Genomic DNA, 118,818 nt, shown 5'->3' with positions numbered 1-118,818 from the left:
GTGAAGGTAACGGTGGTCCCCGTGGTAATCGGAGCACTAGGTGCGGTGACTCCCAAACTAGGCGAGTGGCTCCAGCAGATCCCGGGAACAACATCGGAGATCTCTGTCCAGAAGAGCGCAGTTCTGGGAACAGCTAAGATACTGCGCAGGACCCTCAAGCTCCCAGGCCTTTGGTAGAGGACCCGAGCTTGAAGGATAAACCGCCCGCATGGGCGTGCTGGGTGTTTATTTATATGTATATATATATATATATATATATATATATATATATATATATATATATATATATATATATATATATATATATATATATATATATATAATATATATATATATATAGATATATAGATATAGATATATATAGATATATATAGATATATGACTGACTTTAATTATTAAACATTCGCACATAAATAAGTGACGTCATATTGAGTATTTTTGACAGTTCACTCTTCGGCCGCTCCATCTTATTAGGGAAATTCCATATACATAAATGAAAATTTCAAAACTCAACCCCATCATTTAATTTGTTTTTGATTGAAACTGAATATTACTTAAGATAAGATAAGATAACCTCTATTAGTCCCACACGTGGGAAATTTGTTTTGTCACAGCAGGAAGTGGACAGTGCAAAAGTTATGAGGCAAAAATTAGAATACAATAAGAATAAATACAGTACACAACTGTACAGAATAGAATAAAATAAAATACTATATACAGTAGAATAAAATAAAATAAATATACAATAAGATAAAAATAGAATACAAATACAAATACTATATACAACTGAGTAAAAATACAACGATGACAGAAAGGATTATTGCACTTAATATTATTACATATGTATGGATGTGTGTGCTTGATCAGTTAAAGTCTTTATTATGGAGTCTGACAGCAGTGGGGAGGAAAGACCTGCGAAATCTCTCCGTCCCACACCGTGGGTGCCGCAGTCTCCCACTGAAGGAGCTGCTCAGTGCTGTCACAGTCTGCTGCATGGGGTGGGAGATGTTGTCCATCAGGGATGACAGCTTAGCCGCCGTTCTCCTGTCACTCACCACCTCCACTGGGTCCAGAGGGCATCCTAGAACAGAGCTGGCCCTTCGGATCACCCTGTTCAGTCTCTTCCTGTCCCCAGCAGAGATGCTGCCGCCCCAGCAGACCACGCCATAAAAGATAGCAGAAGCCACAACAGAGTCATAGAAGGTCTTCAGGAGTGGGCCCTCCACTCCAAACGACCTGAGTCTCCGCAGCAGGTACAGCCTGCTCTGCCCTTTCCTGTAGAGGGCGTCTGAGTTATGAGTCCAGTCCAGTCTATTGTTCAGATGAACACCAAGGTACCTGTAGCTGTCCACAGCCTCAATGTCCATACCTTGGATGTTCAGTGGTTGCAGTGGAGAATGCTTGTGCCTGCGGAAGTCTACCACCAGTTCCTTGGTTTTACTGGCGTTGATCTGGAGGTAGTTCAGCTGGCACCAGTCCACAAAGTCTTGGGTCAGACCTCTGTACTCCTTGTCGTCCCCATCAGTGATGAGGCCGACTATTGCAGAGTCATCAGAGAACTTCTGCAGGAAGCACTGGGTGGAATTGTGGGAGAAGTCTGCAGTGTAGATGGTGAAGAGGAACGGAGCCAGAACCGTTCCCTGTGGGGCCCCCGTACTGCAGACGACCCTGTCCGACACACAGCCCTGAGTCCTCACATACTGTGGTCGGTCGGTGAGGTAGTCCAGGATCCAGGTAGTGAGGTGATGGTCCACTCCAGAGTTCACCAGCTTGTCCTTTAGAACCGAGGGAAGAATGGTGTTGAAGGCACTGGAGAAATCAAAGAACATGATTCTCACAGTGCTTCCAGCGGTCTCCAGGTGAGCGAGGGAACGATGTAGGAGGTGAATGACGGCATCATCCGCTCCAATGCCAGGCTGGTAGGCAAACTGAAGTGGGTCCAGTGATGAGCTTATTAGGCGCCAAAGCTGAGCCAGGACCAACCGCTCCAGGGTCTTCATCAGGTGGGATGTCAGAGCCACCGGCCTGTAGCTGTTGAGGTCCTTGGGGCGTGAAGTCTTTGGCACTGGTACAACACAGGAGGTTTTCCAGAGCTGTGGGACTCTTCCCAACCTCAGGCTCAGGTTGAAGAGGTGCTCCATCACCCCACACAGTTGGTCCGCGCAGGACCTGACGACCCTCGAGCTGATGCCATCTGGACCCGCTGCCTTCTTGCCATTAATCCTCCTCAGTTCCCTCCTAACCTGGGTGGTTGAGAGAGACAGGCTGGAGCCTTGTGTTGAGTGTGTATTGGATGCTGCAGTTGGGGGTGGGGGGGAGTGAGCAGGGTGAATAGAGGAGGTGTGAAGTGTCTGAGGTGGAACAGCAGCAGTGGGGGTGGGTGAGTCTGCAGCCGATGTTGCAGACTGTCTCATGGCTGAGTCAAATCTGTTGAAGAAATGATTCAGTTCATTTGCCCATCTCACATCCCTCCCAGGCAGAGAGTTCTGCTGTTTGTGGCCCGAGATGGTTCTGAGGCCTCCCAGACTTCACCAACGTTGTTTTGTTGAAGCTGGTTCTCCATCTTCTGCCTGTAGCTCTCCTTCCCATTCCTTATCAGTCCCCTCAGCTCTCTCTGCACCCTTTTCAACTCCTCTTTGTCTCTGGGTTTGAAGGCCCTCCTCTTCTGCTTGAGGACGGTTTTAATTTCTGGGGTAATCCAAGGTTTGTTGTTGGAGAAACACCGTACAGTCCTGGTAGGTACGGTGTTATCCACACAGAAGTTTATATAGTCAGTAATGCATGTAGTAAGGCTGTCGATGTCCTCTCCGTGGTCATCACAAATCACCTCCCACACAGTCGACTCAAAACAATCCTTAAGAGCCTCCTCGCTCTCCTCTGACCATCTCTGTACTGTGCGGGTGGCTGGTGGCTCCCTGCGCACTAAGGGCTCATACACAGGGACAAGGTGCACCAGGTTGTGATCAGATCTGCCCAGGGGAGGGAGAGGTGATGAACTGTATGCCTCTTCTGCATTGGCATACAGTAAGTCCAGTGTTTTATTGACTCTGGTTGGGCAGGTCACATACTGGGTGAAGGTGGGCAGTGTGGAGTCCAGTGAGGCATGATTGAAGTCCCCTGATATTATGAGAAGGGCTCTCGGTGATTGTGTTTGCAGTCTGCTGACCACAGAGTGGAGAGAGTCACAGGCTGCATCCGCGTTGGCCGAGGGGGGGACATACGCTGTTATCGCGATAACATGCGAGAACTCCCGGGGCAGATAGTACGGACGCATGCTAACAGCTAACAGCTCTACTAAAAACTCTCTTAAATTAACTTCCAATAAAAAAGGTTTATCATTGATTGAAATTCATTCAGAAATGTTTAACGAATGAGCTGTCACAACTTTCAAGTACAAAGTTGTTATGAAGTCTGTCACATTCCCCCCTTTTTTTCTTTTTTTATCCTTTATTTATTTATCCTTCTTATTTCATTGTACTGTATATTGTTACTCTTATTTGCCTTGTATGTCTACTGTACAAACTGAACTGGAATGACTGACTGTTCGCTTTATAAGTTCAATAAAGTTTGGAAGAAAAAAAACCCTCTTCGGCTGCTCCCTTCTGCCGTATTTTGCGGCAAAATTATCCACACCCACCGCCGGGCTATGAATTGTGGGATATATGGGACCACAAAGCGTGCATTGGACCACGCTTGATATTTGGGGAAATCGACAGCGCATTTGGAGTATGCATTTGAAGCACACTTCGAATTGGGACAGCCGTCGTCGAGTGGCGGTGACGTAACCGCACTTGAAATGCGTACTTCAAGCGTGCAGACCCTGAATTGGGACACAGCCTCTGTCTCTCTTTCACAGCATGTCTTTATCCTGTCTTCCTTCTCTCACCCCAACCGGTTGCAGCAGTTGGCCCCGCCCCTCCCTGAGCCTGGTTCTGCCGGAGGTTTCTTCCTGTTAAAAGGGAGTTTTTCCTTCCCACTGTTGCCAAAGTGCTTGCTCATAGGGGGTCATATGATTGTTGGGTTTATATCTGTATGTATTATTGTAGGGTCTACTGTACAATATAAAGCGCCTTGAGGCGACTGTTGTTGTGATTTGGCGCTGTATAAATAAAATTGAATTGATAGTTTGATTTATACCACTATCCATTTAGGTTATATGTATGAATCCAGTCAATAATAAAACAGCCAAAAACTTGGGTTTCCTCCTGTAAAAATAATTAATTTCAACAGTAAAACTGTTCTGTTTGCTAGTGAAGGACCCAGTTACTCAGACCTGAGTGTCCTCCTAGTTGGTGGTTGCTAAAATGATTGCAAAGTGTACAACGCTGCTCTGAAAACTTCTGATTGCTCAGGTCGACAGGTTTCACCTAACAAGTTGGGAAATGCACATTTTAGCCAGGCGTCAAAGCTTGTTTTATGACATAATTTTTCTGACCACATATCTGTATTAATTTCCATTCATAACCTTCTTTAATAATAATCAGGCCTCATACCGCTTCATTTCTGAGAGCCACGAGGACTGTTTCATAAACTAGGACAGGACATTTTCACTGCCATGTCCAGTAACTGTTGGTGCAATTTTATTTGCAAAAGCTAAATAAGCGAGTACCACTGATGCCACAATATCTTTAAAAATCTGACAAAGATAATGCGCATGTGCATTGTACAGTTTTATACCCGCGGCCCGAGCTTCTGTGCCACCGAGCGGCACAGAAAAGGTTTTAAAAACATCCACAAAACTAGAAAGACATTTGAATCACGACCACACATTTAATTCTAGAATTTATCACAAGTCTAAAAGGAAAACTAGAAAAACAAAAACGTTACAAGCAAGGAGAAACAAAGTGTGACATTTAATTTTAAAACGCTTTCATCTGCAACAAACTTTCACTGAGCATCTTTTTAAAAATGACGAGAACCTGAAACTCAAATTATTTTCAATAAAGTTTCATCAAAAAACAAAACAACAAGAAGAAGAAAAAAAACCTTCTAAGGGCTTGGATACAGAAAGGAGGCTTGTGAGGTTAGGTCCAGGAACTCAGGCGTCTAAAGCCTCTTTCAGACATGCGCTCTTCTTCATTGAACTGACGGCAACAACGTATCAGCATCCTGATCACTCGTCCTTAAAAGACAAAAAATAAAAATGTGGAAATCTGTCTAGGTCAAACCTAGAAACATCCATGTATTATTGAAGCCAGCAATATTACATATCACATGTCTGAAAAGGGTTTAATAAACATCTGAATTTATTTTACACGCACGCACACACACACACTCACGCCAACTTGCGGATGCATAACAGCTGTGATGTACAAACAAGGTAGGGCTGTATGATAAATACACTATCACTGTATCACAAAAGGATAAACACACTTCCATCGAAAATCGATGGGAATTGTGCCAAAAAGGGGAAAAAAAAATCCTGAATTTAAAAAAATGATTTTTTTCTTTTCTTCTTCTTCTTCTTTTTTTTTTTTTTTACAAAAACAACATAACCACATCATTACACAACCGTCTCCAGACAGGCATCAGTAACGGCGGCCGAAAGCTCCGCCCTGCAGCCCGCTGCCCTGCATCAGCTGGTTCTGTCTGTTAAGCGCTCCGGACAGAGACTGAGATGTTCCCGTGTTCATGTAGCCGCCACGGCCTCTGAAATCAAAGACACACCGACATCAGCTCTGTTGTGAAACCAGCGAGGCTAGCTGCAAACAAAGCAAGACTGAATGCAGAAGCTACTCACCCAGCCATTCCTCCTCGTGTCATGTGGCTCTGTCCTGGGATAGCTCCATCCCGACCTGGAATTAAAAAAAGAAGAAAGATCCAAGTTAAGACAGCAGTGCTTTTATAGCTAATACCTTAAAGTGCAGGTTGACCTACCTTGCCAGGGTCTGTCTCCATCCATCTTACGGTTAGAATCCCAGTCACGACCGCCCTCCCTAATAAGACAGGAAAACGGCATTAGTGGACTATAAAAGTTGCTTATTGCGCTTGAAAAGAAGCCAACAGAGTGATATTCACCTGGGATTCATGCGCTTGTCATAGCCTCCACCCCAGGAGTCTCTTCCGTCTCTGCCGTGTCTTTCTGAGAAGTGCTGCAAAAGGACAAGACAGCTGAAATTTTCATATTCTCACATGCGTCTGCATATTCTACACACTAAAAGTTCAGCGTTTAGTGGCTTTTGCTGTTAGTTAAAGCTCTGAACCACAGCAACATATCAATACTGTGGGAGCTCACTTTAAAGAGCACTCGTGTTTGATATCCACACGCCAGGCCTGTGAAGCTGCAGTGCTCAGCTCAACTGTGTTTTATTTAACTTAAGTGGCTTTGCCGGTGTCCATGTTCCACATCTAGACTTCAACATGCAGAGTTTAGGAGTCAGGGTGGTGCCAACAATAAATATTTGTGGTTTTTGTAACTCATGGTGTTTCTTTTCCTAACAGAATAATATCTGGGGGGAGGATGCAGGGTTCTTACCTGACCATCTCTGTCAGCACCCATATTACGGGTGTTGTCCCGCCTGTCCATCATCATGTCGTCTTGGTAACGTCCCCTTTCTCTGTGATCAAAATCCTGATAGCGACCGAAGTCTGAGCGGCCGTAACGGTCATCCATGGCCATACGCTTATCAGGCCAGTCATCCTTCCTAAAAAGGAACCACAAAAACCACGAGGATCGACCAGTGAGCAAAGCTGTATCCAGCAGATAAACGCAGCATGCATCAGTGTCACACACACGTCACTGTACCTGCCGTCCATGTCGTAAGGCCTCTTAACGGGGCGCCGCTCCTGTTCATAGCGCAGCTGCTCCTGCTGCCGTCTCAGCTCCTCGCGCTCCCTGAGGATCCTTTCCTGCTCTCGCCGCCTTTCGTACTCAATGCGTAGCCTTTCACGCTCCAGGAACTGACGCTCCATGCGATCTGCGTCGAGGCGCTGCTTCTCAGCCTGCAAATGAAATCATTTGATTACAGTTAATTCATACATTTTTTAGAACTAACAGGGATTAAGGTGAGAAGTGTTTATATGGGAGGAATGAAAGAAAATGTAGTGATTATGTGCAGAGTGCATCGGATTGAGAGTTGTACCAAAGGACGCATATTTGGAGGCAGAGAGGAGTCATGTGACGATACCTCCAACCAGTGTCTCTTCTTCATCAAGTGGTTTCGCTCCTCCCTCTCCCGGAAGAGACGGATGCGCTCACGCTCTCGGTCAGGTCGGAATTCCCGATTGCGATCACTGAATGAAAAAAGAAAAATCAGCTGATATTTATTATCCGATCAAAACCTGAGCTAACTGCTAATATATAGAAGTGTCTTTATGAATACATTCTGTGTTGTTAAGCTCCATGATGGGCTAAGTGTTATTTCTGTATTCATGATCCTTACGTGAATCTGCGTCTCTCGACCTCTCTGATCTCCCTCTCCCTCTGCCTTTGTCTCTCCCTCTCCCTTTGCTCCTTAATCTGATCAAATGACAAGATGTCTTTCCTCTCCTTACTCGAAGAAGTTCGGTCCCGACTCTTGGTGCTCTGAAGAAAGAGCAGAAGAGTGTGAAGACGGGCATGATCTAACCACTTCATGCATCAACAAAACAACACTGATTAAGAGGGAGATGGCAGTTTACAGGGTCATTAATCATTACTTACCCTCTCCTTGCTTTTGCTTTTGGTTTTGACACTGATAACAGGCTCTCCCTTGGACTTGTCCATAACTACAGTCCTCTCATTTCGTCCTGTCAAACAATCAAAATTATTAATGTCAAGTATGTAATAAAGGTTGTTTTTTTTTTTTAATCATGTCCAGGTGGAAATTCTAACACATCTCACACCTTTGCCATCTTTTCCTTCTCCCTCAGACTTCTCATCCTTTCCATCAGACCTGCAGAAACATCCATATTGTCAGAAATCATTGAACAGTTAACCTGATCCTTATCTTGGTTTATACAAAGGGCTAAATGTCTGACAAACTACCCAGACACATGGCATGCTAAAAATATAAATACACCTGTGATATTTAAAACCTCACTGGGCCAAATTTTCCCAGCAAAAGAGGCACTTTTAGCGATATCACTCAAACACAAGTCAACGGTCTGGCAGTCTTACTTGGAGTCAGTGGAGTGTCTCCTGTCAGTGCTAGACCTCTTGGGGTCGTTCTTGTCAGCTGGCTTCTTCCCTGCAGGTTCATTTTTAGCCTGCAATGTTTAAACGGGAACACGTTTATTCACAAGACCAAGCTCAACATCAGCGTGTTTAAAGAAACAAATACCTCTGCCTTCTCTACAGCTTTCTAATTACTTCAGATCATTTCTAATCTTTGCCATTTCCAACCATTTTATTTGCTGCATGTTTTTTTTATTTAGAGCTAACACTTTAGTCTGATTACAACCATCAGTTTAACAAAGTTTTAGGCATTGCAATACAACTAAACAGAAAACAGACTGCTGCTTCCAAATGATCAGACTGTCAGATGAAATGTTAGTTACTTCTCCTTCTCCCCACACTCACCCGCTCCACAGAGATCATCCTGCCATGCAACTCGGTCCTGTGAAGGTGGCTGATACACTTGGTTGCTTCCTCTGTGGATGACATGGTGACAAACCCGTAGCAGCGAGCCCCGGGACTTTTGGCATTGGTCACCACCTTAGCTCCGACAACCTGCAGGACATTTATAAAGCCCATAAATATTATTTTTGCGTCCATGCAGAAAGTAACTGTCTGGTGACACTGGTGAGAGACTGTTTTCAATCGACTAACCTTGCCATATTTGCTGAAAAGCGTCTTCAGATCAGTCGCTCTGGTAGTGGAAGAGAGGCCACTGACCCACAGATTCCTGCTGCTGCTTGCTGCGGCCCCAGCTCCAGCACCTACACATGTGCACCATAAAATTAATGAGCACACAGCCACTGAAAACAAGACCACCAAGACAAAGAAGCCATTTGATTTACTCACCCTTTTCATCCTTCGACTCGGTCTTGCCATCTTTCTCCTCAGAGCTAAAGAAGAAGGGGAAAAAAAGCCATCAACCTACAACGGTGAGGATGTTGGCGAGGACATCCACGATCTTCTGGCACACATGTTTGTATTTCTGTTATATAGCATCTCTCATTGCCTACAGCGATCAACCCAACATGTACCATAGTGCAGTGATGTATTGGCGAATAAATGGAGTTATATCCTCTGGCAATCCGAATAGTTAGGTTTTTAATGGATAATAAAGTGGGACAGGTGAGTGCAAGGAATGAAAAATGGGGGAACCAAAACAAAACAAATGTACAAAACGTTTTTACCTCCAAAAGAGCATCCAAATTTTGCTAGCACAAAGGGGCCAAAGCAACAGAGATAACCATTTTTGGTTTCTAGTATACAGAAAGCAACAAACCTCTTTTTCTGATCATCGCCCTCTACAGAAGAGGACTCTTTCAGTGTCGAGGCTGAATCCGCAGCAGCTTTCTCTTCTGTCTTCTCATCCTCCTCAACCTTCTTAGCCCCCGTTTCTGAATCAACAGTTTCAACCTCGCCGCCCTGTTTGCTTACACTAACAGCCTGCGACATTTTGTTTTCACCGTCAAGTGTCTCTTCTGGGGCGTTCTGTTCCTCCCCAACCTCTTTGGGATCAGTCCCCACAACATCCCCGCTGCCCTCCGCATCTCCAGCGGCAGTCACGTTGGACTGGGCACCTGTGTCGGACACACTTTCTTCCCCTCCGGCGGTGGCTCCTTGGTCTTCTTCAGGGCTCGTCTCGTGGCTCTGGTGTTGATCTTCGTTATGCGGCTCAGATAAACAAGACCCGGCTACTTTGTCATTTTCTACGGATTTAACAGGAATAGAATGGCACATAGTTTAATCACTTCTGAAACACATCAATGGTTAACGAGGAACTGGCAAGGCCTGGATTAGGAACGTCATGACCACTGGCCTGTGCTCTTAGAACTATGTATTAAAACGATGGCCCTAAAGAGAGACTGGAAAAGGGCCCAAAGGCTGTTGGGACAACCGAGCAACTAAAGGGGCTAAAACTCATTTCTCAAGCTCAACCACTTCACTCTTTTCACCTGATCCAAGACAGACAAAGAGTAGAGTGCTGAAGAGAGCCACAACATCAGCAGTACACCGGAGGCTCGCTGAACTCCATCTTCTTTCAGCCTTTGAGACTTTTCCAGCGTCCATTGGTAGTGAGCAGACCTTCAGCTCAAGTCCAGCAGTTTCTTATCCAGCTGATTTATGATTCACCGTCTTTAAAAAGTCGTAAGAGTTGACAAATCTTGATGCATCTTCTTTGCCTTGACCTTCACGTGGCAACCTAGAAACACTACAATCACCTGCACAGCTTAAACCTCCCTCACCTTGAAACTGAATTGCTGGCAGTGTGAATCAACTTGTTAACCACAGTCACGTGAGCGTGTGAGAAGATATATGGTAACTTGACCGATATTTACAAATGAACAAAGAAAAGATCATATGTGGCTAAACAAATTTCAACACCAAGTCAGCAATTCCCTTTGGGCTTCCAGTCTCTCTTGTTGGTTGAAACTAAACAAAGTGTTTGCATTTTCAAGCTTAACACTGCACATCTACACCTCAACCTTATGATGAGCCAATTTCTTTTACAGTACCTGTTTCTTCTTTTGTGTCGTCAGCCTCTGGATCCTGAGCCTTTAACACAGAAAATTATGTCTCGTTCAAAACGTTATCGTGTTTTAACAGGCTCTGCAGGCGTAAGAAATACTTAGTAAACCTACCACATTGGCTGCTGAAAATGTTGCATCTTCATCCTTATCCAGCATCTCAAATTCATCCATCTGTTAAAATATATTCAAATAAACTAACATTAAAACAGAGTTACAAGTAAAGATTTAGCAGACAGGTTTCTAGTATTATCTCTCACCTCTGGACCTCTCGTGTCTTCTTCTGACTCGAGTGCCCTGTAGTCATTTTCTTCATTCATCCCCGAGTCGTCCTCTCTGTAAAAGTTCTCGCTTCCATACTCGTCATCTTCAGCCGGTATTCCGTTGTCATTGTCAGTCTCATCCAGAATGTTCATGTCAAGGATGTCCATGTCCTGCATGTTCTCATGTTCATGCTCATCCTCCTGATTATCCTCCTGATGAGACAAAGACGTTTTTAATACATCAGCCGTAGCATCCAAACTGGAGGAAAAGCAAGATAATCCTATCAATAAACTTACGTGGCCATCGCGGGAATCCTCCTCCATAGTGCCATCCTCCGGTTCATCGTTCTCCTGCTTGGTATCTAAAGAAAATACACTTTAGTTTAGTCTTCGCCTGATTTTGACAGGCGTCTAAATCTCTCCCACGCATATTCTGTTACCCTTGCTCTTGCTATACTCTTCTTTTATAACGAAATACCGTAATTGTTCACGAATGCTGCACAAGCACGAAATACAACGACATGACATATTACGTGCCACCTGCCTTGCAGAAGCCTCTCGGGCACAGCAACAAACGGAAAACATTGTGTTTTAAGAGCTTGCTGCAAACCTTACCTCTGGCAGCGCGTTTAGGTGTGACGTTGGCCTTTTTGGTGGTCAACTCCGGAGCGACGATAATCTCGTCCGGATTCCCACCCTCTTCCTCGATTGCCTGTTTGTCAAGAGCACGGCAAAAACGCTTTACAGGTTGTACATTCAAGCAACAGTTGAAATAAAAAACATGTCAAATAGGTGAATGCACGCAAATTAGCGGCATTAGCGAGTTATTTGGTACAAGCGCATGCTAGCACTTAGCATACATTTAGGGTCAACGGCCTCGTAGCGTAGTACGCTCGAAATTTTGCGGCTGTGTGAGCGTCAAACTAAACTTCTATAATGCAGGCCTTTATGTGCATTTTAAGCATTGTTATTCAGCGACTGGCTGTTTAAGGGACTGTAAAATTCAGACCTTTTTAAGACGCTCTGATAGCACGCTCTTCACGCCCGTCGTGTCCAGGTTTCGTTTCTTCAGCTCGGCCTTCAGGTCTATGACCCGCAGCTCCGACAGTTTGCGCACTTCTGCACCCTCCGGCACCTCCACATCTGCTGATGGGTCAGCCATCGCAAGACACGGGAAAATATCTCTTCAGCTTGCAATAGTAATAATAATATTCCTTCAAAGAGCCGTGTTTACTGGCGCCGCACAACGAATGGAAGCAGCGGGATTACTAAATTACTGCAAAATGGCGGATGCTGCAAGCAGAGGTGGTGACGACACAGCGCAGGCGCAGTGCAGCGATAGTGCGGCGACTGGCACCAATCAGCGACAAGGATCTGATGGCCGGGAGAGCGCAGAGTATAGTAAAGTAAGCAGCTGCTGTTATTCATGCAAGCGTTAAAACACAGACAGCTATTTTAGTTAGGAGCTCTTCTTTTCTGCTCCCATCATCTTCATCCTTCTTACCCTACCTCTTACATCCTCCTCTGTTACACCAAACATATCCACTCGCTCCACCCACTCCACCCTACCTGCACTCTTTTTCACATGTTTTGTGCACTTTCCCTTGCTTTGGATGGTTGACCCCAAGTATTAAAATTCTTCCTCCTTCACTGTTACACCTGTCTCCCTCTCATTCACACACTGCTGACTTTTATTCCTTTTCTCTCCAGTGCATACCTGCACCTCTCCAGGCCATCTTCCACCTTCTTCCTATTCGTGTCATCTTTGAACGTCATAGTCCATCTCTGCAAGCAAGAATGATCTCAGATGTAATCTCACCCCCAACTTAAACCCATATGTCCCTCCAGCTGCACCTCACCACTGTCTTACTGTCTTCATACATTTTTTTCTAATGCATGTTACAAAAAGGTTAAAGGTATAAAGTTTATGCTTTATTCTCCTGTTTTGAAGGCAGTCTTTGGGTTGCATAACATTGTTACAAATCCATAATAATAAAAAAAAACATTACACAACTTAATGCATAGTTAATACAAAGATCAGAACTTAAACGGCCCCCATACAGTCCGGGCCGAATTTAAAGAAATGCCATATTAACAGGACTTGTCTGTCAAGCTTTCCACACATTCATGATTTTGTACTGCCGATTTATTAGTGGGTAGAGGCTGAATCTCAGTCTCAGTAAGAATGAAAATTGTACATGTCACTGAACTTGTAGTTTGAGTCATTTACTTTACTGTGGGGCAAACTTTTGCTGGCAACAAGAGGTCGAGGGTTATCTAGTATTTCAGGACTGTCAGTCTCCTCTGGCACATTGGCACTCCTGGGTGATGTCGGGGAGCCACCGGTGAAAGACACACTGGCACTTTGTGCATGATGTGACCATGTGTTTGAGGCTGTACCAGTCAGGGACAAGTCTTCACCAAAGGAGGAGCATCCGGGAACGTTAAAAGAGTCGAGGCTGAAGGACGAGGAGGCAGAGCTGACGTGAGCTGCTCGGGGTTCGTGGAGATTGAGTTTGGAGACCAGTGGTTTGCCGACTGTTACTTGCTGCCTTTCTTGCACTTCCTCATCCATGTTGGAGTAGGTGTAATGAAGGCATATTGTGAATGTGAGCTCCCTCTATAAAGACAGTAAAAAGCACAATTTGTTTTGGGGTTCTTTTTAGCAGTTATGAAAAAGTATCGGCTTCAGTCTTCCTGATTTTTAAGTGAGCTGCAGCAGGCTTGGCATTGGAAACGACTGCTCTGAGGTCATAAATAGAAGAACTTATTGTAAAAATAGGGAAAAATGACAGACCTTGAGTCTCTGCAGGCTGCGGATGTGCGTGTAGAGACTGTGGGTTTCTGGTGAAGGAAGCTCCTCTTTTATCAATAATAAACAGCCAGCTTCCAGTAGAGACTCCTGATTGCTCTTCTTCAAATCAATGTCCACATCCTGCAAAAGTGATACGAAAACTCTGTAAAGCTCAGTGCATTTTCAATTAGATGCTTGTGCTTTAAGGAGCTGCAGCAGCAAATTTAGTCCTGGGTAAAATCTTGTCTGTTCTGTATTGAATCACAAGCTTTTTAAATCTAAGTGGAATAATGTGTCACACACCTCAGGGAAATCGGTAAGCTGAGCCGAGCAGGAGACTATTTCATCGGGTTTGTCAAGTATCCGAGTGTAGATGACCATGACGTTGGAGAATTCTGCAGCAAATCCAAGCTGAACCTTCACTCCACAGTCAAACTGGAGGTAACGGCTTTCAGGGAGAACTGTGAAATAAATAAATAAATAAATAAATAAATAAATACGAGTAGAAATGTGCCTTTTGAAATATTTCATCATTTCAGTTAATACTTTTTTTTACCATGTGCAATAGCCCACTGCAGGTTTCGAGCTGAAGAGGATGCAGAACACTGAGAAACCTGTATCCTGTCAGTGAGGGAGCGTCTTTCAGAGAGATTACTGCGGAGCTCCAGCGCCTGCCGCCCTCGTGTGATTACACAGCGACCCATGTCTGAGAAGAAAAAACAAGCTTTAATATTGGGAGCACAGATGTGACGTGTCTATTTTTCTGTTGCAGGACATTATTTTTGTTTAAAACACTTTAATAATAGGACTAATATGCATTTTAAAAAGGGTCATAGATGATCTTAGAGCTTTAAATAACTGGAAGAAATCAATTTAATAGTTTTTCTTGCAGGCTGTGTCACTAGATCTTAAATCTGTCATAAGACTAAACAGGCCATAAAATCAACAAATAATTGTAAAGATATTTAAAATAGAAATGATGCATTCGGTTTGCAGTTATAGTTTGCACCATTCAGTGTGGTTTACCCCAAAGGGTTCACAGTTTTTTCATGCTGCAGCATGTATAAGTGGGATATGACTGGACCTGCAACATCCTCCTTGTTAAACAGCATTTAGTGGTCTTTCAGGTTTCTCTTCATATCCACGTTGGCATATTGCTACACCTTGACTCAATCCATCTAAGTCTGGTAAATGTTGCCAATGAGTCAACATGCATGATAAGTACTTACATGAAAAATCAGTGAGTACCTCCCCACTGACCCCCTTGGAATCAGCTTTTCTTCCTCCAATAACTTTGATAAATTACAATGAAGCCATGAAAAAATTTACCTTCGTTCTATGAGCCATTTCCGGGTCACATGCATGTTAAAAACATAAAAGTGGCTTTAATAACGGTGCTCACAGTTCACACACATTACAAAGCTTCACCAAGGGTTCGAGCATCGTGCCAAAATCGAAAGGAATCAGTTTGTTGTTGATGCTCCCAAAGTAGGAGATGGATATGCAAATTTATCCCAGCATTTCAGTAAGTGTCAGGAATAATCATTTCTCACTCCTCACACGACTTTGCAGAATTCCTGCAAAATGAAGGATGTTGAACTGTTTTCACAGTTGAAATAACTTGAAAAGAAAAGCGAATGGACTGTAAGTTTTGTGAAGACGTTTCACGGCGCATCCAAGAGACATCTTCACTTCTAAAACCGTCGGAGGTGTTTAAACCCTGTTGGGGTTATCCCTTAAAAGGGTCGTTGACCCACTATTAATCGCGCTTTATCACATTAGCCAAGACATGTCTCAGTGACACCTTGCCTCATCCTATCATGTGACCCATTATAGTAAACTGACGCAATATTTTGGGGGAGCTTGCAAAGGATCTCAAGACTGCACTGTAGGTGGCCAACAGCTGGTGTCAGTACCCAGCCACTCTGTTCAATGATTGTTATTCACAGTGGACACAAATGGCCCCTTTTACTCCTCTTTCAAATCTTCTGTCTTTGAGTTCCAAAATGTGAACATTGGCATCCTCGAAAGAGTGACCTTTATCCTTTAGGTGCAGGTGTGCAGCTTAGTCTTGTCCTAAGGACTTAAGAAAATCTGCAGGAGCAGTGCGGCACTGCCAGAGCAGTCTACTCTGAACGTGAAGCCAAACTGAAATTAGATATGTTTTTTAAATTTTTTTAGTTGAGGAATATTGCGATTATATCGTACAGATTGTTGAGTGCTCTACCTTCAGCCACTCTGTCGAGCATAACGGTGACCTTCTCGTCTTCACAAACTCGCTTTTTGAGGTAGTGTATGAAGATGCCATTTGACACGTCTTCCCTCTTCACCTCATACGCTTCAGCGTCTACGCATCTAAAAGACAGCAACTTTCACATGAGTTTGACCTTGTAGCCTGAAGTAGAAATACACAATAAGTGCTAGAAAACAACACCCGATACTAAAGAAATTCAAAACTGAACCGCATTTAGGACTGGGAGCTTACGTGGCATAACCAAACACTATATTTGCTGTGACCTTCAGCAGTCCAGGCTGCACGATGACATCATCGTGTGGGTTTCTGAAAAAGAAAACGGACAAACAGATTCAGAGGGTCTGCGCTGATTATAATTTCATTAAATAAAAACAAAACAAAACATACCTTTTGCGACACATGTCCAGCAGGAATACATTAAGACCAGTCTTTTTCTCCTGCATCTTTGTGAGTATATTCTGTACACACAAGCAGTGCTCTGATGTGTAGGAGACCGGAGCGTCAATGGGAACCATGAAGCTGTTTCCATAGTTCTCATAGCCATGACCAGCAAAATATAGCAAACCTTCAGAAGTAAAGAAAAACAGATGCAATTATTTATCCTAGTTGTATTCTTTTTTTAAAATTAAAAGTAGATTTTACAAACACAGTGCTGCATTTATTTTATCAGTAAAGCGCAGCGCAGTCGCTCAAATTGGACAGACGTATGCAGCAGACGTACCGTAGACTCCTTTGTCAAGCAGCAACAGGAACTCAGTAACAGCGCTGTGCATCTCCTGCCAGTTGAGATCGAGCAAAGAAACCACCTTGAAGTCCAACTGTCGAAGAAGGTTGGTCAACTTGTGGACGTCAGAAATGGGAGCACACAGCTGCGTGTGGTAAATGTAGTTCATGTTACCAATCAGAAGAGCGACTTTGTCTGTGGCTGTGGACAGGAAGAGAATGAGCAGTGAAATCCACCACAAATCGACAAAAGTAAGACTCGGTATTTGTCTGTTTGCTTGCGTAAATTCACCATAAACGTCCTTGGCAGATGGGGGCGAACTGGCTAGCGGATGTGTTCCTGGTAGGTAGGTTTTGTGGACTTCCTGTGACTCTGAGAACACCAAAAGAAAAAAACATGCTGTGTTATCTGATAACTAACAGTTTGTTTAACATCTCGTTTTCACTTCTGTAAAGCCTGGTAACCAGACTTACTGTGTACTTCACATTAACCCAATTAACCACAGCTATCAGTAGCTGTTTTTTAGGTTACACATGCACACTATCTATAAATACCACTTTTTAATTACCTGTTATATTTAAAAAGAGGAATCAAAGTCAGACAGGACATAGGAATTACAATACTGCGGTAGTTCCTCTAAATATTCTACCAGAAATTAAAGAGTACCTAGACCGCGGTCAACCTCTACCCAGGAGGCGTCAGTGACAGAACTGGGGCCTGCATGAAAGGGGAAAACAGTTACCACAGCACGGTACTGCGATTTTGTAACTATACAAATGTGAAGTGTCAGACTTATTGTAATGTGCTTTTACTTATTTACTTCATGCAAATATATAAACATTTTAACATTAAGAGCTTACTAAATTTTCTCATTTATGTTTACATTCCTAATTTAGAAAATACAAACAATGGCTCACCGATGGTGACTGTTGCCGTGCTGCTCCACACCTCGTGATACAAATTGAACACCTTGCAGGTGTACTCTCCTCTGTGTGCTGTGGTCACACATGGGATCTGCACAGATACAAAACATACGCCACATAGAGCATTAAGCTGACATCAAGCTACAACCTGCAGAGACGGAAAATGAATGTGGAAGTGCTATAAACTTGTAACTCCTAAGTGAGTATGGGCACAAAAGTGATTCCCGGTACATGGAGTGATTTGGATCCTTACTGATAGTCACATCCCTCGTGGGAGACCAAAAAGCCATCACGTGACAGCCAAAATGTAAATATTTAGGTTTTAAAATGCAGAACCCAGAAACCAATAGATGCTCACGTGCCTATCTCCATCTTTTATATACAGTCTATAACCGATATAACAATCAGCTGCATTTTAATGTCAAAGTTTTAAAAAAAATTAAAGGTGTTGCAGACATGTGACATTTTGTTACAAATGTTAAATGGACTGATTCTTATATTTATACTTTACTTGAGTAGAAGACGTCTTTTTGCTTTCTATCCAACACTCACCGAGGAATGCATCTCAGGGTTCAGTATCTTACCCAAAGAAACTATGGCATGCAGACTGGAGCAGACAGAGATTGAACTAGCAACGTTCCGATTAGTAGATAAACTAGAATACTTGCTCTATCTCCTGAGCCACCCAATTTAGGATCAAGTGAACGAGGTTCCAGTCACAGAGGTCACGCAGTCGCCACCCATCCAGTAAGCGCTGGTGGAGGTTGATATCAGTTGCTCGGGAAATTATTACTAAAGCCCAGGTCACACAGACCAGTCAGTGAACTCCCAGGAACCGCTTGCCACTAGGGAAAAATGTATTTTCCTTATCTGGTTGATAAAAATTGCTTGGATGGACATGACAGATGTGTCTACAAGCATTGCGCAGTTAATCTGTGATGTTGAGTCATAACTTCTGCTTTTAGGTGAATATGGTATTCTCTCTGCAACAAATTTCATTCCCCACACAGCTCCAGGACCCATCGCCACATAGTTGTTTTCCATCCCAACTATATCCACATGCACAAAAATACCCGTCTTTCCATCGCAAATGGTGAATATATCATATCCAGTGCGCATGACGTCACATGTAAATCCACCGTGCTCTTTAAGTGAATATAATTCAGTAGTTTTCATATCCAGTAGAGAAGCAGCTCTGTGCAGCATAGCTGTGCTGCTTACTTACCCTGAGTGAGCTCGTCTTTTGTTGTGGCATGGGCACTTTGTTGTGGTACCACTCATACTGTGCAGGTGGGTTTCCCTCTGCAGTGCACTCCAGGACTAGAGTGTCCCCCTCAGAGGCTGCCTGGGACTGCGGGCGCTGGATGATATGCAACCCGCTCACTGAACCTGGAAACAGACTGCTGCTGCAGCCTGAGAAAATTCACCAAAACATTACATGACATGCTGAAAGATAAATTAAAACAACGTCAGAGAAGCAGAAGGAAGAAGAACCTGCAGAGATGATCAAACGAACTTGAGCCCACTTGGAGAAAACAAATTTCTCTCCATGGCTTATCCTGCAGATATAGTGACCCTGGTGGGTGGGGCTTAAAGGGCAAAGAACCAGTTCTGAGGAATTTCCTGATTCCCCCAAAATCTATAAGACAAAAGAAAAAAAAATCAATATGCATAAGAGTTCATAGCTGAAACTGTATTAAGATATTAAGATGGCAAGCTATCTCATTGGCTCTGCGGGTTTATGCAGGAATCTTTTCCCTTCTTTTTATAGTCCATTAATCACAAAAATTTCAGTGACCTCCTGTTTGCCTTTGAACCACTGGTAGCCGAGTCCGGGGGGACCAGAGGCCCTGCAGGTCAATACCACATTGCTCCCAGGTGCGGCTTCCTGGGACTGCGGCTGCACTGTGATCTGAATCTGCTCTGCCACTACCACACAAACACACAACATGAGCAAATCATCAGATTTATGACACGTGCAAAACGACCAATACTGCTGTGCATATGTGAGTAAATCAGACTCATTGTAAATCAGTGGGCTCGTGCTTGCTGTTTACAATCTGCATACTACCTGCATACGGACACACCCCCATTTCTTTATATAGGGGAAACAGTTTACCTGAAGATGAAGTGGAAAGAGTTGTGATGTTGTAAGAGAGAAGCATACATCGCCGAGGCAAAAAAGAAGGAAAAAATGCGACTGGGGAAACTTAAATAATGGTGTCTGAAGTCTGAGGAGGTAGCCAGAAAAGGGGCAGCTTTCCAAAGAGGTTACACAGGCGTGATTACTCCAATTACTGGCTGAAATAACGAGGGCGCCGAATTACTTTTCCCTTGAGATGCTCACTAAAAGTTAAACTTGATATGAGAAGACTAACAGGGTATAAGAAAAATAAGAAAATGGGTAGAGGGAAAGGAGCATGTGATCTGTCAGCCGCAGATGATAAACTTACTTTATGAAACTGGACTGTAAGTGACGAATCCAGTATAGCCAGAAGTCATGTTTAATTAAAGATAGGATGAGATAAGAGATACTGGAATGTATCTTTTACATTTAAATGTGTTTAAATGTAAAGGTTAAAGCCTATACTTTACCATTAAGCATTCTGTTTTCTTTACAAGTCATTTTATTTTTAAATGTTGATGTATTTTGGGGAATTTTGTGGCTTATGGGGTTCTGGAAAACTGTCTGTAATTATCAGGGTTGGGGTTAGCCTTATTATTCGTAATAGTAGTATTTCAGTATTCATTTACGCACAGATTTGTGTGTATGCCCTGTTAGTAAATGAGGGTCAGTGGGTTTACTGTAGTCAAATGGCCTCCACAGTCACATGATTGAGATGACAGTTACAGTCATTAGAATTAAGGTAGTTCTGAAGGCAAAACTAGTGAGGTGTACCTAATAAAGCGGCTTGTGAATGTGTGTTTTACAGTTACGTGGTCTAAACAGGACTGTGTCTTCCTCCTGTTTATAAGGAAACAGTAGGCAACAGTAGCAGTAAGAAACAGACTTTGCATATATAACAGCCCAGTGACTTCTCCTTTACCTGCAGTGGTGAGGAACTGCACAGCTTCCTGGTGCTCCATCTTCCTCAGGCAGTGGAGCAGGAAGTCCAGGGAGCAGGAACGCTCAGCCAGTAATGTCAGCATGGTGCGTGCCGGGCTGCCTGCAGCAGTCAGCACCTGGAGAGAACAGCTGGTCAGCTCCCGCTCACTGCAGGAGACAGGGCAGTGTGTGATGTTAGCAGATGGTGGCATAGTCAGTCTTGAGGGGGATCCATAACCCCCCATAACCACACACCATACAGTAGAGACACGGCTTAAGTTTTAGAAACTGTGAATAAAGCGTAAAGCTACCACCTTCACGTGATGCCTTCAAGGTCTCACCTGCAGCGGAATTTCGGCTGCTCGGACACCGCGTTAGCTAGCTGCCTCCATCCACAGGTGGAGTTGTCCAACATCTTTGCCAGCTTAATTAGGATTTCGTCGCTGAGAGTACCGATGCTCCTTTTCCACTCCTCCATCTTCGTAATTCTTCACTACTAACAAAGCAGGACATCGAATTTAAACTTTAGGAGCTAAAATCGCCGAGTGACTGCGCAGTCGCGGTTTCTCTAACGCTTCTACCTCGAGGTGTGACTGACAGCGGTGATCTACAACATTGCTTTGATTGTTGAATGAATGCACTACTTATTCGCCTACGGAGCCGAAACGCCACTAACCTACGGGTTGTAAACACAGCCTCGGGTTTTCCCGTTTCTTACTTTATGAAAATCCGCCTATAACTGCACACGCCCGCGGATCATAGCACCGCCGGGAAGCAGGATGAAGACTTAACAACGAAACCCCCCGAAATTGAACTGAGTTGAACTCATACCAAACTATCAAGACGTCCATTAATAGCTGCGCCAAGTGCCGCTTCCGCTATTTTGCGCTACTAAAACCTTAGTTTTTGGGGGGATTTTAAGCCGTTAAATGAGCGCTCGACTTACCAGATTTACAACAAACCGGTGTTCAAATCTCAGATACATAGAAAGAGGAACAGAGTTACTTTTACATTAACGAGATAGATGATGCATCGTGATACAATCACTCTTCCAATCTTGCATGATTTGTTCCCCAGATGAGTCGCTTCTCATTTCGGTTCCTCGTTTCTGCAACCCCTGCTGCGCGCAGTCATTTGCATGAAGCGTTTTTATGGCAACACCACCACTGTAGCTAGTATTTAAAGATCAGCGCAATAACTATTACAAACTGCGACCCAGAGCTTTTCCTGTGACTTGGGGTTGGGCTGAAAAGCACCGACTTACCAACCGTGAACACAGCTCTACATTACAACCTAAAGTGGTGCCACATCTGGATACCTAATATCAATTAAAGCAATGGGACAAACTCAACTTTTGAATATAATTTCATTTTTATTTATAGACAGTCTGCACATTCACAAACAGGCAAAGTGATTTGCAAAAACAAAACAAAACACCATAAACACATGTTCAAATGATTTAATCCAAGTTAAACACAATGAAATCCTTTTTTTCTACTTTTTGCCACAAAGTAACTACTCCAGAGCGTTCTAGTATACAACAGAAATGTTGAAAATTGTTACTACGACTTCATGAAAACTGGTCAAATTTGATTTAATGAAGAGTTTGTCTGAAGTGAGACAATAACTTCATTAGGTTCATATGATGTTCAGTTTTTGCCTTCTTGAAGGACTCCTTTGCAGTTCACGCTGTTATATCACCACCTTTGTTTAACACAAGAGAACGTTTGCATCAAACAGAACCAGCGATGAAGAGACAAAAGTCTCTCAGCTGTCAGGTGGGATAGACTGATCCAGAAGTCCGTTTCTGTCATGGTAATTCAGTCCAGGGTGTAAAACACTGCTGTTGCCCTCAGTAAGTCCAGTGAAACCCTACAACTTCTTCCCTTTATGTAGTCTGTTGAAACGCCAAATGTTTTCCTTCCTCAGACGTTTCCAATACTCCCAAGAGTCCGACTCGAGCTCGTTCAGCTTTTTGGCTGCTCCCAGGTTTAACTGGAACAACCTGAGTGAAAGAAAAGAAAAGAAAGAAAGAAGTGAAATATAACAACTACAACAACAACTCACAAAGAAGTTCCCCGATTACTTAAGCAGTGAGTCGATATGTCTATGATACAATATCAACTAATATAAAAACCAAAAGCACTCATATTTTGGAAACGGCCAGCATTCATAATCACTGCAGGTAGAAAGGCTGTGGATGCCTTTGAGTTTAAAAATAGATGTAAAAGTTAATTCAATATAAAGAAAATTACCTACAAATGGCACAGATTTCACACAACTGCCAGCTTCTCCTAACAAGTTCTGGCCGATTGCAGACTTTTTGCTGTAAAACGAAACATCCACCAAGCTCAAATTTTTAAAAACACTGCACACATTTTATGTTTTGCCCTTGATCTCGCTAAGCTCTCCTTTTTTCCTCCTCTTCTCTTTTCCTTTATTCTCTAGCTGGTCACAGTTAGATGGCTGCCTCTCCTCAAACCTGGCTCTACTGGTTTCGTCCTGTTTAAAGGGAGTTCTTCCTTCCTGCTCTCGCCAAGTGCTGCTCATACGGTATCGTCTGATTGTTGAGGTTTCCTCTGTAATAAAGACCTTGAAAGGCCTTTATCTTTTAGTTTAAAGCAGCTTGAGGTGACTTATGAGTAGAAATGCATTTTATATTATGTATATTAAAAATACAGGCTTATTTTCTCTAGATTTCTTTAAACAGTCTTCAAGAATAGTTCTCCGGGCTTCTTAAAGGACATTCAAAGTTCTTCTTTGGATCTTGGCTGGCTTTTGTTGCATTCTCTGTCAAGATGATCCCACACTATTTTAATAATGTTGAGTTATGGGCTCTAGGGAGGACAATCCATGACTGCATTTTTCAATCCAGATATGCTTTTATTGCATTGCATGCAATAAAAGGTCTCATCTGTTAGCTAGCTGCTAACCCATAGTTTACAAATGGTTGTGAACACTCACTGAACCTGGAACCACTTGTCGAGTGTCTTCATATACTTTCATGGACACAGTGCACAGCGTGTTGAAATATGCTATAGATGTTCAGCTGGTCCAGCTAGTTTAGCTAATAGCTCTTTTGGAATCCCAATGTTGGTCCAAAAATACTATTTTATGCCTCTCAGCGTATTATCTTTGGCATTTTTTGTAGATTCAGCTAAAGACATAGGAACAAATGCAGCATATAATAGTGAATCCCTTGCCTAAGCTGCTTTTTGTCATGCTTGAATGGTTCATGAGTCTCTGTTAAGTGGCTTAACAAAAAAAATGGGGGAGGGGGGACAGCCAATGTCCAAAGAAAAACTTAGAAAAAGTTCCCTGGAGAAAAAACGAAATACAATAAAGACATATAGTCATAGTCCCAACTCTGTGCTTCACTATTAAGAATAAATGTACTGTGGTATAACTGCTGAACAGATGTATTCTTATCACAGTCTGTGAGCTGCAAGAGGAACTCATATTTTACTTGATAAAGCAATGCATGTCTTTTATTGAGAGGTACTGGTGTAAGTAGTTCCCCATTCACTGCCATCATTTTCAGAGGATCGCACCGTGGCTCTGATTAGTGGCACGATGTCTCATTCTGTACCTCTCGATCACTGCTGCAGCTGTGTTTCTGCTTTTAATTTAATCACTGATCTTCCACTTTGTGTTTCGATATTTATAAAGATCTGGTGTTCACAGTCATTTCAGGAGCAGGTTTATACATTTGGACTAAATGGAAATCGCACCTGCAGACAGATTTGTTTCAGGAATCACAAGTTTCCTAAGTTTTATATCAGTTTTGGAATTTTTTTGAAAACCAGTAAACTTCTGAAAAATGCCTATTAATTAATTTAAGCTAAGGAGGCACAACCAGCTTCTGGAGCCAGATGTGGACTTACTTTTCCCAGAACATCACACCATTTATTTGTTCAGTAAATGGGTGAAACTTCCACTGGATGTGTGTACAATGATGACACAACGAGGGAAAACATTAAATAAAACATTAACATAACGTGCACTCTCACCATTCAGGGTACTCCTCAGGAGGCTTCAGCTTGGGGTCTTCCCCTTGTTTGAAGATGTTGACCCCTACTGCATGAGATGTGAGTCTGACAGGGTCTTTACACACCTCTGGACCTTTCAGTTCCTCTTTCATCATGCCTTTACCCTTTCCCTTGGCCACTAAAAAATGGAGGAAGAGATTTGTGACTCAAATTAGACTCATGTGGAATGAAAAAAAAATCCACACAACATTTTAAATTTAATGCGATCTAAATGACACATGCATCGACATCTCCCCTTTTTGTTTTTATATAATCGCACACAGTAAAGTAAACAAGCTTGGCACACAGATGTCCTCTTTACTCACCAACTTTCTTAGCATATCCACATGTCTGTCCTCTGTTTAATATGCTCACCCTGCACAGAAACGACGTGTTGTTTCCGGTGAGGCACCGCGCTACCGGTGCTATCCGTAATAAACTGTACCGTAACATTTTTACTTTATTTTAAAAACGAACTCCACCATGCTACAATTTGACATTCAGTTTTGCCTCAACTTCCGCTTTCTGCCTCGTATTTGCCTCGTTAGAAGTAGAGTACAGCACCCCCCGTGGCTGGGAAGAAACACCGCAGGACATTTTCATGCATACTTGGATCGCTTCCTTTCACCTCCCAATAGGTGGCAGCACTGATCCTGATCCGTCTCTGTCAGAGCAGAAAGCAGAAGAAGACGACGACAAACAGCTTCTCGAACATGTCTGAGTACGCTACAGTCCAGAAAAGTGCCCTGAAATTAAAGGGTGTGGGAGATATTTCTGCTGGGAAAAAGTAAGTCTTAGTAGTATCAGCGCTTAGAAGAAAATGTACGAAAAAGACATCTCTGTCAAGTCGATGAAATACTTCAAATTATGTGGTTGTGTTCGTACCAGGCTATGGTTAGCCCTTTTGCTAGTAGGAAAACAAACCTCTTTGTTCACTGAACGTGTGTGGATATGAGTAATATTACGTAATATTTGAAGAGGCCAACAAATATGAAAATAACATTTAAACGCATGCTTCGTGGCCTCAGAGCTGTTGATAGTAGAATTATGGACTGTAACAGAAGGGGTAGCTAGCTAGCTAGCTTGGCAAAAACAAAACGACCGACTAATATATACTTTCTTTTGCACGACACTAGATACACATCCCTTTTAAATGTTAAAATCTAAAATACACAAAACCAACTGACTAGTTAGTTGTTCAGAAAACAGGAGACACAAGGTTTTGAACGCTAAAGACAGATGTGTGTTACGTAATACATGATTACTGCTGTAGTTGTGGGACTTTGCAGGCCTTAAGTGCTTACAGGATCTTTGTGTATTCAAATGAAACCTGTTTTTAGTGGTATTTGACTAACATACTCAAAAACCCCCCAACTTGAATGGTATGTGCAGTACTGTGCAAGTCTTGTGGCACCTCTCATTTCTTTGTGTTTTTATTTTTATTTTTTGCTGTAATTGTTTTTTTAGTTGTGTTGATAAAATAGTTGGCCAGGTGGTATGAAGGCATTTCAAAGGTTTTTATCTCACCTTAAAAATAAGGCAAATAGAAAAGAAGAAGTTGGAGGCCTAAAAGAAAATTCATCTACAGTGGATGAATAGTATTTGAAAGTGTTGTCCTTAAGAACATCCCAAAAAGACCTGATACAGAACCTGAGAGATGGCCCTTCAGTGGATCCATCTACTGTTTGCTGAAGCTTCATCAGAATTGTACTCAGTGAAAGGGTGGCTGTCAAGTAACCAGTCTCGAAGAAGGGAAATGAGGGGGAAAAGTATATCAAATTACTCAAGAAGTGGAACAAAATCAGTGGCACCAGGTCTTATGGAGTGAAATTTTTGGTACAAATTGTTGTTAACATGTGTGGAAGAATTCAGGAGAGAAGTTAAAAATGGTTGTTTTGTTTTTTTTTATCCCAAACACAGTTAAACATTAGTAGTCACCATTGGTGCACTCGATTAAAAAAAAATTGCTGCAGCTATTTCCAATTTTTCTGGCAAAACATTTTTTGAAAAAGAGGAGTGGCTCAAGACCTTTGCACAGTACTGTCCTGCATGTACATTTTCTTGCACAAAATTGGTAATAAATTATGAGGAATAATAATGGTGTTTCTCTTATTTTTAGGAAGAAAAAGAAGAACAAGGAGAGCAAGCATCGCATGGAGCAGGTCGTTACCAGCCAAAGCGATGAGGAGGTGAAAACCAAGAAAGTATATCTTGACAAAAGGACACCGGCACAGATTGCTTTTGACAAGATGCAAGAGAAACGGGTGAGTTCTTTTTCTCCAGCGTTCAAGGGATTGAATTGTGAGGGGAAACAAAGCTAACATAAGTATTAATAGATTGTAGAAGTTTCTGTTTAGGAGAAGTGAATTATTTGTAAGGTTGGTTTCAAATTTGGCCCTTTTCAGGACTGAAAAACAAACTTGAGCTGCTTGAAAACTGCAGCCAAATCTATTATTCTCTGAAGTAAATTATCTAAACTCAGAATCTCTTTTGTTGTTTAGGGCAATATTTCCTAAAGCCATCTTTATTGTCAGTATCATGAATTATAGCAGGGTTTCAATAACAAATCTGCACCAGGTCTGCCAGTGGAAAAACATCAATTGCTAATGATGTTTCACTAAGGTATTGATAATATTACCTCTAAGAGAGAGCCAACAAGCTTAGCACTGTACAATAATTCCAAACTAGTGTAGTTTTGAAATACACATTTGCCTAATAAGCAAATTCCCAGTTCATTTCTGAAAAGAGACCCAAATCCCTTTGGGAATGGCATCCAGTGTGAAAATCTGCCAAATCAACTTTGGTGCTACCTGCTGCGGTGACCACTTGTGAACAAAGAAGCATCCAAACCTTGACTTGTTATGTAATCTGAAATAAATTCTTACTGTGTGTGTGTCAGTCAATCTTACTCCCACTAAATCCAGTAGTCTGTGTTAAGTGTTTTGGGGTTTTTTTCTCCCCTCTGGCAGAGATTTAAAGATTGTGAATGTGTAAAATGAAAGTTCTAATGTAAATTGTTTGGCATTACATTTCTCTCCATTTCTTTTTAACAGCAAATGGAGCGGATTTTGAACAAGGCATCAAAGACCCACAAACACAGAGTCGAGGTAAGAGCTTCCTTAACTCGGCCTTTCAGAGACATAGATTTAAGACAACATTTACATAAAACTTAATATCAAAATTGCATATTTCTTAATAGAAACAGTTTGTGACATTATGTTCTTGTTTATCAGGATTTTAACCGTCACCTGGACAACCTGACAGAGCATTATGACATCCCCAAAGTTAGCTGGACCAAATAAAACCGGCGCAAATGTTCACTCTTGTTTCATCACTTGTACAAAATGTTTCTGCACCACGTTTTTTGAAATGTATATTTGTTGTTTACAATTAAAATTCATTTGATTTCAACTTCATACTGTTGTAATCCCTGGTGTTTATACAGCAGATGTTTAACCAATCATGCTAATGTGCGTGCATGTAAGCAAGGAAAAAAATTGAAATAAGACTGAATTTATTTTAATAAATGCATTTCATTTAACGGACACATGGCATAAATGGCACACATCGTGTAAACCAAAACACACGAGGTACAATGTTATGTAGTGTTTTGAAGCAACCACAATGGCACTCCGAGCTGCAATGGTATCGACTACAAGCTGAGGAGGAGTTAAAAGTATTCTGACTCTGGAAGAAAAAAAGAAAAGACTTTACATGTTTACATGTACAAAATTAAGTCATATTGATGACGAAGCTTTACTGCTGCTACTTCTTAAAACATTCCCTGTTAAGACACAAAGATAAAAGGTGTGTAGAGCTGCATCAGCTGTTTCATCCATACCAAAGGACCATGACACAGTGCACTTTGAACTCTACCAGTATGCCAGATATTACGCAAGTTGCGTCATACAACAGTATGCCAGATTTTTTTGTTGAGAGATGAAAAGTTCAGGATCCAAAAAAAAAATGCTTACTCAGTTCCACATCTGATTTACTTAAATACTCTTTTCTTTTGTGTAAAAGAGTTTTGTTTTTTTTCCTTTTCCTTGGGTTGTCAGTTTACTTTGGTCCCAGCATGTCACTTGGCTTCACCCACTGGTCGAACTGCTCTTCGGTCAGATAGCCCAGCTCCACGGCCACAGCCTTCAGGGTCGAGCCTTTCTTGTGAGCCGTTTTAGCGATGGTGGCCGCCTTGTCGTACCCGATGTGTGGGTTAAGCGCTGTGACCAGCATGAGGGACTCATTCATGAGCTTGTTGATCCTCTCCGTGTTGGCCTGGATGCCCACCACGCAGTTGTTGGTGAAGGAGACGGAGGCGTCGCCGAGCAGCTGTGCGGAGTTCAGCACATTCTTCACCATCATCGGCTTGAAGACGTTGAGTTCAAAGTGTCCGTTGCTGCCTCCGACGGTGACGGCCACGTGGTTCCCCATCACCTGGGCTGCCACCATGGTCATGGCCTCACACTGGGTTGGGTTCACCTTGCCCGGCATGATGCTGCTTCCTGGCTCATTCTCTGGTAGGATGAGCTCTCCAAGGCCTGAGCGAGGTCCTGACCCCAAGAAGCGGACGTCATTGGCGATCTTCATCATGCTGACGGCCACAGTGTTGAGAGCCCCGCTCAGCTCTACCAGGGCGTCGTGAGCTGCCAGGGCTTCAAATTTGTTGGGAGCGGTTACAAACGGCAGGCCTGTGAGAGAAGCAACGGTGGAGGCTACCTTCTCAGCAAACCCAATGCGGGTGTTAAGTCCCGTTCCTACAGCCGTGCCTCCAGCTGCCAGCTCATACACCCTGGGCATGGCTGCCTTCACCCTCTCAATGCTGTATTTCACCTGCTGGACGTAACCGCTGAACTCCTGGCCCAGCGAGAGCGGCACAGCGTCCTGAGTGTGTGTGCGCCCAATTTTGATGATGTCTTTGAACTCTTCAGCCTTTGAAGCAAGTGCGTCGTGCAGAGTCTGCAGGCCGGGCAGCAGGACCTGGTGGACCTCAGTGGCTACTGCAATGTGCATGGCTGTGGGGAAGGTGTCATTGGAGCTCTGACTCTTGTTGACATGGTCATTGGGGTGAACTGGATCCTTGGAGCCCAGTTTCCCTCCCAGGATCTCAATAGCCCTGTTGCTGATCACCTCATTGACATTCATGTTAGTCTGAGTTCCAGAGCCAGTCTGCCATACCACCAGAGGGAAATGATCATCGAGCTTACCGGCTGAAACCTCATCTGCAGCCTGGACGATTGCCTCAGCTATTTTTGGATCCAGGCCGTACTCCTTGTTCACCTGAGCAGCTGCTTTCTTCAGGACACCAAAGGCCTTGATCACTTGGATGGGCATTCTCTCACTTGGTCCCCCTATCTTGAAGTTCATGGTCGATCTGACAGTTTGGGCCCCGTAGTATTTGTCGGCCGGAACCTTGAGCTCCCCAAACGTGTCCCGTTCAATCCTGTAGTCCGAGCTGGCCATTCTGGACGTGCAGATGTGGAGTTTAGAGGTAGCGCTGAGCCTCTGCAGAGTCAGGAAGTTGCAGTTAAACTGCTGAACGCGTCCTAAAGACCGAAACATGGCTTCTCACTAGAGGTGATTTCGGGGGGAGGTCAACGTTGCTTTCCACATTGTAATATGTCATTGGGTGATCAGGAAACTGATCGGCGGTCAGCCAATCGCGAGGCAAGAAAGGCGGGATTTCCGCTGTGGCTGTCGTATCACGAGAAAACGAAGAGACAGCTTCATCCGGATTAATGAAGCTTTCCAAACATCCCACAACTCTATTTCCGGTGCGACAGGGAAGTCTGTTTGACTTAAAAGAATAAAAGTCGAGAATTTAAATAATTCAGTCATTTAAAATTGAGCGTTTAATCAAACCTGAAGACGACTTTTAAATACATTTTGTTGTGAAATAAGTGATATTGGGTATGTGTGAAGCTTGTTGGGATTGATGTGCTTATATTTTTACTTTTAAGAATGTCTGTCTTACTTCGCGTTTCTGTGTTTTACTATTTGAAAAGCATAAATTATAAAGACTCTTTATTGTCATTATACAAGCATAACGAAAATGCAGCCACACCACCCTTACATGGTGCACAAAATTTCAGTAACAGCCAAATATACTAACATGTATACGCATACACATATCCACAGGTTTAAATAGTGATGCAGTGTTTAGTACTATAATCTCACAGCAGAAAGTTCCCAAGTTCAAATCATTTCACACATCCGGGGCTTTCCTGTGTTGAGTTTGCATGTTCTATCCTGGTACACTGGCTTTGCTCGACAGTCCAAAGAGGTGCATCTAAACTGAACACTGAATGTGTGCGTAAATAGTTTTCTGTGTCTATCTGTCCAGGATGTACCATGCCTTACTTCCTATGACAGCTGGGAGATTGGATAAGCAGAAGAAAATGGAGCGATACATACTTCCCCACATATGTATGTAAATGCATGTATGTATTCAAGGATATTGCACGTTTACAGACCATGAAATATGCAAATAACATAGTCATAAGTATATGTCTATAGTATGTAAACATGTGGAACTGAACTGTATAATTTTGCATATATGTATTTAGTTTGTGTAAATTTAAGCTACACTCTTAAAAACAATATTTTCGTGATTTTTTTGTTGGTGGAAAACTAAAATTTGTTTAATCGCGGCCAAAAAATGTTTATATGAAGGAAAAGATAATTTACTCTTTAATTGAGTCGTTTTTTAAAGTCTTTCTTTTGAAGGCTAACTTGGCACCCTGGAGCGGAAACGGTTAGTACGTAGCGTCTGGCTTCACGCAGCTTCTCGCGGTAACGTTAGTATACTGTTAGCTTGGTAGCTAACACCACCGTTTCCAGGTTTCGTGTCGACCTGAAAACATCAAACCGAGAGAGACACAGAAAGACTGCGTATCTTAAACCTTTTTAAACCCAGGCTGTGCAGAAGAGAAGAACAATGCCACACAACTTCCAGCCCGGAGACCTCGTCTTTGCTAAGATGAAGGGATACCCCCATTGGCCAGCCAGGGTAAGCAAGCAAGCAACGTTAACAGCAGCAGCAGTCTGAGAGGCGGAGGAGGGGGTGGGCTGCTCTGCACGGGACGCTGTAGAAGGTTCTCTGTAGATGTTCTCCACTACGTTTATGGATACAGACAAACAGAAAGCGTAGGCTTACTTCTGCAGGGCTGACAGGCTGCAGGTGTGCACAGGCCCACTGTCAGCGTATGAGCGGCAAAATTTGCATGAGATGCTCGTGGCCTAACCTACACGGAGACGTTCACCACCCCAGCTAACGTTGTTTTTATGGAGATGACGTTTAAAAAAAAAATTGTGGATTTTTTCCCCCTCCCCTTTTTAAAAACTTGCTGATATTGTAGAGCATATTTCCCTGCGCATTAAAATGGATAAAACGACTATCAGGTTGCGTTTGTTGTTGTTTTAACTGCTAATTGCACAAATGGCCAAGGGGCTGACCGTTGAAGTGGCACATTTACGGGGATTCTGATGAGCAGAAACAACTTTTCGAGCCACAGTTGTGTGTTCAGTCCTGTGTCTGCAAGTGAATGTGTGACATGTCATCTGTTTGCTCTCTTCATTGAAAATCATGCTTTTAAAAATTACGATTATTTTTTTTAAACAGATTGAAGATGTGGCTGATGGAGCAGTGAAACCACCTCCTAATAAAATCCCCATTTTCTTCTTTGGGACACATGAAACGTAAGTACACAGAGACTAGAGTTAAGTGTATTTGCAGAACTGTTTAATCTTGGGTGGATGCAGGTGTTGTAAACTTGCACATTGGCTGAAATTCATCAGCCATGTTTACTTTTTCTGGTTAAATTTGGTAGTTCCAGTTTTGAATTTAGGCTCTGGCTCACCTGTTTTTTTTTAAAAAAAATCCCCTTTGGTAGAGTGACGTTGGCACATATAACTACTTTGATGTGAAACTACTGTTAATTTGAGTCAGTCTTAGTGCGCAGTATGTTTCCACAAGATGTGTTGACATATTTGAACTGGTGAGACACACCATCTGTTTGACAAGATGGCACCTGCAGTATTTTAATCTGTCACTAGGTGGCACAGTGATCTGCTTCAAAGTCTGGAGTCGAACACCAGCCTTCCTAAACACAAGTATAAACATCCTGTTCATTACTGAAAGCCTGGGACATCAGATTGTTTCCTGTCAGTTTGCTTCACGTTTTCTTTATTTTCTCTGTTTTCAAAGAGCATTCCTCGCACCAAAGGACCTTTTTGCCTATGAAAAGTACAGAGAACGATATGGGAAACCCAACAAAAGGAAGGGATTCAATGAAGGCTTATGGGAGATCCAGAACAATCCACATGCCTCCTACAGCGCCCCACCTGTAGTAAGTCTCTGTCATCTTCCCAAAATCCTGAAGCAGGCATAATTCAGCATGAAATGTAAAAGATACTGGAAGCGCATTTGTTTTTTCATAACCCTCATTTGGGTGATTTTTGTGAGCATAGATTTAGGATCTGCAGGATGTACTTGGTAGCGACTGGTTTGATTCAAATGAATCTACTTTTCCTTCTCATGAAAAATTCCTTGTTCAGACTTGGAGAGACTGTGGCCTGTGTGACCTTCACCAAAGCAGCTACTGTTCTTCACCAGTATCTTTGCTGCTTCTCCCCTTTTTGTCGCCCTGTTCAGATATTTTTCATTATTATATTTTATTGTGTTTTGTCTGCAGCCAGCTAGCTCATCTGACAGCGAGGCTGAAAATGCAGGAGGAGGAAGCGACGAGGAGGACGATGAGGAGGACGCCCCGGTTCCTCGGAAAGCACACACAGGAAGTGAGGTTGATTCAGATTCTGGGAGTGAAGACAGAGGAAGGGGGGGCGGAGGAGGAGGAGGGGGCGGAGGAGGAGGAGGAGGAGGAGGAATGAAGCGAAAGCCACAGGCTCCTAAGGTAATTATACGAGGATTATATTGTTAGTGGATGTGTGTCATTACAACTCGTCCAGTGATTTGATTTAAGATTCACTCCTGTTGTTTTTGATGTTGAGCTTGATTAAAATAAATGGTTTCCTTGGTCACAGTTTGGGCCACAAAGAAGGTTTTTCTGGCACCATACGTGACCAACTACCATCAGCAGCAGCCAAGTTACTGTAACAATTTGTCATTCATGAATAGTTACCGAGAATTTGAAGAGTTGAAAGAAGAGCACACATTTTCTGGTGGCTTTTTTTTTTTATAGCCGATGTTGTCGCAGCAGTGACGAAAGCTAAATGAGCCAGAAATTAAGGGATTTGTCTGCATGACTTGAATATTTGAGCAGTGAGATTATTTTTATATCTCAAGTGACCTATAACTGTTCAAATTTTCTGTTTTCTCACAAGTACTTTTTTTTTTTTGTTTCAGCGGCCTCCTCCTCCAAAAAAGGCACGAGGCTCATCGAGCGACCGAGATGAAGAAGAGAGTGGATCTCCTTCTGAATCAGAACCCACACCTTCGGAGTCTGACTCTGGGAAAAACAGTGATCAGGTAATAACATGTGCGTACGCGCGTGATTGTGGAGGAGTCTGATGCTCAAAGCCACTTTTGGTTGCCTCTCATTCGCAAATGGGTTGCTATAGCCGCGTGTTTGATTTGGTAGATTTATTTATGTTGGATGCCCTTCCTGACACAAGTCTCACCACTCAGCTGCCAACTTGGTAGCACCTCTGTAGTCGCTATTTACAAATGAAATGAAATTAATTCACGGTGCATTCACGGGTCTTTGGATGGTGGGAGGAAGCCGGTTAGCACTGTTGCTGCACAGCAAGAAGGTCCTGAGTTCAATTCCACCATCAGGCCGGGGTCTTTCTGTGTGGAGTTTGCATGTTCTCCCCGTGTTTGCGTGGGTTCCCTCCGGGTACTCCGGCTTCCTCCCACCATCCAAAGACATGCAGCTTGTGGGGATAGGTTAATTGGATAATCCAAATTGCCACTAGGTGTGAATGTGAGTGTGAATGGTTGTCTGTCCCTGTGTGTTGGCCCTGCGACGGACTGGCGACCTGTCCAGGGTGTACCCCGCCTCTCGCCCTATGACAGCTGGGATAGGCTCCAGCGCCCCCCGCGACCCTTGAAAGGATAAGCGGAAGCAAATGGATGGATGAAATTAATTTCTTTGGTCATGGTGACATAAAAACTGCACATACAGAACGACCAGTCAGAGTTTGGTGGGTTTTGCCTCAAAGAAAGGTTTTAAAGCTTTTTTTTTAGGTGCAAGGTGCAGTAAATTACAGCTTTATATCAATTAATTTCCCAATTTTCTTCCCATTTTCCAATATGGCTTTTGATTGGCCTTTTCAGGGCAGGGAGGAGACAAACCGCTGTTGTGTATTTCTTTCGTGTCTCTCTTATAACGTCTCAGCTGCAAATCATTTGATGTTTGTTTTTCTTCAACAGGATTTTACTCCAGAGAAGAAATCTGGTGGACGAGGTGTGAAGAAAGCAGGAGGCAGAGGGAAGAAAAAGGTGAACCAGAAGGCCCCGTCACAGAAAGAATTACCTGTCACAAAACTCGGTGTCTTCTCTTTGCGTTTCCAGCTTTCGTTACTTTTTCTCTGTGACCTTGCAGAAGGCTTCGTCCGACTCTGATTCAGACTCTGGATCGGCATCGGAGAAGAAAGTAGCAGACAGCGACTCGGAGGACGAGAAGCCTCGACCGGCTCTGTCTGGTTCAGAATCCCAGTCTGGCTCAAAGTCTGAATCGGAATCAGATCCTCCCCCGCGGAAGGGCCCACAGGCTCGCAAGAAAGGTGCGAGTTTAGTTTTGCTCTTTTATTTACTACAGTTTCATCTACAATCGTAGCGATGCAGATAGATGTTTAGAAGGATGTTTAGAAGCAATTCTTTGCTCGTGAGTTAGTGCAGAGTTTTTCAAAGTCTGTGCTCGTGTCTTTCTGATTCACAGAGAAGCCGGCGCCAAAGCCTCGAGCACGTAAACCCAAACCTGCGCCGGCAAAACGAGCGCCTTCATCGTCCTCCGACAGCGAAAGGTCAGGCTGCTCCCAGGATTCCTTCTTAACGATTTATGCACCACAGGTTAATACAGTAAGAGAAATTCTACTCCATACATTAGCTTGGCATAATTAAGGTTGCCTTGCCCTCCCACCTCTCGCAGTGATAGTGAACCCGACCGCATCAGTGAATGGAAGAAACGAGATGAAGAACGCAGAAGAGAGCTGGAGGAGCGGCGAAAAAAGGAGGAAGCTGAAGAGCTCCGCCGGCTACGTGAGCGAGAGAAAGAGGAGGAGGAGAAGAAGAAAAAAGACAAAGATAAGGCTAAAAAAGAGAGTGACAGTGACAGCAGCAGTAGCTCAGATGAAGGTATAGACGATCACCCGTTGAAGAAGTCCAAGAAACCCCCCCCACCACCTATCCCTGCGCCCTCAGACTCTGATTCTCCGCCACCAGCTGAGGTACGTCTGTTAACATAGAGTAATGTTTTTGCTTTTGTTAAAGAAATGGGATTATACGTGATACTTTCCCATCAAAAGGTAAAGAAGCCACCCAAGAAGCTAGACAACCAGAAGAAAGCAAAAATAAAGAAAGAAAAGGAGAGGAAAGAACGAAAAGAGAGAGAGCTGAAAGAGAAGAAAGCCAGACGGTCAGAGGAGAGGTCCAGAGCGAGGTGAGTGCTCAATGGGGAACAGACTACTGCATGCACAGCTCATCAGGAGGTGGTGATCAAACATTAATGTACACGGATCACAGAGTTTCCTCTCTGTCTTAGGTCCAAGCCTGAAAAGCTGAAACGCAAACCAGAGAAGCTGCCGGAGAAGAAGGTGGAGAAGAAAAAGGGTCAGTGACTCACGCTGTTGGCTGAAAACATGCAGTGTCATTTATATAAGAGAGAGAGACAAGTTCAGTTTTCATTATCAAGAACGGATAAAGATATAATTTAGTACTTTGTGTGTTTATTTGCAGAGCCGTCACCTGGAGAAAGGCTACAGAAGCTTCATACAGATATAAAGTTTGCACTTAAAGTGGACAACCCAGTACGTAACGCTTAAGACGATGATTAATATGGTCACATAAATGTTTTGGGTTTCTTTTTATTCTGGCGTGAAAATTTGGTTTGTGTGGTTTTCAGGACATAGAGCGATGTCTACAAGCACTGGAAGAGCTCGAGGCTGTTCCTGTCACCAGCCAGATCCTACATAAGAACGCTGAAGTTATTGCCACACTAAAAAAGGTGAATTTGTTTTGTATTGCTCCACTGTTCTTTCTAGGTCCACAGCTCCTTTTGGTGTTTAAGCTGGAAAACCTGTGCTAAAATTTACTCAAGTAGTCAAAACGCAACACAAGGTTGGTTGAGCAGTAACTGTTTTGCCCTTGTGTTTTTATTCTTAAACACTTGTAGAGTAACTTTGCATAAGTCACCGTTCACAATAATACTTATTTATTTGACACTGGGCTTTGATGCAGTCTGTCCAAAACAGGGCATTTTGGTTCCTCTGCCTTTAAGCCAGTTTTTAAATATTTGATTGGCTAACTTTAAGCAGTGTGAAGCTTTGGCTCGTAGGGATTACTTACACACACGCTGACATCAATTGTTTGAAGTTTGATCAATTGTTCATGTGTATCCATCTCTGTAAAAGTATGTACATGACAGGGAAATAATAAAAGGAAAGGCAGGAGTCTTTTTTGGGAGACTCATTGGCAACTTTGTTAGTTACAACTTGCTATGACAGTGCTGGATACTCTTCTGCTTTCTAAACCGCCTTACTTCTACATGGCATAGATACAACAAGGCAGGAACTCCAGCAACACTTAAAGGTAAAGAGGAACAACTTTATTAACTGACCAGCGTGTTTCGGCTTGTGGCTTTCATCAGGGTCATAATAACATAGAAACAAATTTGTGTTTAAATAAAGTACAGGAAACAGAAAAAAGGGAAAAATGTTTTCAAATGAACCAATCACACCTTCACGGGTAAACCAGCTGACGTATAACAGGTTGGTATTGGTTAATAGGTTAATTGGTTAAGTCACAGCTCAAGTGGAAATTGGTGAAGTTGTTGCTATGGATATGACAAGGTCGGGTTCATTTCACTGCAGGGCAACCTGCATGTGGCGAATAAAATTTGAACTTGAACTTGAAGGTGCAGCACACGATGGCATCACACAGTTGCTGCACATCTGTAATGCAAATCCTCAGCAGATGTGCTCAAATGGATTGAAATGTGGTGACTTTTGATGACTGTGAACTCAGAAGATGGGTACAGCATGTTCAGCAGCTATATTGTGTGTTTTCTCTGTAAACCATAGAGATAGATGTGTAGGATCAGCAGTTTCTGAAATACTTAGGCAAATTCATTCAGTACCCAAAGTTACTATAGTTAACTAAAACTGTACTAAATATGGAGAAACTGTATATGGGGAAAAACATTGTAGTTAAAAATAAAAACTGGATTTTTGGAAAGATTAAAACTGAAATTATTGAGAATTTGGAAAACAGAGAAAATATCCTTATGTTTAGTCTTTGTTAGTTTTTGTTAGACCATTAAAGCCTCATCAGGGTTTAATGGTCATGTTTATTGAGACTTTGGACATCTACCAGACTGAGAGTCAACTGCTTTCAAAAGGTTTACTATTTTTGTTGGAATACTTGTACTGATTTTCCTAAATCTTGCCGCTAGTAGATGCCCTCCATACAGTAACAATTAAAAAAACTAAAGTCACTTAAGTGCCTTCTTCTGATGCTCAGTTTGAACTTCAGCAGGTCATCTTGACCGTGTCTGCATGCCTAAATGCGCCGAGTTGCTACCATGCGATTGGCTGATTTAGATATTTGCTTTAATGAGCAGTTGAACAGATGTACCTAATAAAATGTTCAGCAAGCGTATGTTTAGCAATCTACGTGTTTTTTATTTGAACAAATTCATATAAAAAATGTTACCGGACTTATTTGACATGTTTGTGTTCATTTTAGATCCGGCGGTATAAAGCCAGCACTGCAGTCATGGAAAAAGCTAGCGACGTCTACAACAAGTTAAAACTGCGTTTTGTGGGCAAGGCGGAGGTGGCAGCCAAACCTAAAACTGAGAACAAGGAGCCAGAGAATGATGAGGAGAAAGAGACAGAAAACACAGGTAAAAGCACTCGTTTTGGATTTACTAAAATCTGGATTCTACTGTTTTCTAGTGCACTTTCTTTGGATTTGTCTGCTCGCTTATTTAAATCTGATTTTGCCGTGAGCAGACTCCACACCTGTGAATGGGGAATCAGAGCAGAAAAAAAATGACACAGAGGGAGAGGAAAAGCCAAAGTCACCCATACAAGACGAGAACAACGTTGATACGGCTTCAAGTCCAAACAGGTGAGCGTCACACGTAAACCCACCTGTGACAGGATGCGAGCTTGGGTCACATTAGCAAACGAGACACATTTTTGCTATAATCGGATGATGTCATGTATGATGTTTTCAAGCATGCCTGCTCTTCGTTAGACAATTAAACATAGGGAGCGGGGTACCATCTTAAATTGCCTGTGATTGGTCACAGGACCACAACCAATGGGAATAATATCCAATCAGAACTATATCTCATACAGGACAAACAGTTTATAAATAAATAAGAATATGTCAGAATAATCAGAGCCTAGAAAGACAAATAAGGGAAGATAAACATCGTGGCTCAAGAGTTGGGAGTTCGCCTTGTAATCGGAAGGTTGCCGGTTCGAGCCCCAGCTTGGACAGTCTCGGTCGTTGTGTCCTTGGGCAAGACACTTCACCCGTTGCCTACTGGTGGTGGTCAGAGGGCCCGGTGGCGCCAGTGTCCGGCAGCCTCGCCTCTGTCAGTGCGCCCCAGGGTGGCTGTGGCTACAATGTAGCTTGCCATCACCAGTGTGTGAACGTGTGTGTGAATGGGTGGATGACTGGATATGTAAAGCGCTTTGGGGTCCTTAGGGACTAGTAAAGCGCTATATAAATACAGGCCATTTACCATAAACATGTGTCAGGCAACGTCTAACAATAAAACTCGATACATTTGGTTGGACACACATGAAACCTACTCACTCGTTCACTATGTGTCTGCTATATAAAATAAATTAAATTGTATGAAAGGTTTTTGAAAAGCACGCTACACAAAGTATTTAAAGACACCTTCGGTAAGAGGTCTTATGGTGCCGTCAGGTTATGTGTAGGAAAACTCCTAAAGAGGCGCCTGCATTGTTGGATGCGTGATATTTACTAAATAAACATTATCGGGCGTAATCTTGTTTTACGTGTATTGTTACGACTCTGCGATCCTCTTCAGGCGAAGCCCGGACAGCTCGGCCGAACAGCAAACGCACACGTACGAAGAAGAGGACAACTCGATCTCTGCGGAGACGGAACAACCTGCCGCCGAGAGCTGAAAGCATCCCTCACCGACCACTGCAGTGGACCAAGTGCTAAAAGATGGTGGCCTCTGTTTAACATGACGCAGTGCTGCTGGCCCAACAACATTGCAACACACACCCAGCATTTCCTACCTTATCTGTTACTTCATTGTTCATGTTTTAGACATTTTTGTACTCTAACCATACCAAACCAGAAAAGGCCCATTTTTAGTCCATTTGTTCATCACATCAGAAACGACATGCTTATTAGTGAGCTAGATAACGGCACCACGCAACACTCGTTGGTTTCCGAGATGTACTTTTTCTTTTCTACGACACTCTGGCCGTCCTGGATCCTCACTCCAAACTCCCGCCAGCTCCTGGCTGCTTTCTTCTTTCTAAAATCTGAACTTTGGTCTTTCATACTGTGTGTATGTCAAATGATTACATTTTTAGCTCTTCTATATAGAGCGGGGTAATATGAGATGAAACTGAATCTGATGAAGAAAATGGGAAGAAATGAGTTATGCTTTTTTGTGTGTATGTGTGTGTGTAGCTCTTACATCTGTTGGCTTCTTTCTTTTTCTTTTTTTTTTATAAAGCCTGCAAAACATCACAAAGGCCTCCTATCTGTGTGTTTGCCATAGTGGGAGGGGTAAAATGCTACTTGTCTTTTATGTTAAGTATTTTTTTTAATTCTCTGGTCTTGACCCAGTGAATCCAGTCTGAAATGTAAAGAGTCACTTAAAACTGTTTTCTGGTTGAGGTCCACCTACTGTTTTTATAGCCTCGTTTTCAGATAGATACAGTTTTGTCTAAAAATAATAATCTATGTGGAGTTAAACACCTTGTACTCTCCTCTCCCCTAGTGTCTGCTTAATAAATGGAATAACGCACACATTAAAAACAAAAACTGCCCTTAAAAGCTAATGAGATCTCATGTAGCTGCAGCCTTTTTTTGACATGTTTTTTTTCTGTCATGTGCATACAGCCGGTGTTTTTAGTGCTATGTAAATTGGTAAAGTATTTCTATCACTAGACTTGAATAAAAATATCAGCATGGTTTTGGTTCTACTACATTTTTTGGTGTTTTGACCTGCCACATTGACAGTCGTTAGTGAGTCATTATTCTCACATGCTACACTGACTGTGTTCTGATAAGTGGTTAAAATATCAGTGGAGTTGTTTAACTTTTTTAGGATTAAGAGAATAAACCTTCTGGCTCACAACAGACGCTAAGTGGGGAGGACGAGCCCTTTAACTCAACTGATTCCCACATGAGAATCTCGCATAATGCTCCAAGTCAGCTGACTTTAGACGCCATTTTGTCAGCCATTTCCTACACCGATCCACTGCCAGCGTCTCTGCACAGCACAGGACGGCCCCGTCTGGCCTCAACTTCATCTGCCCGGGCTCAGTAAACAGCAGCGGACCCCGCAGCACATCACGGCACCCGGGTGGATGAGACACGGTGTAGCGCGTCGGTCGGCACCCCCTAGATCTCTGCAAGGCGCTCGGCCCCGCAGGACAGAAGCGGTACAAAGTCGCAGACAGTCATGGCTTTGAAGATTGTCAAAGGGAGCATCGATCGGATGTTCGATAAAAATCTCCAGGATTTAGTACGTGGCATCAGGAATCACAAGGAAGATGAGGTAAAACGAGCAAACCGTGACACCGGGGTGTTTTAAGCTTTACGTTCATTAACGTTTTTATAAGTCCAGCACACACACTGTGCCGTTACCGTTATCGCTGACCAGCGGGCTAGCGCTGGGTAAGTTAACGTTAGGTAGGCTGGAAAGCTAGCGTTATCGTCAGCGGCTAACGCCGCTGCCTTGCTGGCTGGGTGGTAAACTGTCCTTTGCTTACTAACATGTTATTGGTTGCGACCTGTTACTGAGTCGGTAGAAACACAACTTCTCGGGTTTTAATAGAAAAATGCTGCCAACGTTACTGACAGCTAGCTAGTCTAGCTAACAGGCAGTTAGAGGAAGCATCTCGCTAGATCATTAAAGTTTACCAGTAGATTACTCACCGAGAGCACACCAGATATGCAGATATTTAGGCTCTTGTCATTTATATTGTGAGCTAAAGGCTTTTTACTGTCAGGCCCGTTTGGTGAGAAGTATATGCAGTCACTTATTTGAGTTGACTTTGCAGCCACTTGGCCTCTGAATGAATGCTGTGATGAGTTGGTGAAGAGAGGCCTAATGTTTCGAGGGTTAGCTTAAAAATTCTAGTTGTAACTATTCTGGATTCGCAGATTAAATCTGAGCCTTTATATAATCTCGAAATGAGTCATCCAACATGTGCCGTGAAACGGCTCCTCATCCCTGCCACAGAGCTGTGGGTGATGACAGGCTCATCAAAGCATCTTGCTTTGAAGGGGTAGTCAGAGGGTGTGTGTGGGGGTTAGCCATCTGTTAACATCTGTCACATCATCCTATCTCTCCTATAAGCTCTGCGTTGGCTGCATCTAAACATATTGATGCTGTGAAATGCTATGTCAGGTATTAAGGCAGGGTGGGTATGAAGTAGAGCCAGATACTGATATTGGCCCGTCTCAGACAAGATGCTTGGAGTAATTTGGAAATAGTCATCACACAGTTTGTCGAGCAAAATGCTCCAATTCTGTTGTTTACAATACTCTCAGGACTGTCTGCAGCATATTTATGAATGTCAGCCTGTCCAAGTTTCCACCAGTGCATGGGAAGGCTGCCATCCTGGGTCCAGCAGCCAGATCTTTTCTTAACTTTTTAACTAGTTTGTAAAATTCATAAACAAACAATAAGCACATCATATCCCTATTTTATCTATAACTCTAACATACCATATACATTCTGGCCAGAATACAGTATATCATACCATACCATATATACCATATCATATATGTTTGTTACACACTATATATGTTTGGGGGTTTTGTTTAACTTCCTTAAAAACTACATTGACTTTGGCTCCGTTATTAGGTGAACTATTCACCTAAAATCTGCCAAATCAAACATGCACAGCAAACCCTTTTGAACAATGGAGCAGTTCAAAGTAGCTTTTACTGTGAAGCATGATCCCTGATTGCTTCAAGCTGTACTGCTGTGTGCGCGCACCTACATCGTTGCTGTAGGGAAGATGCCAAATGTCAAGGTGGCACGTCTGACCTCAAGACTACTTTGAGATTTGATTTCTTCTCAGTATTGTTCAGCTAGAAGCACTAAACCGGCTTTATAGATGCTTTACTTTTACATTATATTACTTGTATTAAGACACAAATGCTGTCTGTGTCTATATTTGAGGTTTTGGAAATGGAAAAACAAGCATGTGGGTCAGTTTTGTCGTTCCAGGACGTTAGCGTTTGATCTCTTGCTTCGCTGTTTAGTCTGAGCTGTTCACCAGTGGAAACCCAACCCAGGCAGCCTAGATAAGGTGGTGGTTACCCAGTCAACAGTGGGCAGTCTGCTAAAATATTAATACGCCTCTGTGTGTACTCTGAAGTGTGTGCCGAATATCCCACAGTTTCTCTGTTTGTTTTACACATGTGTGCAGAGTTTGTGCAAAGTTTCTGCATAGTTCATTCATTCACTGTCTCTCCCACGTCTTTGGAACAGCATCTGTATTGAATTAAGGTGTGAGGATTGGAAGTATGAATTTTACTCGCCTTTGTGATAGTGATCAGATTTTAAAAAGAATATAGCACTAGTTAGTTTCATCTAAGCCCAGTCATTCGTTTCTTGGAGCGTGCACGCCTTCAAATATATCTCCACCCCAGTATGTGTTACTGGCAGGAAGGTTGTCTGTGTTGGCCTTATGTCAACTATTTCAGTTATTTAAATTGGTTCTGGATGGATAACTGAAGAAGATTGTGATGGAGAAGCACTCTGTATATGCGTATGTCTGTTTGCTGATGGTGTGTTCAGGCCTTCACTCTTGATCGCTACAATTTCTCCAGGAGCGGGAGTAGCAGAGCGTAGTGTCCCCCCCCCTCTAACACCACCTCCTGTCACTGTGCTGTCTCATGACTGCACACACATGACCAGCACACTCTCACACACTACAGAGCTATATGTGTATGTGTTTGTTTAGCAAGGTTGGTCCTTTCTATAATGGTTAAAAAAAAATTGACCTCAGTTTGTTCTGCACCGTTGAATGAAATGTGCTCCCAGTATTTTAGGAGAACTGATGTGATTTAGCAGTCATTATGAGAGTTGAGATTTCATTGTTATTCATTTTCCCAGAAATGGTTTTCTGGGAAAAAACTAATTTATTTAAAGATAAGTGGATAGATGGATGGATGGATGCTTTGATAAACAGATATATAGATGATGGTGCTACTGATGCTAGCATCCTACAACATAATAAATACAATTGAAGATCTCTTTAACTGTGTAATTGTAGTAATAATGATATATAAAAGTGGCTGTTATTATTTCTTAATGTTTTTACGTTGAGTAGGATTTTTTTTTAAATTTAATTTCTTTTAATTGTTGGTCATTATAACTGAGATAATGTTTTCGTGGAAGAGAGAGCTGAGCACACCTCATTGTTCATTAGTATGGGTGGTGGACCGAAAACATCTAGCAGATTTGAAAACGGATAAATCCACACGGCAAACAGCTCCAGTGTAAGGGTTTAATTTGCTGTGTGATGTCCCAAATTAATGGTAACTCTCTATTCATCACAAGTTTGAGTGTGAGCTTTGTGCACGAGATGAATGTATTTTCAGAACTGTTTATCAAAATATATTTATACCTGGCCCTGTAAATACCTACATACATCAAGCCACATGTGATAATCTTGTAGGTTAGTGGTAGAAAGAAAGAAGCAGTTAAACTTGGGAAAAACACTCATTCAGTTCTTGGTTAGTGTCTTGGAAAGCGACAGCAGAAAGATCAGAATTTTCCAGCCTGCTCGCAGCCTCCCTCTCCAGATATCAGTCCACCTAATCTGATCTGGTGTCTGTTGTTTGCCCTCTCCTTTGTCTGCCCCCAGGCCAAGTACATCTCCACATGCATCGATGAGATCAAACAGGAGCTCAAGCAGGACAACATCGCTGTCAAAGCCAATGCTGTGTGCAAGCTCACCTACGTAAGACCTCTCACCCGCCACGGATTCACCGACTTTGTCTGTCAAATCTACTCTCTCACACACACACACACACACACACACACACACACGAGCTATTGTATACACCTGTCAACATAAGCCCACCATGTGGCTTCGTTGTGCTGTAGCTTAGTAGCAAGTTATGCTGTTGTACTTTTCTTTACAGCACACCTAAAATTAACAAAGGAAAAAACGAAAAAACACAATAAAAAGACGAGACTCTGTTTATAACAACTACTTAGTTGTAGTGCAAGAATACTTGGCATATATTTTAATTCACAAATGAATCCTTCATCTGTCCTAAATCAGCTCCACTAGCATATTGTGACATATTTTGTTGACATGCACACAATGGAAAATTGCGACTTGCTGTGACACTGTAGATGAAAACCACACAAAAATCTGTGGTTAGTATCTTTTCTACCCAAACAGAAACAAGCTGAGTCAAATAAAGCCTTATTTCCTCTTATACTTTCATCAGATCAAATGGAAGTGCTACTATTTCGCAAAGTAAAGTAGTGCATTTTTACAAAAACACATTCAAGGCTGTGTGTGTGTTTCTTGTTTTTGTTAAGATTAGTCACTTCACAGCCAAACGTCGAGCAAGTGACACTTACTGAGAACATTGTCCAATTCCCGTTGAAATGAAATTGCTCTGTCTATTTATAGTCAAGGTACACATTTAGATTTAGATGTCTTGTTGTGGCCGGCATCAGTATTCACTTTGAGAGCTTTCAGCCCAAATCAATTATTCTCTCTCTGTACCTCGCCGGAGCAGCTTAGAGCTCCCCCTCTTCCTTTTAGTCACAATCTATGTCTGTCTCCTCTATGTTGCAGCTTCAAATGCTGGGCTATGACGTCAGCTGGGCTGCTTTCAACATCGTTGAAGTCATGAGTTCCTCAAAGTTCACGTACAAGGTAAGTCTGGGATGTCAGGATTGGTCGTGGAAGTGCAGGACAGAGTAATGCAAATGGAAAGGAAGATGCACACCCAGAATTTACAAAGTGATGTAGTCACAGCTGAGTGAGCTGTATAAGTGGATCTCTGTGGTGCTGCAACAGGCTGATGAATGTTTGTAGTAATGTAATATAATAGCAGTATGTTCTTTATGCTTGCTTGCTTTCCTACAGAGGATTGGCTACCTGGCAGCCTCACAGTGCTTTCATGAGAACACAGACGTCATCATGCTGACAACCAATCAAATTCGAAAGGTCAGCGATGCACATGTTTTGTGAACTCTGTAAATATCTCCTTACTGTTAGTTTTCCCTCAGCTAATATTTTCTTTCTTTTTTGTTTTTCTTCCTATTTTTTTAATCTATTTCTCCCAGGATCTCAGCAGCCCCAACCAGTATGACACAGGTGTTGCCCTCACCGGTCTGTCTTGTTTTGTGACCCCTGACTTAGCTCGGGACTTAGCTAATGACATCATGACATTGGTGAGTAAGTCCTGAGGTGTACCCACATGACTTCTGCTCTTTTCTCTTTTTCTTTTTTTGCTCGTTACCATTTACTTCAGTCAAATAAGCTGTCATTCCAGGGTTGTTGTTTTTTTTGGTTTTTTTTACATCTTTAAAAATGTGTATTTACTGTCTTCTACTGCAGATGTCCCACACTAAACCTTACATCAGAAAAAAAGCTGTGTTGATCATGTATAAGGTGTTTCTCAAGTATCCCGAGTCCCTGCGCCCAGCTTTTCCCAGGCTCAAGGAGAAACTCGAGGACCCAGACCCAGGTATCAGAAAACACAGTATTTATCCAGTCTGCTAGGGAACGTTTGTTTCTCATTTCCGCTCATGAAAAAGAGAGATCATTTGCTGGTTTTTCTAGTACATTTGATTTGTGCCCCATGTCCACAAACCTTTTGTTTTCACTGAGCTTTAATAGACACAGCTGGAACTTTTGGGGCCTCTGTGTACATGAACCGAGCGCCACATGATATTTTTTTTGGTTAAAATCATACTCTCAGATTTGGGCGATGACTGTCTTTTTTTTACTAATCACATCGTGAGCCAATCAAGCTTTTCCTAAGTTCATTTGGAAAAAATTACAAAAGGTACAGAAAAATTTGGACAGTGTTATTATTTTTAAGGTGCTGTTTTTAAGTATTTTTTTAAGTGTAGTTGTTAGTAACTGTTGATTGTGTATATAAATGGTGGATTAAGCCACCTTGATGTCACATTTTACCCAAGATTAGCTGTTTGGTGGCTGCTGAAGAAAACACTAGAATTTGACTCACCACCACTGAAGCACATTTTTTTTTGGATACTTTAACAAGACAATAAAGCTTCTTTCAGGTTTATGTGTAATTAATTTAACGCAGTTGTGTCAAATACTGGCATATTTATTTCCCTACGGACGGCGTACGAAAAGGGGTTTTCAGGCCAACTTGACTGTGCTTGACATGGATGACGCTCCGTGTTGGTCAAATGCTGATTGGTTGACAAATGGGCCAGAACAGGGAAGGGATCGATGGCAGAGTTCACTGGGAATTGAAAGAGCTTGGGAAAAAATTTAAAGATCCAAAAATACAGCATGAAAAGTACAGATTGTGGCTACAGTGGATACTTCTCGTTGTTTGTAACACTTGGTTTCACTTCATCATTTAGTATGTCATAACTTTGCTTTGCTCAGCGGCTGGCTGACAGAATAAGCAAGAGTCGCCCACATACTGGTTGTAACATGTTGTGCAGTGCCCCCATCCACAGCAGACGCTGTCTCCAAGCAGACAGGCTGTCCATGGACTGCTAGTGGACGACCAAGGTGTTATCACTGCTGAAGCATCATTTTAGCTAAATTCACAAGGGTACACCACAGCAGATGGAGCCTTGGCTTTTTTAGCCCTTCTGTGTTGGTTTTGAGTTCTAGATTATCAGGTTGCTGCTTTTTGGTAAATTTGCCAAAGTTGGCCTGCTCGTCTTATGTTTCCGTACCAGCAATAGCTATTCCCGTGGACTTCACCGCGTTGTTCAGCTACCGCTTCTGTGAGTCTCACATCCTTCCAACAGACTCCAGCTGGGAATGTTAGTCCTTGTATTGTTATCTGCTGCAAACTGGACAGCAGCTGCAAGTAGAGCTTGCACCAGATGAAGAAGTGGTTTTGTGAGTCACTCCACTAAGCTGTCTAAGGCTGCAGAGCAAAGCAAGCGATACTGTCACCAGCTGCAGTCCAAGACACTACAGTTGGACTTGCAGGGGTCGAAAGACTCGGTGGAGAAGCAGCTAATGGTTAGCAACACCAGAACTTTTACAATAAAGTATACTCCAGAAAGCATTACAAATTAAGACTGTCCACAATATAAGACATCAGATCCCCTAACTGAACCCCATAAATGATTCAGCAGCAACAAATATGTGATTAAAGAAGGCTTGGGTATGGTGCTGAGCCAGGACTTCCAAGACTGCAAGACAATACTGCTGACTCTTCTGGTTTTAGATGGTTTCATACTTACTACTCTACTCTATTTAATATCTCACTTTTTTATCCAGTTATGACGACAGTACAAATTCCATTCTTTTATTATTACATGCTTTGTTTTGTATGTTGGACTGCAGTCATTGGACATTACATTTTTTTTCTTTAATAACAGACTACATAGTTTTTCAATGTTCTTTTAAAGAAATTAAGCTTTTGTAGTTTTCAATACTTGTTTCCTGATGTTATATTCTCTCCTTTTAGGCGTCCAGTCAGCAGCAGTAAATGTCATATGTGAGCTGGCCAGGAGAAATCCTAAGAACTACCTGTCATTGGCCCCGCTTTTCTTCAAACTCATGACTTCCTCTACTAACAACTGGGTTCTCATTAAGATCATAAAGCTGGTAAGACTTTACATTTACATTTTAGTAGTTAGTAACTGAATAGATTTAAATATATACTTTTATATATTTAGTGTACCAGCTTCTGAAAGGTGATTGTGGACAAACAAAATCCAGAAATTCTGTGTATCTTGTAGTTTGGTGCACTCACACCGTTGGAGCCACGGTTGGGGAAGAAATTGATTGAACCTCTAACAAATCTAATCCACAGGTGAGAGGAAATTCTCTTTTATTGTATTTCCCGTAGACGGTACAACAGTCTAATCTGATAAACAGCTCAATAATAATTCTAAACTTTCTCACCGTCCTGATGTTTTTCTCTCACAGTACCTCTGCCATGTCTCTGCTGTATGAATGTGTCAACACTGTGATTGCAGGTCAGTACAGCTGTTCTGTGGGTCACATCAAATCTCACTTAGCTTAGTGGCCCCAGCCCCATGTTTATTTCATCGTTTCAGTATATTTTTGCATCTGTGTTGAGAAATAAGCTTATACATTGATCTTCAAAAAATACAGTGTAGTGTCTTATCTGTATTTGCTCTTTTCAGTCCTCCTACGTGCTAAAACCACATTTTCTTAGCTTTGCTTGAATGAATAAGTGGAATTTGTACAAGTTAAATTTTAACTTGTATACTGGCGCTTAAACATCCTTGAGATTTAGCAGAGGTCTTTTTCCTCACGTGTTCTGATCTTTATTTGTTTTGGTTTTTTTAAACTTGCTCATAAAAAATCGTTCTCAGATGTAATTGTTTCCTTGTGCTACATTACAGTGTTGATTTCTTTGTCCTCGGGGATGCCTAACCACAGTGCTAGTATCCAGGTAATCTCCTCAGTTCCTCTCTTTCATCAACATATTCACGTGTTTAGTTGCAGATTTTTAACCCTTTCCACTCCAGTTGAATCACAGTGCATGCCGTCTGATCCAACATAGCTTAAGTAGAAACACAGCAGCCATCAGACAGGCCAGAAAGTCTCACAAAGTTCCTGGTGTGGAAAGGTTTTCCGTGGTGATAACAGATCTGTCCCTCTCCCTCTCTGTTTTTTGTCTCCCCCACAGCTCTGTGTGCAGAAACTGCGAATCCTGATAGAAGACTCGGACCAGAACTGTGAGCCCTCTGTCAATGCCTGCAGTGTGTCATTTTCTCATTGTCTGCGTGTTTTTGACTATGGAACAGTCCACCCTTTTAGACGACAATAACATAGACCTCCTGACTCTGGATAACTCGAACATTACTACCTTTTCACTCTCAATTGGGCGTCCTGCTTGGAATACCATTGCACTTAAGTCACATCCACCCGGTCTCCAACAGAATAGACACAAAAAAGTACCCAATTTTAATTTTTTAAAAATATTTTCTTTGCTTCACTCTAGAGGGGCTTAAATTTGTTATACTATAAGTTGTTATTACATTCTCTTTGCACACAGCCATTTGGAGCTTAGATTTCTACATTCGGGTATTCGAGTTGTCTGGATCTTAAAACGTAGATAACTGTGCGTGTGTAAAGTAAATTGTAGACTCCTGGTCATAGGCTACATCCACTCTAAAATGTTTCCCATATCAGTCCTAAATCACTGTAATAGTGAGTACTCAAAGGCATAAAGTCATGCTTTTTAAAAGGAAAACTTATTAGTGTGGACATGGCCTTAATAGAGTAGACTGTGAACCTGTGGTTCAATGTTTTATCCTTTCATTGATCACTGCTGTGCCCCTGTTTCGTTTCACAGTTATACTTGGGTATAAAACTTTCCAAAACATCAGTGAGTAAAGCCGTAAATATGTAGCGATTCCCTTGTGACGATGCTTAACTGGTAAAGTATTTAATCTCAGGGCCCACTTAAAAGCCCTGAGTAAATTCATGTAGAACACTTGTTGAATTAGGACTGAGTAAAAGTCAGGTCACATACTTTTTGGTGATGATGCCATTAGATGGAGTGCAGGTAACTAAGGGTTCAGTCACATTTAGGCATGTATCATTATTGGGTTATTATTGCCAACCAGTCAGGGTTGGCAGCATTAATAATAATAATAATAATAATAATAATGATAATAATGATGATAATAGTTATTAATATTAATTATAAATGTTATTGATAAATACTTGGTGAGCTTAAATGAGTCTTCAAAAATGCAATGCCAGCTGAAAATGGAGAATTTTCACCTTCAAAGTAAAAGTTGTGCTTTACCATCTTCTTCTGCCTCTTCCATGCAAAATAAGGGCGACCATGGCAACATGCTAGCAACCAAAACGGTCACAATTAAAACCATAGGTTAAAAGAAATATGTCTCAAAAATGTGTGTAGCTTTTTCTTGTTCAGCACATCACTGAACTTCCACAAGTCCACATCAGTGGTCACTTCTCTAATCTAAGCACTGCAGTGATCAGCTTCACTGATCCAAGGTCAGTATAACACCCTTTTATTGATCACAGAACCTGAGAGGGGGGGGGGGAATGAGCTGCCAGGGGTATGAGAAAGGATAAAGCAAAACAAGACTGTGTCCCAGTGTGTGTTGTCCCGTGTGCGTGTTTGTATGTCCTTTCCATCTTTTTGTGTGTTTTGTGTTTATTTCCTGTTTTAATTTATTTTTGTTTTTGCTGTGTGATTTATATTTTTTATAGATTAGCGAAGTGAAGATGAGCATAGAAAGAGTTCATAGTGTATTAAAGTTATTACATACATATGATTATTACTGCAGTCACAGTAATGTAAAGCTAATCAGGTTTAAGAGTGATGGCATATAGCAAGGTGAACAAAATATACTTGGTAACGTGTGGAGATTTCAAGGGTTGTTGTGTGTCCTTTTTTAACTACACTAAGGTAGCGTGTTTTTGCGTATTTCTGTAGTGAAGTATTTGGGCCTGCTGGCGATGTCAAAGATCCTGAAGACCCACCCCAAATCAGTGCAGTCTCATAAAGACCTCATTCTCCAGTGTCTGGATGACAAGGATGAGTCCATCCGTCTGAGAGCTCTGGACTTGCTCTATGGCATGGTATGCAGCCAAACTTTTGACTTTTGTTTTATTCAGTGTTCACGAAAACTAATGTTGAATATTTTTAGATCCGGATTATGCTTGTTTCAGTCTATTCTAAAGAATACGGTGCAATGCAATACAAAAAACAGAACTTTCGCTGTAACTACTTTGCTGTAGCTCGGTATAATAAAACGGCTTTGCTAGCACTCACACACTAAAGTGTCAAGTACAATAGATACCGTAAACTGTTACTGCCAACTGTAGAACTCTGCAAATGGTGCTGTTTGATCTAGTAAAGTAATAATTCTCTGTGGTCACTTGTGGGTTCTGCTCTTTGCAGGTGTCCAAGAAGAACTTGATGGAGATCGTAAAGAAGCTGATGATACATGTAGACAAAGCCGAAGGAACCACCTACAGAGATGAACTGCTCACAAAAATCATTGACATCTGCAGTCAGAGCAACTACCAGTATATCACCAACTTTGAATGGTTAGTTTACCAGCAGCACTGTCCTGTGCTTCACTCTGAGGTGTGTCAGTTTGCTTTACATTTGCTGTTTGTTGTAGTTATATACACGCCCTCTCCATGTCTGCCCAACAGGTACATTAGTATCCTAGTAGAGCTGACCCGACTAGAGGGCACACGGCACGGCCACCTCATTGCCTCTCAGATGCTGGATGTGGCCATACGAGTCAAAGCCATCCGGGTCTTTGCTGTTGCCCAGATGGCTACCCTGCTGGACAACGCCCACCTGCTGACAGGCAACATGCAGAGAAACGGCATCTGTGAAGTGTTGTATGCTGCAGCCTGGATCTGTGGGGAATTCTCAGAGTAAGTCATTAGAAGTAGTCAGTATAGTTGGTATATTTAAACTCTCTGCCTGACGCTAAAGGTTTGGCAAACAGAAGAGACAGAGCAAATACCGTTTTACTCTGTAAGCGCAGATGAGTCAGGACAGAGTTAATGCAGTCATATAATATGTAGTATGTAGTGTGTTGTGTGTATTTATTTTGCACAGTCACAAATGTGTGTAACCCAAACACTGTACTGCTGTATCTGTTTGGGAACCTTCCTGAGGGTTGAGAGTACCAAACCTGAAATAACAGAAATCTTCCCCTCGTTTTAGACACCTGGAGAATCCCGTGCAGACTTTGGAGGCCATGCTGCGTCCTAAGGTCGCGACCCTACCTGGTCACATCCAGGCTGTATATGTGCAGAATGCAGCCAAGCTGTTTGCCACCATCCTGAAGAACCAAGAGGGGAACACAGACAGCACAGCTGCACAGGAAACCAGCCAGATGATGATAGACAGGCTACCACTGTTTGTCCAGAGTGCTAACCTCGAGGTGCAGGAGAGGGTAAGATAAATGAAGACTGAAAGAGCCAGAGTCCTTACAGAGCCTGACCTTTAATGCTTCACAGATTACAAGGTTACCTACTGCATACAAATCGGATAAATACCTGCAATCTACAGTTCCTCTCCTTTTTCCTCAGGCGTCCTGCATCCTGCAGCTAGTTAAATACATCCAGAAACTGCAGCAGAAGGATATAGAAGTAGCAGAAGAAGTCAGCGCGTTGTTTGCTGGAGAACTCAATCCTGTAGCTCCAAAGGCACAGAAGAAAGTGCCTGTTCCCGAAGGGTACGTTGGCTCAGCACATGAGATAAACAAAACAAAACTGCAATATCACATATTTTTACAGTTTATAATCTTTTTGCTTAAAATGCAGTGTTTTTGTTTCTCACCTTTGAGGTGTAGCAGCAAGAGTAACTAAAACGTTTCAGCATTTATGCTGCATGTGTCTGCTTTTGAGTTTTTCATAATGGAATACAACAACCATGTTTGTGTGTGTAGGCTGGACCTGGATGCTTGGATCAATGAGCCTCCTTCTGAAAGCGAGTCTGAGGATGAGCAACCCAAGGCTATTTTTACCAAGGAGGAGCCCAAACACTCACGCCCCCGTCACACAGAGGTGGACGAGAAAGAGCTGGCAAGGGTGCGTAGGTTGGTCTTTGTATCATTGATAAACTGCAAAGAGCAGTTATGATCCAGGACTCCATGTCCAAATTAGTTTTTTGTTTTAGCTTGTAACATTTGAGGTGTTTAACCTTTTTGTGTTGTTACTGAAATTTTTATAATGTCAGCTGAAAAAATTGCCACCATGAGTAAGAAATAGTTTCAAAGCAACTTCTCAATTTTAACTGATGGAACATAGAACAAAAACGGTACACAACTCTGACTTTTTTGTTGTTGTTTTAACGGACAGGATTAGTAAAAGTCTCATCATTTTCATACCGTTTTCTTTTACAAAGTGCTGACTAATAGAAAGAGTAGAGTATGGTTTAAAGTGATCATGGAGGAAAAGAGGAACAGAGATGTTGGCCCTGCAGTCACTACATGTTAATGCCACCTCAGCAGATGGGTTTCCCTTAAAAAAGCCTTAAAACCAGTTGGACTTGTGCTTTCTTTATCAGGGGAAATTGACATTTGGTTTTCCATCTTCCCCTCTGAAATAACTTTTCGTATCTGAATTAATTTTGTTCTGAGTGTTGCTCTGTGGCTCTTCTGCCACCTAAGACAGAGGTTTGAGGTTGGGGAGGAAACTGTCTGCAGATTGGACGAATCCGGTCCTGTAAGCACTAATTCCAACAGTAGGAAATCCCACCGTGTGCACTTCTTCTGATCTGTAGCAGTCATAGACGCGCATCAAGACTTTGAAGCAGAATTGTAAGGTTTGATCTTAGTTTTAGAAAGTGACAGACCGACGATGCTGCCAGCACTGTTTCTAGTCTTGGATATGAATTATTTATTGTTTCGGTACATTACTTTAAATGTTGTTATATGCCAAAGCCTTCAGGTTTTTTCATCATTGATTTTTTTTATTTATTTTTTATTTATTTATTTATTTTAAATGAACGGTAACATATGTGATAAAATGGTCTGTGACTGTTTATTAAAGTTGCCATTGACTCAGAATCAATATTAATCTCCTCAGACTCACAGTTAGTAAATCTAGCTTCCCCCTTGGATCCCAGCTCATGCTGTAAGTGACGTAGGCTGTTCGTGAATTCATATTATATTTCTTGTTTCCACTACAAGAGGAGAGAAGCCAGAAAGCAGGAGCAAGCCAACAACCCATTCTACATCAAGGCCTCTCCATCTTCTCAGAAGGTATGCTCACCGTCTTCAGTAATTACTTTGTGTTGGTAGTCATTTTCACTGCACAGGGTATTTAGTAAAAGTAGTTACGCTCATGTATGGCAAAACCCTTTTTGAGATGAATTCTTTTATGTGTAGGTGTACCAGGAAGCTCCAGGAGTGGAACACATCCCAGTCGTGCAGATTGATCTCAGCGTGCCTCTCAAAGTCCCAGGTGGGACACGCAATCCTTATATTACTACAAAAACTAAAAAAAGGAACCCCAATATAACTATCATAACTTCACCTGAATCTAAGTGCAGCCTTACTTGCAAACATACTGTTGTGTCACAATTTTTCTATTCGTATACTGAAAATTATCAACGTTACCCTTAGCTACAACTCCCTCCCACCCCACAGGTCTGCCTATGTCTGACCAATACGTTAAACTAGAGGAGGAGCGTCGGCAGAAAGAGAGAGCAGAGAAAAAGAAGAAGGAGAAGAAGAAGAGGAAAGAAAAACGCAGTGGGCGAGGGAAGAAACACGACTCAGGCCCAGAGAGCGAGGAGGACATCACACCTGCACATGTGGTCGACATTGTTACAGAGGAGATGCCAGAGGTAGGCATGTGGTGACATCAATGGAAGAAGACTTTTTATAAATACTAAGTTTAAAACATTCTGTAAGTTGTTGTTGAAGCCTTCTTTTTCCGCCTGGTCCTTCTTTCTATGTAGTGTTGAAAGTTTTATTACTTTATTATTTAATTTAGTTAATGTTAATTATTTTACACTGACATGTTCAAGGAAAATCATTTTCACTCAGTTTTTTATAAATATATTTTTACTGTATCATCACAAAGATCACTGGAAGTCAGTAGCTCAGCTAATCTCTTGTTTTGTCCTACAGAATGCCTTACCCAGCGATGACGATGACAAAGACCCCAATGACCCTCACAAAGCCCTGGACATCGACCTGGACAAGTGAGTTTTATTTTACATGTGTTCGACCTTCATCACTTTAACTGCTGATTTTGAAGATGCTGAAGTCATCATTTTTATATCTAAACTAGTCTGCCAGGCACTGAAATTTAAGATTTTCCACCCAAAGTTGTTGTTTGTGTTGTGTACCTTGTTTTAAAGCTGGAGGATTTCTAGTTTGAAGTCCAGTTATGTCAGAAAATAACTGAATAGTGAGTTCAACAGAGAGCTGTTTGAAAGGAATCTATCAAAGTCAAACTGAAAAGCAGACTTTAGGTTAAATTCAAGTGGTTGAACAAAGAAATCGTATCAACAACCAGATGTAGCTTATTTACAGTCCTGTGTCATTGGGGCTGTTTTGTGGACAGATTTAGGCTGTTTTTTGAATTAAGCATGTAAAAGGTTTGCAGTCGATTCCAAGTGTAGCGTTTGCATTTGGAAGCAGTTCATTCAAATTCAAATGCAAAAGCCGTTCTCAAAGGGGATCTTATTTCAAATGAATCGAGCCAAACCTAGCGTGCACAAATAAAACAAATTTACTAGAGAGAGTGTGGGAACATAAGAAGTGGCCAAATCAGCATTTTGGAACATTCAGAAAAAAATGAAGCACCTGTGAACATGAAAAGGCCCAGGCCATGATGTAAGTCAGCAGTGGTGCATGATCGCAGGATGCTTTCCATGGTAAAGAAAAAACACATCACAGCATCTAGGCAGGACACTAATCTCCACAATGTAGACACACGATTAGCCAAAAACGCCTTTAAAAAATAATAAGCCATGAACTTTGATTCCCTGCAATTATGTCAAGTTGTCCAATTATATTTGAGTTGATGAAAATGGAGGACTTTGTATAAAAATGACCACTGTGGTCAATGCTAATATTTTTCTTAAATCCTCCAAATTTAACCTAAAAGTTGCATTTTAATCCTTTTGTTTCAAACCTGTTGTTTTGGTGTACTGAGGCAGAGAGATAAAAACTGTTGCTCTCCAAACATTTCATGAAAGTGTAGTTTTAGCATTTATTCCTGAAGCTTTCCAGTCACAGCATTAAAGCCAGTGTGACCGGCCCTCTCCCTCCTCGCACTCCTCCTCATGCTTTCTGCTTCCTCTTTTCTGTGCCTACACACATCCATTACTGCCTCTTTGTGTGGGCAGCTTATTGGAAACAACTGCGCGCAGGTGAGTAGCACCCCAGCCATAGGGCCTGACCTCTGACTGTGCACAGGTCACCTTTGTCTTTCTCTCTGTCTTGCTTTCCAAGTAGCTGTCCTGCTCTTTTCAACTAATATAGCTGTCTGTTCCTTACCTATCTGAAGCTTGTAATGTCCACTTTCTCGTTTTGCTCTTCTTCCCTTCGATCTGTTCTTTAGTTGTAGCATTTGACCTAGTGATGCATAACGATATTGTAGTATCCCGCCTCTCTTAAAACTGCTTCTTCTTCTTTTTTATTTTTTTTAATGTTCTTGAAAATATCAGCATCTCTATTTCTGAACAAGCAGTTCTGATTTATCTGTCCTTAAAGAAAGGGAAACAAAATGATTTCCTAGAAAGAAAGAAAATAAGAACTGGCTGCTGATGTTCTCAGGACTTAATCTTTCACCCTTTAAATTCCCAGAATAGTTTCCTAAAAGCATGTTGGCTCTTCTTTTTCTTGTACTGGGCAATCGGCATCAACATGCTTTTAGAAACCTATCCCAGCGGTTCGACGCAATAGTGTAATTCTTTTCTCTTAGATCTGCTCAGCTGAGTTTAGTAGACTTGGCATGCCCCCAGACTGTCTCCAGCTGTTTTTAAGTGGATACGCTTTGCCTGCCCTCAGTGGAAAAAGATGTGGCCTTAAGCCAAGGATAGAATGTGGATCGTTTGAATAATGTGTTGATGAGATCATGCAGGACAAGCTGTAAACAGTTTTGGTCTTATAAATTAATGTTTACTTACAAAAACACATGTGGAAGTCTTTCTTTTGGATTGTAATTCTAAAAGAAAAATGACACCACAAAAGCAAGGTTACTTAATTCTAGGAATTTAAAGCTGAAAGAATAAAACCAAAAAAGAAAATTTACTTAAATTGGAGACTGATGACACAGCATGGTTTTATATAATATCTATATTAGATTTTATATTATATATATAAAGATTTTCCAACAGGGGGCTATAGTGCACGCTACTAACTCCTAATTTCCGGCTTTTAAGACATACAGTGGGGCAAAAAAGTATTTAGTCAGCCACCGATTGTGCAAGTTCCCCCACCTAAAATGATGACAGAGGTCAGTAATTTGCACCAGAGGTACACTTCAACTGTGAGAGACAGAATGTGAAAAAAAAATCCATGAATCCACATGGTAGGATTTGTAAAGAATTTATTCGTAAATCAGGGTGGAAAATAAGTATTTGGTCAATAACAAAAATACAACTCAATACTTTGTAACATAACCTTTGTTGGCAATAACAGAGGTCAAACGTTTACTATAGGTCTTTACCAGGTTTGCACACACAGTAGCTGGTATTTTGGCCCATTCCTCCATGCAGATCTTCTCGAGAGCAGTGATGTTTTGGGGCTGTCGCCGAGCAACACGGACTTTCAACTCCCGCCACAGATTTTCTATGGGGTTGAGGTCTGGAGACTGGCTAGGCCACTCCAGGACTTTCAAATGCTTCTTACGGAGCCACTCCTTTGTTGCCCGGGCGGTGTGTTTTGGATCATTGTCATGTTGGAAGACCCAGCCTCGTTTCATCTTCAAAGTTCTCACTGATGGAAGGAGGTTTTGGCTCAAAATCTCACGATACATGGCCCCATTCATTCTGTCCTTAACACGGATCAGTCGTCCTGTCCCCTTGGCAGAAAAACAGCCCCATAGCATGATGTTTCCACCCCCATGCTTCACAGTAGGTATGGTGTTCTTGGGATGCAACTCAGTATTCTTCTTCCTCCAAACACGACGAGTTGAGTTTATACCAAAAAGTTCTACTTTGGTTTCATCTGACCACATGACATTCTCCCAATCCTCTGCTGTATCATCCATGTGCTCTCTGGCAAACTTCAGACGGGCCTGGACATGCACTGGCTTCAGCAGCGGAACACGTCTGGCACTGCGGGATTTGATTCCCTGCCGTTGTAGTGTGTTACTGATGGTGACCTTTGTTACTTTGGTCCTAGCTCTCTGCAGGTCATTCACCAGGTCCCCCCGTGTGGTTCTGGGATCTTTGCTCACCGTTCTCATGATCATTTTGACCCCACGGGATGAGATCTTGCGTGGAGCCCCAGATCGAGGGAGATTATCAGTGGTCTTGTATGTCTTCCATTTTCTGATGATTGCTCCCACAGTTGATTTTTTCACACCAAGCTGCTTGCCTATTGTAGATTCACTCTTCCCAGTCTGGTGCAGGTCTACAATACTTTTCCTGGTGTCCTTCGAAAGCTCTTTGGTCTTGGCCATGGCGGAGTTTGGAGTCTGACTGTTTGAGGCTGTGGACAGGTGTCTTTTATACAGATGATGAGTTCAAACAGGTGCCATTCATACAGGTAACGAGTGGGGGACAGAAAAGCTTCTTACAGAAGACGTTACAGGTCTGTGAGAGCCAGAGATTTTCCTTGTTTGAGGTGACCAAATACTTATTTTCCACCCTAATTTACGAATAAATTCTTTACAAATCCTACCATGTGGATTCATGGATTATTTTTTTTTTCACATTCTGTCTCTCACAGTTGAAGTGTACCTCAGGTGCAAATTACTGACCTCTGTCATCATTTTAAGTGGGGGAACTTGCACAATCGGTGGCTGACTAAATACTTTTTTGCCCCACTGTAAGTTTACCAGCTCTTATCACTTCAGTATGGAGGACGTTATTAGGATCGATCGACCGTGTGGAGCTCTGCTAGAGGAATGTCTTGTGCTTTGAATGAGACCTGGCTGCTTCACAGTGCAGAACATGTGCTTGAGAATGGTGGATTGCTGCACCCTACATGCCTTGTTCACCTTTAACAATTAATACTCAAGGAATGCATCTTTCAGATGATGTAGCCCAGGAGGATCAAAATCACCTCCCAGTTAGAGTTAAAATATGTATCTGTATGTTTTGTTTGTGCAGGCCGCTTGCAGACAGCGAGAAGCTACCGGTCAGGTCACATCGTGCAGCGGGGGCTCCAAAAAGCTCTGCTGAGGATGGAGAGGCAGAAAATGCCACGCCACAGGAACCCAAGAAGAAGAGCAGCAAAGAAAAGAGGGACAAGAAGAAAGATAAAGAGAGGGATAGGAAGGTGAGGTTAAGATGCTGGAAACATTTCCCACCTTCTGGTCATAAATCAGATTCACGGAGCACTCAGAGCAAGGGGAGAACAGTAGTGCGCTGTCAGCTGCGCCGTCACAATTTGATGACTCAGTGTTTGCATTTCTTAACATGACTGACACCGACTGGAATATATTCTCCTGCTTTCACAGAGGAGCAAAGAAGAGAAGAAGAAGAAAAAACACAAACATGAAGAAAAGGAGGAGGATCTTCTTGGAGGTCAAGCAGAAGAGCCCGTGGTCCAATCGGAAGAAACGAAGGAGGTGGAAGCACAGCCCACTTCAACTAGTGCTGAGGTACGCCTTTATAACATGTTGGACCGAGGATGTTTCCTACGCGGCGCCGCAGTTTGTATCTAACATCCAAACACTGATTTTAATTACCAGATCTATAAAATTATAATTAAAATGGCTTAAAGGATACCTTAAGGCAGTGGTTCCCAAACTTTTTTGCTAGGTCCCCCTTTGTTTTACAAGAAAAATGGTTTTTTTTTTGTTTTGTTTTTCCTTTTCGTACCGCGCCCCCCTGCAATGGCTCTGCGCCCCTCCTAGGGGGCGGGCCCCACACTTTGGGAAGGTCTGCCTTAAGGAGTGCTCTACAAATTCTGTCAAATGGTTAAATGCAAGCAGACACGTTTTATCATGTTCATTAACTCGGCGCTTCCATTGCTTTTTCCCAGCCTGTCTTTCAATCGGCTATAGCGATCAAGTATCAGTTTCCTCGTAGCCGACTGTGCAGTCTCTTGCCAAATACTTGATTTATTCATGAAACAGGACAGTGTATTCTCTGTATCCATTTTCATGAATAGTAGTAAGACACAGAACCTGTTTGGCCCTCACCCCTCTCACCTCCTCGCGCTCCTCTCCCTCCCTTCCTCTTTTAGGTTTCGGACCTGGATTTCTGGCTCTCAAATGCTCCAGTGCCCTCTAACACCCAGGTTGAGTCACGCCCCTCTTTCTCTCTCTCTCTCTCGCTCTCTTTCTGTCTCTCTCACCCTGTCCTGCCCACATCTGTTCAGTTTCATGACACGGTTTTCAATCAACCTGCCTCAGACATTGGTGTAACCATACATTCTGTCTCTGCTGCCCTTCAGTTGTTCCTTTTTTTTTTTTTTCCTCCCCTCTGCATCTTTTGACACTGCCTCTCTTTCACAGGGCTCACAACACTATATTCTGTCATTTTCCAGCACCCTTCTGCTTTCTAGCATGTGTGTGTACACAGTATGTATCTGTATTTGTCTCGCACTTCTTCTTGCCTTGTGTTGTGTCAGTCATGATGTCAGAACAGGTGCTGTTACTTTTTATTGTTTTGTTTTTGTTTTTTGTGATCTTTATTTATTGATTTCTTTATTTTTGAAGAAGTGACAATGGACCAAATGTCACTAATATGTCTTTGAACCAGTGTGGTCCTGGTACACACACACACACACACACACACACACACACACACAAACTCCAAACAGAAGCTGGAGTTATTTTAGTGGTAGACAGGATATGTGAGCTTCAGCTAACAGTTATTGCTGGGATAGCCTTTCATGGTTCTAGGTTGGACACCAGCACCGCAGTGGTGGAAGAGGGGTAAACGGCTCCCCAGAAATTGGCCCAGAGTCCTTTCCTCTTACGTCACCACTGTATGAGCACAATATCCACTCTCCATTATCTCTTCAGTGTGGGGCCATAATTATCTTTGTTTCTGTTTGAAAACAAAGTAGAATTTCCCAAATCAGCTGCTAAACTTCACCTTTACTAATAGACTTTTTGATGACTGTTTTCTTTCATTTAAAAAAAATAGGAAAATTACTTTCTCAGTTGTTTTAAATTAAATCTATGTGGCCTGTGGTCATGCCAGGACAGTGCTCTCACACCATTTCCAGCTTGTTTAAATAAGCTAAGCTATCCAGTTGCTCCACTATTTCATCCTGACTGTTCCATGAAAAGACTGAATAACAGGCACACTGTTTCCTTAGCTATACATGTAACATGACTGTACGCTCAGATCTGTCAGGCCTTTTAACTTTCCCTTTGGGCATTTCTGTTATTAATCATTTGAACTGTCAGCCCAAGAGTTAAAGCTGCCCCAGTAATATGCATCGATGTCTTGGTGGAACGCTTGTTTTTGTTCTGGCTGTCACACCAGCGTCCCAGATCATACTGTTGCATATATTTAGCTTGTCAGTCAGCCTGCTTCAGTTTCGAGCAGCACCCAGTGTAGCTGGTTAGTGCAGTGGATCCAGCAGTTGTACAGCAAAACCGCTGTAGGTGTAGAGGTCCATACAAACATGATAGGCTCATGTTTAGCATTCTTCCATGCAACACTCTTGGCTCATTGTACCTGATGTTTGTTTGTGGTGTCACTCAGCTCAGTAGGTTGCAGGTGATCATGAATGACTTCTCTTATGAATGACTGAGTGAACTCACTAACCTCACTTACCTATGTCAACACAGAAGTGGTAGAAAGTTTTGCATGTGTTAAACGCTGTGGTTGTTCTTGTTTGTGTGTTTATTTGGTGGCGTGCTGGTGTATCTGAACAGGAAGCAGTAACAGTAGCAGAAGCAGCCCCAGCGCCCGAGGCGCCTGCTGGCACAGCGGCCGACTCTGAGCCCGAGGAGCCCAAAGACACCGAGACGGAGGAGAGTGTGAGTTAACGCAGACGAGGCAATAGTTGGAAGGAACAAAGTTTGACAGCACTGCTTGAGATTCCAGTTTACAATAACCCCGACTGGACTCGGGGAATTGGCAACTCTAATTCTGATACATTTGTGTGAACGATGTGTCGCAGACCTGCCAGTTTCTGTGGGCTCTGGGGGAGTAATTCTGCCACTTTGTGTTTTATTTTCATTAGCATTAACACTCAATGGCGATTAAACATCACTTCAGGAAATTTATCTCCTTCTCCTTCTTTGGTTTTTCTCTATAGAAGTCCTCCAAGCACAAGAAGAAGAAGCAGAAAAAAGAGAAGGAAGAGAAGGAGAAGAAAAAGAAAAAGAAGCATCATCACCATCACCACCACAGCGATGGAGGTGGAGAGGAGTCTGTGCAGAATGGCACCGTCGAGGAGGAGGAGCCTCTGCCGGTCAGTGTCGAACAACCACAACATTAAACTTAACCGATCATTACTTTTAATTTGTAAACTATGGGTTAGGTTTCCTAAATCAGAATCGGTACAGCAAAATGTACACGTACAAAGAATTAGGCTCATTCTTTTTCTTCGTTGCTCTCAATTTACTTAACAGAATAGATAAGAAACATTACTGATAAAAGCACGACACAGACAATAGCAATTTGTATAGCATATTTAAATGTGCAGTGCGCCAAGATCTTGGAATAAAACATTTACCAAGCTGGGGATGGATAACTGGTTACTATACAGTATATACATGAGGAATTGATGATATAGATGTATAGGTATGTACAATACCATATTGATACGTACAACAAAACATTATGTACAGCACTCTTTGGTTTTAGCATTTGATGGATGTTAAAGTAGAGATGATATGAGTGAAGTAAAAATTAAATTGGCATCTTTGTGTCATTCCTCTTCGATTGAAAACAGACAAACAAAAGCTTACTGACCTCAAAGACACGAATAACTCAAAGCCGCATGTAGGCAGTATAATTTATCATCATTCATCCGAGCTCCACTGGGTAAACCCACTTACTGCTGCCAGCACACACTGCCTTCCTTGTTATATAGCAGCTAGGTAGGAGCTCCTGTTGCCTAGTTAGCATGCTTAGTGGCTGAGAACGCCTCCTCTGACCTGAGCTCTTCTCTCCTTTCAGCCCATGTCCAATTACTGCCTGCTGGCTGAGAACTCCTACATCAAGATGGTGAGTGATGGTGACTGCGATGCCAGGCTTTGGAAATTTGTTTTGCTCTCAATTTGTTAAAATAATTCCGGTCTCATTTTGGCCATGGAAACATTTAATTTTCGAATTTAATTTTTAGCATCCAAAGCTGCTCATGCCTTCTCCAATCTAATAGTTTGCATTGTTAATTAAAATGCACCAAGGGAACCAGATTGTGATAAATATTCTGCTTTATTTCGACATGTTGGGTTCTTCTGTTTACTTTAGTGAGACAATAAATAAAATAATTTTCTTGCTTCATTATAGCGCACATTTCTTTCTAGATGCTGAGAAAGAGAAACGTTGTTGTTTCCAAGATCCAGCATGTGGAGTAATTAGAGTTAAAAAAACCAAAAAGAACTATCATATACAGATTTCTTTTTCTCTTCCTCTCTTTAAAGATGATGGAGGATGCTGATCAGGTATTGGTTAAAGTTTTGTCCTAGATGTGTTTCTCTCTGGTCTCGTTGCTCTTTACAGGCCTTCCTCCTTGGGCAGACTAATTTATGTTTCTCTAGCGCAGCAGCGCTCGGTTTCTGAGAATGATTCTGTCCTTGTGATTATCTCCTTGTGTTCACTTCTTGGAAATGGTGATGTGTGCTCTGGATCTGGGTAATGACTCTGATTTGCCTTGTTAACACTGTGTAAAAGAGAGGAAAGATGAGACCGTAATTCACTGTTCCAAAATCCACGTTTAGCACTTTCCTTGTTTTCCCTCTTCCCCGTAAGGTGTGTGACATCCAGGGGAACCTACAGGATGGCAGTCAGGTGGTGGTGTCTGTCATCTTTGAAAATAAGAGTGACAGCTTCCTCAAATCCATGGAGTTCAATGTGCTGGACTCTCTGAACTCCAAGCTGCAGAGGCCAGAAGGGTCAGGTCCACATGATGGCCTTACCGTCCCCTTCCAGCTTCCCCCTGGTCAGTTATTATCTAAAGAAAAATCGTGTATGAATCCATCCATCCATGACTGTGAATTAAAAGCCCATAGCCCCCCTCAAATCTTTAGTATTCATATTTTGGAGGGGCATCCAATCAGAAGTAAGTTAGCTTAAACTGAGGTTGAATTGAGCTGAAAGAGTTTTTGTTTGTTTCTTTTGTTCAGGCAGATTATTATCTGAGGCCCAGGATAAGATAAATTAGTATTACTTAAACCATGTAAAGCTAGTCTAGCATAACCCAAGATGGAAAATATGGGGTTGGAAATGGGCATCATAGTTATCCTTTGCTATAATATTGGCTTACTAAAAAAATAAAATAAAACAAGCATTTTCCTGGTAATTGTAGTGGGGCTTTTCAGAATAAATGTCCATCCTTTTTACTGAGTTACAGATGATTCAAGCAGCAACTTAAAAAATTGTATTATATGAGTTTTTAAAGTTGTTGAGTTCCATGATTTGATGCTGAGAGCGTCTGTTTTTTCTTGTAGGAGTGTCCAATGAAGCACGATTTGTCTTCACTGTGCAGAGCATCGTAATGCCGCAGAAGCTGAAAGGAACCCTCACCTTTATTGTAAAGGTTCGTAGGAAAAGCAAACAAGTGCCGTGTATACTAAAAAGAAAACAAAATCTAATGAAAAAGCTGAAATCCAAATGAAACACAAACAAGATTGACAGGATTTTTTATACATTATTATTAAACCTGCGGCTTAATTAATTCATCTTTTGTATTCGTAATACTAGAGTTGGCCTAGTAGCAGATGAGTTAATTCTGAGACCTATGAAGGAATCAAACAGGTGTTTTTAATATGCCGTTTTGCTCCATTCCCACAGAACGAGGACTCCTCCACTCATGAGAAACTGGACTTCAAACTGCACTTTACCTGCACCTCCTACCTGATCACTACTCCTTGTTACAGGTTGGTTATGCCACTCCTCCATTCATATCAGAGTTTCAGTGAGTCATTTAAACTTTTTAAAGAAGCTGTTGAAACTCCTCTCAAAGTGTTTCCAGGGAGAAATCTTTGGAGTGGGAGAGTTTGTAGACTGAGTGGTGAGACTGTGGTTTAAGCGTGGCAGTAGAAAATGGCCATCTTTGAGGAAGAATAAATATCAGTAAATTTCACTTGTACTTGTTTTAAGATAGAGCTTGTGTGAAATTTTAAATTAAAAAGATCAAGAACCACGGTCTGGGAATCATTAAAATCTGTTGAATCTTCGTTAGATTTTAGTAATGGAGAAATCTAAAACTGACTTCTTTTTGTTCTTTTGCTCTCTCAGTGATGCGTTTGCAAAGTTGCTGGAGTCGGGAGATCTGAAGAGCAGCTCTGTCAGACTGGAGGGAGTTAACATGCCCTTCCATCACCTTCTGGCCAGGATCTGCTTCCACCACCACTTTTCTGGTACCTTTACATTATCACTTTTTTCGGGGGACCTGAAACCTGTGCTACTTCACATGCAGGAAATTACAATCATCAGAGGGGAATGTTTGAAAAGTGTATTAATGCTGGGTAATTTTGACATTAATTCTGATGCGCTGCATTTGTGATTGTGCTTCTTTCTCGTCTTTGATTAGTTGTGGAGAGGATCGACTCCTGTGCCTCCATGTACAGCAGGTCTATCCAGGGTCACCATGTCTGTCTGCTGGTCAAAACTGTAAGCGACAATAACATAAATCTGAGTTAAAACCGAAGATGAAAAGAGTTTTCAGGTGGTGATGCTGACATTGTCCCCCACTTCTCTCCCCCTCTCTCCCAGTCTGGTCAGACTGTGTCCATTGACGCTAAATGTGACGAGCCAACGCTGCTTGGGAATGTGCTGGATGAGATCAAGCAGACCTTCTCTCAGTGCTGATTGTGTCTGACAGCCGAAGGGTGCCCCACCCTCCACCCTACCGCTCCATCCCGCCCCTCCCTCACTGAAACACAACATAATCACGTTACGAAACACTGCGACTGGCACTTCCAGTATCGCCCTATTTATTAGTCTGCAGATTTGCAAGATTTCTTTCCCCTTCTCAGCTTCTCCAGCGCCCCACACTTTGCCCCTCTTTGCACTCTGTGGTCACTCCCTCACACTTGATGTTGCTTTACAGACTCATTGTGTACATGCTTCATCTTCTCTGCAGTGTAATTTTCATTTTTACTTCCTAGTTTTCAAACAGCCGCCCTGTTGCACCCCGACTCTGACTGAGCTCCCATTTCTGGACGCCTGGCGTCCTCTTCTCTTTCCTGCGTCTCTTTCCGCCCTCCACTCTGTCGGGAATTCAATCTGTGACGGTCGCGTCATGTAATGTTGACAACTGGACTTTTGCTGTTAATGGTTGAATTGTATTTTTACTGTTTTGACGTTTTTGTCTTTGGTTTGTTTTGTTGTTTTGTCTTTTCTTTTTCTTTATCTTTGTCTGAAACCTGACTACGCCTTCATCTAATCCCCTTCTTTACTGCTCACTAAAATCTGTGTGTGCTGCTCATCTGTGTAGGCCTTGAAAAAAGATAAATCAGGTGATTGACTCTTTTTTCAGACTAGATGGGCGCTATAACCTGCTCACCCACCACTGACCTGGTGCCTGGAGAAGACCAGACACTGGGCAAGTGCAATGAGAGGAGAGCAGAGGTGAAACCAAAGCTACAAATAAGGCATGGGTTTTAAGCTTGTATCGGGGTGCTTTTGCCCTACTTGCCTCTTGGCGAGGCTCAGAGCAGATCTGCTGGTGTTTAGTTGAACCGAATCCTTGTGTCTCTACGGGTGATTGTACAGTAGTTCAGTAGTTTTGCTCTGTGCCTTAGCCCTGCAGTCTGACCTACTCCGGCACTTCATAAGTCTTGTAGAGCCCCCACCTCTCCCCTGAGTGCACTGATCTAACAGTGCTAAACTGCAGATTGACCCTCCCCAAGGACTTTGAACATATCATTCCTTTGGCAAATCCAGTGCAATGTGAGGTTTCTATTACACCTGACAAAGCCACCTGTGTTCTACCACGCATGGATGGTTTAGTTATTGTATAGAAGATGTAATAATATTGTAAAGCAGGATGCTGTTCTTTGTCTGAAGGCAGGTCGTCACTTGGCCAACGTGTTCACGGAATAATCTGACGTAAAGAGCTGACATCACTGTCCTCTGTGGGGGGGGAAAGACAACCTGTGACAAGTTAAAGGACACCACACTTATACTCCCAGTCTGCCTGTACTGTTTCTTTTAAAACTGCTGGTCTGCATATGAGATTGCTAAAAGTCATTTACTACTAAGCGGACGCTGTTAACTGGTCAGTGGCTTGAGGCGCCCTGTGAGTCAGTATTAATCAACACGGCTTCCACAGTAAGGAAGCATCGCCTCTGTCAGCAGCAGCAGTTGTGTGGTTTTTGTCTGTCCTCGTGAAATATTTGCGCCCGTCTCCCTCTCATGCATCACAGAAAAAGCCAGCTGACCCACCCATATAAATCCCCCCATGTTTCTTTTTCCCTCCAGAAACTGCCTTGCTACTTTGTGTGTATGTGTGTGTTAGGAGAGTCTTTAAAGAAAACACAACACCCGACTTCCTGCTGAACTCTGTTTGATGTCTTCATTTGGATCATTCATGTTTAAAGCAACCACCCCGTCCACTTCAACTGATCCTTGTAGTAGCAAGAGTGAAAGGAAAAAAAGACTTGGTAGCGTCTCTGTTCATATATATACTGGTAAGGCCCTCCTCTCTTGCATTTGTCTGCTATTGTAGATAAGAAATATAATGATGTCTGGCCTGAAGGTCAAGTCAGCCATTCCACTAGATTTTCAGTAGTAAAGTCTGAAATCAGAGGTGATCAGCTGTTTTTCAGGAACGTCAGTAGAAAAAAATTATGTACGCGCTCCCTGTTCCTGAAAATGATATCCATGAATCTGAGAAACAACTTCTCTAATCACACGCTGTCCTAATACTGATCATTCTGTGCATACTGTTAGATTAAAATTTGTATATTGCATGATTAGGAATGTACACTTTTATTTTCCTTGTTTCTTTCCCATGGTCATGCTTACACAGACAAAGATGTCATTCCATTTTCTCTTGTTTTTCCTACTTTTTTTTTTTAAATGAGGTTTTCTTGACCATTCTCTATTTTTGATGGTATTGTGTTTTTATCTATTCTAAGTGCAGACAATTAAAAGAAGTGATACCATTGAATGTTTTAAAATTATTAGTCACAGGGGAAGGAAGGGGGTTCTGTTTGGTGTCGCACCACTGAGGACATGGGGCTCACAATAACAGTAGAACAGGTTACGTGAAGCAGTGTACTGAGAGGCAAACCCGCTCTGTCTTAATGCTCTGTTGGTTCAGCTGTAATGACTTATTCTACCAAGTTTGGCTTGTGACATTGAAATATACTCTCATATGACAGATTTTTGAAGGTCCTGTCTTTTTATTTCTTCATATTCAACTCTACAATGTCATATTCAGAAGGGGACAACATAAATTACATTTCCTTCAAAGAAATTCCACTCAACAAAAAAATAAATAAATAAATAAAAGCTGTAAGAAGATGCTGTAGTCCTTTTGTGTGTGTGTGTGCGCGTGTTAAAGTGAGCCAATAAGCATACAAAAAACTAGTTTTGAATGAAATGATAGAAACCTGGCGTGTATACGTGTAGATGAAGATATGTTCTTGGCAAATTAATACCCGTCTCTTTATCAATAAAGCAAGATGTGCCGCTTTGAACTTCAATTCCCAGAAAGCCTAGCAGCAGAAGTAATCGAGACCCCTGACTGACAGCGAGCAGCTGAGTTGAGAAAAGTTGAGCAGACAAAGCCTCAGATTGAAGTTTTATGAAAAAATTGATTGTTTTATCGAAATTGCCGCTTGGCCAACCTCCCTTTCCTCCTTAAGGCACCCGATAAAAAGAGGAGGCTGAAAAGCTTTCGGTAGCAAAGATAACCGAGATCAAAATGAATTTCCGGTATAGACTTTCAAAACAAAGCTCGCGATTCGAACTGTATTTTTCTCTAAGAGCAAGCAAAAATGGACACTTATGTATGTTTAACTAGAAGTACATTAAACGACACAAAACCTAAAAATAAAGACTCTACCTTCATCATAAACAATGAACATCCTAACTGTAAGGTCTTAAGAAGTTGTTTACCTGAGAGAGTGCAACTAGGGTAAAGGTCAAAAGAGAGAGGGGTAAATTGTGCAGTGCTGTGAGAAAGTATTGGCCCCCTTCCTGATTTTTTTTTCTTTCTTTTTTTTGCATATTTGTCTCACTAACATGTTTCAGTTTAAAGAAATGTTAGGCAAGCTAAACAAATGCAAAATGCAGTTTTAAATGATGGTTTCATTTATTAAAGGAGAAAAGCTATCCAAACCTGCCCTGTGTGAAAGAGCTAGTAACCTAATAACTGTTTGTGCCAGCCAGTGAGATCTGCAATCAAGCATTTGTGAAAACTGGCAATGAGTCTTTCACACTGCTGTGGAGGAATTTTGGTCATGAGAAAGTAAGTTTATCAGACCTGGACTTTGATTAGGCAACCACAAAATCAAAACTTTAATTTTTCTTTCAAAGGTGGACTTGGTGAGATATTCTCCTTCAGGATTTTCTGGCAGACAGCAGAATTCATGGGTCTATCATTTACAGCAAGTCGCCCAGGTCAATTCCATTTCCCAGATTGGATTCCGTGGACCGACACCCTTTCTATTTTCAAGGTTTAAAACTTTTGATAAAGCATTTAGTTGGGGCTGGATCAGCTGACCCTGACTCCTCCCTTAATTATGCTGTAACAGGCCAATAGTCAGTTGGGGGCTTCCTGTGATGCACTGAATGTTTCTTCTTCACTTACCTTATTCACTCACTATGTGTTTACACCCCACTCTGCATTTAATCAGTAGTTATTATTAATCTCTGGCACAAACACAAATGTTTGTGTTGTTCCGTTTTCCTTCTCTCACCCCCAACCACTCGATGGATACCCCTGCCTGAGGTTTCTTCCTGTTGTAAGGGGTTTTTTCCTTCCCACTGTCACCAAGTGCTTGCTCACAGGAGGTGGTTTGATTGTTACAGTTTTCTCTGTACTATTGTAGGGTCTTTATCTTGCAGAATAAAGTGCCTTGAGGCGACTGCTCTTGTGATTTGAAAAATGAAAGCATATTTTAAAAACTTTGTTTTGTATTTATATGGGTTAAACTATGATAAATATATACTTTTATTAATGACATAATATCACAAATTTGTTTGACGATCTCAAACAGACAAGTTTGAAAAATTAGCAAAAAAATAAGAATTCAGGGGGGGGTCACAGCTGTCTGATATGGGCTACTGATACTTTAGAGTTTTATTTTGAAGAATGTCACCGGAAATAAGGCAAGTAATGCCTTCGACTTGATAACGGTAGGTTCATGGTCGTTGGGGCTCCGTTGGATTGTTCACAACAACAGAGAGGAAGGCGCACCAGCTCCGGCCAAATAAAGCCCAGCCGCGTTTTGGCACCGCACACAAACGGAAACCAACCGTTCCTGCGTGACGAGCGCCGTTCTTCTACTGTTAGCTGTTGTTTGTAACGAGCTAGCTTTGTCCTTCGCAGTCACAGCTGTGGTGGGTCGCTGATATATTTTTTTTATATAAAAATCGCCGTGGAATATGGCTCAGAATAGACATCATGTAGCCAGTTCCCAAAAAGCATTAATGTTGGAGATGAAAAGTCTCCAAGATGAGCCGGTCGAAGGGTTCAAAATAACTTTGGTGGACGAGTCGGACCTGTACAACTGGGAAGTAGCGATATTCGGACCCCCGAATACACACTACGAGGGTGGTTATTTTAAGGTGAGTGGCTAATGTTAGCTAGCAGTCCGTCTATTGTTCTTTAACTGGTTAGTTTTACTGTATATTTCAGTAATTTGATCATACAGGGCAACCAAGCGACCAACCTCACCCTTCATGTAACCGTTTCCACCAGCAGCAGGTAATAGTTAATAACGTTAACTTGGCTAATTGCCCCCTGTTTAGCGTTATTGTGACAAATATTTCTTTGTTTAACTTTAAACCAACAAGACTCCATGAGAACTTTGTTGCTTGGGCATATTTTTCCATCAAAACACAGATTAGGTCTCTTACAGATCTGACATGTGCCCGAGTTACTTTTTTGTTGGCTTGAAACAAAAGGTTGTTGAGCATAACCGCCTCCAGCACTACCTTGATAGTTAAGCTCATCATCTATCTCGCTAATTCAATCCTTTTCTTTGTGTTCATCATTACAATTTAGCAGCCCTGGCTTGAGTACTTTTTTTTGTTGGTTATTCAAATGTACCATACATACATGCATGGTACTAACCTAAATGGCTTCCAGCCTTAACTTGTCTAACTTGTGTAGTGACTCATAATTTGTTTTCTCGTCTACTTCCTCCCTTGAGAGTAAAGATGCGTTGGTTTTGTTCCTGTTTAACAGAATTTGTGCTGATTATAAACCGCCGCCATCGTATTTCCGTCTTCAGAAGATTTCTGCGGCTGATGTTTGAGTGTGCCATTTCTCTGCCCTTTAACCCCCTGAGTACTGACCATTAAGTAGTGTTTTAAAGTTCTAGTACAAGTTTTTATATTGGCATGTCATGTTTTCTAATTCTAACGTTCAAACGTTGCAACTCACTGGAGTCATTGTTTTTGGTGCTGTGATGCTCATCCTGGAGGGCGATTGGATTCATTACTTTGTTTATGTTTAGTGCAATAAAGCCCCAAGTAGCTGTGCTTCAGATTTTTTTTGTTTTTATTTAATTTAATTTTTTTTACTGTGTATAAAAAAACAAAACAAAACAAACAGATGACAAGCCTTTTATTGACGTGGCACAATAATGTTTGCTTGAAACCCGAATATAATTTGCAGAAAAGCAAAGTAACAAATTCTGCACGATTGCTTTACAATGACTTGGTTTTATTTCCTCCCAATGCTAAGCCTGTTTTGTATCCATACAACAGTTGTTAAGCTGTAAATGATTAATATTGTCTGCAGACCTCATGTAACACCACCCTTCTTGCACACTGTCCCTTCAGCTGTCCTGAGGTTTTTTTGTAGTTCCAGTTCCTAAGAAGCAGTCTTCATTTTGCCTCTGCTCTTTTTAAAGCCTGTAAGCGCAAACGGAGGGGCCCGACCAGGCTCCCGTAGACGGTGTTCAGTGGGTCTGTGTGGTTGCCGTGTACAGGATTCCTTTGTTGGGCCAGGAATGCACAGCTTGGCTGTGAAATCTGCCGCATGGCTGTGACTCATTGTTCTGTGCTGGGTTTCTATCCGACCAGTTTGCAATATTCAGAAGAGAGAAGGGAGGGGGGAAAAAGAGGAGAGGGAAAGAACCACCTCTTTTTGGTGTTCCCAAAACAAACAAAGAGTTATGACTCGCTGTGAGGCCTGTTCATCTGAAGCGGGGCTGATACTGACGTCACGTGCAACCTGGCTGACTCAGGCGTTTATTTCACATGGGTGTTTCTTTGAAAAAGGCACACCATGACGAACACATTATGCATGCAGGCGGGCACGCACAGAGTGGACCGAGACGTATTGAAGTGTCACTCACACAGGATTAGATAACTGTCCTGGTTGCTTTAGTAAACACACGGTGCAGAAGTAAACACACAGTGCCTGATAATGATAAGCTGACCATGACCTGTGACTTTCATATACTCGCTGGTGCTAACACCCATTTGCTGACTCTGACATTTCTGTGTATTCATGTGAGGAATCCATTTAGGTTCTGAGACTCTGACGTTTACTGACTTTGGCCTGTAGTAAGCTGTGGTCTTGGGACATGAACAGCTGAGTTGGCCAGAGCAGTGGTTCCCATACTAGGTGCTGAGAAAGGTCAAGGTGTGCTTGGGGATTTAACGACACTACCTGAAAAGGACTGATAATTAGTAGTGGTGGGGGGAAAGAATCAATACAGCATAGCATCAGTATTTTTTGTGGCAGTATTGAAGCGATACAGGGACACCAAATATTGATATTTTCTTAAATGATATCAAATATTTTGGGAATACTGGAAACAAGAGGGCACATCTCATGCTCCACCATCCTGTGATAATGTTAGCTGAGGAAGCTTGCATTAAATCAGCTCAACTGAAAAACCATTCAACACTGGACAAACTTAATTATCTCCTAATTAAGCTAATGGCTCAGTCACAGGAGTAGAAATAGGGCCGCAACCTTCTTGCAACTACAAATCAAAGCATAAAAACGGTGGCTGTCTGGTGATTGCATTTTTATTTATTTATTTATTTTTTGTACATTCTGCAACCGATTGATTGGCGACTAGGCTGCCTGTACCCTCATGGTGTTTCACGCTCACGACCAGTTTTGGTGGCGAGGTGATTGCACAGGTTAAAGGAGGCACTCTTTCTGCAAATGTTTGCAGTCTGAGTTGTACTGACGGCAATCACTCTCAGAAATAATTGATGTCTAATTTATAAATGCAGGCAAACGGCCAAGATCTAAGTGCAAATGGAATTATATGTGTGTGATATTTTTATTTTTTTTTGACAATTTATCACAGTAATTGCTGTATTATCAGAAACTGATTGCATCGTATTGGCAACTTGACCCCATTCAACCACAGACTGATAGCAGCATTGACGATCTCATTTCGCAGCAAAAGATAAACTAAAGCAAGATAGTGTTATCTTATTTAAAACTGACAAAGTTTGAGGATGTAATTTGCGGTTGGGAAAAAAAGGTGATAAATGTTAAACCTTGCAAAATGTTAAAAGTTGCATTAATATTGTATCAGGAGTGAAGTATTGTGATAATATTGCACCGTGAGGCTTAAATATGAAAACTTTGGTAATGCAGAGAGTTTAAAAATATTCTCAGTGCAGGAAACTGTGTGTAGATTACACTGAGTGTAATGAGTGTTTGACTCTCTCACTCTGCTTTTTCTTCTTCTTCTTCTTTCTCCTCACATCTGTTTGTCCCCGGGGATAAGATTTGAGTCACACAGCTAAAAACACTCCACGGCTTTAACAGCTTACTCACCAGCCCAAATCATAGGAAGCATAGTATCACGTATCGAGTGTGACTGCTGCAGAACTTTAGATGTTTGCGTATTCACAGATTTATCTAGTGAGCAGCGACTTGTTGATGATTTGAACTTGAATTGCAGTCCTTTAAAATTAGTTACAGAACATGGACACAATACAAATTCAGCAAAGTTTAACAGCTGTGACAGTCAGAGACGTCATGAAAGAGGCACTGCACTCAAATAGTCCCGAATTGATGCAAGAAGGCAGATGGAATTAGTTTTATTCACCTTTGACTGGTGGTTCAAATATAAAAGTGCAATGTTTTATGTGCAGGTGAGCATTGAAGTTCAGGCTTTAACAATCAGTGTTTTTAAGATGGCTAGTGCGGCAAGAATTGCTTCTGTAAGGACTTTAAGCTATTGTCCCACCCTGAACACGTGCAAACACTACAGTTTGCATCACAAAGTGCACCACTTCCACAAGTGTATTTAAAGCTGTGGGTTTAATTTTGCTGTCGGCAGTACATTTGATGTCTGCCGAAAACCGTAACCATTAGCCACAAGTGAAACAGCCCAGACATTTTTAATTTTGCCAAACGTTTTCTAGAACACACTGACATGAGGCGGGGTCGGCCAGGTCACCAAGTCGTATGACAGAGACATTTTTACTTTGCCTGAAACAAAATAGTTAGTTCACCATTTGCTACATTTCTGTATATTTGTACTGCTTCTAATACCTCTGTGTTGGAATAACCTAAAGCATTGAACTGATCGTAGCTCTGTACTCTCCAGGAGGAGGTTTTTGTTTTTTGCCCTCCACTTCAAAAGCAGCAAAAGATGCAGCATTCACTATTTATGTCCACAGATACCGTCATCTAATTATGCTTCGCAGGAAAGTTTCCTGTGGTGACTTGTAGATCTCTCACTATGTGTCAAGTGGCACAGGTCTTTTGAAGGTTGGGTGGAGGGGCTGTGTCAACTTTCTTACTTGAGGTCATAGTGTAAATGAGGGATCTGCAGCTAATAATAAAAGAAAATACCTTTAATCTTTCAAGTCAAGCGTTTTTCTCGACTGACAGACCCCCATGTTCACAGCTGTTATGAGAGAGGAGAGCTGCCCTTTGGTTTTTGCCCGGGGCTGTCTGTTTTTGTTTTAAAGCACTTGACAATCAGATGACAGACACTGTTTGCGATCAAGAAGCTGACTTTGTAGTTGCACCTTCCTAATATGCTACAGAATTTGTACATGTTCTCTGTTAGCCTTGCAGTAGCAATAGAAGAGAGTGTAAAAAAAAAAAAAAACCTAACCTGACTGCAGTGTGCCTGGCTGAGCTGCTGGAGTCATGTTTCCCCCTCTGGCTGTGTCACAGAGAAACAAGAGCAGGGTAGAGGGGAGGAAAAAACCCTCCAAAAAACAGGGAATATTGAAGGGGCCAGATCAAGAGCAGGCACAGCCCTTTTCCTTGCAATGCCCCCCCGCTTTGAAGGCGCAGCCTGCTGTGAGCAGAAGTGAGTGTGAGGCTCTGGTAGACGGTTATAACCATCCCCTGAAGCCCTGGCAGTGTGTTCTCTTCCTCTTCCTGTTTGGGCCACTGGTGCAATAATCATCTCTGAGACGTGGCTCGGTGGGCTTCTTGAAATGTCCTTGTGCTAAGATCACCTAAGAGTTGTTTGAAATATATCTGTATTACAGTTTGCAACAACCAGAAGGATGAGAATTAAAAACAATTGAAGAGAAAGGGGAGTCTGTTGGATCTGAACCTGTTAGTCTCACAGATCTGCACGTGCTGTGTGGAATCTGCTCGGTGCCGGGGCCGTTTTCCTTGTCCTGCATATGCGTGAGAAAGGATAAGGTCTGTGGGGACGGTGAAGAGGTGCACAGGGAGAGCAGAATGATTTGTTCTGTTCAGGGTCTTTGCATTGACCTGATTTACTTCGCCTCGCTTGTCATTATCGGCAGGGTGGGCGTGCTCTTTCTCTGACTCGTTCCTTCCTCGAGGCAGCTTTTCAGGTCACAGTCAAAGATTTTCATAGAAAGAGGAAACTGATCTTCACTGTCTATGATGCGACAATAACAAGGGGAGTGTTTTATAAGTTTTTTTTTGGGGGGGGGGGGTTTGCCTGGCAAAAGAAAAATCAGCTGCACTTCCTGTCAGCTTCTCAGATGAGATGTTCAAAGTGAATCTCCTTCTGAGAATTAAGGCTGTTAATTGGCTTCTCGGGCCAATTATCAGGCATGACATGCAAACCAGCATATTTCAACAGATACTCTGAGAATAGCACTCTGTTTTGGGTAAACGTCTTGGTTGAGCAGCTGTATGGGAAGAGACTGAGGTAAAGACTCGGAGCAGGACCGTAGATGCATTTGAAAAGAGAACGCTGATATTGGGCATCGAAGACCCTGCTGCAGTGTCCTCGCTCCTTCTCCTCCCGTGTTTCTTATCTTCTGTCTGTTTGGAGCTGAAGCGGCTCACAGCTGCAGAGCAAATAAGCCAACCAAGCAGCCTGTCTTTGCTTGGGCCACTTCTTTACCTTATCTATGCATTATCTCCTCTATCCACATCCATCTGCAGCCATCAGCTGTATAATAGGTAGTCATATGTAAGGTAGGTCAAAGAGCTGTTTTAGAACAGGAAAACAGTCTGAAGCCTCTTGCTAAGCTGCAATGTGAAATCGCACTCTTTCCTTTTCGCTCATGATTATTGTTAATGCATATCCCTACCTTCCTGCTTTCTTATTTGCTCTCAGGCTCGCAGGGTTATGATGAATGGGACTATTTTATGGGAAGGGTTGCCACATGGGTCTCTCAGCCCGAGGTTAAAAACTGAGATATTGATTCAACTTATTTATTCAGACGTACAGATTTGGCTGTTTCTTGACGGGCAGGGTGAGTTTGTCTCACCACAGAGCTGTGTTCTTCTTTTGAACTTCCCCACAGTTGGATAGAGTATCAGATTTCTTCCACATCTCATCACCTTTTGGTTTCACGGTATCTCGGTGGCTTTGAATAGATTTGGATGAAACTGCTTAGATGGAAGGCTCTCTGCCAGAGGTGTAAAACAAATTTTAATGGTGGTTTGGGGAGTAATTCTAGTTTTAATCCATGATATGTCCTGTGAAGTAGTTGCAACCATCTTAAAGAAGCATGTTAGAGACTCATTCACTGTTTGTTTGGGGAAAAACGGGCACTGGAAGGATGTTTCGGCACACTCGGCCAAAACCAGTCCTTGTATTATCTGTTGAGTCAGAACAGATGAAAATGAAGGAGCATTTACATAACACTTTTGTCTACGTTACCACTGAAAGTGCTTTAGGCTACAAGCTATATTTCCCCATACGTTCATACTGTGCTTTAGTCTTTGCATTTTGGCTGTGGATATGCAAAGCTGACTCCCAAAAGGCCCACCTGACCAGGAGATTGAAACCCAGAACTTTCTCACTGTGACCGAAAGTGTTGTTGAATGGCTGCTGATGATTAGTGTGGTTTATTTAAAACATCCTTACCGGTAAATGCTGTCACTGTCAGCTTATTTATTGAGCTCTAAATTACAGCAGATATTTGACTATCTATGGACATGCTGTGGAAAGGGGGAGCAACGGAGGGCCAGCTTTCCAAAATATACAAACTAATGTCTCCTTTGCCCCATTTCCAGCCAGGGGACTGATATGATCTTACTGCTTATATTGTTTTGGACTAAAAACTAAGCAATCACTGTTGCTGTATGGCCTCCTCCCCCTTCCTCCGCCCGCCTGGCTAGCTGCTATGTGTTGCACTGCTGCTAGGCTGTAATGTGTACAATGTTGGCTTGAACTCTGCACTCTGATGGGTCGCCAGTTATCTGGCAAGGCCGGTCAAACTCGGGGGTTTTATTTTTTTCAGGCCCTCTTCTCTCAGGATTGTCAACACTTCCTCTCTGCCCTGCTATGATATGGAGAGCGCAGGTTAGGATAAGCAGGCTGACTGAATTTATCTTGTGTTGTTAGTCGGGATGTACAAACTCACTCCTTCATGACAAAGACTCTTAAATGCAGAGTATTCTGTGACTATCAACAAGTCACTCAGTGTTTTGCACAGATAAAACATTTGGCTGCATGCTCGAGGGTTAAATTAGGCAAAGCGGTCAAAGAAGGCTCAAAGCTTATAAAATTATATAGAGCCCAACCCCCTTTAGTTCAAATGAAATCCCCCTCGACCTCCTCCAACTACTGCTCCTCCAACACCCCTGCTGCCAGTTCACTCCCTCTCCTGCTAGTTGGTTCACTGTGGCGAGGACCAGCTGACCATGCCGAATCAGCAAATGTACACGGGTGTGTGTGAGAGAGACTTTGGCGGGGGGGTCAGAAGGTTTCATGATGTGAGTGACGCGTTCGTGTATAATAAGTCCTGTTGGTGTGTGTGCTCCGTCACCGTCTCTCCCATGGCACGCTTTATGGAAAACGGAGGAGTGGTCTTCCACACAGGATTTACAGTGTGTGTCTGTGTGGTTGTTTTCAGTGTGAGGACACATAATGGCAGAACATGAGTGTGAGTAGTGGATTGTCTTGGGTTGCAGTGACAGCTGGAGAGGACAAACACAATGTCTTTATACCAGCACCATTACCCCCCCCCCCCCCCCCCCCAAGCCTCCGGTGTTTCTCTAAGCTCCACGCGCTTTGCAGCTGAACGGACTGCAAGCCTCCATCCCTCCCTTCCTCCACACCGTATTACATTACACTGTCATTAGCTATGTTTTGCACTGACCCTGTAGTAGGTATTTAGAGGTTTCTTTCAATCACGACTGACGCTGATCAGCGTGATTGTGGAGGTCTTCAATCAGCTGCTGCGCGTTGGCACCAGCGCTGCAGTGTAGGGCTTTGTGAAGAGAAGCAGTCAAAATAAAGCCCTCTCTCCTTGGCAGCTGTGTCTGTACTTGTGTGGTTATCTTTTTGAGGACCACTTCAGAGTTTTAGACCTTGGAAGAGAGAACATTATGGCTTGGCTTATCTGACACAGGACTGTTTGGGGCACATGTTAGGTTGGGTTTTGATGGTTAAAGTAACGCCTAGGGCGTGCATTATGTCAGTGAGTACCCCGACAGAGAGCCACACACATGCATGCTTTTATTTCTTCTGCAGAATCATTCAGACTTGCAGTTGTTTCTGACCGTGCGTGTGCGTAGATCCATTACACAATGTAAGCAAATGGCGCCAAGACTTTAATTAAAGACAAACTGTGGGTAAAGCAATCATCTTGTTGCTCGGTTGTACTAATTAGTTGAAATGGTTACCAGGCGGTGACAAGGGAAATTGGTCACAACTTGTCTGTTCATGAGAGAGAGAGAGAGAGAGGTAAACACTCGTCCTGTCAGTACGCTGCTAATAGGTGTCTTTTCTCACCCCAAGGCTCGGATCAAGTTTCCCATCGACTACCCGTACTCTCCACCAGCTTTCCGCTTTCTCACCAAAATGTGGCACCCGAACATCTACGAGGTAAATCTGAACAATTTTAAAAATAAAAAAAAAAGAGAGAGAGAGAAGTGACTGTCAAACGTTGACATTTTTGTGATTCGAAGTAGATTTTTTTTTTTTTTTTTTTTTTTCAACATGTAGCCCTAATATTTGAATCTTTTCGCGCTTCTTAAAGGTGACTGCTTGTCTGAACATGCTTGTTTACTGTCTCATGTCCCTAGAACGGGGATGTGTGCATCTCCATCCTTCATCCACCAGTGGACGACCCACAGAGCGGTGAGCTGCCATCGGAGAGGTGGAACCCCACACAGAACGTCAGGTACACGTCAGGCTCTGGAACAACTCAAGAAAAAAAAAAAAGATGATGATCTGCAGAGATTTTTTTCTTTTTTTCTGGCTTGTAGCGAGACCATAATGAATTTTTAATTGATTCATTTAGATGCATAATGCATTTTGTGTCTGTCGGGATTTTGCTTTAATCATAGAGTGGGAACGTTTGAACAGATCTGGAGATGCACTGGCTGTGCACCTGCTAAAGAAGGTCATTGGCCGTGGCCAGTCATGCTGATCATGGAGGATCAGGGGAGGAGCTAGACAATGTTTGTAGCTGGGCACAGACATTTTCTTACATTCGGGCGGCATTGTTGTCTTTCCTTGCTACTGGATGTAATACCAGCTCTATGGGTACATTTGTGAGCCTCTAAACAGCTTCACCATTACTCAAGTGTGGTGGCAAGACAGCAGCTACATTATGTACTTTGGAAAATGAATTTCTTTACTGCAATTTTGTCCACAGTAATGAAGCCTCAGAGCTGAATATTACAAAAGCAGTGCTGCATTTTTGCCTACAGAGCAGAAAATGTAGATGGCTGAGTCCAGATCCTGTAGCATGAAAACAGGATGATTGTTTGAGGCCTTTTCTCAGCTTGCTGCAGTTTAAATGCAGCAAACACCCAAACATGATGTTTAATTCATACGTCTTTATTTCTGATATTTGCGTGACACAGATTGAATTACTTGGTCCCTCCAGATTCTCAGTTGTCTTTTTTTTTTTCTGTGCTCAGCGTAGACAAAATCCACTACGGCTGTGTCTTTCATAAAGGATCCTCCGACTGCTGCAGACAGAAGCGACAGATACAAAAGCAGCTTAATATTATTTACAGGAGGAGAGTGTGTAAAAATGTTTTGGAGGATAAAACAAACTGCCCACCCATGTTTGTGTGACTGGTCTCTTAATCACAGCTGTGTTTAGGCCAATAAAGTCAAACGCAGCAGCAGAGGCAGATGATCAGAGGGTTAACAGGCTGCTCGTCTGACCCTGACCTTCATCTCCCTCCTTCCCTCCCTCACCCTCTCTCCCTCTTTTTGTCTGTGTATGTCTGTCTTTCCATTTCTGTACACTTCTGCTTCCTGCACTCAGTGTCTCTTGTCTCGTCTTACCTCCATCTTTGCTACTCTCCGCCCCGTTTCCTTCTCCTCATCCTGTATTGCCTTCAACTATTTTAATCACTCGTTCCGCTGTCGGCCTCTCTCTCAGGACCATCCTGCTCAGTGTGATCTCTCTGCTGAATGAACCCAACACGTTCTCCCCCGCCAACGTGGACGCCTCCGTCATGTACCGAAAGTGGAGGGACAGCAAGGGCAAGGACAGAGAATACATCGAGATCATCAGGTACAGGAAGGAAGAAAAACGCACTCGGCTGTCTCCTCACTTCAAACGTTTGCTTGTCTGTACAGTAGAAACAGAGCGCCACAACTGAACTTGCTCATAGCCTCATTTTTATTTATTTTTTTCACCTCTTCTGTTTCTTCCTTGCGTCTTACAGAAAGCAGGTGGTGGCTACCAAAGCGGATGCAGAGCGGGACGGTGTCAAGGTTCCTGTCACGTTGGACGAGTACTGCGTCCGAACCCAAGTCCCACCCACGGACGACGGCTCCAACCTCTTATACGATGACTACTACGATGACGAGGAGCTGGATGATGATGATGACGACGAGGATGACGATGAGGACTGTTGCTATGATGAGGACGACTCGGGCACTGAGGACTCCTGACCTCGCCCGCCCTGCGATATCGTCCCCCTGCTCGCTGTTCTTGTTCTCAACACCCCCATCCCACCGCTGACCGCCCTCTTCTGTCATGAACTGAACTCTGAATCCCCCTCTCCCCCCTTCTTCCCCAGTACTCACTTAGCACAGCCCCCGTCCACCTTCTGTTACATGTGCAGTCACAGCGTGCGCACTAAAACCCGATGCATTGAAGAAAAGAAGGCTACAGAGTTTTTTCTGCTTGTTTCTTACATGTTTTATTTTATTTATCTGTTCTTAGTAAAGGTTACACACAATATGCACACTCAGCAGGAAATCTTCAAAGTAATAGTTTTGGTTTCCTCACCTCCTGTTGATCTGCACTTACTAAAAATTAGCTTAGCCTTTTAGCTTCGAGTCCTATTTCTTCTGCAGGCTTTGAGTGGAACAAATCTGATGTCTGAGTTAATTTTGGTGCAGAATGGTCACACCTGCTCTTAATCACAGTCATCAGGAGACAGGTTCAGGTCGGAGTAAAGCAAGATTTGTGAAGAAAGCTAACGTAGGATAATTGGCCTGCTGTGCGTATGTGTGTCTGCGCGAGTTGTTTTGTTTTTTCTTTTTCTAAAGCGGAGTCGTTTCCGCCTCTGAGCCCCGGATGTGTGTGTGACTCTACTCTAGTTTGCAGGCTGTTCAAAGCCCTGCCATGCCTCACCTCTGACCTTTTAAGCCGCAAGGCTTGTGCTGCTCCACACATGAAAGTTGTCTGCCATTCACACTCTCTTGTGCCTTCCCTCACTCCCTAATATTCCACATGTGACTGTCCAATGGGATCCATGAGTCAAACCCCAGTCAGCCAGGCAAGAGGAAAGTGGCATAAGGAGTCAGTCAGCCCCCCCTCCTCCCTGCTCTTTTAATTCTCAGGTGGCGATATTGTGTAAATGGCGCCCTCCTGATGGAGGGAACTTATTTATAGCGGCACCTGTCAGATTTGTCCGAGGTGTGAGTGAGGAAGGTAAGATCGAACAGCTGAACTAAAGAATGGCATGTAGACCAGAACCCCAGAAACGTCCTCTACCGACTGCCACACGGCCTTCGTCGTACAAGCACGCGCTACTAGTGGCTCGGATGCATTAAGAAACCGCCAGCCCAGCTCACTGCTGCTCGTGAAATTTAACGTACTGTATTTAACAAACCTATGCAGTCAGTGCTTGAACTTACTCAATATGCAGTGCTTTAAGCGTGTCAGTAAAGCTGAGCTTTGCAGCGTGTCCCAAACTCCAGCTCGAGTCTCACAAGCCAGCCACGTGTCCTTGGTCAGAGACGGACATGTGAAGCTGTGTCGGTCTGTGGTTTGAGATCCCAACTCCTGAGTAGCACAAGTCTCCAGAGCTGAAGAGTTGCATTGTTCACTGCCCTTCACAGAGCTCGCCCCCTGCTGGCGGCTGTGTGTACTGGCATATTTCTTTGCGCCAGCCATTTTGACTCATCAGTATCAATGAATCCTGTTACCTCAAAGGCAAACGGGTGGCAGCTTGATGCAGGATGTGATTCAGAAGAATTAAAAATGGAGACAGATGGGGGAAGGAGGGGGGCGTCTTGTTTTCAGTCTACTGTACACCATCAGACCCTCTCCTAACTGCCAAGAGTGCTCTGATACACCCCCGTTACCACCACCCAACAGTATTTCTGATGAAATCCTGACTCTGTGTGTGTGTGTGTGTGTGTGAGAGAGAGAGAGAGAGAGAGAATACTTGCTGATGGGTTTTTTTTTATTATTTTATTTTTTTAGATGAGCTGAAATATGTGGAAAAGAAAAGCAAAAATGGGAAGGTACTGGGATGGGGTTTATCTCTAAGCATGAACAGGAGAATGTGGTTCTTCACTAGCATGCTGTTATGATGTGTTTGTGGTTTTAGACCTGCTATAAGGGTTGGGATTGTGTCCAAGGAAAAATGTCCTCTTAACTCAATTTTATCTGAGCTGCATTTGGAGGGGGGGGGGGCTGCTTTTCTGTTTTCAGGGTTGTTGGTTTTTTTCTTTGTAATTTGTGGTAAAGGCTGCAATGTTTTCTCTTATATGTATTGACTTTATTGTTAAGAGCCCTTTTGTTGTTCATATAAGACTGAGTAAAGATATGAACCAGTTACACAGATATGAAACGGAAAAGTTGAACAGAGCCAAACTGAGTCGGCACACCATGCAGGGATCGTTACCCGCTACTGTTTACGCCACAGAGTTGTCATTACTGTATAATTGATCAGTGTTTGTTACATAGTTTATGAATGAACCCCTGCCTCTCTATTGTAATGGTTTGTGAGAATGGGATTTTTTTTTTTTTTTTTTTTTTTTTGGGTCAAACTACTGTTTTATCGTCCTTGCTCCCCACACTCTGAGCTCTGGTTGGTGGCAGCCTCACTGAGGGAAACCCAGCAGTTAAGAAAACAACAAGAACCTCAGGAAAAAAACAAAACAACCACCAATAAACAAACCCTTTTCCAGCTGAGTGAACCTGACCCCTGGCAGTCTCACTTTTTGGCTTCAAAGGACTGTTTACAATCTACCTTGATATGCACATGTGGATATTTTGACGATCACTTGATATATTTTTTTTCCTCGTTTTTCTTTTCTTTTTTTTCTTATGGTTTGTAAATCTATTTAAAATCTGAATAAAGCTCTTTATTAGATATTGGCTGATTTTTATTTTATTTGTGTGCGCGTGTGCGTGCGTTGGAGATTTTCACGGTCTCATTGGTTTCTGCATTTTCTGTGTCGTCTTGCAGTCACTGAAATGATGATAGTGAATACCATTTGAGGGAAACTCAGAGTTGTCTTGCAGAGGTAAGACCTGTTTCCTTTCTTAATTCATTTTAAAACTTCTGTTTGAGTTGAAGTGTAAGGAAAGCACGTGATGAGGCGTGTACCCCGTAGTCACCCTGCTACACTCAGAGGGTGGTGGAGACTTTTAAAGGATTTCCTGATGCTTTCTGTGTTTTTGTGTTACAAACGTGAGTTTGAGCTTCGTCTCCTCTAAGTGGACGCATTTTCTTTTTCATTTATTTCTTCTGTGTAGGACCTTTTGGATCTTAGCCCAACTGAGGTAAGAGTCCAGCTGCATGCTCTGTGAATTATGTTTAAACTTAGCTCAGTGTTGCATGAAAGACCCTGGACCCTACAGAGGTTGTGCAGGTAGTCCAGCTCCTTCAGGATGGCACATCAATACATACCATTGCCAGAAGGCTTGCTGTGTCTCCCAGCACAGGCTCAATAGCATGGTGGAAATTTCCCGAGACGGGCAGTTGCTCTAGGAGAGTTGGAGAGGAGCGTAGATGGTCCTTAACCCAATAGCAGGACCGGTATTTGCTCCTTTGTGCAAGGAGGAACTGCCAGAACCCTACAAAATGACCCCCAGCTCGTTACTGGTGTGAATGTTTCTGACTAAACAATTAGACTTGGTGAGTGTGGGCTGTGGGCCCTATTTTCACTGCCTGGCTGCTGAGCCAGATTGGCATTTGCCATAGAATACCAGAGTTGGCAACCACTGGAACCCAGTGATTTTTCACAGATGAGAGCAGGAAAGTGTGGCGAACATTATGTTGCCTGTAACATTGTGCAGCATGACTGGTTTGTTGGTGGGCCAGTGATGGTCTGGGGAGGCATACCCATAGAGGGGCGCACAGCTTTCCACAGCTCTGTGTGTCGGATAAAATCCTTGGCCCCACTGGGTCCTGGTTTCCTCCTAGTACAACCTCATGTGGCGAGAGTAAGGAGGCAGTTCCTGGAGGATGAAAGGTTTGATACCAGTCACTGACCCCCTACACCTGAGCTAAATCCTGTGGAACACCACGTCTCGATTCATCCAATGCTGCCAGGTCGCACCTCAGCTGTCCAGCAGCTCCGTGATGCCCTGGTCCAGATCTGGGAGGAGAGCCTCCAGGACACCATCCATCATCTCATTATGGGCATGTATACAAGCCATGTTGAGGCCATACAAACTAGTAAGTACCATTCTGAGTTACTGCAATGACATTTCAGCAAAATGGACTAGCCTTTCACGTCAATTTTTTAACTGTAATTTTTGGGGTATGTTTGAATTCAACCCTCTGTAGGTTTGCTTTCATTTCCATCAAACAAACAAGTTCTGCAGTGAACCATTAATTCCTTTTCTCTGTCCCATTTCTTCTTCTTTCCCTCTCAGCTCGGCACCTGCCTCACAGGGTGAGGAGGATATCTGTGGATTCTTTTTAGTTCTTCATCATTGGAACTGATGGAAATTAAATTGAAATCTAATGTGCTTTCAAAATGTTCCTTTAATTTTTTTTTAACCAGTGTATAAAATGTTTCCATACGGTTCTGGTAACCTGATAAATTCTGGGACTGACTGAGATCGTTTGTCATTTTTAATAGGAAAAGACGCCACTCTATTCAAGACGAGGACACTTGAGTGACATGTCTTGAGGGTAATTTTTCAGCTTTTGGCTAAAATTGGTTTTACTTTTATGTGTTAAAACCTTTCAGGAATATCAGGGCTGTGCCTCTTTATCCTTTCATGCCGTGGTCATATGAAGCATGTGTGGCTGATTTGCAGAATCTTTACTGGCAGAGTTGAGATGTTATAATCTTTGTATTCAAAAGTTTACTGTGATCTGCAGTCGTACTGAAAGAGAATAATTCAGTGTTCAGACCAAGGACTTTGGTCTGTCAGTAAAGAAAGGTGTGCAAATAACCAAAACCCAGAAATAAAAGTATTCTGACTTGCTCCTGAGCTGGAGTTCAGCGACGACGTTTCTAATTTATAAACAGATCACAGTATTATTTATACTGCATCACGTACCTGAATGGTGTTTGATAATCACTCAGTAATTGTGCCTGCTCCAGAGTGCAATTACTTTCTGGCTTCCTGTGAGTACGTCTTGCTCTATTTCTGGTGTTTTATTTCATTGTGGGGCAATAACACCCTGACATTCAGTGATGCCTGTGGTGGTGGATGTATTTCTCTCAAGCCTGCATTGGTTTTCTGTCTTAGTTGCACATGTTCAAATAGGGGAGGATAAAGATCTGCACTTGCAGATCTGAACAATATTTTTTCCACCATGAATTCAGTTTGTTTCTGTTTAATGCCTCTAGGGGGCAGCATCAGCTTGCTTCTTGTGAGCTTTGAGCCGTTTCAGTGGTCTGCGCAAAGCTGAGGGAGATTTTTGTTTTTAAATAACTGATTTTTTTTTTGTTGTTGTCTTTTTCCTTCTTGTTTTTCTTATCTTTTGACATGTTTTTTTCTACCTTTCTTGGAGGCACTTTGCATCCTTGAGAGTAATCTGTGCCATATTCAATATTTCACCATCTTTAAAAAAGTGCAAATGCATCATCTGGTCATTTTCCCTTTTCTCATCAACCAGCGTGCCTGTTGAAATGGACTGTATAGCTGACATGCTCTACCCTTCTATTCTCTTCCTACACTTGAGTTATATGGTTTATTATCTCCACGCTATGCTTTCTGGTAGAGTTGACCCACATTTGGCTGTCTGTAATATGCTGCTTGAAAATGAAAATCATGAATCTGAAATGCCATGCGGGAGCTTTCAGCTGACAAAAATGTCGATCAATAATAGAGTAGTGCACACAGGAGTATACTTTTCTCATTTATGTGCTAACGCTCTCCCATGCTCCTAGATCACGAGATGTCCTCTGACGGTGATACACCATTTTTTCTGCCGAGCCGATCAGATGTGTTTCCTGTGGCGACGGGTATGACCTTTTGCCCTGCGTCCACCCAATCAAAATGCCAGTTCAGTGGACCAGAAAAAGCAGGCTGCTGAGCAGGAGCTGGATGCCACGAACAGTGGCTCTGGTTTCACGCTGTGACCCCGAGCCACGTGCGTTACTCAGTTGCTCTGCTCCAACTGGCAAGCATCTGAGCTCGAGCCGTCTGTGACCTGCATGGACAGCCTGGAGGAGGTGACGAAATGAGAGTGAGAGGATAGAGAGTTGGTTATTGGGATGCTATGTCTGTGCATAAGGCGGCAGAAGCTGTCTGTAGGGTGGGAAGAGGCTGGCAGGAGGGAAGAAAGATGGATGACGACAATAAAGAGTGGGCCGCTTAATCTTATTTCTCTTACAAGAGAGACCTGCGACCAGAAACCATAACAAGAATGTAATTAGCAGGAAGAAGAGGACAGTAAAAAAAGTATTAAAAACAACATTGTGAGATTTTAGCATTTCTTAGAGGAAATAACAAATCTAATCTATGGTATCTGAAGCCAGTTCTAGTGCAGCATCTTATGTTAGCGATCTCCTCGATCCTGATTTACATGGTATGAGAGATGGCTTGAAAGCTTTTACAGCAGAGCTTTGATGAATGAATAACAGGGAATGGCTGTTTTTCTTCTTCAGTGAAAAGGAGGTCTGTGCAACCTTTTCACGCAAAGAACAGTGATGAAGCATACCGCACTATTGCGTGTCTGCTGTGGCACTAATGGGTTGCCATACATGCTAAGAGTAAACACACTCAAAGCGATGACGGAACAAGCGACTCTACGAGGAGGAGCACTGAACCTCCTGCAGAGCTTTGGTGCAGCTTTCTGTGTACCAGCTCCAACTTCTCCCTCCCGTCTTTCTAGGAAGCCAGTCGAGCGTCAGCAGAGAGGATGCCACAGTGTTGAAACACACTCGGGGGTTTGTCCTTTAGTCACAGCCTCGGCGGTACATCTGTCCATCCACAGAGAGAACAAGCAAACACGATCACACTGACTCAGCTCTGTATTATTCAGTGGGGCAGGCCACTTTGGTACAGTCAGGTTTGTAATAGCTTCAGTGTTCCTCACATTTTCTGACAGAGTTGTAGGGTTCAGCCCCTTAATGAGAGCAGAACAGACACATTAACCTTTTCTCAGTAGATTCTCCGCCGCTGGTGTATCGATCTCATTATTTTGTAGAGGAAGCTGTTCGCAGTGTGAGGCTGGAGTTGTGCACAGAGTAGTAGCACATTCAGAAGAGGTAGTTTCAGTTTTAATGAGCCTCGTTTTCTATTACACTTTTAAGGTAATATATTCACATTTTAATTTATGCTGTAGTGTCCAAACCTTGGTTACCTGATTAGTCTGTGGACAGAAAATGTGATAATTGGTTAATCATTTAAATAAACTCTGAAGCCAGATGGTGCAGACATGTAGTTTGGTTTATAAACAGACATGAGTTCTTAGAAAGAAAATAAATCGAAAGTAGTTTAAGGCTCTGACGCTCTCCGTTACGCACCTACTAAACTGACAGCCTCCCACTGTAATACGGGCTTTGCTTAAAGAGGCATCAAGTGTCTCTATGGTGATCAGGCAGCTCTGGCATGCAGTGGATGAGGGTTCAAATGTGTCTTTGCAATCTATATGGTAAGTGCCCCCTCCAGATTACATCAGCCGGTGACCCCTGGCTGGACCTCCTAAGACGAGATGTATAATTATGTCCACTCCGACACTCGAGTAAGAATGGCGGTTTCTTGCACCCGTGTTTCAAAAGGATTCCGCAATATTTAAATTCAAATGTCACGACATGTTGACAGACCAGTGTCGATCAATTCTGATTTTAAAACAAAAGCACCTGCACAACTCCGATTACACACATTTGATGAGGTATTGAATCCTTGCAGGGGGATTAATGTGCGTCATCCACTCCAAAACTATTCAATACAATATCTGATGATGCCCTCGGCGTTTTATCAGCTGCCATGCAAAGGTTGCATGTTTTTTTTTTATTGTATCCGTTGTTTACTAAACTATTGATTGCCGTCACCCTCAACCATACCTATGCTATATAGACCAGGTAAAAATGACCTGTAATTTGAGGAAGCACTTCGACGGCTAGTAAGATCCATTTGACTTCATATCTGCTGAACTCTGTCTGCAAAGCATCTGCTGTTGTGTCCTCAGTGTCACCGTGAACTTGTTGACATGCTAATGTTTGGCTGCTTCTCCTCAGCACATTAAGAACCGACATTGCAAGAGAATTTAGTTTAATTATTATTATTATTCTTTTTTCTGAGTTTGGTGAAGAGAAATAATGTATCCATGACAGGCTACGGAGAACCTTTTATGCACTTTGAACTCAGCGCGGAGTTCAAATATAGCTGTTAGTTTACTGTAGAGCGCCTGTTTCCCCTCAGTGAGCTCCCAATTAGTTATGACAAGAAGGGCAACAACACGACCCATGGCAATCAAGCTCGTTTTACATGCGCCTGAGGCACAGACAGGCAGAGATGCTGACACCTATTCCAGGTCTGCGCGCGGTAAATGTTGGCTAATCACTTGTTTGCAAAGCGCTTGTCAGAGTCACCAGACACGGACACTCTCCATCTGCACATTTCTAAGTTGGCGAGCCAGTCTAGTGTTGCTGTCTATTTACTGATCTCTGATAAAGCAGCAGCAGCCGTAGCCCTCTCAGTCCACGGGCTGTATAGCACTTGACTCAAAACCAGGCAATCTGGACAAATAAAGTGCCTTTTGTGCTGCAGATCAATGAAGTCAGCCCTATTTTAGACAAATGTATTTGTTGCCATAGCAAAGTTTCCAGGGAGACCAATAGGTCGGGTTAAACGCGAAGAGAGAGAGACACACACACAAAAGAAGAGTTAAAAAAAGGTCAGTCTAAAGTTAATTGGACCAGCACACAGTTGCATATGCTCCACGTTGCATTGTCTGCTTGTGCTTTTTTCTGGTCAAACAGCCCCATGTACATATCTATCTCTATAGAGATAGATATGGATATATGCAGAGAGAGAGAGAATGAATGATTGGAACATAAAACCTCAGTGCTGTGCGCAAAGGTTAAAAAGAAAACCCCGGCAGTTAACTGCAGTGACTCTTGGGGACTCATGTAAACCCAACCTGTATGATTCCTTTCCTCACAGGAGCAACTGGTGTTCTTTCTAGCTGGTTCTGCGGAAACGCACAGTTTGATCTTATTGGTCAGCTGCATCTGTGTGCCATCTATAAAACGCACCACAGGCGCTCCGGAGCCGAGACCGTCTGAGGGCGCAGAGTAGCGCCACGGAGCGCACAGACTTATCCGAGGTGTGTGTGAGAGAGAGGGGGAAAAAAGCACACCTGTTACTGAAGAAACGAAAGCAAAGTGAAAAAAAGAGGACTGCGTCTTCCTCTGTATTGCTGTAAGTATCATAATTTTATTACGTAGCACAGATATCAACATTATTGAGCTTTTCGAAGCAGACCAGAGGAAACATGCAGGCACCTGTTGAACTGTCTTTTCATTACTGAGTTTTTCTCTTAAAAAACGAGTTCATGTGATCGTTCAATGTCGAAACGTATCGAATATCTATATGCAGGAGCGTTATTAATGCATTTGGTAAAATAATTTATATTTGTGAGCTTTTCTTTTCTTGTCGTCTTCCCGGAACTGAAATTAAATTAGATTAAAGCATAAGTGCAAATTAAAAGTTTCCAGTTACATCATTAGGGAGAGTTTCTAATTCAAAGAATGCACTTTTAAATTTTGCTCATTAAAACGTGACCGTGCGATCGGAAATCGAGAAGTAAATCCTTTGTTGCTGATTTATCCGCAGACTGATTGCGTTAGTCCGTAAAGACACTCTGTTATTTAAAAACTACACAAAGACTTTATTCCATGTGTTGGAGATTTAATGTAGATGGATTTATTTTATTTTATTTTTAGTAATGCTCTGTCTTTTGTCCGTTCAAAGGATTCTCTCCTATTGTTTATAAGCCTAGAAAACCTTTTTAAAGAAGGGTTTGTCCGTATGTTCGACACTAAACAGAAAGTTAAGCTCAGGTTCAGTGTGATAACGCTATAATATTTCCTGTTTACTCAAGTCTTGTTCCTGTAAACGCCTGCGGTCCTAATCACAGACTGCGTTTCAGCGCGAAAGCACTCAGGTGATATTTTTATCCCTCTTCTCTCCGTGGAGTGACGCTCTGATCGTTTAACCCCCCCCCCCCCCCCCCCTTCTCCCTCTCCCCGCCCACCCATGTGTGTTATTAATTGCAGACACACCTGACTGCACCTACTCCACACATCCCACTTTCCAGTGGGGACCATGTGGGTTCTGGATAAGATCCGCGGGTCGGTGGAGAGTGGTGTTCTGCGACAGGGGGAGAACGGGGACAAGAAGGGTGGCACCCCGACCTACAGCAACGTCCTCACCCCCGACAGGATCCCAGATTTTTTCATTCCTCCGAAGTTGGTGAGCTGCCCCCCAGAGCCCGAGATCCCCGCCGTAAAGCCCAAAGAAGGCCTGCACCCGTCCACTTCTGAGCACACCATCGGTAGTGGGAAGATCAGCAGTCCGAGAAGCCCACGTTTGGTAGCCAAGATTGCAGGAGACACCAAGAACTTGCTGAGAGCTGCAAACCGCCACATTATACAGATAGAGAGTGCTGATGATGTGGTGGCTGGAGACACTAACGCAGACCCCCAGTCGCAGACTGCAATGTCTCTGCCTTATGTCCCCAAGACCCAGACGTCCTACGGGTTTGCTACCTTGAAGGAAAGCCCCCACACGCGCCGTAAAGAGTCGCTGTTCCACTGCGAGCTCACCAGTCCCATCACCTCCCCAAATACGCAGAGGAAGACTCCGGGCAGAAGCAGCGACACGGGAAACCACCTGAATCCAGCTGACTTTAACACCTCTCACATGAATCCCTACCGATACTTCAGCGGCGGAGAGAGCGACACCTGCTCCTCAGCCGAGTCCTCCCCTTTCAGCTCCCCTCTGCTCTCTCGCTCCGCGTCCCTGCTCAAGATCTTCACCCATGAGACGCAGGCCAAAGTGGTGAAAGCCAAGCGGACTTTCGCGCGCCACAGCTCCCTCTCCACCGACGAGTGCAGCTCGGCCGAGCCCAGCCCCAACGTCCAGCGACGGCTCCACGTCCCCACCTATCACGGCGGCGCTGGAGCTTCGGACCACGGCCTCCATCGGGAGCACACCATCAACCTGCACAAAGGCGGGACAGTGCGGATCAGCGTCAACTACGACTCCAGCACCTCCCGCCTTCTCATCCGCGTCCTGGCGGCGGAGAGTCTGTACGACAAGCACTTCGACATGAAGAGCATCAACTGCTGCGTGTCTGTCTATCTGAACCCGGGCAAGCTGCAGAAGCAAAGGAGCAACATCATCAAGAACAGCCGCAACCCGGTCTTTAACGAGGACTTCTTCTTCGACTCCATAAGTTCGACTCAGGTGAAGAGCCTCTCCGTGAAGTTCAAGGTGGTGAATAAAGGCACCAGCCTCAAAAGGGACACCTTGCTGGGAGAGCGAGAGGTGCCTCTGGGGAAGTTGCTCTCAGGGGTTTAAAGCTCCAGGAACTGAAGGTCAAAGGGGGGCAAAGAGCGAGGATACAGATTAAGCTTAAATTAGATGTTTGCACTGGTTTCTATGTTTTATTTATTCTAACAGTGACCATAAAGACAAAGGGAGAAGACAGGGAAGGACCTCCAAGAATGAAAACCAATCCCATAAGGAACATCAGCTTTAATAAATCTAAATAAACACTAAGAGCACTAAATAACCCAGATGTAGCCGATATGTGGACACCTCAAGGATTTATCATCCCAAGCTCTGCCTAACTCCCTCTCCCATTAATGAACACTCATTAAACCAAGCTGGGCTGAACAGCAACGGTTGAATTTGACACATGAAAGGTTTTCTTTCTGGCCGGGTCTCCCAGCCAGCTCCGGTTCAAAGGTTGGAGGACACCTGTGCTTCACTGCGCTCATCTGTGCGTGCCACGGTTTTATTATTGTAATGTGGCAGAAATCCGCAGCAGCACTGGATGCGATTCCCCATCTCGCCATGTGCTGCACGGGCACAGAGATGCTTTTGTGAAACGGTGGGAGCTTTGAAGTGGCACTAGAGCCTGATGTGCAAATGACCCTTTGATCCCAGTTGCCAGAGCAGCCCACATTTACATGCCCATAAAAAAGTACAATTATAATACGATTGATCTTGTAAGAAACACTAAAGTCTATGTTATAACGATACAATTAAGGATAACTGAACGTTACAGAACATTTACAAATGTGGGGAAACGATGTCTGTAGAGTTTATAACCACCCGTGTTTAATCCTTTCCTTCAGCATCAAACATTTTAAAGAAAGCATTTGTCGCTGTCTTTTTGACACGTCATTGAACAAAACAGAGCAAAACCACCTGTATTCTTACAAGCATGCAAAATATGAAAAATAGCCTAGGTGTAAACAAATCATTTCTCATCTATTTTGATTGCAGAGCAAGATTCGGACACTATCCATGAAAAAAATCTTATGTTAGAAGCAGATTTCTTCACCTTAAAATATTCCTAAAGCTTAATTATAGACAGAAATGAATTGTTAAAATGAGATTTTTATTAGTGAGCAGTAATGTTTTTGGATTTTAATATTTTTAATAGCCTCCAGTCATGTCTGTAACCGTATGAAACACAGCTATGAGTTAATGAAAGTGGAGCAGCAAGGGAAACTGGTTGCAGTATATTTGATATACATATTTATCTGGTTGATGAAATCCTTATACTGTGATGAAATAGCGGTGTGGGCACTCCAGTTAATAACAGTCCGTCAACATGCAGTCAAGTCCAGTGTGGGCACCTTGATTAAACATCGACATAGACTCCAAGACCAGTTAGTAATTCTGAACTACAAGATAAAAACGCAGGCAAATACTCAAATGGTCTTTCCCTCATTTAAAATTTCATTCCAGGTCGCTTCACTCTTCATTGTTTACTCCAAATCTCAACAGATATGAAAAAAGGACTCATTTTAAATATAGTAGCATGTAAAGGACATTTTCTAGTTTGATTATTACAAGTGAATGTAAGGTTTACACTGGACAAAGTGCTGATTTGCTGTTTGCAGCAGGACAAGAAAGTCGAACTTTTTAACTTTTTAATTTTTAAATTTATGCAACAACACAGTACTGTCCAATAGTCACCCCTCATTTCTTTATCCTTTTAAGGAAAATGGGAAATAAGTGCAGCGATTTGTTAAAACGTGCAAACATAAGTGGAAAAACAGTATACGAGGCAAAAACTGAGAGTGTGCAATTCTAAGGAGCTTAAAAGTCAATATTTGCTATGAACACTTTATATTCATCAACACAGCCGGAACTCTCAAAGGCAAGCTTTCTGCTAATTTCTTTAAGTGGTCTTCAGGAATAGTTCTCCAGGACATTCAAAGCTCTCCTTTGGATGTTGACTGATCCCACTCTGCTTCACTAATTCTGATCTGGGCTCTGGAGAGACCAACCCATGACTGATAGTACAGCTTAATTTTCTACCCGAGTATGCTTTCACTGCGTTGTTGGTGTGTTTGGGATCACTGTCATGTAGAAAAATGAAGCTCTTGACGATCAGATGCTTTCCAGATAGTACTGTACGGTGGATTGAAACCTAGTGGTGATTTTCTGTGTTCACATTTCCATCATTTTTGACAAGATCCTAGTTAAAACGTAGCCCCGTATCCGTACATGCCCAGTAGGACAGTATGCCTTTCAACTAAAAAAGATGTGAGCAAACGATGGTTTGTGTGATCAGCCGCTAGTAACAAAGTACCAAAATATACTTATTTAAAATTGCTTCATTTCTAAATTCGTCTTTTATGTGTAGACACATAGGTCAGTGGCTTAACAGACTCTGAAAATGGTCAGGTACAAGGACTGGACTGAAGATGAGTGAAAAAGCTGCCAAAGGAAAACTGTTGCTCAAGGCCACCTTAAAAATGACACAAAAGCCTGTCTCCTTGGGAGCAAATGAATAAAGAGATGAAGGGTGGATTGAGACTTTTGCACTGTACTGTACATTTGCCTTGTTGGCAGTAGACAAACGATCATACCATTGTGCATTGTGTAACTTTATTCAATGTCTCATTTGAGCAGATTAGAAAACTTGTGTCACAGCAAGTACCAGCTGCACAGTGTGAACATGGCGCTGGTCTTTGCATGATGTGTGCAAGGATTAATTAAACCCTAAAGCCTTACACTGTGGGTGTACGTGAGTGTGTGTGAGTGTGTGTTTTGAGCCTGATTTCCTTTCTTTTTCCTTTTTTCGTCTAAAGTTGTTAATTTTCTATGTCGTATTTTGTAAACTGAATGCTTTGAAACGACTCTTCGATGTATGTTGGGTTTGTATTGTGTATATACACTTGTCTGTGAAATGCTAATTATGCACCAGCGAGGGAGAAGTGCTTATGACAGACATTTTCAGATATACAGTTTCATCTTTAATGAAGTCCGATGGGGAGGAAGCAGACGAGTCAGGAAAGAGATGTCGAGAGAACAACCTTGTGTGCTTTAACGGGAGCAGCCGCCCCGCCTTCTGTTGCTGTTCTCTGTCGTCCTTCTGAAGAATTAGAAGAAATTGGAAGTGATTGCAACCTCGAGTGCCCAGCAGAGGAGAGCGACTTCACAAAGAAAATAAGTCAGAGACATCAGACTGATGCAAATTACTGAGAGTTCCTCACACGTCCACCCAAAGCTTCGTTTAATTATACGAGGACCGCTCTCACCTGGTGTTTGTAGCTCACTTGTAGCACCACTATCGTTGTGCTTCATATACAGTGACTCTGTTGGTTGGATTGTTATGGCGTGAAACTCTGTGATCTGTTGCAATCCCTGCTGCATACTTGTGTGCAACATACAGTGCCTGCTTGTAGACTTTGTTGTTGTTTCTTTTACTCAAACTTCCAAATTGTTTGGTTGTTGATGTTTCTTTTGCATGCCTAAAATGTTCCAGTAGTTTCAGTACTAAATCTCAGTGGATTCTTATTGTGCTGTTGTGGCTCTCCTTGTGCTATAGGTGAGGATTTCCTGCAGACACTAATGTGTATATAAAACTGCAGCTAATATATGGAGGGTGTGTTTGAGTGTGTTCAATTTTTATAACTGTTTTCATGTGGTTTATCTTTTAATAGAGTTGAAAACAATGCCTTTAATCTGGTATTTCTGCTTGGATGGGCTGTGCTGTTCTCGGTTAATATGTCACAGGTTCATACTCTGCAAATTGTGAGATAGACCCTCATCAGTACATACATCTTGTAACTTAAATAAATTCAACCAGTTAATTATTTTTTATCACAATGAATGCAAACCAAAGTACAAACTGGGGTTTTAAAAGTTTTTCTGAAGAATATTTTACCTGAATCTTTTATTATTCACATCTGACTCGCTTCATTTTCTTGTCAGCTTTTGGATGATATTTTGAACTGAAATCGCAAGGAGTAGAGGAGTGTAAATACCTGGGGTCAGTCATCCAAAACAATGAACGGTGCACAAGAAAGGGGAAGAAGAGCGTGGAGCCGGGGTGGAAATGGTGGAGACGAGTGGTTTATAAGATGGTAGCGAGATCTGCTATGATGTGTGGTCTAACAAAAAGACAAGCGGCAGAGGTGGCAGAGTTGAAGATTTTCATTAGGAGTAATCAGAATGGACAGGATTAGTAATGAGTATAGCAGAGGGTTGAGCGGTTTGGACATGAGCAGAGGAGGGATAGTGGATATTGTGGACAATGGATGTTGAGTATGGAGCTGCTGGGCAGGAGGGAAAGAGGAAGATACAAAGGAGATTCGTGGATGTAGTAAAGGAGAAGCAGAAAGATGACGTGACAGAGATAAGGTGAGATGGAGGCAGATGATCTGCGATGGGGACCCCTAAAGACTGCAAGAGCTGAGGCCAACAGGACTCGAGTTATTCATCTTAACTTTGACATTCAGGGAAAATGTCAGACCACTGTTTGAATTCTTCCTTGATGTCACAACTTAGCAGTTAACCACCAGGAAAGAGCTAGCTGATGATGGAGCTTGAAAAAACAACAGTAATAAACTCGAACACACCATACGTACCAGATGTTACGACAGTTTACCCAGCAGCTGTCAGGGTATTAAACTACAGCATCTCTAATCGCCACTGCGCCTGTGCAGCTAACCTTTATTACATCAGCAGAGGAATTACTTTCCCATTATCCACCCTGCTGTTGTGGTGGAAATCAGTCTGTATATTTCTGCACTCAATAGCTGTTTAATTAGACACAGGCCAGAGAGGCCTGACTGATGACATTTAAAATGAGAATTGAGAAAAGTGTCAATACCTGTGTGTGTGTGTGTGTGTGTGTGTGTGTGTGTGTGTGTGTGTGTGTGTGTGTGTGTGTGTGTGAGAGAGAGAGAGCGACTGAGCTGAATATTATACTGACGCTGACTTTAGTCACACTTCTCGCTAAGATTTGCTTTAAAAATATGCTGTATATATATTTTTTATTTTAAATACACTGTGTTTCTCAAGTCTTCCTGTCTTGACAGGTTCGCTCTGGAAAATGCAGCTGCAAAGTGCCGGTCCGTTACTTGATATCGAATTCCTTCATTTCTCTGGTGGAAGTTGGTTTCCATGTGCAGTTGTTGTTCTTGTTGTGTTTCTGGACCTGTGCAGGTAGAGATTTTTATACTGTGACGCTTCAGCCACTTACAGATGTTCTCCAGTTGCTGTGTTAATGGGTGTGAAAAACTTTAATTAAAAGTGAAATTCAATGAATTCTCCTTCTTATCTTGTTATTGGTTTGATGTTAATGAGTGCTCTGACTTCAGGTGATATTTGAGCATGGGCTGAGGTTCTTGATCAATAGAACCTCAACTCTAGTTACAGTAGATGTAGTAAATGTTCATACATTTGTACAGACCTTTCATTTGCAAGGTGCATGTGACTGGAAGAATGAAAGCATCCATACGGTCCTGAAGTTTTCCCTCAAAGTAAATGCTCTATAATGCAATAATGAAATAATGAAAGGCATGTGCCCAACTCTCCTGCTTTCTCAAAGTAATCCCAATTTTCCTCCTTAAAATCCCACATCCCTGATTTCAAGCCTCCGTATTTGCTCAGTTGTTGCTCTGTATGCATCTTCTTAATGATTCAGAATGAGCAATATGTGAAGGCATAGGGTATATATAGATTGAGACATTAAACCTCTTATCTCTGACGTGTTGTCTGTAATTGCAGCGTAAAAATACTGCACAATCTTTCCATCTTCATTATCCTCAGGGAGGAGTCAGTCTTGGATTTGTTTGTTTGGAGAGGAAGCACGTGGGAAACATTCGGAGACATGAGCTGTTACATACGCCGGTAATAAGTGATGCTAATGTCACATTTGTGTTCCTCTGCATGCTTAGTGGTCGCTTGTTGTGATGAACCCAAAGTGAATGAGTCAACAGACAAATCTACAGCTGCCCTCAGCTCTACAAATAGTTTTCTGTCAGTAATTTATTTATTTTTTACATTTGGTGGGATGGTTTTAGAAGTTTCTGTTCACCCCAACTGGTGAAAGTGAAGCAAAGGTTGAATCTTATGTGATGAGCGAAGTGAGAACATATCATCAAAAGTACCCTGAGAAACTGAAGGAAGAAGTCAGCGAATCTTCTGAGGACCAAGGCGACTTTCATGGTAAATAATGATGTAGAGCAGGAGTGCTCCAACCACCACACACTGCTAGATGCCATAAATAAGGAGATCTGCACTGTAAGAACTGTTAATTCTTTCCTATAATTAAGTCAATAGTTGCAGAGACGTTTCAGCATTAACAGTAAATCAAAGTGTCTGTTACATAACTGGGGAAAAAAGCGTGCAGGTGTTATAGGTCTTTACCACAGAGCTGCAATGAAACGTTTGTACTTTAATAAACTTAAATGAATTTGTTTAGCTTCGTGTCATTTAAATAATTTGACTGACATATGAATTTCTGAGTGTTTATAAAAATAAATAAATGCAAATTTATATTGCCTAATTTAAAAAAACAAAAACAACAACAAAAAAAAAACGCCAAACCTGGCAACCTTATGACACAAGGCTTAGCTAATGGCTAACATTAGCCGACATGGCTTACAAACAGTGCAGGATGGGGAAAAGCCACTGAAGCATTTCTTTAGTTTAACTCCTGATAATTATGGGAGATCAGACATTATAGAAATACAACAACCTGCAAGAAGGTTACCCATCAACCTGAATAATACTGGATTAGAGCAAACCTGTTGCCTGGTAGGTCATTTATTATTCCGTCACTTGTGTTTTCTTAAAAACTCTTTTGCCATTGCATTTCTAAGGCAGGTATACAAGATGAAAGGAAAAGCCCAGAAGCACATCCGTGGCCTCAGTGGTGAAATGCTGAGGCATCTCAGTTTATTGCATGCTCTGTTTTGAGCTGTTTGCCTACCTGTCGAGGTGCCACCCTTGCTGTGTTTGTGTGAAAAGTGTAACTGGACACTGGAGGTGGCAAGCAAATATTGTCGATTGAGGTGTTTCCACCGCACAGACAGACAAATAAACTAAAGTCTGGATTATGGCAGCTATCTAAACTACTCTCTCTCTCTCTTGCCTATTCGATTTCAATTTTCTTATCACTGTTACCTTTAAATTGAGCTGTGACTAATGGTTTCTGCTTTTTATTACTGTGGTGATACTAAAACTCCTGTTCAGGTCACAAACACCAGTTTGATGTATCATTTCAAGCCTGGCTCACACATAGTTTAAAAGAAGGATGTAGCCACTGTGACATCACCCAGCAGTTAATAAAGTCCCCTGTGAATGCTTGAGCTGAGCATTATCACTGTGACCATGCTGGTGTTTTTAAGCTGGACCTGATGAGCAAGGAGCGTGTTTACGGAGGTCACTGAGCACAGGAGCTAAGGAGTGACTCCCTGCTGGTCATTAAAAGATGTAGGTTTAAGGAGCATTTTGTCTACAGCTTCATTTTTAAGATCCAGAAGCTACATTCGTCTTTTATACTTGTTATGGTTTAGACCAGGGGTAGGCAACTCCAGGCCTCGAGGGCCAGTGTCCCTGCAGGTTTTAGATGTGTCCTTGAACCAACACAGCTGATTTAAATGGCTAAATTAGCTCATCAACATGTCTTGAAGTTCTCCAGAGGCCTGGTAACAAACTAATCATGTGATTCAGGTGTGTTGATCCAAGGTGAGATCTAAAACCTGCAGGACACTGGCCCACGAGGCCTGGAATTGCCCACCCCTGGTTTAGACCAACTGAGAGCCTTCAAAAACCAAAGTTTTCTACTTAGTTCTTTATGTTAATATGGTTAAAAGAAAATCTCCATAGTCTCCCATATGAAAATGCATTAAAATACTTTTTTTTATAGCCCAGTACAAAAGTCTTAACCAACAGATTTGGCCTTGGCCATCTGTGAATTTGTTTTTTTTACTTAAATCATCCACCTGGATAATCACAGGTGTCCTCACAAAGGCAGTTGGAGCTGATTAGTGTCCGCTGGCCTCATCTGCTGCTTCGAGTCACCGAACTAAACCTCCTCGCTGTGTTTGTGCTGTCAGCGCCTTTTGGAACATTTGAATGGATTCTCGGAATAATATTATATCCTGCTGTACGGTGCAGATAATCCCAGATGTTTGTAGTTTGGTTTTGGTGTGTGAAATTCTAAAATTGCCTTTATGTTTACTTAGCGCGAATTAGCACATGTGTGTCTGTCTATTGCACCCATATGGTTTATAAATTCAGTTTGCTAATGAAGCCTGCTGATAAATTAGCACCCTTTTATCCATATAAGCCAACTTCAGACCTCAAAAACAAACACGGTGATTTCCAAAAAGTCTAAAATAAGTGGGTGATCGCATGGTGGCTACGCCCGCCTTTTATACTGTTTAATGGTCGATCCCTTCATGCATGTATCAGTGGAGCGGTACGTCTCGGTGGTCACAGGTCTGATTTTTAGCATCTCTCCTTTCGGCTCTAGAACATCTGCTCATGATTTAAGGAGAGATTCACAGAAGCCACAGCACACCAAGCTGACATACACATATCCACTCATGTAAGCTGGTGTCAGAGTGACTGATGGAGAATCACAAGTGTAAGCACTTTCTGTATCCTCTCCTCCACCACCTCATTCAGAAATTGAGTTAGCGCAAACAGCTCTGCCAGCTATGATTGCACATTTCCACTATTTATTATTCAGAAATCCACACAAGCAGCAGACTCACACTAACCCTTCCTTTCTCCTTATTATTCCCATCCTTTCTCTAATTCTTCGCACGTGCACACGCAAAAATACGATTAGGTTTCTCTTGGCCAGCTGCACACGAGGTGGTACCAACGCATTCACCCGCTCACAGTGAGGGGAAAGAAAATGTTTTCCAATATGCTTCATCTGCCATCATTCGTTTCCATCGTCTGCCCAATGTCTCTCCCAGCTTGTAAATTGATTTATAATGCTGTCCTCTCCTGAATAAGGGTGGAGGTGGGTGGGGGTATGATGGCGGAGACACAGTGCAGGCTAAAGGTCTGGTATTGGGTGCAAGGTTCAGGGTGTGACATGGCGTCAGAAATGAGAACCTACGCTTGCTGGGGCAAATTTGATTGGGGCAATTTTCATCTCTGGCTTTCTTCGCTGGAAGGAGGAAAGGGTTAGGGCTGTTATTGGCTTTGAGATTACTATGGCAACCACAGAGGAGAGCCCTCTTTGAGTGAAGGAATGAAATGGGTGGGTGTGTGTGTGTGTGTGGGGGGGGGGGGTTTTAGTATTTCTGTTTTTCATTTCCACATTAAAATGAAATATTTAGTGAAGTCTTAAATTTGCGCCTGTCTGGCTACTTTTGTGTAGTTTCTGTATCTGGAAGGGGCGCATGATGTGCGATTACACTTCTATACCCAAATATCGATTTCCTGTCAGTTCAAAGGATATATCAAACTAAATACTGGATTCGAGCACTGTGGGGTCACCAAAGCTTTTTGAATCTTTTTGTTTGTGCTTTAGTACATACATTATTCTTTTTAGTGGACGGTTTGGCATCATTTGCTGTTTCCAATGCTTTTAGCCTTTTTCTGTTGTTGTGTCAAAACAAAGCTGTTAGTTTTTTGGCATTTAAACAGATTAAAGGTTATTCATGTTTGGTCACTTTTTAAAAAATGATTATAATTGTGTCATTCTAGTATAAAAATCAAATAGCAGAATTTCTTTTGCAATAAATTTCCCCACAAGTCACTGTGACCTGTTTGCACAATGTTGTAGTTTAAGTGCCAAACAACATGAAACCGTGTTCCTTGAGCTTCTGTGCGCTGAACGCTTTGTTAGAGCAACGTCGACAGCAGTGGGTCAGGCGCCCTTTTCTTCATCTTTTTAACATGTTAACATGATAACACACAGTTTCTGCAGATTTATGACTCCACAGCAGTGATGTAAATCTCCAGTTCCACGACCACATCCCAAAAGTGCTGCGTCGGATGGAGGTCTGGTGACTGTGGAGGCCGTTTGAGTAGTGAACTCATCGTGCAAGAAGCCAGTTTGATCCTCAGGTAGAGCGTAGCATTTAAACGAAGCTCAGTTTGTACTAAGAGGCCCAAAGTTTCCCCCACACCATCACACCACCAGCAGCCTGAACCTTTGATACAAGGCAGGATGGATCCGTGTTTTCATGTTGTTTACTTGGTCTGACTAATATCACGGGTCCATCAGTAAACCGTGTCTCATCTGCTTCTCCATATTTTATCTTCAGTTTCTGTCACCCTGTCAGGTTACAGCTGAATAATTACATTTAAAAATCGAGTGTAAAATTAGGATTACAGCTTTATCTAATGAACTGACGAGCACAGACAGAATAAGGAAATCTTATACTGTGAATGACCGAGCGGACTGAAATGACTCTTTTCTCCACGCCACTATTTTTTTTAAAAGATAAACGCGCACACATTCATATTCCTCGCTCCATTAGATTAAATGGAGGCTCTGCTTTTTATGTACCTGTTGCCATGGTGGATCGTGGTATTGGAGCTCTACCGATGATGGCTTTAACTCGAGCTGACGGTGTTCAGAGTTGATTGAACTAACTTCGGTCAGCCTTCTTGGAAATTCAGACTGGCTCATCTCAGCACTCGGACTTTATGGTTAGAGTTTGTTGAACCTCTTCTCTGTCTGGTCTGTGTTTTCCCAGCATCCCTCGTGCTCCTCGTTTTTGTCACGGATCCCTGTTTTGTGTTCCTCCTTGTGGTTTGTCATATATGGACTTTTGAACGAGCCACAATTAAAAAGGATCATTAATTTCTTCTGCCAATGACTTCTCATGATGTCCAACAGTTAAACAGGTTTTTGGAAGATTTTCCCATTTAGTGATGAGCCTGAATGCATGGCCTTCACCTCTGGACACTGCGACGACTATGCTTGTCTCTTCCAGGTGAATTACAAAAAAAAGTATCATGAGAACAACATGCTATCCTTGGTTTCTGCAGATGCTTGTGTGCAGATAAAATAACTTTTCGTTTGGATTCAGTTTCCACATGTACAGTAGGGTTTCGGTGGAGATTCAGATTACTGCACAAGCCTACAAAAGTTACAAGCAACATAAACTAAAGGCCACAGATCCAGTGCTGTTAGGTAACACAAAAGCACCGTCCTGTAAGTACTGCTTCTTTTACTGTTAGACTTGATTTCAGGCTACACTTTTGTTTAATTTAAATTTAGTTTCATTGTTTTATGCTGTGCAAAAGAAAACAGCATTTTTTTATGTCTCAGCGCTTGTTTGCAAGCCTTTTTGCAGGCTGTCGAGTTGTCATCAACTGCCCCACTCTTCCTGTTTCTGCTCTGTTAGAACTATGACAAAACTATGAGAAAAACTACTGTGACCATATGCACAAATATGTGCAGAATGTATTAAGGGCTCTCACACTGCTTTGTGCCCTTTTATCTGACAAGGGAGGGGTCTGTTAGGAGGAATGACTGGTTAACTGGATGGATAGATGGAGCATCGAGAAGGTCTTTGACTTCCTGGGTGCAGCAGTCTAAGCAGAGATGCTTACACCTCCTGGTTCTCATTCTGGGAGTGCAAAATCAGTAACCTTAAATAAAGGCTGTAATTTTTGATCTCGTAATCAAGACCGACTGCTCTACACACTTTGCTCCAAAATGTCCTTTATGTCTGATATTGAATGTACAACGTAAAGGACAAATATTTATCAGCCACTCTGTTGTGTGTCGCTGTGTGGCAGGCAGAGTGTGAACCCAAATGCAGAGCATGGAAAACAGACCTTTTACCTTTAGCTTTAATGCTGGCACACTCAGGGGAAATAAAATACAAAAATGACCTGTGTCATGGAGCCAAAAAAAAACAAAACAAATCATAATCTAAGAAAAGACATGGAAGGAGGAAGCACACAGGCAGAAGAGGGACGTGATAGAGAAGAAGGGGAGACACAGCTGGTGATGAGGCTAAGGAATAACAGGTGGGAAACACGACAGGAACAAATGAGGGACAATGAGACAGAGCGAGTAAAAGTGAACATCACACACCCACGACAAGAAACTTTGCAAAATAAAACAGGAAACACAGCATTTTTACCTTTCGTCTTGTTTTCTGACTTTAGCAGGACCTGTGGATTTTTTTCAAATGAATTTTATTAATCAAGTTGCACTTCTTACTTATTGATATAATTAATAAAAGTGCTTATAGTAGCACTTAAATGGGGCGTTTTTGGCTGCTGTGTTTATTTAAATCTACAGCTGGTGGTGAGCCGATTGTGAAATACAGCCAGCCAAGGACAAGAACACTTGTTTTTCCTGTACTTCTCACATGACAGGAACCCGTGAATTGTGATGGATGATGAGTCGATTGAGCTGCTACGTCATCGTCGTTCTGGTTTGGAAAAACAAAAGTCAAAAACGACTTCCCACATGTGTAATTACAGCAATCTTACCATAGAAAAACATTATATTGCTCCTGTGATTTTCTGCAGAATGTCAATCCTGTTAACATCATTTCCCCCAAGTTTCTGTATGGTTACCCATTACTGTATCCTATTTTAAAATGTTCTGAGTACAATTTAATTCTCACTTCCAGTAAAATGCCCAGTTATTAGTCTGTTATTTTTTTAAAAAAAGCTTCTTTTTAGACCACGTGCCAGTGAAAAGCTATTAGGATCTTTCTGTTATTTAAGTCATCATGCTGTAAAACTGCATCATAAATCGCAGCCTTTATCAGGTCTTACTTATTGTTGCCGTGATTCTCTTAAAACTTTACCCTGATTGGCCTGTGAATGAGCAAACTGTTGGCTACTGTATGCACAATAAATCTGGCCTTAACGTTGCTCCTTTATCGTCTCTTTAACCGGCACAAAGTCTTGGAAGCAAACAAGCAGCTAATCAAGACAAAGCAGACTTTTATTACAGATCCACCAACACTACTGTAGGTGGATCTGTAATAAAAGTCTGCTTTGTCTTGATTAGCTGCTTGTTTATAGGTGTGTGTGTGTGTTTGTGTGCACATTTTTTCTTTATTTATCCTTTATTGATTCAAACTAGATTTAAAAGTGGCAGCCAATGAGAACAGGTCTCTAAAAACTAACTCAACAAACTTGGTTGAAGCAGTTATATCGCTCTCAGGGCAAACACGGCACCGCAGATCGACAGATCTTGGTGATGTTTCCATGTTTTCCACAGACTCCAGTCAGACTGTCTCATACGAAGCAAGAAATATTGTTCATATCATCACAATAAAGAAAACAAATGCATGTGTCTTTTTTTAATCCAACATCATGGATGTGTACCATCATCATCTGGCTGGTCTCTCTCTCAGAGATATGGACATAGGTCATTCGAGGAGCTCAGAGTAGAACAGCTACTTCTCCCCCTAAGGATGAAAGAAACCGGTTGAGAGGATTCGGGCATCTGACAAAGATGGGCGTCTCCTGGGTGATCGGGCCAGACTTAGGTCACGCTGGAGATATTACATGTCGTGGCTGTCCCTGGATAAGCTGGAGGAGGTAGACGGGTAGAGGAAGGTCTGGGCTTCTCTGCTTAGAAAATGGATCAATCAATTTGATAGACAGACCCACTCCAAATACACAGACAAGTATTATTAAAGCCTTTGTTTCTCAGTTCAGACAACACTGCATGCATTTAAAGTCTGAACTACTTACTTGCATTGTGAGCTTATTTGTCTGGACAGGTGTGGTGGAACTGGTTACTGAACCAGTTAAGCAAAGTAAAATAATAAATAGAGACAAGCGCAAGCACTTCATTTAACCTTACTAGATATTTGCTTATTCTTTTCTTGATTGATTTGTTTTTTATTGAATTTTATTCTATTTAATAAAAGGATAATATAAAACACTTCATCTACGCAAACCAACTGTTGATAGAAAATCAAAGGTATCCAAATGGTATTGAAAATGAGTCAGGTGACTCTGTGTTTATGTTGTGTTTTTTTATTGTTCTGTGATCTAGTGGTTTTTCATGGTTTCCTTAGTTATTCTTTAGTACTTTAGAGATTTTCCAGTCCTTAGGTTTTGTCACTCTGCCTACCTTGTGTTCCTTGCGTCCTGGCTTCCATGTTCGTGTATTTCCTGTTTTATTTTGACAGTCCCCTGCGTCAGTGTATTCTCTTTTGCTTCCTCACTGTCTCGTCTCGTCTGATTATGTTCAGCTGTGTTCCCTGCCTGTGTGTATTTTCCTCTGTTCCTTGTCAGTTCGTCTGCGTTTCCTCTGTGTTTCCATGTCTCAGCTTCCTCGTTCCTGGTTTTTGCATGTTTTCTATGTTTCTCATGTTGTTTTGGTTAGCTTCTCCCAGTTTAGGTTTCGTTAGTGTTTTTCAGTTCCTCCCTTCATTCATTGCTTTGAAGTATTTGCCGCCAAATAAAGGCTCATTTTCAGTTTAAACATTCTCCTCCATCTATTTGTCTGCGCTTGGGTCCAGACTCTCACGTCTCCAACCGTGACAGAAGAAGCCAGGGTGAGGTTACCGCTGTGACATTGTTCCATCTCATTTTGGAACTGTTATTCAATCAAAGCTGGATAAGAAGAAGCTTCTCATTCTGCCATGTTTTATCAGTTCAATTATAATAATTCAGTAACAATAAAAGCTAGGAGCAAGGACCAGTACAGGTACTGGTGCTGACAGGTGCTGCTAATCAAATGCACTCGATTAACTCGATCATCAGCAAGCGTGACCACCTCTTTAACGGCAGAGGTTTTGGCAGTTTGACCAAAAAAGCTTGGCTGAAATGTGGTCATGCAGCACAATGAGCCCGAGCAAGCTAGCAATTCTACAACACTGGCTGAAAAGTAAAAGAATGAATGTATTTCAAGGACTCGGACAAATAACCCAACCCAATAATGTCAGAGACTGATGACTTCTAGTTATTTCTGCTAAAGGTGGTTCTACAAGCTGGTCATGCAACTGATAAAAGATTAGAGCCTGTCTATAAAGTGTGAAAATAACCATAATTTTTCAGATGGCTACAACCAATAAAACCCAGAATCACAAAGAGTCATGTGATCTTCGTTCACTCCAATGGACCATGTCTTTTTATAGCAATGACTGATCATGCAGACTCGCAATAGCTCCAAAAGTTATTCAATTAAATTCAATTTTATTTATATAGCGCCAAATTACAACAAAAGTCGCCTCAAGGCGCTTCATAGATACAGAGAAAAACCCAACAATCATATGACCCCCTATGAGCAAGCACTTTGGCGACAGTGGGAAGGAAAAACTCTTTTAACAGGAAGAAACCTCCAAGAGAACCAGGCTCAGGGAGGGGCGGGGCCATCTGCTGCGATTGGTTGGGGTGAGAGAAGGAAGACAGGATAAAGACATGCTGTGGAAGAGAGACACAGATTGATAACAAGTTTGATTCAATGCAGAGAGGTCTATTAACACATAGTGAGTGAGAAAGGTGACTGGAAAGGAAAAACTCAATGCATCATGGGAATCCCATGACGTTATCAACGTCATATTATTTGGTAGAGATATAGCAGCTCAGTTTGCTCTGTTCTGTTTTACCAGGTAAGTTTAAACCTGAGCACTGGTTCAGTTCAGGCCTTTGTCAACTGACTGTTGAAAACGTGAGAAAGCACACGGAGGGGAAGGTGTCATAAGTGTATAAAGTCAAAGGCAGGCTGTCCACGAAGGGTGTTTGTGCTTCATTTATCAGCCAGCAGCATTAGTGATCAGCTGCTGCTCCTTTGTCGGCGTGGCCCCCGCTGACCCTGCCGGCGAGCACGCTCTGAACCGAACCAATGAGATCGGGTAAGCCTGATCCAAAAGCGCTGTGGCTCAGCAGCCGTGAACTCAAGAGGCACTTTACCTGTACACTCTGTTAGGGTGAAAACTGGAGACAATGTGCTGTCAAACCAAACCTACCATGTCACTGTTTCCATGGCAACACGGGGAGTGTTTGTCACAGGTGAGAGGGAACTGAAGATTTTTAAAAAAAAAAAAAAAGAACAAGAGAAAACCCATCATACGGTCAGTGTGAGTGATTAGTTTGTAGTAGCAGGTTTTGCATCTGGTATCTATAAAGAAAATAAAAATCACTGTTTTTATTAATAATTCTTAAAATGGAAAATGTCCAATGCAAGTTTCAAAAAATCTAAATATTCACATTTGAGAAGCTGGAGACGGAATTTTTAATGTTGATGTTTAGGTTTCGTAAAATGATGAAACTTAATAAGGTGCATGTGTGAAATCTGACGACTGAGGGCTACAACTTTTAAGAAAGCGCAATCAGTATTCCTGCATCCATCCCACTCCTGTATTTACCAACATCGCTGTGGGGATAAAAGTGGCGCAGTGATGAAAAACAATGTTTGCATTTATCTTCCTTTATTTGTCATAAAAGACAGGAAATGCCCACCTCTTTGACAGCCAGTATTGATTTTTATTAAGGGAACAAAACGGCCGAAGCTTCCCCTTTCACTAAGAAAACACAATGAACTGGATGGAAGGAAATGAAGGCAGTTACATTAAATAGTCATCAACACCCTGGAGACAAGGCGAGGGCTATTTTCCTCCTTAATCTCTCATCATATTAGGGTGATATCAAGGGGAGTGCTGTAGCATTTGTTCTCTCACAAAGCAGCACATTATTCACCTCTTCCTGACGCGATGTCCTTATAAACAAAAGCACACTACACAGTTTCATCTCTGCAACTCTTGTTCCCTCAACCTTTTACGATGCGTCCTCTTCTAAACCTCTATTTCTTCTCACCGTGTAGAACGACAGCTTTCCGATTAACACTTTGAGGCCGGTCTGTAAGCTGTGGGCATGTCCGCACAAGCTGAGATATAAGAGGCTCCTTTTGCGCATTTGATTGCACAGAATATTCAAAGACAAAAGCTGCTGCACAGACAAAATTGTGCAATCCAGATAAAAAGTAGCTTTTGTTTTTTTAAATTGTGTGATAGAGTCCATCTGCTTTTCAAATCTGATGTAAAAGCTGTTTTTGGAGTCCAAATGTTCCTTCAGATTGCAAAAGTGAACACTGTGGCAGCGCTGAGGGTTTAGCTTTTCTCTCTGGGTGTTTAATAAAAAGCATTCCTTCTAGGGGTCCATGGAGGTTTTGTAGGGTTGCTGAAGTCAGTACAGTTGATATATAATGACCTGCCAACCTGTGATTTACTGCAGAGTGAATGTTGGGCAAACACAGCCTAGAAAAGTTTACCTTTGGATATGCTCACTTCTTACAAGTCACTGAATTTCACTGACCTTCCATGGCACGGTCACCACATTACTCTTTATCTTTTCCTGTGTAAATATCCTTTAACCATCAAAGTACATATTAAAAAGCTTTAATTCTAAGCTGATAAAACAGTCGCGTCGAGGCAGGAAACTTAAACACTGGAGTAAAAGTAATAATGGATTGGATTTATATAGCGCTTTTCAAGGCACCCAAAGCGCTTTACAATGCCACTATTCATTCACTCTCACATTCACACACTGGTGGAGGCAGCTACGGTTGTAGCCACAGCTGCCCTGGGGCAGACTGACAGAAGCGAGGCTGCCATATCGCGCCATCGGCCCCTCTGGCCAACACCAGTAGGGTAAAGTGTCTTGCCCAAGGACACAACGACCAGGACAGAGAGCCCAGGGATCGAACCGGCGACCTTCCGGTTACAGATGCGATTCCCAACCCCTTGAGCCACGGTCGCCCCATGTAGACAAACTTAAGTATTCACGATAATGAAAAAAAGCCAGATAGCGAAGGCATGTAGGACACACAGTGGAAATGATGATTGGAAGGGAAATGCACAGAACAATATCAGGGTCACACCACCTACCTCTGTGTGTGTGTGTGATGGTCACCCTGCTGAACTGCTGCAGCAGGCCTTTGTGTGGTGTCTGCATAGATGATGCTGCTGCAGTGATGCTACAGTTAGAGAAAGTGGAAGCAGAAGGAAAAATGCTGCCCTTTACTGTGAATGGAAATGGATAACATATTACTCCATTGGTATATAGATAACAGATCAGTTTTCTTTGTGGAAAAATCTACAGGTCTATACAGACTCTCAGCTTCATCGCCTGTTTAATTGGCTGTCTGCTTTCAACGGGACACCAGCTCTGTAACTGATTACTCTAAAGATATTACATGTGCACAGTATTCTCGAAAAAAAAAAATTAAACAATACTGTGCAAAGGTTTCAAGCCACTCCTCAACTGTTTCTAGTTTACTCAGAAAACGGGAAAGAAAAAGTTTGTATATTTAAAATGAACTTAAAAGTCAATGAATTGAACTTTGAACTCTCTTAAGCTTTCTTATAATTTCTTAAAGCAGTCTTTGGGAAAGTTCTCCAGGCTTCTTGAGCAACAGTAAAAGTTGAGTGACTTTTGTTTTGTTCCCAATCCACGCCTGTTAGTGTTCCTGTCATGAACTCAAGGTTCAAAATGGACCAAAATGCAGACACCATCACACGTAAAATAACTATTTACAAGAAAGTTTATTTTGATAACAGAAAATGCTTAACAGGTTGAGAGTCAGGTTAATAAGGGCCACGGGGAATCAACTACTGGAGCGGGGGAAGGATTGTCCAAACAAACTGGGTCACTGGAGTGGTCACAGCGAGAGACAGAGGAACCTGAGGGATTCTGAAACAGACGGAGAGGGAGTTACTGCAGGAGACATTTACTGGTGAGTGATTATCCAGGTCCAGGTTTACAAGCTCTGAGGAGGGGAGGTTCCAGGGAATTTCCAAAGAGTCCGAGGTTTAATGGAAGGCTGACGGGCAGGCAAGCAGGCAGGGAGATGAAACAGATATCCAGGTGAGTTAAAACCGTGGAAGCAACCACCTCTGAACACAGGGAAACACAGAGAAAGACAACTAGAAAGAGTTTCAGGAGGTCAGCCTAGTTACTGGCAAGGGAAAGGAGGTTGCACAGGTTTAAGAAGCTCTCCTGCTGATTGCTTGGAGATGAAGTGCAGGTGAGGTGCTGGAGGTCCCATGCAAAAAGGGAAGGACCAGCTGCCATAGGTGGAAAACCTCCCAGACACTCCCACAGACCATGGTAGTGAGTTTGTGTCACAGTCCCTCTGTCCTCACCGGTTGACTTATGCGTGTCTGTATGTGTGGGGTTTGGTTTTAGTGCAGAAGCAGGACTCTGCCTCCAAACTTGTTGTTGCCACTTCTCAGACCTTCAGTCCTTGCTGAATCATTGAATTGCTGCAGTTGGTAAAGTCCAGCTTCTATCTTTGTGATGTCACTGCTCACCAGCCTTTTCGCTGTGTACAGATCCTCCAGGAGAAGCATGCGCTGGAGAGCAGTGAGCTGTTTTGTGTCTGTCGAATCAAATGGATCTGTGGAAAACCCTGCCTCGAGGGGACGGTCACTACTGTTGGTCATATTGTGTTGTACATTTCACAGTAAATAAACACAATCAACTGTGACTTTTGGAGTCTTACCCTGAGCGTCTCTAGACCTGTGATCCCTGACAGTTTAGGATGACTGAAGCCACTGCCAGTCAGACAATTTCCACAAAATATGGTCGATTAAAAACCGAATGGTACCATCAATTTGGCGTTTCATCAAGTCTGACAAGATTCCCAGCAGCACTGGCCCCAAACTGGTGACAGAGCCTCCAGCTTATTTTACAGATGGCTGTTGTATCTTTCTCCTGACTTCCTCCGTGTAAATTTTAACTCATTACTTGATCCCATTGCCACTGATTTTCAGTCCAGTTGTAATTTGCCATACCCCAGCCTTTTCTCCCAGTTTCCCCAGTGTGAGGGTGCTGGGAAGCATCTCGCTCACTAAGGTGAAGCACACACCTGCAATGTCTAACAGGAAGTTTTGGTTTTGTTATGTTTTTGTTTTGAAGTCCTCTCTCTCTTTTGAGGTCAACTTCCTGAAGGTCTAATTCATGGAGTTCACCCATGATTACAGGCTAATGATGTTCACCTGAAAGGAGTTCCCTAATTATCCACTGTTAGTGGGGTAAACCATCAGATGAGGGCTGAGGGTGGGAGTGGGGTGAATCTTTAGTTTGATTTAGTTAGTTTGTGTATTATTTAACTGGGGTTTGTTTGTAGTCAGATGTATGTGAGGTGTGTTAAAATGACTGTAGTGTTTGACTGTATATGTTTATTTGTAGCTGGAGTGTGTTGGGGGAAATTGTTTAAATTTTATTGGTGGTGGTATGACCGGTGCCTATTTAAGGAGGAGGGATCTTGGGGGGGCTGGGTTGTTTGTGTTTTGATGTGTTGCTGCTGAGAGTGTGAAACCGTGTGTACCTGTAAGAGAAATATAATCAGAGCTCTGAAAAACGACTGTAGTTATTTTTTGCCGTCTGGTCCCCTTCACGTTACCTTGCGACCGCTACACCCTCCTTAAGAACGACTCCTTGACAGTAGTGATGGGCAGATGAAGCCCCATGAAGCACTGAAGCTTTTCATCCAATTGGTTCACCCCAATGCGAAGCTTCATGAAGCTTCATTTGCTCTAGCAGGACACCTACTGGACGTAAAAATAATAGCTGGCATGAATTTGAAGAGTGTGGCATTTTGCACACAGCCTGTAAATGTCAACAACAAAAGGAGTGTGTAAAACATGTATATTGTAGTGATGGCAGTATACTGTGTATATTTATAGTGGCAGTATGGGAAATGATTATTTGGAAATGCTTGAAATGGAAATGATCATTTACTGTGAGGTGAGGTGTGGTTGGGGTGTGGACAGTGGTTGTGCTTTTGTAACGTTGAGGTATGGACAGCTACACACTGCCTGTTCACATTTTATTCTGTAAAAACTAAATTTTCACTGCTTTTATGACCTTTTAGTGGGGAGAACATAGCTAGGATTTAATGATTTAACAAATCTTTTGAATCCTTTGTCCTCCACAATGCTAAATGGCTGTGAGTCCTCAATCACCATGCTGACCAGGTCTTCATCTATTTGAGATTGTTCTCCTGAGGAAAGACAATAAAGATAAAGCACAAATATAAATATCACATACGTAACTTATAACAGTTGTATAATATTGTTATATCATTTAGTAACATTACTGCATCCTATATTATCATTGCATTTGATGGCTCACCTGGTCTTGCTCCACAATCGGTGTCCCCCTTATTCTCATGCAAAGCTCTGTAGTGCCTAAGCATGGATAAGGTGTTGTTGTTGTTATATCCCAGCTCCCTGGCACATAGAAAACACTTCACCTTGTACAAAAGTCAAGACAGCTCAACATAAATTGTATTGCACCATCAGTATCATGAAAATACATCTTCTGTAGAAATTTACATACCTTGTTGGGAGGAATAAGATCAAAATGTTCCCACACAGGGGAGGACATCCTCCTCTTCTTAGCTGGCTCCATTCTCTCCTGACTTTCCTCACTCTCATAAACCTCCAAACGGTCTCCAAACTCTCACTAACCGCAACTCTCCATCAAACACCCACATTTTTGAATGAAGTCTGAGGGGTTTATATCGCTGTCATATCTCGCGGCAAAGTTCGAACCACTTCATGAACCAGTCACGTGGTACAGCCGGGCAGCGAGGCTTCGGACGTCATCATTTTCAGCTCCTCCCATAAATGAAGCAAGCCTCGATACGCGCTTCGCGGAAACGCCCCCTCCATTACTCGACACACGCTCCGAAGCCTCGATACAGAACGTCCCATCACTACTTGACAGGCAACCCTTCTGTGAGATTATTTCAGATGATGCTTCAGTGAACAGCAGATGGTGCTTTTCTTTTATACTTGAATGATTCACAGGTCAGTCTTAAGTAGTGTAAGAAACAAAAAATGAAAATGTTCAGGTGCAAAGACTGGACTTAAAATGAGTGAAAAAGCAGCCAATGTCCAAAGAAAAAGAGCTCCAGAAAGCCTGGAAAACAAAAAAAGAAAGGAGTGGCTCAAAACTTTTGCACAGCACTCTATAAGCATTTCTTTTCTATTTTATTTTTCTTGAAACCACTAGATTGTGACAGTAAAATTCAAACTGTGCCCAACCCAGAAACATCTATCGACTGCTGCAAGCACACTTCAAATCTCTCCAAACGTCTGCTGCACACAAATAAAACAAGAGGAGATGTGGCGATAAAAGCTCTTCACACAGGACTACTCTTATCTGGGAATCTCTAGTAATTTATCAGGTTTTCTGCAATCTTAATCCCATGCCATCACGCCGTGCCTGTAATTTGTGAAGTTAACATTTCACCACAAACCTGTCATATTTTGCAAAAAACACAGAAGTACTGTGATGATAAAGTGATAATGACAATGAGCACCTTCAACCTTTTTTGGTTTTGTGTTCTCCACCTCCTCCTTCTTTCTCCTTTCTGGAATGAGGCAGGAAAGACGCAGACATCAGGTTGTAATAATACTCCTGTGCAAACATTACACAAAGGAGGTGACCTTAAAGTAAAAACAGGAATTGGAAGAGCAAACCGTAGTGCTCTGGAACTTGTGTAGGCTTCTATTTAATTCACAAGGCATCCAGAACGGTTAAAATTTCATACTAAACCAAACACCTGCAGACTGAATACATGTGCAGTTACACTCCCAGATGTAACAATATGCAGATATGCAGGAGGCCTATTACTGAGACGGAGCACAGAGGGGAAGTAGAAATGCTATAAAAGACTGCAGACTATTGAGTGATGAAAGAAAGGGATGGTGTTTTGAGATGAAGTGCAGAAATGCCACGAGTGAAACCTGAATTCCTTTGAAGGTGTGGGCATTGATCTGCCATCAGCAGGTTTTTAAGCTGCCCGTTCTGAGACTCTTAGCGCTCGCAGTTATGTTGATCTACTCTTCATGGCCTGAGTAAACATCCAGGGGAGTTAGGCAGCTGAGAGGCTTTAGTGTTCTTTCAAGAACAAATCTTAATGGTTTATTTGCCATCCAGAATGCACTTTAAGATCCGTCTTTTAACAGACAGCCTCGATTTCCTGTTCTGGAGAAATCAGCGGCAGGTTGCCCGTGCTGCCGTGAACATTGTTTGCTGTCCAGATTAATCAGTTCTGATAAGAGGAAAAGAATAAAATGGTGTGTGTGTGTGTGTGTGTGTGTGTGTGTGTGTGTGTGTGTGTGTGTGTTTTACGGATTAGGCGGCATACCTTGAAGTTGCCATGGTGACTGGCAGGCAGCAGACACCTGTGAATTAACATTAGTGCTGCAGCACCAGGATCTTAATTAGAGACGCAGGGAAAGAGCAGGATGGCCGTGCGATTCAGAGCGTTATCCGGGCGCTTTATCAGCGCGCTGCTTCCATAAAATCAAAGAGAATTAGCTTTCAAATGAACAGGTGTCAGGCACTGGAAGAGAGGGATGAGTGAGGACAGGTTTTTGCATTTACAAAAAAAAATAATCAATTTAAGCGTAATCTGGTCCTCGGGACATTTTATGGAGAGGAGCTTCTGAATCAGAACTGGAGTTGTGATCAAAACCGCTACAGGAACTGAGTAAATGGCATTTTTTTGACGCGGTAATTTTGCACCTTGCAGGAAAAAACCAGGCATGGAACAAGAGAAGCTCGTCTTTGTCAGGGTCGGGGTCTATGACCCAGCGCTTTCATTTGGTTTTTGATCTCTTTTGTTATAATTTGAAGATAATGTTAAGTTCTAGGTTCATTATTTAGTTGCCTCAAGTTTAATCTATTTATGTTTCACTTACGTCTTCTGGTTAGTCTCATGTATTTCTGTCTGTAAATTCAGGTTGTCAGGTTTGTATTGTCATGTCTGCGTCTTATGTTTCCTGTTTTATTTTGAAAGTCTGTGTCCTATGTCAGTGTAGTCGGCTTTGCTTCCTCTTGTCTCCTTATATCAAGCTTAAACGTGCTGCTGTTGTTTAGCACGACACCCGCTGGTTTCTTCTTTCTGGTGCAAAGTGGGCGAAAAGCCGATCAGCTGATCATTGATCAGTTTCATGATTGAAGTAGCAACAGGAGAGGGAGGGGGGAGGATGAGAGAAGAAGAGGCAGCTGTGCAGCAAAGACAGGATAACTCCAGCTTTGTGTCTTTTTCCATTCTAGCTGAAGTACGTAACAAACTGTGTTCCTTCTCACCTCAATACAAAACGCGTAATATTTTCTCTGAATGAGGGACAATTCCATTTTTTAAGGAGCCGTTGGCAACTCTACTATCTCATTGTTCATGCCGTTACAAAAAACCCCCCCAAAATCATCGGCCCATAAAAATGAAAAATCACCATCGGGCATACCGGGCCAGTCCAGGTATGACAATGGATATGACATTTACCCAACAGTATGATGATATTAATAGATAAACCGCAATAGACCCTGTGCACAAGAAAATGCTAACTTCCTGTTTTAAGACTAGATGTAGAGTTGGATGTTTCCGGTAGCTTAATTTTGCGGTCAATCGCTACTGCGAAGATGGACCCAAAAATCATACAAAAATCGAACACAACACCCGCGATAAACAAGGGACCACTGTATACAAATACTGAGAAATATAAAATTTGAATCCTTTCTCTCTTTTGCTCTGAGGTGCGAGGGAAAAAATATCGACAAGTCGATGAACATCATCTACAGATACATTCGGTAAATGCCCAAGACATCTTGAGTAATGTAAATCGCCGGAAACGAAGCGCCATACAGGAGTTTCCCCACCGGAAGTAGCATATGCTAAGGCGCACATGGTTTTTTGTAAAAACCCACCAAGTAATTTTAATTGCCTAAACCTATATATTTAAATGTATAATAGGAAAATGCCCATTAAGTGTCCAAACATTAGAATTTAGTTTCATGCTTTACATGTGGGTGAATGTTTTGTGTTTCATCCGCCACAACTTCATCACGTGTCTACCCCTACAAGCCAAGCTATGACATCACAACAGTGTTATTGGTCTGTAGCAATGAGGGTGCTGGAGGGGTATGAATATAGTGATGTAGAGGAAAACCAACATGGGGATATCAGGCGCACCATTTCAGTGCGGTGCTTGCAGGGTGTGTAATTTTCTTGTTAAAATAATAATTATCTACTCTGTCTATTTCCCCTGAACCTGGTCTCCATTTGTTTTTTGATTATGATAATTCACTTTCAGATGCTTTAATAATGCCTCATGTAATTGACTTGAATCCTGAGTAATTTGTGAGTCATGTCACGAGG

At 42.4% G+C, this 118,818-nt stretch overlaps 9 protein-coding genes across 18 annotated transcripts; 5 read left to right on the top strand and 4 right to left on the bottom strand.

The window, feature by feature from the left end:
* Positions 1–4,752: 4,752 nt before the first annotated feature.
* On the bottom strand, positions 4,753–12,169 carry safb (scaffold attachment factor B). 3 transcript variants are annotated; one of them, XM_082524184.1, is made up of 21 exons: positions 11,893–12,169; positions 11,499–11,595; positions 11,181–11,245; positions 10,881–11,084; positions 10,735–10,794; positions 10,609–10,648; positions 9,375–9,801; positions 8,945–8,988; positions 8,750–8,859; positions 8,501–8,650; positions 8,099–8,187; positions 7,825–7,874; positions 7,643–7,728; positions 7,383–7,525; positions 7,083–7,233; positions 6,746–6,942; positions 6,476–6,644; positions 6,019–6,092; positions 5,878–5,936; positions 5,741–5,795; positions 4,753–5,649 (listed from the first exon to the last, which is right to left on the bottom strand). In XM_082524184.1, exons 1-21 carry the CDS (start codon positions 12,043–12,045, stop codon positions 5,529–5,531), a joined length of 2,544 nt encoding a protein of 847 aa, XP_082380310.1. In that variant the 5' UTR covers positions 12,046–12,169; the 3' UTR covers positions 4,753–5,528. The 3 variants fall into 3 exon arrangements, with proteins under 3 accessions (XP_082380310.1, XP_082380309.1, XP_082380311.1); XM_082524183.1 differs by having other exon boundaries at positions 10,881–11,096; positions 11,893–12,168; XM_082524185.1 differs by having other exon boundaries at positions 7,128–7,233; positions 10,881–11,096; positions 11,893–12,167.
* A 624-nt stretch (positions 12,170–12,793) lies between these two features.
* On the bottom strand, positions 12,794–21,983 carry malt2 (MALT paracaspase 2). Of its 3 annotated transcripts, none has more exons than XM_082523964.1 (17): positions 21,636–21,983; positions 20,966–21,120; positions 20,626–20,792; positions 19,377–19,507; positions 19,073–19,217; positions 18,804–18,991; positions 17,573–17,669; positions 17,322–17,372; positions 16,947–17,027; positions 16,653–16,856; positions 16,319–16,496; positions 16,163–16,237; positions 15,905–16,032; positions 14,234–14,383; positions 13,981–14,138; positions 13,681–13,818; positions 12,794–13,503 (listed from the first exon to the last, which is right to left on the bottom strand). In XM_082523964.1, exons 2-17 carry the CDS (start codon positions 21,100–21,102, stop codon positions 13,060–13,062), a joined length of 2,472 nt encoding a protein of 823 aa, XP_082380090.1. In that variant the 5' UTR covers positions 21,103–21,120; positions 21,636–21,983; the 3' UTR covers positions 12,794–13,059. The 3 variants fall into 3 exon arrangements, with proteins under 3 accessions (XP_082380090.1, XP_082380089.1, XP_082380091.1); XM_082523963.1 differs by having other exon boundaries at positions 21,571–21,956; XM_082523965.1 differs by lacking the exon at positions 21,636–21,983 and adding an exon at positions 21,343–21,542.
* An 86-nt stretch (positions 21,984–22,069) lies between these two features.
* Positions 22,070–25,187, bottom strand: mrpl54 (mitochondrial ribosomal protein L54). The gene is made up of 3 exons (XM_082523968.1): positions 24,979–25,187; positions 24,635–24,791; positions 22,070–22,629 (listed from the first exon to the last, which is right to left on the bottom strand). Exons 1-3 carry the CDS (start codon positions 25,103–25,105, stop codon positions 22,497–22,499), a joined length of 417 nt encoding a protein of 138 aa, XP_082380094.1. The 5' UTR covers positions 25,106–25,187; the 3' UTR covers positions 22,070–22,496.
* A 102-nt stretch (positions 25,188–25,289) lies between these two features.
* fam32a (family with sequence similarity 32 member A) lies at positions 25,290–28,068 on the top strand. The gene is made up of 4 exons (XM_082523969.1): positions 25,290–25,439; positions 26,772–26,916; positions 27,706–27,759; positions 27,886–28,068. The coding sequence occupies exons 1-4, from the start codon at positions 25,366–25,368 to the stop codon at positions 27,952–27,954; spliced, it is 342 nt and encodes a 113-aa protein (XP_082380095.1). The 5' UTR covers positions 25,290–25,365; the 3' UTR covers positions 27,955–28,068.
* Positions 28,069–28,149: 81 nt separating this feature from the next.
* fh (fumarate hydratase) lies at positions 28,150–30,305 on the bottom strand. The gene has a single exon (XM_082523966.1). It carries the CDS (start codon positions 30,209–30,211, stop codon positions 28,712–28,714), a length of 1,500 nt encoding a protein of 499 aa, XP_082380092.1. The 5' UTR covers positions 30,212–30,305; the 3' UTR covers positions 28,150–28,711.
* A 1,104-nt stretch (positions 30,306–31,409) lies between these two features.
* hdgfl2 (HDGF like 2) lies at positions 31,410–41,027 on the top strand. The gene is made up of 16 exons (XM_082523521.1): positions 31,410–31,658; positions 32,271–32,347; positions 32,856–32,997; positions 33,343–33,561; positions 34,014–34,136; positions 35,043–35,111; positions 35,215–35,395; positions 35,551–35,635; positions 35,761–36,058; positions 36,137–36,270; positions 36,373–36,440; positions 36,567–36,637; positions 36,733–36,834; positions 38,574–38,733; positions 38,843–38,960; positions 39,901–41,027. The coding sequence occupies exons 1-16, from the start codon at positions 31,587–31,589 to the stop codon at positions 39,998–40,000; spliced, it is 2,019 nt and encodes a 672-aa protein (XP_082379647.1). The 5' UTR covers positions 31,410–31,586; the 3' UTR covers positions 40,001–41,027.
* Positions 41,028–41,268: 241 nt separating this feature from the next.
* ap3d1 (adaptor related protein complex 3 subunit delta 1) lies at positions 41,269–69,407 on the top strand. Of its 5 annotated transcripts, XM_082523378.1 has the most exons (35): positions 41,270–41,616; positions 44,945–45,040; positions 45,896–45,976; positions 46,190–46,270; positions 46,390–46,497; positions 46,664–46,793; positions 48,738–48,877; positions 49,012–49,085; positions 49,202–49,251; positions 49,645–49,694; positions 49,932–49,980; positions 51,720–51,865; positions 52,188–52,336; positions 52,448–52,678; positions 52,974–53,205; positions 53,342–53,487; positions 53,701–53,842; positions 54,946–55,017; positions 55,144–55,219; positions 55,405–55,604; positions 55,891–55,964; positions 57,117–57,140; positions 60,051–60,219; positions 60,401–60,544; positions 61,132–61,185; positions 62,780–62,884; positions 63,166–63,321; positions 64,032–64,079; positions 64,499–64,519; positions 64,827–65,016; positions 65,525–65,613; positions 65,868–65,953; positions 66,315–66,436; positions 66,610–66,689; positions 66,792–69,407. In XM_082523378.1, exons 1-35 carry the CDS (start codon positions 41,521–41,523, stop codon positions 66,885–66,887), a joined length of 3,807 nt encoding a protein of 1,268 aa, XP_082379504.1. In that variant the 5' UTR covers positions 41,270–41,520; the 3' UTR covers positions 66,888–69,407. The 5 variants fall into 5 exon arrangements, with proteins under 5 accessions (XP_082379507.1, XP_082379504.1, XP_082379505.1 ...); XM_082523381.1 differs by lacking the exon at positions 61,132–61,185 and having other exon boundaries at positions 41,269–41,616; XM_082523379.1 differs by lacking the exon at positions 64,499–64,519.
* A 1,966-nt stretch (positions 69,408–71,373) lies between these two features.
* cdc34a (cell division cycle 34 homolog a) lies at positions 71,374–85,158 on the top strand. The gene is made up of 5 exons (XM_082524598.1): positions 71,374–71,819; positions 80,378–80,464; positions 80,665–80,762; positions 81,981–82,115; positions 82,270–85,158. Exons 1-5 carry the CDS (start codon positions 71,637–71,639, stop codon positions 82,496–82,498), a joined length of 732 nt encoding a protein of 243 aa, XP_082380724.1. The 5' UTR covers positions 71,374–71,636; the 3' UTR covers positions 82,499–85,158.
* A 3,053-nt stretch (positions 85,159–88,211) lies between these two features.
* Positions 88,212–98,758, top strand: LOC309700106 (C2 calcium-dependent domain-containing protein 4C). Of its 2 annotated transcripts, none has more exons than XM_082523511.1 (3): positions 88,212–88,426; positions 91,365–91,622; positions 92,480–98,758. In XM_082523511.1, the coding sequence occupies exon 3, from the start codon at positions 92,529–92,531 to the stop codon at positions 93,783–93,785; it is 1,257 nt and encodes a 418-aa protein (XP_082379637.1). In that variant the 5' UTR covers positions 88,212–88,426; positions 91,365–91,622; positions 92,480–92,528; the 3' UTR covers positions 93,786–98,758. The 2 variants fall into 2 exon arrangements, with proteins under 2 accessions (XP_082379637.1, XP_082379638.1); XM_082523512.1 differs by lacking the exon at positions 88,212–88,426 and adding an exon at positions 89,241–89,265.
* The last annotated feature ends 20,060 nt before the right edge of the window (positions 98,759–118,818 follow it).

Source organism: Aulonocara stuartgranti, assembly GCF_965226115.1.
Source record: "Aulonocara stuartgranti genome assembly, chromosome: 23".
NCBI lineage: Eukaryota > Metazoa > Chordata > Actinopteri > Cichliformes > Cichlidae > Aulonocara > Aulonocara stuartgranti.
This window is presented reverse-complemented; position numbering and strand designations above follow the sequence as displayed.

Excerpts from the sequence above, each read along its gene's own strand:
- safb (XM_082524183.1), bottom strand. The coding sequence starts at position 12,045 with ATGGCTGACCCATCAGCAGATGTGGAGGTGCCGGAGGGTGCAGAAGTG. Across the intron at positions 6,645-6,745 it reads CCTTACGACATGGACGGCAG|GAAGGATGACTGGCCTGATA; the intron begins GTACAGTGACGT and ends GTTCCTTTTTAG. Across the intron at positions 6,093-6,475 it reads GTGCTGACAGAGATGGTCAG|CACTTCTCAGAAAGACACGG; the intron begins GTAAGAACCCTG and ends GTCCTTTTGCAG.
- malt2 (XM_082523964.1), bottom strand. The coding sequence starts at position 21,102 with ATGGAGGAGTGGAAAAGGAGCATCGGTACTCTCAGCGACGAAATCCTA. Across the intron at positions 17,670-18,803 it reads AAAAGACGAGCTCACTCAGG|ATCCCATGTGTGACCACAGC; the intron begins GTAAGTAAGCAG and ends GTATCTGTGCAG. Across the intron at positions 14,384-15,904 it reads GCTCGACAGAGTGGCTGAAG|ACATGGGTCGCTGTGTAATC; the intron begins GTAGAGCACTCA and ends TTTTCTTCTCAG.
- mrpl54 (XM_082523968.1), bottom strand. The coding sequence starts at position 25,105 with ATGTTACGGTACAGTTTATTACGGATAGCACCGGTAGCGCGGTGCCTC. Across the intron at positions 24,792-24,978 it reads TGGATATGCTAAGAAAGTTG|TGGCCAAGGGAAAGGGTAAA; the intron begins GTGAGTAAAGAG and ends TCCATTTTTTAG. Across the intron at positions 22,630-24,634 it reads CCTGAGGAGTACCCTGAATG|GTTGTTCCAGTTAAACCTGG; the intron begins GTGAGAGTGCAC and ends TCTTTCACTCAG.
- fam32a (XM_082523969.1), top strand. The coding sequence starts at position 25,366 with ATGTCTGAGTACGCTACAGTCCAGAAAAGTGCCCTGAAATTAAAGGGT. Across the intron at positions 26,917-27,705 it reads ACAAGATGCAAGAGAAACGG|CAAATGGAGCGGATTTTGAA; the intron begins GTGAGTTCTTTT and ends TCTTTTTAACAG. Across the intron at positions 27,760-27,885 it reads CCCACAAACACAGAGTCGAG|GATTTTAACCGTCACCTGGA; the intron begins GTAAGAGCTTCC and ends CTTGTTTATCAG.
- fh (XM_082523966.1), bottom strand. The coding sequence starts at position 30,211 with ATGTTTCGGTCTTTAGGACGCGTTCAGCAGTTTAACTGCAACTTCCTG.
- hdgfl2 (XM_082523521.1), top strand. The coding sequence starts at position 31,587 with ATGCCACACAACTTCCAGCCCGGAGACCTCGTCTTTGCTAAGATGAAG. Across the intron at positions 32,348-32,855 it reads TTCTTTGGGACACATGAAAC|AGCATTCCTCGCACCAAAGG; the intron begins GTAAGTACACAG and ends CTGTTTTCAAAG. Across the intron at positions 35,636-35,760 it reads TCGTCCTCCGACAGCGAAAG|TGATAGTGAACCCGACCGCA; the intron begins GTCAGGCTGCTC and ends CACCTCTCGCAG.
- ap3d1 (XM_082523378.1), top strand. The coding sequence starts at position 41,521 with ATGGCTTTGAAGATTGTCAAAGGGAGCATCGATCGGATGTTCGATAAA. Across the intron at positions 60,220-60,400 it reads ATAAAGAGAGGGATAGGAAG|AGGAGCAAAGAAGAGAAGAA; the intron begins GTGAGGTTAAGA and ends CTGCTTTCACAG. Across the intron at positions 60,545-61,131 it reads CCACTTCAACTAGTGCTGAG|GTTTCGGACCTGGATTTCTG; the intron begins GTACGCCTTTAT and ends TTCCTCTTTTAG.
- cdc34a (XM_082524598.1), top strand. The coding sequence starts at position 71,637 with ATGGCTCAGAATAGACATCATGTAGCCAGTTCCCAAAAAGCATTAATG. Across the intron at positions 71,820-80,377 it reads ACGAGGGTGGTTATTTTAAG|GCTCGGATCAAGTTTCCCAT; the intron begins GTGAGTGGCTAA and ends TCTCACCCCAAG. Across the intron at positions 80,763-81,980 it reads AACCCCACACAGAACGTCAG|GACCATCCTGCTCAGTGTGA; the intron begins GTACACGTCAGG and ends CCTCTCTCTCAG.
- LOC309700106 (XM_082523511.1), top strand. The coding sequence starts at position 92,529 with ATGTGGGTTCTGGATAAGATCCGCGGGTCGGTGGAGAGTGGTGTTCTG.